The sequence below is a fragment of the Teleopsis dalmanni genome, chromosome 2 (genome assembly GCF_002237135.1).
Source record: "Teleopsis dalmanni isolate 2A chromosome 2, ASM223713v2, whole genome shotgun sequence".
NCBI classification, from domain to species: domain Eukaryota; kingdom Metazoa; phylum Arthropoda; class Insecta; order Diptera; family Diopsidae; genus Teleopsis; species Teleopsis dalmanni.
The window spans coordinates 1695874-1805951 of record NC_051847.1 but is presented as its reverse complement, the minus strand read 5'-3'; the positions used below and the strand labels follow the sequence as shown (position 1 = coordinate 1805951).

General features: G+C 31.8%; 7 protein-coding genes across 10 annotated transcripts; 6 read left to right on the top strand and 1 right to left on the bottom strand.

Moving 5' to 3' along the window:
• Positions 1-11377: 11377 nt before the first annotated feature.
• LOC119681324 lies at positions 11378-47620 on the top strand. 2 transcript variants are annotated; one of them, XM_038094483.1, is made up of 10 exons: positions 11378-11708; positions 16613-17133; positions 44274-44359; positions 44472-44703; positions 44785-44966; positions 45029-45282; positions 45357-45602; positions 46184-46317; positions 46945-47082; positions 47142-47620. In XM_038094483.1, the coding sequence occupies exons 2-10, from the start codon at positions 16817-16819 to the stop codon at positions 47386-47388; spliced, it is 1836 nt and encodes a 611-aa protein (XP_037950411.1). In that variant the 5' UTR covers positions 11378-11708; positions 16613-16816; the 3' UTR covers positions 47389-47620. The 2 variants fall into 2 exon arrangements, with proteins under 2 accessions (XP_037950411.1, XP_037950412.1); XM_038094484.1 differs by lacking the exon at positions 11378-11708 and having other exon boundaries at positions 16600-17133.
• On the bottom strand, positions 31030-33724 carry LOC119678287. The gene is made up of 4 exons (XM_038090044.1): positions 32948-33724; positions 32337-32895; positions 31900-32274; positions 31030-31838 (listed from the first exon to the last, which is right to left on the bottom strand). Exons 1-4 carry the CDS (start codon positions 33722-33724, stop codon positions 31030-31032), a joined length of 2520 nt encoding a protein of 839 aa, XP_037945972.1.
• On the top strand, positions 38078-38978 carry LOC119681326 (eukaryotic translation initiation factor 3 subunit K-like). The gene is made up of 3 exons (XM_038094485.1): positions 38078-38216; positions 38290-38729; positions 38789-38978. Exons 1-3 carry the CDS (start codon positions 38140-38142, stop codon positions 38938-38940), a joined length of 669 nt encoding a protein of 222 aa, XP_037950413.1. The 5' UTR covers positions 38078-38139; the 3' UTR covers positions 38941-38978.
• Positions 39903-40770, top strand: LOC119681327 (eukaryotic translation initiation factor 3 subunit K-like). Its single transcript, XM_038094486.1, has 3 exons — positions 39903-40013; positions 40080-40519; positions 40581-40770. Exons 1-3 carry the CDS (start codon positions 39946-39948, stop codon positions 40733-40735), a joined length of 663 nt encoding a protein of 220 aa, XP_037950414.1. The 5' UTR covers positions 39903-39945; the 3' UTR covers positions 40736-40770.
• Positions 47621-52079: 4459 nt separating the features above from the next.
• Positions 52080-55387, top strand: LOC119683139. Its single transcript, XM_038096750.1, has 3 exons — positions 52080-52448; positions 52512-52925; positions 54332-55387. The coding sequence occupies exons 1-3, from the start codon at positions 52080-52082 to the stop codon at positions 55385-55387; spliced, it is 1839 nt and encodes a 612-aa protein (XP_037952678.1).
• A 4699-nt stretch (positions 55388-60086) lies between these two features.
• On the top strand, positions 60087-89288 carry LOC119678594 (sphingomyelin phosphodiesterase). Of its 3 annotated transcripts, none has more exons than XM_038090517.1 (7): positions 60087-60124; positions 84102-84289; positions 84350-85601; positions 87119-87372; positions 87440-87734; positions 87797-87982; positions 88922-89288. In XM_038090517.1, the coding sequence occupies exons 2-7, from the start codon at positions 84223-84225 to the stop codon at positions 88977-88979; spliced, it is 2112 nt and encodes a 703-aa protein (XP_037946445.1). In that variant the 5' UTR covers positions 60087-60124; positions 84102-84222; the 3' UTR covers positions 88980-89288. The 3 variants fall into 3 exon arrangements, with proteins under 3 accessions (XP_037946445.1, XP_037946446.1, XP_037946444.1); XM_038090518.1 differs by lacking the exon at positions 88922-89288 and adding an exon at positions 88320-88684; XM_038090516.1 differs by lacking the exon at positions 88922-89288 and adding an exon at positions 88591-88872 and having other exon boundaries at positions 60097-60124.
• Positions 89289-105281: 15993 nt separating this feature from the next.
• Positions 105282-107035, top strand: LOC119685340 (CCAAT/enhancer-binding protein-like). Its single transcript, XM_038099593.1, has one exon. The coding sequence runs from the start codon at positions 105546-105548 to the stop codon at positions 106836-106838; it is 1293 nt and encodes a 430-aa protein (XP_037955521.1). The 5' UTR covers positions 105282-105545; the 3' UTR covers positions 106839-107035.
• The last annotated feature ends 3043 nt before the right edge of the window (positions 107036-110078 follow it).

The following is a 110078-nucleotide window of genomic DNA, read 5'->3' as shown; positions in this document are numbered from 1 at the left end:
AAATTAAAAAGATGCCTTATAAGTTTCAAAAAGGGCACAATTTCACTGCCATCGAACATCGAAGAGAACTTATTGTTGATCGAGTAAAAGAGTAATTCTGCTGGGGGCGAAATGGCGAATATTGTCTTTATTGAGTTAACATAACAGAAAGGTCGCGCTTAATTTGAACAGTTTTTAGAAAAAGGCACCAGGGTAAATTCGAATGACCAAAAAATTATTGGGAGGATGGATAACTAAATATTTTGATGAGAAGCAGTGACTACTAAACTAAGAGTGGATAACAGACAATTTTGTAAACTTCATTACTTTCTACTGAGTGGTTGCACAGTAACCAAATATAAACTTGCTCGACTGTAAAGAATTCTCAACTACAAAAATTGTTGAAAACTATTCATTTATTAATAATAAAGTTGGAAGCGCTAGAAAGTTCCATTTAATAGTTATTATTTAATCATTTACGATTTGAGATTAATATCGGAAACCATTTATTATAGCTGCCCATGCATGTTTAGGGGGCGTAATCTTATGTGCCATTTTTTGTTACGAAATCCTATTTCGAATATACTTTTAGAGGAGGGTTACTACAACAAATGCCTATCTTATATACATCTATAGCACTCAAGAAAAATTTTTTTCCTGAATGGATGAAGACTCCGCCGAACGCACATAGCGGTTTTAATGTCTACCGATTTGGAACCATCAAAAAATCGTAGTAAATTCGAAATATTTAATTTTTGTCTATTATAATCTTCTATTGATTCATGGAATTCAAATTTAAATCAGGAAGCACTGAATAATAAAAAGTTATATTTCAATTGTGTAATATAATTGCATCTTTTTCTGTTTTTTAAAATTCTATCCATTATTCTCTACTGCCTTATATGTTATTTCAGTGTTGATTCATTTCAATGCCATAGTTCCTCTTAATTACAATATAAATTTAAACTTTAGTACTTAGTGCTGCAACTTTTGTCTTCCTTCACTAATTTGTTCTTACGATAATCGAAGTACAATTACTTTTTATTTCATTTTAAATGACCGAGTGTAGCTTTTCAATTTGGCATTTATTTGAAAATATTGTCCTCGATTTAAGTTTTGAATTGGTAAAACACAACTTGCATAAATTTCAATTTTAAATAATTGATAATACAAGGGAAGAAAAGGATATTGCACAATTTTAATGAAAGTTTCGTGCAACAATGGTGAAGCACCGTGGAGTCGTCCTTACCGTCGCCTGCATGCCATAACAATTGGAAAAATACAATTAAAAAATCTCACTCTGCTTCACATAGAAGGATAACTAACTTTTGCTCATCACCAGTAATAATAACAACAAGAATAAGCACTGAGAACTGTAATGCGAACACACAAATTTTGTGCAAGGACACATCGGGTGTCAACTTAAATTTGTTGGAACTGCTGTGGAATAATACTTGGCAATTGAAAAATTGCTCAAGGATGTTTAAGTTATTTGCACGCATGGATAGTTTTCGAATGAGTTTTGGAAGCGAAAAATGCTTACATCAGCTCCACTGTTTTGGGGTCTTAAATTTTTTAGTATAGTTGTGGTTATATAAAAAGTTTTCCAGTGTTCGCTCTCTCTAGAATTTCACTAGTCTTGCAATACTGCAGGATAACGAAACCGAATCTTAAGCGTAGGCAATTATAACGGAAGTCAGCAATAAATTGTCGAATTTGGCTTTTATTACCTCACCAACGTGTCGCATTCGCACGTCTGAAAACAATTCAAGGAATTAGATTTCATTTCCGTTGCAAAGGCGCATTGTACTCTGCATTGCCTGTGAACCTGGCACGAAAGTTATCATTACTATCATAACTTTATTTTAACTATTCCCCAATTACAACCCCAATTACTAACCAATTGCTTTAGAGTTCTCACCAAAAGAACCCCATTTGTACGCCTTATTGTCAGCAAATTTGCATCTTCAGCTGCTGTACCGTTCCAACGTCTGCCTCAGAGGCAAATTACAACTGTCATTTGTAGTTTGAAGCGGATCAACGTACCGGAATTCACAATCAGTGCAGCCACAACCGACGTGGTTGGAGCGTCGCGGAAATGAAACTTTGCACAATTTTTTATTAAAGCAAAGCTGAAAGGGAAGAAGGAAAATATCCGTGCGAATTGCTTTGCAGGTTTAGTGTTGAAGCGTGGAGTGCATTCTCAAATAACCAAACACAAGCCATCATTATGATTGCATGAAGTCAGCAAGGGGAAGCGAGAAGCGAGAAGCGAACTACCAAGCAATGCCAACACGACACTCCCAAGCGACTTTCAATCCGCTTAATGCAACAAAATTGTACACAACAAAATCTTAAGTGCAACTTTGTATTTTAAATCCAAAATTACAAAAGGATTTCGCTCAGGATTGCAGCAAGGAAATATGCTGTTGGTGTTAATTTAATATTATTTTGTACTTGGAATGCAAGACAAGTACAAACAGTGCGAACAGAGCGAACAGATCGAACAGAGTCAGCGAAACATGAAAAATAAGAAGGACTTAAATGGCAACACTCACTGGAGCCCGTGGTGTGAGTAGCCGACGACTTTGCCGATATCCTTGCACAGACAAAACGGAAGAATGCACGGCAAATAATCAAACAAAAGCAATCGACAACTGACAATGGTTGAAAGAATTAAATTGGTAAATGTTGGCAACACTGTAGCCAGTTGTAAGCTTCTTAGTAACGCTGCTTGCCTTTAATTTTCCTCAAAACTTTATGCGCTTACATTTTCTTTATTAGTTCGAAACTTCGGAAAAAATAAAAGAATGGAAGTAACAAATGCTCTGCTTTGTTGGCATTTATTTTCGTTGTTTATTATTATTATTTATTTGTTTTTTTTTTCTTTTTTGGTTTTTTAAATATTTTGTTGGTGTTGTAAAAACAGTTGGCCAACATCCACCACATGAACACAAAACGCAACGTGACTGTTTTGCATAATTTTTCTTTTATTCCAAATCATTTTGCTAGCCATTTTTTCATTACAATTTTTTCTTATCTCGCTTCCCTTCTCAAGTTGAAATGGGATTTACGAAGAGTGAATGACAGTCTGGGCACTGCGATTGAATTCTTGAATAGACGAAAAAAATCCAAATTCCTGTGAAAAGAAATATGCTAATTCCATAAGCCAAAGCCTGGGACTTGCAAAAGTCATAATAAAAACGGAAAAGCTAACAAAGGTCAGAATTAAAGGTAAAAATTTTTAAATAGAATTTCACAATTTAAATCTAATATTATTGAACCAAGGAGTACCCTTATCAATGTTCTTTCGAAGCATTACATCTTAACAATTTCATTGTTTCGACAATGAAATTATAATAAACTTTGCTCAATTAAATTTTATATTCAAAACAAATTTGTTTTTCAATTAATTATTTTTTAATAACTATGTAAGGTCTATACAACTATAAAGTATATGTAATAATAATAATAGCATATACATTTATTTCAAAAAATAGTAGAGAATGATGAGAATTATGCCACTTATCCAACATTCTTTATTTTTAAGATTTACATGAAATATGATTATAGAAAACTAAAGTCTCTTCTAAAATTAATTTTAGTATCTCCATAATTGTGAAGTTTAGTTATTATTGATTAAAGCTGCAATTAGCAGTGGTACTGGTATATATAACACTACTACTGTGTCTCCATATTAATGATAATATGTAGTATTTAAATTACGACTATTACATTTACTACTGTAGTTAATTGAATTCACTTTGGTTGATTAGAACTGCATTAAAATCACTGGATCCCGATAAGTAATTAAGTAGTCAACTCTAGTTTTATATAACTATTTGTATTGCTCTTATTTCTCAGGATGCACAGGAAGATATGCTGATCTACGGTCCGTCATCAGTTAAAAGATAAATAAATGATAATAAATCTAGTATAGTTAAAGCTTAGTGTGGGGCAGGGATAAGCCCACAGCCACAAGCAAGTAAAAGTGCGCAATAGCACTGACTCAAATCACAACAACAACAACAACATCTAATAATAATCATATATCCAAAAATTGTTTCCAAATAAGCTGATATTCTTAGAAACTATTTCAAAGATTACTTATAAATTCAATATTCACAACATTATTCTCCACTTAAACTTGTTCGCCCTGATCAAGTGACACCATATCCACACGCTAAACGGTCTTAGACGAATTGCTTTCGGCGGCTTCCTTCAAACCTGCGGCATCTAGTCGCTTGAATAGTCCTTTCAGCTTCCTCAAAATCATTGCACATGACATCAAGGCAAACCAAGCATATCTTTCAATGCACGTCTTCAAAATTGGCAGATGCACAGCTGAGACTAAAGTATCAATCCGTTTATCTAACTGATTTCGTTTGCCGTTAACATAGAATGCCTTCCCAAACGGTTCTTTCTTATATATGTTAAAATTAAATAAAGTAAATGTGTGTACTTAAGGTGCTTGGGAAACTTCATAGTTATATCAGTTCGATTTTAGTTGGTGCTGAGTATGAAATTCTACTAATTACTGATAACATTTTGACAATGCTTTCGTTCCTCTTAGTTGTTTAGTCTATTGTAGATGCCTTGAGATGAATTCATCCGGTCAGCCAAATTGGCTCAATCTATGAAATATTAAGTACCGTTAATCCGTGATAATTTGAAGCTTGCACATATTAATTTTGTAGCAATAATTTTTCTTGATGTCTAAATCAACAGTGGCAGCAGCAGTCACAACAACAAAGGTAATGTCAGAAGCAGCAGCATTAAATTTGGCGCAAACACTTTTGATGGTTTTAAATACTTAATTAAATGCTAAAGAGCACATCAGCACGACATGCTCCGTGCGGTTTAAGGAGGTGCCACGCAAATCAAAGCCGCTTTGGCGGCGCATAATTTGAAGGTTGCGTTTGATATTGTAGAATTTTAGGGTTTGTAGATTGTGGAGGTATGGAGATATGGACACATCGGCTTTGGTAGTGGCAATTTCGAAGATTATCGTGTGTAAATGAGATGTTGGTATTGTGTGTTGCAGTTGCCGATTTAAGATTTTCTTTTGCAGGCAATTGCATGTACGTGGCTGGGAACTACCAGCGGCGCTACACGCAATCAAAAATGAAATTTTTTTAATGCAATAATAAAACTTGAAATATAGGCCAGAATTGTAAGAGTTGCAAGGAAAGAAATTTAAAAAAAATTAATGATAAATAATTTATTTTTGGCAATTCTTTTACACCATCGTTCCATTAAGCGCTACACTATAATTAAAACTAAAAACAAAAAAATATTAAAACCTATGTAACCAATGTCAGTGCCACCACCAACACTCATCTGCTGAAGCACCAACACAACACAATATGCAGTGGCATAAGGTGTTGCAAAGCAACAATAGGAAAGCAGCATATATGTAGAATTGTTATTCTTGTGACAGGAAGCCAATTGACTCAGAAACATTGTTGCAGCTCGAATTTTTCATGCTTGACATTTGGTTTTCAATTCCTTATGATTTCGACCGATTTGACTTACTCGCATTTGCAACCGCAAACACTCGTAACGCCGATACACAACATCTCCCGCTATACTTTACCCACAAAGAACAAATTAATTTATGCCTCGAGGCCACTGCGAGGTGTTGCAATGTGCTGAAGGTTTCGCTATGATGGATCGGTGGCCATTTAAGGCATCAATGATGCATGCTTAACATGCAAGTAAACAAATAATCACAACGAAATCACACAATGCATCTCAGTAAGTGCGCAAACTGCTACATCTGAGCATCTGATATACGAAAATATAAAGATACATATTAGCAAACAAAATAAATATAAAAGCAACGACAGTAAGCAACTCTCACTGCTGTGACAATGGCATTTGCTTTGCTCCTATTTTGACTTTTACTTGATGGCTGTACTGGGTTGCTTGTAATCGTGTGCCTCCAGAGATTTACATTACCGATGTAAATCAACCGTGGTGGTCGTCATCTGCTGTTTCGCAGACTCATTGCCTTACAAATTCATTGCAGTCGGCGTGTTGCTGACTGAAGTTGTAGTGTGCCAATGTTTACCCAGTGAACAGCACTAAGCGTTCAACAGATCTTGATCGATCATCAGTCATTATCGTACGTGTTTGCTGTAGTGGCATTGCCTACCGGCTGCACATTGCTTAGTATCCTTAAGTTGGTGCGGATTTTATCTTATAGATGCAGTTGATCGCTGGTTTGTTAATTATTGTGATCGTGTTCAGCTCATTATGCTCATTTTGCGTAAGCGCTGCCATTTATGTGAAGCGCATTTTTTGCACATGCCAAAGTGACCGACCGACACGGTGTTGCAATGCTGTTCAACATTTAGCGTTGAGTGTTCCCTGTTCAATCAATCAATCAATGTGGAATGTCAATCATTTTGATGTGGTATGAAGTTGATGAAGTGCTAAAAAAATGTAGAAGCGCCAGTGACCGCAATAGTACTTCACCATTCCCACTGAAGTAGATTTCTCTTATAGTTCTGTTTCAATTGCAAGGCGCATCTTTTTTTGACTGTTTTGGACTCTTTTCGGAAAAGCAGCAAAATTTTAGACTGTTGCCTTTAATGCCGAAAATAATTGTGAACATTTGTATCTCTTATAAGAAAGAGAACAATTTACAAAATGACTGATATTAACAAATATACAATATATTAGAGTTGAATCAAAAAGTAAAATTTTTTTTCAATATTTACAACTTTAACCTACAACTTAAAACAATTTTTTTTTTTTCTTTTCAAACTTTCTAATATTTTAATTTGAAAGATTACATATTATATTGATAATTATATTAATTATCAGATATACATATTATACAAACTTAAATCAAACCCATTACTTAGTTGGTAGTCTTCTTTGCTTGCATTATTATATAAGGTAGATCTTCCGATAGTTTATTACTACTTCAAATATGCTGGACCTTCCTTTAGTGCGTAAGTGTCTTGTCTGTTTCGAACATTTACTAGAATGATTAATATTTTTATCTATAGCTTTGCTAAAAAGTGGTTTTTACTTTACATTTTGGAGTAGTTTTAATTTTTTTGCAATTATATTATTATTTTGAGATTGAAAGTTTTCTGGCTATTTTCATATTCCTATTTGATAGTGTCATAAGGATATTTCATTACACGTTTCGTTAGAAAAAATGATGGTTTGATATCAGAGTGATGTTAGTTAAATACTATTATAATATAAGAGTTAGTTATTAATATGGCTTATAAAAGTTATATAAAAATATAAAATTTAAAAACTTGATTGTTTTAAGTTCATTTGAGTTCTTACTCTTTATATCTTAAATGAAACAGTCGATTGTATATGCACAGAAACTTAAAATATAATATTAAGTAAATGTTTCATTTGAAATGATGTGAGATAATGAAATTTCGTCAAAACACCGATGTCTTATAAATCAATCCATCATTTTTCTTAAATTTGATTTAACTTTCCTCGATGTACTATATCAACCACAAATTTTGTAATTTAATTTGGAAATTGTAATTGACACCCCTCACGTATCTGCATATCACAAAACAACCACAATAAAATTGCGACCACATCAAAGTCCGTAGAATTTGGTAAGGTAGAAATTTCGAACTGACCAAAAATAAAGTATCGAAGTGCAAAGTGTAAAACTTGACGTTGACTGCAACAAGCTAATCTGTTGAAGCAGATTTCGCCCCCTCCATATCTAAGTTGTGTCCATAAACCAACCGCAAAGACTGTTGTATTTTGTTCAAGTGTCTCTTCAAATTTGTGTTCTAACAAACCTCGGGTACCTGAAAGGCTGTCATGAAATGTCATCAAAATTTTAAAATTACAAAATTTCGAAGCTCAGTTCGGAACTCACCTGTGATGGAGTCAAATTGTAACACCAATACAACCGCAAGCACAAAGCCAAAAAAGCGAAGAGACAAATAACAAAAACAAAAACAAAAACAAAAGAAAAAGAAAGAGAAAAAAACTAAAATAATTGCAAAAAGAAGTGAAGAAGTCATATGGAAAAAACCGCTGATGTTTGACAGCAAATTCCGGGAAATCCCTTATGCAAAGTCTCACTTTGTTTGGGTTGCTTATTTTTATATTTTTAAAGTAAAACTAAAAAAAAGAACAAATAAAAAAATAAAAGTCATTTTGGCGCATTTGTTTTGGCTGACTTTGCTTTAATTTAATTTTTGCTTTGCATTTCGTTTCTTTCTTTTCGTTTACGAGTGTTCTTACACCTTCGTCTCACCGTTGGATTGCATCATGAAATTTCAGACTTCAGTTAACGTGAAACCATTTAAAGTGCACACCTAATTGAGCGAGCTTTATTACAGCGCAGCACTAAGGGGCGGACGGACGCCGATTTCCCAAATTGCTTATATGAGTTCCGCAATTGTGTTGTATAAAAATATTAAAAAATGTCAAAATTTTTCGCTCAGTTACTTAATGACCGCAGCATAAAAATGTTATTTGAGTACGGCTGGTGGACGATGAATCGACTGCAGATTAGTTACAATTTTTTGGGTGTTTGCAACATTGATGCTCTGTGCTCGTGTGACCACTTGCCGCAGAGTGCAGATTTGAGGTAGACGACGACAGAAAAACCATAAAATTCTAAAAAGTATCTGATTTCACTAAATCTGTTTTGTGTTAACATTCAATTGTGTGCAATAGAACATGGAACCTTAGACCGGATTTGTAAGGAATTGAATTGATAGTATTGATATTGAACTCCAATTAAACATTAACAATTTTAGAGAGAAAGCTTGATAAACGATGCAATTGATTGGTTAACTTAATTATATATTGCAAAAAGGAAATATTTTAAAATCCAAATGAAAAACATTTATATATAAAATAAATTCATATGTCCTCAAAGCACGTATGCCCTCATAGTCTTTTCTGACAGCTGAAAAGCTTTTTATTTAAAAAGTTTTCAATTCATATAACTTTCTATGGCAAATCCTTCAAAGCGCTGCATACATTTAGCTACAAGCATTCACACACATTCACACACACTTAAAAAGTTTCTTTGTTCAGATATACGCACACACACAGAAATACACATTGCGACAGTTTCCCTGTCAACCACCGAAAACGACGGCAATTTTCTTTTCTTCTTGCCGTTTTTGTGCGTACTTGTGCGTGTTTGAAGCTTAGCAATTGAAATATTTTCTGCTTTTAAACTTACGACAATCGAGCTCAAACACAACGACATGTTCGAAGTTTGCATTAGACTTCCCATTTACAAAAGTACTAACAGATTTTTGTGTATGTACATTTGTGTTATCTTACAAAAAATAATTGATTCATTCTTTTATAATATATGTACACACGGGCACATATATTTGTTTTATATAATTAATAAAATATTAATAATTTAGTATATGTAATTATATATATTAATTAATTTATTAATTGTTTGTATCGCTCACTAAAATCATAACTAAGCTTTTAGGTAAGACAGTAAGGTTTTTTTAATTACATAGTTAATATTGTCACATTACTATTCTTCTTTTTTCTCTCTTTTCGTACAATATTTTACCATCTGATTTACGATTACATGTTAAAAAATTTATAATAAATATAATTGGAATAAAAATAGAGCAGAACATAAAAACTCTGTCATGACTATTTAATATTTAATATTAATTGACTATTTTAATATTCTTATTATATTATCTCGAAGAACATCTCTAATCCTGAAATTAGCTATTATATTGCTGTAATTACTTAGTGCAATGATTTTACGACGTTTATTTAATTGATGTCTCTCTATTATTTTTACTTCTTAAATTCCTTTTTTTTACAAAAATAAACTTGTTCTGGTTAGTGGACGTCCACTTCTCGGGTTTAAACATTGTCTATAACCAATTTTACTAAGCCAATAATAATCTATAGAAATTAATTTTAATACTTTTGAATAGGAATAAACGGGGTTCCAGCTCCCAACGGAGCGAAGCGCTGCGACCATGGTTGATCTTTTGTGCTGCAATTGACTTTAACCGAACAGAAGACGTTTCCCCTTCCGAATGAAAGCCAGAAAGTTGGCCGTTGAGGACCTCCTAATCTCGGAAGGGGAGAGTAGTTTTCGTCCCACTGACCTGCTCCTGGCCCAGATAAAGGCTGGGCAGTCACAGAGAATGTGACTGGAAGTCTCGTCTGCTTTCAAGCAGAGTCCACAATCTATCTTCAAACATTATTTAATTTAGTTTAATATAATTTTATATATTTTACACATATATTTTTATTTTATTTAATTTTAGTATTTATGCAATATTCTTCAGTATTATATCTAAATTTTATTTTTATATGTTTTTCAATCCAATTTTATTTATATTAAATTTTATAATTTTTTTTGCTTAAAATACTGATACAAAATATTTGCTATAATATATTGGCAGGGCCTTAACTACATAGTTTTATTTACTTAGTATTTTCGCCTACAAGAAGTGAATATCGCATTCATAAAAGAGACATAAGCTTACAACGTAAATCCGTGTAACTGCAGTTTCGACGGTTTATTCAAATAAGCACAAAATAATCTCAGCTTAATATTTAATGCAAAACCTTATCTCGGAGGCTATAAAATGTTACGTATACCACGCGTCGGCAGAGGAAATGCGACAGTTGTCTTTTTTTATTGTATTAATAAAACTCATTTTCAGCACCTTTGCATACATGTGTGCTACATACATTTGATATTTGCTACACACATGTAAAAACTTCATAAATTCCTTGCTTCATTCAAAATCAAAAAAGCTTGGCGCTTATGGGGCTTTTATGCAGAGACAAACACACACATACAATAAAAACAGCAATACAATTTCAGTGTCAAAGCCAATTTCGCACATGTTTGCTTAGCATAATTTAATAAAAAAAATGTGACAAGAACACAACGGAACACAGAGCAGCAGTGTCAGCAGACACAATGCAACTTGTTGTTGTGGTACACCAGAAAAAATGTTCGATGGTTTGATTTGTGTATAGCAGCTTCAGCTTCTTGTATCGAACATTTAGACAACTTGCTTCCAATCAGAAAATGTATTTTTGTTTGAGTTGAATATTGTTTTAGATTTTGCTAATGGACTGACTGGCTGCGTATTGAACAAAAGGTAGTGTTTGGCTCTGTCTTTTGTTTGGCTTTGTTTACCTTCTATATGATGTTTTGTTTGTAGTTGCTTGTATTATTCGTCATATTACTGATTCTTTTATAATTTTTCACATCGTTGCCGTCGGCGTTAACATCAGCCGTCGCTGCGAAGACTACTTCGTTATCAGACTTGTTGTTTGTCGTCGTCGTCGTAGTCGTAGTCGTCGTAGTCGTCGTAGTGTGTTGGGAAAGCACAAAATGAAATTAAAAATTTCACAGATGCAATGTGCTTTCGGCACAAAGAAGTAGTGCGCTACGGAAGTTCATAAAGATTTCGGATTTGTTGTGTGCTAAACGTGTATTTACGTTAAATAAAGAATATATTCTTTTCGTATCGTTCGGATTCGTTTGGATTTTCGCTTGAGAAATGTGAATGAAAAGAGAAAAATGTAAATGTAAATCAAATTAAAAACGAGAACGGCATTTTGTTCGTCCTTAAACAAGTTGTAAGTGGCTTTGTTGTGTTTTGTCGTGTTTGTGCAACAAATTTTTATTGTCACCTGTTCGTGGGTGGTTCGGTGGCGCGCACCTTAACATATAAACAAAAACATAAAATAGAAACAAGGTATAAAGAAGGAACCGACAAAGATTTGATTGGTTCAATAATTCTGAAAGTAAGGGTATTAGGTGCCTTTCGGTCTTAAAAAGAAATTAATTTTATTGTGTTATCAAACAAAAAAAAAAAATAAATATCTATTGTTCAATTTGGGTTTTTTGTTGTCTGGAAGTAAAGAATCTGTACACTCTAAGGTTTATTTTGTAGATTTAAATTGAGCTCGTCTGCCATAGGACTGAGTACTACAGTTTAAACTGCACATGCAAAGTTCTATCATTGATAATATATGCCGAGGAAATATTTAAGATTTGTTTAAAAATAATAAATAAAATAATTTTTTTTTTTAATTTCGTAAACTTAAAACCGACATTTGAGGATTAAGTTGTAAAACAATAAAACAAATAAAATTGAGGACTTATCTTAAGATAGATATTACAAAATATATTCTCTAACGAAAAATGAATCTCCTATTTGTGTTTTATATTTGATATACTTAATGTAAAGATAAAATAAAGATAAACGATTAATGAATACTTTCCCAAAAATAACTTTCTGATAACAATTGCCAAATGCGTAAAAGGCATTATATATATTGACTGTCATACGTATTGTTGCTTTAAGATATATAGTATAGTTAATAATTGTACGAGTTAATTATTGTATATATAGCTAACAAAAATATTTACATTTGAATACTTTTGAAAAAGTTAAAATTAGTATAGTATTATAGACTACATTTAAACGTAGTGAAAAAACAAATTTTTTCTAACTATTCTACAAAATCTATTGAAGGAAAAACGTTTCAATTTTCCTACAATGTCAACAAAAAAAATTACAATCTAAAATTTCTATTACGAGAATTTAACAGCCTCAACACTTCACGTGCCACTCTTAAAATTGCAACAACAATAGGGGAAACACGTCAAGAGAAATACAAAAAATTCTCCATCCATTAACCCATCGGTAAACATATTTTATTTATGTCTTTGCCCATTAACATTCCCTTTCCGACAATTGTCGCCATTTGTCAAGCGTTTCGCATGCCTGCATGCACCATTCGGCAGTCTTACACTTGCACTAACACTCACTAAACACTTATACACTTCCCAACCAACCATACCTTGAGCTATGGCGGGAGGGGGCCTTGCCGCATGTCGCCATACAACGCATATAGCCGCCTTGCCTTTGCCAGTGTTGCCTTTGCACCATTTGGCGTGTGGCAAGTGCGACATCGTAATTGAGGTTAATTAGTGAGTGGATGATGCCACAGGTGGATGCTTCCACATATCGCCCCTGTGTGTGCTAAGTTGTGTTTTTTATGTTGGATTCTGGTTTTTTTTGGTTGTTTCTTTTTTTTTGGTTTTTCGACCAATTTACCTACTGTTGTGCGTAATTTTCTGAATTTTTTCCTTCATTATTTAATGGCGGAAATTTCAAAAAATTTGCTTGTTCGCAAATTAAATTGTACATTTGCTATAATTTCGCTAATTATTATGCTAATTTTACAAATTTTATTATAAATTCAAAAGATTTCAAAAATGCTGTAGTTCTTAATCTCTTCAAGCACACAACAAGGTGTGCAATCGATCCTGACAAGTTGTAATAATGTTTTCTGCGATTTCAGTGGCGGCAGAAAATTAATGGTTTCGATAAAGATTCCATTAATTCTTCGCATAAATTGTAAGATGTTTAATACGATTATCTTCTGAATTTAAATATTTCAAATTTTTATGTTTGAGATGATTTTCGTCACTACTAGCGTATAGTGTTTTATCCTTCATGCTTGGAGGAATCAAATAACCTCCGAGATCAAAATCATTTAAATATTGAGAAAGATTAATACAGTTTTATTGTTTTTGATTATTACTCGTATAAAATTTCAGCTTTTCAGTCTGTGAAAAGTTTTATATAATTCATTCAATTCAATGAAAGAATTTCCACAGATTACAGTTACTTACCATATGTCGTAGTTCTCTTAATGACTTGATGGTTTCCTTGTTGATGCTACCTTGTATCAACCTTCTTGTACTACCCCCTTCCTCTTCCTTTTTAAGGACTCAACTTCAAAGAGGATTGTACAATAGTATTTAAATCTTTTCAAAAAGTTTTTAATCCAATTCTTGCGTAGATCGTCAGATCATCAGATTCCTTTGATATGACATTTGGTTACTCGATGCTGATTATAATATTCAATATACTGTTAATATATTATTGTTCTACTGTTTGGATATGGTTTGGTTATCTGAACAAAACACATTTCATGATTATTATGCATTGGTTCACTTGAACTATACTCTTTCTCTTATAGTTATATAATTATTCGATTTTAATATTTGACTAATATTCAAAAACTTTTGTGTTCTGGAATTAATATATCACTATCAACATATTATATCTAATCAAATTTTGATTACTTAACTATAACTTAAATTCTCAAAAGAATTGATCCTAATATGTATCCAATTGTTCAAATGTGTCAAATACTGTTTTTATGTTATAATAGATTTTCTAAAAAAATATTGTCAAAATATTGATTTATCTTTATTATAACACAGATACAATATTCTTACTCATTTACATAGATGACCTTACATTTCGTGCAAATCTTCTTACGTGCGATTGGTATTCCCTCAATTAAGCATTATACTGGTAATACAGTTTTTTATATTTTTTGGCTTATTAGTATAAGTACTATACATTTACTATCCTTTTTCTTAACTACTGAAGTAAAATCGTAATAGAACGATTTTTAATCTATATTTACATTTGCAACAATATCTAACCTTTTATACATTTCTTATACATATAATTTATATAAAAATGAAAGATATTGAAAAATTTTTAATGGATAATAAATGGGCTGTTATCATTGCCACTTAGGACTATGGTATTTAATAACTCCATTGTTTCACTTGAGTTCATGCAAAATCGAGAACCATAAATAAATCAAAGAATCGCGAGGAACTGACTTTACTGTTATAGGAAGTCAAATGAAATGCATTTGTTAAATATTATGAGTTCATACATGTAAAATTATTAATAAAATTAAAGGTAATGATATTATTTAAATTTTTTGAAACAAAAGTTAAGAACTATCTGAGAATGATTCCTTGAATTTGATCTCCTTGATGAAATGCAAATGTTTTTCTGATTCATAATTAAATATTTCCTTTTTATGTGGTTTATGTGGCTGTGCTAGAGTATAGTGTAAGACTAATTATTAAATATAAAATAACAAATTCAACATTTAAGTCCATGTAAGACTTAAACGTGCTTTATAATCATTTATTATTCTAATAATAAAATATCCTATTCTCACTGTAATATCATTTTCAATTATTATTGATCTTCCAGTAGCTTTCCGTTTGCTTTTCATAGTCCAATTGTTTTTCCGCTTAGATACGATAAGTCTTCAATGATCTTCTCTAAAAATAGAAACGCCTTCAATTCATTTTTTTACTGTTTACACTACATTTAGTTCGTGTACCAGACCTGGTAATTTTTAAGGTAGCACCATTGCAAAAAAATAATAAATTACTAAGTGAAAAAACATATCACATAAAAACGAAAATACTAAATAAATATGAAATGCAAAAATAAAATAAAAATATAATTTAATTTTATATATTAAATATATCAGTCAGACTTGAATTGAATTGAATCTTCATAGGCCTCATCTCACATTAATAGAAAATCTTCAATTCCAGCAAAACAAATGATGCGCCATTAGGAAATCTTAAATATGCACTGAGTTGAGTTACAAAAAACAATTCATTTCCCACCAGTAATTAACCCATAATCCATTACCTAAAATCCATCATCATTGGCCCAATTTATTAATGAGGGATGAAAAATTCAAGAATTTTTAATGTACTTGATTATTATCATTAATTATTTGTTTTTGATTAAATAAAGCAATTATTCAGATTGAATGGTACATGGAATCTTTAATTTTTATGCCAGCTTTCTACTTAAATTTATCAACATTGTTATTAAATTTTTTTCTTTCCTCTTTATTTGCCATAAGGCATTGGAAATGGAGACTGATAACTCTAAACAACTGCCATGTCAACCATTTTTGGTTGAGTTGCCTAAAAATAACATCAATATTTTTTTCGCCAATTAATTGTCCATTAATTTTGCTTACCAAACTTATGCCTCTTATACACCCTACACACAAAACCAAAAAAAAATCGAAAAATCTGCGTTTCATTGCGTTTTCGGTTTTATTAATTCACATTTTTTTCATTTCATTGAAGCAAGTAACAATCAAAATCACTTTAATTGCTTTAATATAATTTCTCAGAAATATCTAAATTCACTTTCAATTAATTGCCTAAAGTCTAAATTAATTGAAAGTGCCCTCCGCCCCTTAATAAAAAATTAAGTATACGCCCGCACTTGAGTTGTTGAATACTTAAATATGGAATAAATTTCTGTTTAACATTTCTGTAAAATAGAACGCAAATAACCGCACAGAAAATATTTTCACATCGCCAATAAAAGGCGTAGAACCATAACCCATAACCCATAGCCCATTGCCATGGCAAAATAAGCGCATTTTGTTAATCTAAAAATTCCTGGAAATAGTACCATAGAGGCTTTGAAAAAAACAGAAAACAAAAAATATCGTGTTAACAAGCAACAAGAGTAGAACTTGGCAACTGAGTAGATTGCCAGTTGGCCCAATAAAAACTAAAACTGAATGTCAACAATGTGTCCAAATTTGACAAAAATATATCAAAATTTGACAATTGCTACATATTTTCAAGCGCAAATCAATTCTACTTAATGGGCATACTTTTACTCCTTCTGCACTCATCCAAAGTTGCTGTGGAAACGTTGATTGTCAAACATCAACAGAATTCGTTTTTTATTGACTAACGAATGTCCTTTTTGACTTTCTTTTTTAGCAAAAAACCAAAAAATCGAAAATCAGTTACTTTCTGACCAACAGACCAACAAATAACAACTCGGACTGAAAAATTAGAATTCAAACAAAACATATTCTTTTGAATAAATGCAAATTGGACTCATTTGCAATTTGCCAGCCACTGAAAAGCCTTCAACAAGCCACTTAAGTGGAAAAGGATAATTGTTCGAACAGACTTTGAAAAATGCTGTACCTCACGCTGCGGATTTGCAATCCTTTAACCATGCAATTCCCACATACTCGTCAGTTTTTGCGGGGTTATCGTTTAATTGCGTTTGTAGTGGTTGTTGTTGTTGCTTTGCAAAATGTCGGTGTTAAAGCGAAAATCGCATCTGCAACGGATATTTCCGGTGGGGTCGGTGCGGCTTCGTTGAATAACGTCGGCCATAATCGTTGTTCCGAGCGTAAATTCGTTGCACACGCCAATAAAATTGATGATGTCGAAGATTTGGAGTTGGATGTGCCGGTGAGCATAGCTTTCGAAAACGGCCTAAAGAAGAGGTAAGTGCTTAATAACATTCATCCAATTATTAAATATGGTTTTACCTGCGATTAATGTTTACGTTAGGAATAAAATATTACTATATGATTTAAAATTGTTATTTCTAACATTTAATGTTTTTATGTCTTGTACTTGAAAGGATTTATATATTCTATTCGCGTTCAAAATATAATTTTTAAAAAATTATATTGCAATCTTTTTTCAGGTGAAATCACTTATCTCTAAGTTATTGTAAAATTGTATTTTTTGTTGGTCATTCATCAATTTTTTATTATCTAACGAACGTTTTTGACGAAAGAATTCCTCGTCTCTTACTATTAATTTGTTGCTAATATGTCACGAAGTCAGTGTGATTTAAGCATTTGTACTTCCTTGTGTTTTGTGGTTCTATCTGTTTAGCCGCTCGAGGGTTTGGTTTCTGTCTCTTACCTTCTTGGGGTTTCTTTTAAAGCTGTTTAATCTGAGTCATATTAGCATCAGACATATATTATTAGGCTGAGCATATCTCTGTATCTCTCTATTGATGTTTTTGAATGTAAATGTTTCTCGTCTCGTAATTCTAGCAATTGACCTCTGAAGTGAGGAATTCGCAATATTATTTAAACAAAAAGTAAATTTTAGTAGAGCTTAAAAGTATTAATGAATAAAGTTGAACGTTTTTATTAAAAAAATATAGTAAGTGCCTCGCTTTAGTAGCTGAAATGAGTTGCCAGAAAAAAACATGTTAGACATCAGATTAATGAATATTAAATGGATAAACTACCGGTATTTACCTTCATGTATGTTTTGAATGAAATTTTTGGTTGAATTTTTTTTTCATCTTTGTTAATAAATTTTCACCTGCATTTATATCAATTATTTAGAAAACACCCAAAACAATTAATTTTGAAGCAAATTACTTATTAGATTATTTATCAGATATAAGCTCTTTTAATTATACTTTTCTTCAAGCTGTTTAATTCTAATAAGATATAAGATAAGATATTCTAATAAGATATATGATCACTAGTCCGAAATGCTATAAGTATACTCATTTCAACAAGATTAATAATATCTATCTTGCATTATGTAGTTAGTAATATTTTTAAGTCTCTTAACTATTGTTATAAAACTATTAGTAGTTATTTAAAAAGGAGTGAGCAAAATATTTATTTCAGAATTTAGTATGACTATTATTTCCATAAGGAAATAAGTCAGGAAACCCCACAGGTATCTACTGTTAAGAACGTCACTGAAGTTTTTGCTGTTATCCTTTTAATTATTTTCCTTGATAAGTAGAATATTTTTCTATAAATCTCGAAACTGCAACGGAAAACAAGTTAAAATCTCTACAATAAGTTCAGACATAGTTAGTTTGTTTATGTCGCTAGTTGTTCCAAACACTTTTTTCAAGAAACAGAACTTTCAATTTGTATTCTGTGCAAAACTGTAGATACTCTGTTTGTTGTCAACATGACTAAGAGCTAAACATTACGCAAACTACACTTAAGTATTTGTTCAACCTTTTGAAACCCATTTCACGCTACTGCAATACACCTTGAATGACATTGCAAATCCTTTTCGGATTGGGCACACATTTAAGGACATTTACTTCAGTATTCAATACTGATTTTACTCAAACTCTGACGGACTGTTGGCAGCATCTGTAGTTTCGTGCTGGCAGCTAGCGTGCTCACATGTGTTACTCATATCTGGAAAGGACACTGAAATAAGAATGTGCAAAAATACTAAAAATTAAAATCAAAAAATACCGGCGCAGGATTTATGTTGCACGTTATATAAATTATTATTTTTGGCTTGAAGTTTTGTGGTGAAACTTTCTGCGATTCCAAGGCAACCAATGCCTCTTGTTATTTTTTCAAAGGTTAATCTGCTGCTGGGATTGTGATGTGGCGTTTTATACAAAAAGTACTTTGAAAAGTCAAAACATCAAAAAATCAAAAAACAAAATGGCTGAAAAAGTTCAAAATGTTACTGTGTTGTCTTACATCAGCGGTCGGTGTTGCGTTGCCAGCCCCTGCAGGCACGTACTCAATAAATTTTGTGGCTTTTTGTGGCTTTTTTTTTTTGCAACATTAAGACAACTTTTTTCATAATTCAGCGATTTTATAGTTATGCCTCCGTCCTTTACATTTTATTTTTTCAGTTTTTTAATGCATTCTGTCAGGCAATGGGTATCCTTTTCCGGCCAGTTAAAGTTTTTATAATTGTTATTTCCGTTTGCTGTGATAACGTTTGGTGTTGCTGTTTTTATTATAAAATACAATCTCCAGTTACTTTTCCGCAACTCAAACAGATTTAAATACTCTTAAGGACTTTATTATTATTGTTTTTATTACAAAAGTTTTGTTAAGAAATTTACAACAATTTAATAGCGGAAAGTAAAGGACATTAAATAAGGGGAAGTTGGAAAAAAATTCAGTTTAATTTCTTTACCTCGAATTTGGAATATATGTGTGTTTAAATTACGGAATTGAAATTGTATATTTTCCCGTAAGTTTTGAATGATGAGGACATTTTTATAAATCAAATATTTTAGTGAATATTTCATAAAACTTTTTTTTTATTTTAAAATGAGTTTGCAAAATTATTACCGCTCTTATACCTCTTATACCATGACTTTTGTGTTGCTTTTTATCCAAAATATCATTCGGTGTCTATTGAAGTTCAAGGTCAATTATCTGGTGGAAACTGGTGTAATCTGTTCAGATAGTTGTCATCATAATATTATCTGACATCTAGTCCATACGTGACACAGAAGCATCAAGTAGATTATAAATAGAGTTTTTCCGTTCGACTATTTAATAAATTAGACTTTGAATTAAAATGAGACTGGACACTGGACTGAATTAAAATGAAACTGGAAGTGTAAGTAACTAACAGCAAACTATTTACATATAAACAACTCAACAAAAATCAGAATGTTTTGAGTATTTTTGAAATTCCCACAAATCTTTATGTAAAATGTTCAAATAGTTGTATAAAAAATCTATTTTACTTTTTAATTAAAAATTGCCGAAACCTCGATTTGAAGTTCACTTCCGTTCGCTTACTTGCAATTTTTCGATTTTTTAAGGCATAAACATATTCCAACGAACTCCAATCGGGGTACGTTCCTTGATTTTATTGTCGATTGGTGAATTGTTAACGATGTGCTCGGTGGCGGCTCATGTTTCACATATAAATTCCGCATAATTGAAAGCAAACGGAAGTTCCGCGACAAATGATTTTTTATGATCTTTCCGTTACGTGCGAAGTGGAAATTAGTAAGAGAAAAAAAGATTTTTTAACATTGAAATAGAATCGGAGTAATAAAAAATTAGACAAAAAATTGAAAAGTATTAATTTGAAAATAAATTCTAACAAAAGAAAAAGGGAGAGAACAAGCATCCTTGTAATTTATATTGAACATTGACATGATATTCATATGAAATATAATTTTATTAAATTTTCTAAGTTATTTCAGAGTATTGGACGATTAGTCATACCATCTATTTTTGCTACCAAAATTATATGTTAAATGTATTAAATAGAACCGCAGCGGAAATGATACCATTTCAGTTTTAATTCCACTAAGAATTCCACTAATTCTTTTTTTTTTTTTTTTGTAATTAATGTTAATGTAATTTGCTACATATATATACTATATAAAACAAATATCATATATTTTTAAATGCCGTTCACTACATTATACATTATAAGGGTGTCAGGCGAAATTTAGCGATATAAAGGGAAATGGTAAAGTAGATGAGAAACTACATACTCTTTAATCTCTTCTAGTAAAAGAACAGATAATAAAAATTTGTAATGTGAAATAAATTTCTAAACAGTATATTCATTCAAATCGAATAACAACATATTCACACACGAGACTAATTTGACTTAAATGGAGCATGAAAAAATTACAGAGGTTCTTTCGATTATAAATAGTTTTTTCTTCATTCGATTGTTAAAGAAATTAATTCAGTATAAAAGTTGCGATGATGAAGAGAAACAGTATCCAAAGTTAAACAAGTAACCACACTTCCCATGAAACCTCAAAGATTTCCATGGGTACCAATTAAAGCTATACCTTTGAATATGATTTCCTACTTGGTGGGGACTATCTTACACCTCTGCTGGTTTTACCTACAGCCTGACACTGGCTATCAGCTACAATTCAAACAGTATCAGGCGGTGTCTACTGGATTTTATTCGCCTTTTACGGCAGATATGTCTTACGTCAGAATGTTCTAATTCCTAAACCGAAGGAGAAATAGAGATAGATAATAGGCCATATTAAACATATTCTTTGTTTTTGTCAACCTATTAATACAAAAAGAATGACATAAGGTTATAGTTTAATGATTCAATAAGGTATAACGTTTAAAGAATTTTATTGCACTCATGTGGTATCATAATAGGTAGAATAGGTCAAATAGGTCAAATTAGAACATTGACAACCACCACCACTAACGGTTATAACCTACCAAATACAAAGTATGACGCAAAACTACGGTGGATGGAAGGCATTGTCTACGATGCAATTAAGTAAGGAATAAAAAGTTTGAGAATTGAGACTCATAGTAGAAATGACGGATTAGAACTGATAACAGGCAATGATTTGGAGACACTTACCTCGTTCATTCTTCTGACACTTAACAGTAAACTAATAATCTGTTGTCTTATCACAATCAATAAAGTAATTCATCTTTGACTACGCAAGTGACCCAAATAAGTTGTGCCAATTAGAAAAAAAATTACAATTATTTTGTGAATGATGTCCTCCACTTGTGCTGTGTTTTGATTCGATTATCTTATTTTTCACTATGTTGCACATATATGCCGATATTTCCAGGGAATTATAAGTGCAGAACGCATTAAAACGGGGGAACTACTTCGCAACATATTTTACACTTTTTCACATGACTGCACACAGCGCACTTGCATACGAACCTGCGCGTTCCTATTAAAACGCATACACCCAGGCAATGCACATTAAAAAATCTTACAAATAATTTACCGCCTAAAACATTAAAGATTTTAGTAAACAAATCATAAAATTTAATTTTATGACTCAATTTGGCATCCAATACAACAATACAACAAACACAACAAAAACAACAAAAGCAATAATAGAAAGGAGAAAAACAACAACTACGACAACAAATACAATAAAAACAACAACAACAACAACATTTGAATACTCTCATTACGTTGTTGTTGTTGTTGTTGTTTTAAGGCAGAACATTTAAAATAACAACAAAACAACAACAAAATAACAACAACAAAACAACAACAACAAGCAGTAACCAATGTAGAAACAGTATTAATAAGAAGAAGAACCACTGATGAACAATAGCAACAACAATAATTAAGGAACGTAAAACAACTTGAACGATCAAGCATTGCGAATCGTAAAATCTGCCAAAGTGCAGCAGAGTTTCTGATTCATAGTTTTTCCTTCGGTGCACTACGCAAAAAAAAATCAGCATATGAATTACTTAGTGCTTTAATTGTCTAAGCACGAGACTTTGTCATTGAGATCTATGTATCTTATAAAACCATGAGATACATATCTTATGATATGTATTCCGACAACAATTAATCACTATCTATATACTATGTACATGTATATAGTATATACAATATAGTATATACTATATAATTTATAGTATATATAGTATATATATAGTATATTGAACATAACGTTCTATATCTTATAATACATAATATCTGAAGATATAAGTAATCACGTAATAAATGCTATACATTACTCGTATGTACTATGTACTTTCTATATACTATGTACATGTACATTAAGACTGAAAAGTTTTCGGAAATTCTCATTTAAAATTCGCGCGCTGTATATTTTTCGATATTTTAAGTTTATGTAGTTTGGCAGCACTGTCCTTAATTACTATGCCAAAAATGAGCGCGATCTGTCAGACAGTTCGTTTACGGCAGCTGTTGAAACCAGTTCACCTCAGTAGTGCGTTGCGAAATGTCTTCGACGGTCGTACGACCGTCCTGAAAGGCTTTGTACCACTCATAAACTTGAGTTTTCGATAAAACTGATTCCCCATAAGCCTTTTGTAGCATTCGCAACGATTCTGCACACGAAATTTCGTTCGAAACACAAAATTTGATGCAAACTCTTTGTTCAATATTTTTTTCCATTGTTTTTTCGCAACGCACTACTGAGGTGAACTGGTTTCAACAGCTGCCGTAAACGAACTGTCTGACAGATCGCGCTCATTTTTGGCATAGTAATTGTCCCTAATTGCTGCCAAACTACATAAACTTAAAATATCGAAAAATATACAGCGCGCGAATTTTAAATGAGAATTTCCGAAAACTTTTCGGTCTTAATGTATACAGTATATACTATATAATATATATAGTATATACATAGTATATAGAACATAACGTTCTATATCTTATGATATGTAATATCTGAAGATAAAGGTAATTATATAATAAATGCTTGGAATTTAGCACTGATTTGAAAAAATTAATTAAAATGAATGAAAATAATTTTATGTGCAATTATTCTCACACATACACAAATATTTATTTTACGTTTAAAACCATGACAGATCTCTAAGTCCTAGACAAAAACCTGCAGAACATTACTATAATCTAGTCAAACTGATCATGCAATTAAAGAGAACGAACCTCAGAGTATTGATCGGAGTTGTCACAGAGTGCAACACTGATGGGTAGCCAGCCCATGGCTACTATGGGCTCATCACGGATCCAACACATTAAACATATCTCAAGAATGTGAATAACACAAAGAACTTCGTCTGTTAACCCAGCATTTTAAAGAACTTCACTGAGATTTCAGCTTGTAAGCTTATGCTGTCTTGAGAATGAATGACGTTCTTACTTTATGTTTATCTGATTTTTATAAATGCATTAAGAAACTTAAGAAATTCGATATAGAGTAGCCTTTTTTTTGGAACTCTTTCGTTCGTTCAGGTCGGCACAATGGCCAACTGAGTGAGTGGCATGGTTTTGTCTTAACCTGAATTCAAAAACATTGACAGACAAGTCTTTAAGTAATTAATGTGTCCTTGAAAACACAAACGCTCCTGTGGCGGCAATATCGAATTTTGGGGTGACAGATTCATGTTTTACAGAAGTATTACTGAAATGTGGTTAAAATCAAAATCAATTTGCAACTTGACAACAAAATTTTCGAATATAACATGAAATATGAAATAGCTATAGCTTATTCAGCAATAAGTGAGGAAAGACGTCAACTCATAAGTAGACTTGATAAGATTGAGTAGAGAAAGAAGGGCACAGAAGAAATTACACTCTGTGTTGTAGAAAGTTTTTATTTCATAGCAAAAATGAAAATGATATACTAAGAGAATGTCACCACTAAGTAGTAATAACTAATAGATTACTAATATAATAATAACCTATTAACGTGCGAGTTGTCTTGAGTTATGTTATGAGACCATTCTCCAAATCTATACACCAATTAATCTTTATGAAGTTAAAATAATATACATCTTCTGCAACCAGTTGATTGCTGTATTTAAGTTCGTTGAGTTCGTTGAGAAAATATTCTAAAGCTTAACGAGAAGCTAACGGAATTGAATGATATAAAATTCGAAAAATATTCAGAAAATACTTTTAAGGAGACGGTCATCTAAGATTTCAAATCTCAAATATTTTCTATGTCTATTCTTTATTTGCATTAAATCTATGGTAAGTTGTGAATGTTTTGCAGAAAATAAAATTATTGTTTTCTAAATTAACATAGTTAAACAGTTTACCGAGTTTCGTCCAAAAATTCTGTATAGTGTTAGATCAGAAAGGCTAGTGAATCTTTGTGATATCCCTAATAGTCCAGATTCAATATCTCAGTGCCGTCAGTTGTCACTTAATAATATGTAAATATATAAAGTACAAAATTATGCTTTCATTTTAAATAGATAATGAAAAATATAGGAGAGGATTCTTCTAATTTTCTTTTTCGGCGGAGAATAAGGAATACAATACATAAATTAATTGCTTAGGTTTGCTTAAATCTGGGCCTTGAGTGTGTGGTAATCAAATGTCGTAATAAAACCATAATATCCCGAATTCAAAAAGTATTGCAATCGTATATGAAATTATATATTCATTTAATTGCTTATCAAAATGCAATAATGATGAAGTGGAGTGTAGTGTGTTCTGCTGTTCAAGCTACCGACCCATTGATTTAATTCTCTTAAAATTGAATTTGTAGACAATTGTCAAGCGCGTTGCTGGTCACAGCCGCGTAGTTGGTCTGTTAGTCAGACGGTGGCCACATTTGCTGTCTTCGAATTGAAAACACTTAAATGTTTTGTAAAGAGAACAATTATAAATAAACCAAATAGGAATAGAAGCATAAAAACAAATATAAATATAAGTTGGCAGCATTATTTTTAACTTGAGAACGTACGAACTTAATTTTAATGGCAAAAGTTCGTGTCATTTTGCGCGGGAAGCTGTTCAATGATCTTGAACGGATCGGATTGAATCGGTACGGATCGTATGAATGTCTTATGCTGCCATGTGAAAATCTGTGTTAATGTACACTCATATGCCAAGTGAACAAGAAGTTGGAAAGCATGCACGTTGCTGTCATCTGAGACGTCTGTCGCAAGTACTTCAATTCTGTAAAAACTTTTTTGGACGTTTTATTTTACAAAATGATTTTGTACTCTATATTTTAATTGAAAACATATACGACATATACGATATACGTATATAACGTATATTGAATCATTTTGGGTCGCTTCATTTCCTTACTTCGTTTACAATCACTTAAGTTTTTTTGAAAATTGATAGCTTTTCTATTTTTAATGCCACGTAATGCTGTCATCGTCTACAAAACGTGCCTGATTTGTTTCCCTCCTGCATTAAAGGCTTCTGGAAATCTGGCTCCACAAATCAAGACAATAAAATTAATTTAAATACTAATAGAAATAGATTCAGATCGCTTTTTGCGTTTCTAAAACCACTTGTTTTACCCTCTCTAAGCTAATTAGACGAATATAGAAATTAGAACAAAAATATTAAAATTATTTCATTTCATCCATTAATGCATTAAAACCATTAAATTATAAACGTATTAAATAGTATTTATTTATTGCAGCATTTATGTTATTCCCAGATATTAATAAAAATATAATAAAAATGCGTAGAAACCAAGGTGAAGTGATTATCGACGCATTAATAGCAGTTTATGTACGCCGGCAAATTACTTTACTACTAGAGACCATATCCCCTTTCCTACCCACTGAAAGATATATTTGTAAATGTATTGTGAGTACTAGGAATTGATATACATTTTCTTATCGTAACAAATGTATCAGTAATTGTCTCAAGTTTATAATTTTGGCATTAATTTTACTTCTCTTCTTTCTTTGAATATAGGACAATTTTCTTTATATTCAAATTCTTACTTTTGGTTCAAATTTAATACTTAGCTGCTCGAGCTACGCCTCTGTCTATGTCCCTAATGCTTAGCTACATTATACACAGAATTGATTGAATTTCTCAAAATGCGAACTATATTTACAACTCCAGTAGTGTCGTTTGGAAAGGTCTTTATGCTTTTGTTTCTCTAGTTACGTGAAACTTTTTGAAATTCTTCTAACTCTACCTTTTCTCACTTCAGTATTTTAAATCGACATATATATTAAATCGGTATATATATATATATGTCGGTGGTGGACATTTAATATCAGAAAACTTAATAAACCCGAAAGTCTCTTGTCTGGTAGCCTTTAAATCCTTAGGCTTGAGCTCGACAAGTTCTCTACTGGTTTAGCATACAGTCAATGACTTACAAAATCTAGCTGTTGGGTATTAAGTAGTCTTATGATAACTAAAGAAGCAAAAATATGGACGAAGCCAATTCCAGGAACAGCAAAAATAACTTCAAAAGCATAGCAAAATCGAACGTCTCCAGCAAAGCTATCCAAAAGTGGTTGAACCAGTGACGATCTTGCTGTATCAACCTATTCTTTCTGAATTGCTCTACAAAGAAGAACAAATATCTAATAAAACTAGACAGATTGGATTAGAGAACAATGATTCAAGTGATAACTGCCTTTGAAATAAAGTGCAGTTAAGATTATTAAAAACTAACAAGTGGAAACTGTGCGTAGAATTCACAGAAACATCATTTCTTATATTTGGATAACGCCCTGCTCTTATACATTATCTGATACATATGAGATCTGGAACAAAATAAAATTGAAATGCAAGATACCCTTAAGTGACTATATATAGTACAAGATATAATAATGCAATGATAAACAGAGTCTTAAGTGCAATCAATAATCGATACTGTGTAATTACGACAAAATAACTGAATAATAATAGAACTCATACGATGCAATACATGGCATTACGTAAATGCTTCAGAGAGAGATAAACTATGGTTAGGTTATGAACTATATTTTTATTATTATAGAATATATTTCATTATTACCACACATTTAAACTTTTGGGACTCACATAGATCTGGTAAGGTCTTTAAATCTACCTTTTTTGAAAAATATTCATTTTATACTGCAAGTATATTCTTTATCAACACTTCGTCATAGCCCTGTGTACATGCCAGAAAGTATAATCATACGAGTAATAACTCAATGGTAATCAGTTCAACCTAGTGAAAATGTGATTCTCGATTTATATTTTTATATACATTTATATTTTTTTATATATTTTTTTTTCATTTTCATTATTTTATACATGTGTGTATCTAACTTCAAATATATGTATGTAAACCAACTATACATTATACTTGCTACTTACCGGGCGTTTCTAAAAACTTTATAGATATTAACTGGGCAATTATATTAAATGTTGTTTTTAGCTCCTTAGTATTTTGTTTATTGTAAATAATTATTTGGTTAAATATATCTTTCTATACGATTTGTGTTACACAGACAAGAAGGCGTCCATTTGCGCGAATCGTTCTTATTACTTCAGTGCCATTTTCAGATACTTTGTCAAATGCGCTCATTTAACTTGCATTCGCTTGCACAAAATTTGAATCCATTCAGATTGAAACATCTTCACAGTTGATTTTGTATTTTCCCAAAAAACAGTCTTTTCTGTACCATTTCATTTGCAATATCTGATTTTTCGGTATTTTTCGGGTTTCATGTGCATAGCTTTGCAGCTGTGCAATTACATACCGCGTTGATTTTAAATGTACTTACATGTAAATATATGTATTTACATATATTATTTATTTTATTGTAATTTCTTACGCATTTGTTTATGCGCGTTCATCACCGCATAAGTGTCACAGATACATTTTGCGTATCTTATTGTGACAAAAATAAGTTTGCATTTCACATTTTAAAATAATGCAAAAGCTACTTGCACTTGCTTTCATTTTGACTTGGCGATGTGGACTTAATGGAGCATGCTACACGTTTGAATATATTATAGTGTACATCGAACTGAATCAAATGGGATATTACAGGATACGAAAAAATAACTTTCAGAAGAACTTTCGGAGAATTGATGAAGAGTAAGAACGAGGCGACTGAAAAATATATTTTGCTGGTTACTTTCAAGTTGTGCTCGACTCCATCTTATTACTGCTCTAAGAGTCAAGGACTATTTAGCATGGAACCAAAAGTCAATATATTACTCAACACAAATTTTTATCTCAAGTTAATTTGCATTGGCAAACAAATCTGTTTGTTTCTGTTTGTTTCTTTTATGCAAAGTAATTTTGATGGCAAGTTGGATTCTTTCTATGTTTGTGACTTGTTTTTGCTGTGCTGACTCAAACTGAAGTTGCTGAAGAGATATTTTATTTTTGGCTTAAATAACAAGACGTTGTAATAAGAATAACAAAAATAAATTTGTTAAAAGGAAAGGGTTTCAAATGTTCTTTCAAATCAACGAACGGTTAAGCGAATTACACCAAGTGCAGTATAATATCGGAAAGACGGCGGAAATTAATACACTAGATAATAAAATTCTAATTTATTTTTATAATAAGTGACAGACAATAACAAATAATAAGAAAATCGTTTAATGTAATCAGAATTGGTGAATATAAAAGTTTAAAGTGCTTTGCCTCATGCCGAAGATACAAGCGGAATCTTAATGAATTTTGTTTAATATCCTAGTGCAATGGGACACACACAGAGTGGAAAAAATAAACTAATAACTAACTAATCATTATAAATAAGAGTCTGAGTACACAGGCTTACATTTCGAAACATCTTTCGACTTATTATTTTGTATCTTTCGATCTACTGGTCTTATTGTTAAGTAAAATACTAAAAGAAAAAACAATTTGTTAATATTTTGTTTTTAACACACAGATTTTTTTAAAAAATAACAAATTCACAGCAAATTAACAAAACTGCGAACATAAAGCAATGTGCGAACATAAAAGTCAAGTATGGCTTTGGGTCAGTTGGCTAAGGAGCGCTGGCTCTGAGCTTCAAATTTGGCGGGGCACGAGCTCGATACCTGGTACTTGCAGGAAAATAAAAATTATTTACGAATAATTAAATACAAGAATTATTTCCAAGACCACTCAAAATAACTGTATGGTCAGCCAAAAATTCAAATTAAATTCAATTAAAATAATAATTGAATAATAATTGAACTACATAATAAAATGTAGTTCAGTTGTTGTAGAAAATAACTATTTTTAATTTTTATTTTTTCAAAAATGAGACCAGCATTAAAGTCATCCTCATAAGCTGGTTCAACATTCATATAATTTTAATAATTATTATTTTATTGTAAAAGAAAATTAAATTAAAATTAAAATTCAAATTCAAATTTACTTTAAAGGATGGATTAAGGATTGATTATCTTGACTGGGCTCCATTGTTATTGGTTATTCGTCAACTGATTTTATATCAGCCAATATGTCAATTTTGGCATTGAGCATTTTGGCAACTCCGGTTTCTTTAACCTTTGAAATTTGATAAAAGTGCAGTGAATTCTGCTGGCGAGATAAATATCTAAAACTTGTTAGCCTTTTTGGCATAGAATCCTATTTTTTGAAATTGAAATAAAAATCGAAATCCAAGAAAAACTTCAATCCGATGGAACTAACATAAGAATTGAGGAAGAAATACGAAAAATACGGGAAATCGCTGTAAATGCTGTGAATGCAAAATGATTCGGAATTGGCTATAAAAATGCAGTTAAATTTTACGATAGCTTCATTGCAAATAACTTTTGATATTTTTAAACTAGATATGATGAAAAAGTTATTTTCTCTACAAAAGTACATAAATTCAATCGTAAAATCTTCAATTTATTTCGTAGCTTAAACGATTTTAGCTGATATGGAAAAGGATTCAGATGGATTGATAAGTTTTTCAGAAGTATACCATTTGATGAAAATGTTTCAAATTAATTGACAATAATTTTATCTTAAGATACATTTAATTAAACTCTTATTGCAATCTAAAACTTTTTTATACATAATTAAAAAACAGAGGTTTCGAAAAGTAGTGAAGTAGAACAGCAAAAATAGTGACCATACAGCTGTTTCGAGTATTGCCAAATACCCATCATCAGTGGTCTTGGAATTATTTCTTATACTTAATTATTCGTAAATAATTTTTTGGGACTGCAAGTACCAAGGGTTAAACTCGTGCCCTACCAAAGTTGAAGCTCACAGTCAGTGCTCATTAGGCAACCGAACCAAAGCCGGTATATTCGGATTAATTTGCTGTGAAAGTTCGTTAACAAATTCACTTGTTGTGCTATATTAGAACGAAATCATGAACCAGTTGTAGAATATATGGATTAATTAATTATATATTTTTTTGTTTATTTTATTTTTAATTCTCTATTAAATAAAATTAGTGCTATTAAGTAAAAAAGACACTACCGTCATATCAAATTTAATAATTAAAATGTATAAATTACTTAAAAACATTTTTCTTGTAAAAAATAGGTGTGAGTTGCAGATTTCGCATATTTCGCAGGGAGGCAATTTTGAATTCTTTAATATTATTTATTTGACTGGATTTTAGATGATAAGAAAAAAGTTTTAGTAAATTCGTGCTTAAATGTAGTTTGGGATGAGACCTATTTATCTTCACTGGTTTTGCGTGGTACACTAGATTTGCTGATCGTGGTTTAATTTGTCGTTTTGATCGCTTGAATGTTGATGGCGAGTCGTATCGTTCCGCCGCTTTCAAATTCTTTATCAAACCGATAAACTGCACTTGCTGTTTTGGCTTAATTGGGTCCGACGGTATGGAAAATGTTATGATATTCGGAGTACGTAAAGGTACGGGTATGGTAGGATTGTTATTATAAATGTTCTTAACAAATTGTTGTTTTTTAATTGGTTTCACTTTTTTGGATTTATTGGTCCCCTCCAACCATTGATGAGGTACTATGAATTCAATTGACTTTATTGGTCCACTTCGTTTGATTGTTTTTATATTGTTTTCCAATTGTGATTTTTCTTTTTTATTAACTTTATCATATCTTTGTGGTTTCATTGTTACTATTCTTTTTAAACCGTTATTCATTTTCTCTTTCTTTGTATTTATTTTGGTTGCTTTTTTTCCAATATTCCAGTCATAGTGTTTTCTCAAATACGGTCCCAATGTGTAGTATAAAAAATTTTCACCAATAAATAATAAAGAGCTGCAAGATAGGCCAATAATTAATATTCCGAAAGGTCCTTGTACATGGGCGGTAGTTAAAACAATTGTAGATTCTACAAATTCAGCATTATTATTTTTAATATTATAAATACGAGCACATCGAAGTAAAAGTACCTTTGAATTTTGGTCTCATCTTGGCAATGCGATTTAAATATGAGTTATTGTAGCGAAAATCCATGTCTATTTTCGAAAATATTCCATTGTCACTCATGGCACGTATCATGTAGTTGAAATGGCTAAGCAAAGGAAAACCTGGCATGACGATCATCTGCAAGGGACTGTTGAAAACGTTTTGAGGAAAGGCATAAATTTCATCGGCGATTTTATTCTGCATAATAAACATGCGACTGCTTAATATGACGCGTTCGCCACGTTGAACGGCTTTAAGATTTTCTGATGTTGGTAGAAATAATTCCGAACTATTAAATTGATCATGTATCCACATATCATCTTCATTCTCAAACCAGTCACTGTTTTCTTCTATTCCCCCTAAAAGCATATTTAATTACTTTGGTTTTTAACTTTGGTTTAACAAAAAAAATAAAACTTGCCAAATGGTATGCCATGTTCCACCACTTCATTGAGTTCATCAATTTGATGTAAGTAGCCAGGGTCCGTGAGTACAGATACCAGTAACGAGGTGTATATAGCACACACATTTAGCCCGTACAGTGCAACAGTAAAGAAAAATATGCGTGGCGTGTTGCACAGCGGGCGCTCGTTCACAGCCGCACATATCGATACCGCCATTGAGTTTAAGCCTGCCAGTGACAGTTCTTTATGTGCTTTTGGTTCTGGCATCATATTTACAAAAATATACCAGAAACACCAAATTATAAGAAGGACTAAACCGAAGCATACCCAGGTGTATTTGTTGAATATTTTATAAAGTGCTTTCCAAGGTGGGCGCACCTCAGAAAGTTTCACGAACCAAGTATGACTGTCTGCCAAATAGGTGTCAGTAAACCAAAAACTTTCGGAAACATCATTATCGGGGTAGAAACCACCAAGTATAAAGTCACACTTCCGTGCAGTGAGTTTTGAGAGTAGCCCCGTCCAAGTTCCATTCTTATTTTCACCGCGTGCTACTTCCTCACAAGTTTGTACAATCTGTAAGTGGTTAAAAAAATTTTAATAAATTAAAAATATTATTTTCACTTACCTCAAAATTCAAACGATTCTTAATAAAAGCTACCAATCGGAGCTCGATTCCTGTTATACAATCGGCTTCCACAAATGGTGCAGATATTGAGGCACACATGCGAAAAGTACAATTTTTCAATGAAATGCCATTGAGAAACACATTAAAGACTGTGGAAACTATATTAAAACTCGGATGAGCCTTCCCATTTTGACAATATCCAATGTGACGTATTTGCATTGATTGACATTTAATTTTATTATAGTAATCCAATACGCTAAAGGTGTATTTGGTAGGTCCCGTGGCAAAAAGCATAGCTACCCGGTATGCGTTGCATTCATACAACATAAACCGAAAGAGCTTCTCTGTAATATTTAAATATGAGTCATAATCTATAGGATTATTATAGAGTAGCAGAAAGCGAGCACTAGGATTCCAAGAACTCGCTTGTGTGATATAGTTCTTCATTAGGTTTTTTAATGTATCAAAGTTATCTGTAACTAATATGTAAAAATCAGCCAATAGTAACGCTCGGTTACCCATGTGGCCTTTATGATAGGGTTGTGAATCGGACATTATGCGCAGTTGGTAAACTTCGTGTTTAGTACGCTGGCTTATAATTTCGTTAATAAATTTCAGGTATCCGTTCTGTATATTCGCAGCAGGTGTGCTCATGTTAAAGATACTAGTTATCACTACATTATAAGCTCGAGTTAAACGCTCCCTTTCATTGAAGTAAATGCTAGCAAACACATCCAAACACTCCATGCCAATAGACCAACTCGAAGGACCTTTCATATTAGGTTCTTGGAGAAATAGGACTCCGTTCGATGTCTGTTGATCTGGATTGATAATACAGGTAGTTAAGTCGAAACCAAATAATGTTATAAATGCGAATAGTATGAAACGCATTGGGCACTTCCAACTATTCTCCTGTTCCAAACGAAATGTGTTATATTAGTATTTAAAGTTGACTGCTGAAACGTGCTGCAGTTTCTGGCATTTATACCATTGCACAGTAGAAAATATAGCGCAGGCATTTCCAGATTTGCATGTAAGTTTGTTTATATTTTAGACCAGTTAACACCGCATTTGACCTGGTCAGAAACCAGCAGTTTGCTTTTGTGATTAGTTGATGCATTGATACACGCCAAATACTGCCGGCGTCGATTGTGGTCTTACCTACAGTTGCAACAACAAAAAAAATTTGTTTGTATTTTAATTAAAAAATGACAACATGAAAATAATATTTTAATTATTAAATAAAGTCTGTTTCCTATTTTATATAAATATTGTTAAAAATGCTCAAATTATGGCACACGAATAGCAATATTTTGAAGTAAGCTGTGCGTGATACCAATGGATCATATTTTTTGTTGAGGTTTATTTATTTGAATTGCAATTTCAGTTGAATAATGCATCTATTGAAAAAGAATGATTCCTTGTCCTATAAGGGCTTCAATTTCATCGTAAAAGTGTTATGAACTTAACTGTTGCTTTTCTTGTCCATAGCGGTGGTATCACAATAAACCCATAGGGTCTCAGTAAGTTGTTCAACTATATCGAAGGCTACATTTATCTAACCTAACTTAGTCTAACTGTTGCGTCTGCCGAGTCGGTCTAAATTAGATTCAGAGCACTATGTATATTCGTTATATATACGAATATGGTTTAATCGCATAAATAGCTAGTTCCTGGCGATTATATATTTAAACTGATCAATACATTTATATATTTTAATATCACTTTAATCAGCAACAGCCGTGTTAGTATGCAGTGCTGATGGATATTTGTTTGACCACTCACGTATCTATTCTGTCTGGAGGGGCTGAAGCTTCTACCGATATGAATTTAAAACGAAATTTATACATAATTATATACACTATTAATGGATTTATTTTTAAATTATTGAATCTATCCAAAAGACCCCAAAGTAAATTTCTGATAATAATCAATATAGTCTCTTTTGGTATGGACTCAGTAGGTAACGCTGAATAGACTTTGGCTCTATACTACGCTGTGGATGTGATGTTTCAGTCGCACGTACTTTTCTACTTGACGAAATAAAAAAAAGATCAATGATATAATTTTGATATTCGGTATCTTAATATTAACATAAAATATCAGCAAAAATTTACAAGTTACAGAAATTACTGAAATAAGCTCGGCGATGGTACAGTACTGAAATGGCTTTTAAGAGTAATGAAAGAAACCTTTATTTCGTGACAAGTTCTTATCGTTTAAATTTTAAATTTATGCGCTTTAAACGGAAATCGTTAAACAAATGGCAACTTTGTATGCAATTAAAGTGGAATTTACGAGCGCAATTCGTAATGACACCCAACCTACACAAACGGAGACAAAGGAGGTAAGCCTCCTAAGACACAATAAGAGGAAGCAAGTTCGGAGGACGTATGGAAACATAAATCAAATAAGCAAACTACAAAAACATCTTTAAATATTGTTTTAGTGCCTAACGGAAAACAGAAGCACAAACACAACAGAAGCCATTAAAATCTTAGGAAAAACAATATAAAAAATGTCAACTACAACGCAGCAGCGGAAGTGAATTTTTATACGCCATTTTGTGCTTCTACAAAACAAACATACTTTCGTATGGTTCACAGTGGGTTCCTTGAAGAATAATTCAAAAGAATATTTGATAGAATATCGCTGGCTTAACTCCCTCTTTCCTTTGGTTTAATAAACTTAACTTCGCCAAGTGAGACTCGTCCCATACATTAATTTATCCTTTCGTCTTTGAAGATTTCAAACTGCAATTTTTAATATTGCTACTTCAAGTGTCGCCAGCATCTTTTAAATAATTTTTATTGCTCTCAACTTCCTGTTTCCACGCAAATTCCACTATTGCTCCCCTTTTTTTGGCGTTGGGATTACATCTTCTTAATTTCCTTGCAGAAGTCAAGATACCATTAAAACTTCCAAAACCCAGAAAATGGATGTCGCTAGATTTAATTTGAGTTTTTATTAAAGATTTTTTGAATTATGGTGATTTGTTGTTTTCACTGGTGTTTGCAGTCCAATGACATGATCTCTGTTATGTTAAATTTCTTCTATTAAAACTTACTAAGAGTATATGTTGAGCTTTAAAATAATGAAATGTTCTGATTGCTTCAGATAATTTGCTAATCATTCTAAAAATAATCAAATGATTTAATAAAAATAAGATCAATATTATCAATGATCATATCCTATATACACTTTACACTACGCTCATTATTGTTCATTAACTCCACAACCCTCTGAAGTCGTGGTTTTTGTGCATGTGTGCGTTATTTTCAAGCTCTCTTACAGCCTTCTCGCGGCAGTAAACCATAAAAGCAAGAACACTAAATGCCATATTTAGTGTTCTTGATAAAATACTCTTGCGTTTTTACTAAAAAATTATAGCTTTTCCTCTTTGTGCTCAACTCTCCCTTAACATATGTGAGCAGAATTATTGCCAGAACAAAATCAGTCTCGCATTGTCACAGAAATTGTTACTATAGCTGTTCTAAGAGGAAATATGCAATATAAACGCATCTATACTAGCTAGATTTTGCCCAGATTTTTATGTTCGAATGCGAGTTGGTATTATTTTCGAATATAAAATCGCGCCAGGTGTAGTGTAGGCGCCAGTTAAAGCCTAGACTAGTTGACAGATGTAGCGAACGTAGAAACTTAAAATGGCAATATGCTAAAAGGAAGAATATAGTGTTTAGCAATGACAGAGTACACACATCGTAAAACAAATTGTAAAAGCACAAAAAGTTCAATCCGATTCCAAATAGTTAACACCCAAAGAAATTGCTCAATTTTTGCATAAGTTGATATAAAATTTCGCCTACATTCTCATTTATTTCGACATGAATAAGCAAATGCATGTTCTCCATAAGATGGAACGGGACGGATTTAGAGTTGGTTGCACCGTTAGGAATCAGCTGACTCATTCAACCTTATAAAAAGCAATGTATTCTTTTTTCGTGCTGATTTACGAATTATGGAAAACGTAAGAATTAAGTTAATTTGATACGTTCTTTAATTTCCGAAATGAAATAATACCTTTCACACTTTAGGCTCTTACCATGAGAAATTTTAAGTTTGAATAGCACAAAGCATATTATGTGCCTAAAGGTGAGTTCTAGATAATTTTCTAAATATTTTTTTTGAAAAATATGCCTCAAGGAAAAGGAGTCGAAAGATGCATCTCTATGTAACAGTTGTTTTTCATTAAATATCTTCTACTAGTCATTCTATTATTTATATTATTTATTTCTGAATATAAACAGCGGACTTCAAAACTAGTTGTATGTTCCCATTGCCTTAGTTCAAGTAGTTTATTTGATTTAAACCGCTCATTTAATTAACCGTACAAAGAGCTTTCGATTGTTTTAACTTAGTTAAGAATAAAGCAAAGGAAAATTACACCAAAAATGTCGAAAGTACCATTGCAAAATATATTTCCCAAAAGGGAAATAATAGAAATTTTACATATTTGCCACATGTGACATAATATAAATTACCAAAAAACAAACAAGTCAAACAAACAAAAGTGAAGAAATTATTAAAATATTTATATTTTATAAACAAATTATATAATATACATAAAAAAATATATAAATGAGTTTATATATTAAATATATATTGAATGTCATCATATAATATCATATTTTATGTAACAAAAAATATTCGTTTTGGTTGGATATCAACTGAAATGTAAACAAACAAAAGCTCTACTAGAGCTTTCACAGAACTTTTAAATGCATAAATTAATTCCAAATCGGAACGAACAATTCTTAATTTGATTACCATAAATTGATTTAGCTGCAGTGGAAACATGGTGTATTAGATTCCCAAACATTAATTGTATATCATAAAAGAACTCATGAGCAGTAATATCATCTTTTCCATCTAGTTCTTATTACGTTTTTCCTGAAAACATCTTCAACTTAAATCCAAACTATGTCAATATATTACGTAGTGAACTTTTAAATTACTTACGTAAATAGATTAATAAATAATGTTACAATTGACGCGCATCAGTCCATTTGATGAACATTCAATATTATTAAAAGGCAACTTTACAACACTGAAAAGTATTTTTCGAATTTATCCCAAGCCACGTTTTTCACTTTCTCAGTCCATTTTCGTTCGTACCGGTTAGTGCGTTACATCTCAAACACGTGTTAAGAAAATTGTATTTGCTGAAAAGAATGGCCAAATTGGAAGTATTTAAGGCAAAGACCACTGCTGTTGCTAATATCAAGGATATAATCAACAGCATTGAAAAGTATGCAGACAAGTGTTCATACAAGGCGAGAAAATAATAATAAAGAACGGTGTATTTTCATTCAATTTTTTAGATACAATCCGGCAAATAAAGCTGCTTTGGAAGAATACGTTCAAAGTCAATCCGCCGATGAATCCTATGACTTGGAAGCTTATTTGTCGCTCTTACAACTATACAAGTTCTACCCTAAAATGGTTAACAATGATATTTCATATATGATTCTACTGAAATGTCTCTCTCAGATTCAACGCGCGGATTTTTCAATTGCGAAGGCTCTTCTGCTGCCACAGCAATTGAATGATTTGACTGTAAAAGTAATATTTCATATGTCGGAGTACTTGGAGTCTGCAGATTTTCCAGCTTTTTGGAAATTAGCATATGAAATACCGGCTATGTTTGTCAACGTTAAAGGGTTTTTTGATGCAATCAGACGTCACATTTGCGTTCTTGTGGGCTTGACTTTTAAAAAAATTAACAAGTCGACTTTGAATTTGCTTTTGGGAAACATTGACGGTAATTTCTTTAAACTAAAACTTTTGCAAGTTGTCTAATTGCTCTAAAATTCGATATAGATGCTGAGTTAATAATTTGGATAAAAAAGAACAATTGGAAGCTAGTTGACAACATGGTTGAAATGAACGCAGCCACCCAAAATGAAAATGAGGTTGTTCTAAACGATATTGGCTTGGATGACGTTATTACTTTATTGACACATATTGAATAAATCTCTGTTATCCTCAATTTGAATATTTTGAATAAAAATTTTTCTTATCAAGAATTTTTTAATTTTTTGGGGTAAAAACTTGGTAACCAAATGCTTCTAAGTTGTAGAAGTTGAATGGTAGCAAAACTCATTCTACATTTCATTATTAAGTATTATGCTCAAGAACTGTACTATGCAGCATAATATAGTATAGTGGAATATTGCGATTATAAAATATATTCTGAGCTAACAACCAACCATATAAGACGCACAGCTTTATTTGCTGAGGGGTAGCATGGGTCTCCAGTATCGCGGAACAATGCGATCATAGGGAAACTCGTTAAGTATTTTCTAATATTACGCTGGCAGTATTCTCATCTCATTTGAATATATGTTTCGACCTGATGTGAATCGCGACTTCAGTTTTTTTTGTGTTTCCCAAAATACGTAACGTTATAGCGCTTCAAGGTAGCAATCTTCATTATGAAGACAAAAAAAATTGCTGTTTTGACGTATTTATCTCAAAACTTGGAATGGGAAATACAACTAATCATTGTTAATTATTTTTTGTTAAATTCATATGCAATAATGAAATAATATTATAAACATTATAAACATTAATGGTCTATGTATTGGCGCTTATAGATAGAGCGTAGCGCACAAAAAATGCGACTTGTTTCTATACAGTATTTTTTATAGACTGTAAAGGACGCTATAAGTTTCGAATTGCAATTAAGTATGTTATATGCTATAAGCGGTACTTAAAGAATAATAAGTATTTGTGAACAGCCATGTACTTAATGGTAACATAATATGTAATAAGAGAGTATATGTTACATATATTACCTAAGTAATTTTGAATAATTTTTGGGATTAGTGAATATAAAAAAACATACATCTCAGCACGCTTTGAAATATTTTATATTTGTATGTCAATTTCAGATATAAAATTAAGTCGTTTTTCATTTATTTCCATTTCGAATTTTTCTCGGTACGTTGTTTTTCACAAAAATCGGAGAGTAAAAAATGTCGAAAGTATTTAAAGAAAATGATAGTGCTCAAAGCATTACAGATGTACTCAACGGTATAGAAAAGTATGTGTAAATAGACGTCTTTGAATGAAGGAAAAAATATTAAGAAACTATTTTATTTTTGCCTAGATACAATCCAGCAAACAAGGAGTTCTTGGAGCAATATGTTAAGAAGCAAGCCTCTGACGAATCCTACAACTTAGAAGCTTATTTAGCACTCTTACAGTTATACAAGTTCTACCCTCACTTGGTTAATCATGATATTTCGTACACGATTCTACTGAAATGTCTTACTAAGATGCCGCGCCCGGATTTTTCAATTGCAAAAGCCCTTTTGCTGCCACAGCAAATGAATGATTTGACAGTTCGGGTGATTCTTGATATGTCTGAGTTCTTGGAGTCTGCAGATTTTCCGGCATTTTGGCAACTGGCTTACGAACTACCTGCTATGTTCTGTAATATTAAAGGGTTTTTTGATGCAATCAGACGCTACATTTGCTATCTTGTGGATTTGACCTTTAATAAGATTAACAAGTCGACTTTGAATTTGCTTTTGGGAAACATTGAAGGTATACTTCAGTAAACGTAAATGTTAGTTCAAGTTACTCATGGTTTAAATATTTTATCTAGATGCTGAGATAATTGAGTGGGTACGACTGTACAATTGGAAACAAGTTGATGATTTTGTTTTAATTGAGAATGAAGTTTCTCAAAATAAGAATAGAGTTATTCAAGAGAATATTGACATGGAGAATGTGATTGCGTTGCTAGCACGGATTCGATGAATCCTTGTACGTTCTTCATTTCAAATACATTAATAATTTAGTAGTTTAAATAAAAGATTAACTCTTTTATAATTTATTTAAATGAAATAATAAATAATTTTTAAAGAGTTTTTGATTTTTTCATATATTATATATTCACACCACCCTACACTAGGTAATGTTTTGGTAGTTATAGAGAAGTACCTAGCTTGAATAAAAGTATTTCAATTTATGAAAGAAACGTTAATATAATGCGCAATATAGCACTAGTCAAGTATTTTAAAAACCCGTTTTAAATAAACTAATAAAAATCACAGAAACTTTCCGGTGTTATTTAAAAGCTGAAGTTGGGAACTAAAATGAAATGATATCGAAACTATTCATGCTAATATGAGTTCACTATGATACTGAAGTAGTTTACTAAATTTTTTGGGGTTGCCATATTTTTGTAAATATAAGACGCCTGATTCGGGTTATAAAAAAAATGAGATGCTGAAATTGGCGATGTAATAAAATTGAAATTAAAATTAATAAATTTTTTAAATTTCTTTGACGTTATTTAAAAAAAACTATTCTATTTTTTCGTTTTTGAATTAGGAGAAGTCATTAATTGACCACAATACTCCGTAACTAAAAACAACAACAAAAGAATAGTCTTAACCGATGAGACCAAGTCTATATATAAAGTATTGTTTGATTATTGCTTGTTTTGGACCTGTCTATTCGCTAAGCTACTTACAAAACTGCCACTGATAGTAAGGAATATCCTCATTTATTTTTAAACCAAAAGGACATAGGATGAATGCATTTAAGTAATATTTGATAAACGATTTTTCTCGTTAAGATCAGTTGTAAAATCTACTTTGGAACTGCTTGAAAAAATTTTTAACCTATTAAATATTTGACTTAATAGATGAAATGATTTAGAGCGACTGTTTACATAGATGATCTGCTAATGATTACTTCCTCTTTTATATATAAATTTGCGACCGAGTAGTTTACAGTACCGAGAAAATGTGCGACATCACAGTGACATTGAGTGCAACATAGTTGCGTAAATTGTCAAGTGTGCGACTTGTTAAGTGCAATCCATTCCTGCTTCACACTTTCATGCGATTCGTGCCGCTTTGAAGTGTTCAAATTTAAAGGAAGTGTTGATGACAACTAACTGTCACTCATATCAAGATGGAAATATAAACATCAGGCAATAGCATCAATTAAATTCAAGGAACAAATCCGCCGAAAAGCTTCTGCAATTTTTCAAAATGTAGTCGACGTATTGAGTTGAGATGCAACAAAACTCAAAACTATCCAAAACTCTCGCAGACGCAAAAAGAAGTGGTTTTTGCAACTTCTTTCACTTTTTAATTGTACTTGGTAAATGTCTAAATTGCATGCTGTTGAAGGGCTTCTCCATTACCAATCTAAGCCATGCCCGCGTCCACTGTTGGGTTACTTGAGTGCTTCGAAACGCAGTACCGAAATTCCAGAGTGCATACTCAGCCTGCAATGCTTGCAGAGAAATGTCGCCATTTAAGCTGTTTTATACCGTTTAACTCTAACCGAGCAATTATAAAAACAGATATGTCTAACGTTATCCTTTGCCAAGGACAAAAAGCAATAAAAAGGAAAATTTTATTTGGCTTCTGTTACTGGTGGAATTGCTACCATTAACAAACCAAACAATGTTACATATTCGAATGGACAAAAGACGTACTACTACAACTATTACTAGGAACAAGAGGATAAGGCCACACAGTTTTGGTGCTTAAAATATTTGCAGCTGCTCTAGTGTACTCAGTGAGTTTTATGAATTAGTGTGCTTTTTAGCTAACGAAATAGAAACTCATGAATTCCATGAGCGTCTGGAGTAGCATGTTTAACAGGACGTCAAATAAATAAAAGGAAATTATTGCCAACCATTAGGCTAAGTTGCGTTGCGTTCCCTTTTCCTTTTTTCCGATTCCTTTCTTCTCTATTTTGACATCTGTGGAGTCAACGGCGCGCATCCCAGTCACCCAAGCAGCGCTAAACTGTTTCACAGGACCAAAATGCACATCTTTATCTAATTTTTGCCCTTAACCCATGCAACAATAATGGCTTTGGATTTTATTACTTCGATGCAGTGCGCATCCTTGTGTGATTTAAGAGCTTCTGCTGAAGTGGAATTGTGCTATGGCGCCACTTTTATCATAAAATTTTAATAGCTTCATTTTATTCATGTTTCAGTTAGTTGAGGGGAAAACAAATGCTAGTTGCCTTACGGTTATGCATATTTAAGTACCTGAAAACTTGGCAATTACCGATAGGATAAATTTTGAATAAAGAAACGAATAATTTCAATACCGTTGAAGCCATTTAATAAGAAAAATCTAACCATCAAGTTTTATTGATGATTAAATTCGAACAAACGTGGAGGGCAGAAATAATCTTTCATTCGGTAATCTACAATATTTACACCATTTATTTTAAATTAGTATAAACAGTTAGATTGAATGGGACTTCGGTGAGCTTGGATCGGTGCTCTAAGATCGGGGAGATTTTAAAAATTCCTGACTACACTAATATATAATATTACTAACGTTTTTATGTCCATCTCTAAAGTGTTTTACCTTTTGTAAAAAGTAATTCAAATATACTTACGTTCCTATGGTGCTGGTATTGAACTTCCTTGAAGTTAACCATCTACATAGATTTTTTATTTGTGTTTGACAAAATTGTAACTTTTTTTCTGCATCATTTTGATGAAACAATTCAAACTAATTCAGTCTCTTCATTTATAGTTTAATCAGAGTTTCCTCTTGCAATGCTATTTATGTGTAGGTTTGGAGCTCAAAATCGCAGCGTAATATAAGTTCATAAAGCTTATCTATCACGAGGCGCAGCAAGTAAGATTATAGTACTCCTATTTGAGGCCAATCCAACCTAACTATCTATCTACCTATTTGAGAACACCCTCTTGCTGTTGTGATAAAGCATTTTAATCCTTAATTTAAGCCATGGTTGTACAGTGTGCTTCAATATTAATGGAGCCTAGATGCGTCGAACCATCGTAGAAGCATCTTTGTTGATCATATTATTATTTTTTGAAAGTAATCATGTTTATGCACGAAGTAAAGAAGCCATCTTTCAATTATTTTAAATGCATTTAAAGGCTTTATTCAACCACCTCCGTTGCCAAAGCGAATAGACAGAAAAATTTTGAAAATAAATATTATTTTGCAATTTTTCAGGGAAGTAGACATTAACAGATTTCCCAATTATGTTAATTAGAGGGCAAACTATTGCGAATTCTCTTTCTTCAGTTTTTCAATTTGCATTCATAACTTTGTTTAATTACCATGGAAAGCTCTGAAAAACTCTCGAATACGACAAAGGAGAATAAAAATTTTTATTTCTAAAATTAATATTTCTTTGGCTTTCCTTTCGTGTTTTTTTTCTTATTTTATTTTCGTAATTGTCTTTTGCTTAATTCCACCTTCGTTCTTCTTAATCAAACTGCACTTTGTGCAACAGAAGCAGGAGCATTGCATTAATTTCCGCCATTTTTCTTTTCCAGATTTGTGCTGTTCCTCAACTCATCCACGCCGTTGACCATAAATTTTTCGCAAAATGTGGCGCGAAAACTCTACTTCAATGAAACAAGTGAGTAAGCCAGTTTGGGCCAGAATCCATTTTTTTATACACAGAAAAACACTTTAAAAAAAGCGAAAATAAATTAAAACTCATTTACTTCCGTTTCCGTTACGTTTGACAGCTAATTTATCACGCGCCCTGAAGCCAGATCAACGCACGTTGCTTCTACATTGCGCGCTGCGTGGCCAATACGATTTATTCATACTGGCGAAGCATAGCGGCGCAATTAAAATCGAAGCGCACGCCGCACATCCGCAATCGAATTGGCCGCTGCTGAATCGCACCAATCGCGTCAGCATCCGCACACAGAACCGCGTACGTAAGCGCCAGATGATTGTCAAGTGGAACAAGAGGTAAAGCTATTAAGCTCAGTTTGAAGATTTCATTTTAATTTAAATTTCTTGCACCTCCCTCGTGCCTATTTCCGGCTGCAGTAAATTCGATTTTTACGCCATGCACTACTGCCTCGTCATAAGTACGCGACAACCGCACAAACACTTCTGCAATGCGGTCAATGAGCACATAAAAAGTGAGGCGCGTAACAAAGCCACTTGCTTTCCGGGCTCTGTCATGGATTATATATGGCTGAGGCCGCCGGAACGCGTTAGAGCGATTGGTGAGTATTTCATAGTTCTTTATGTAAATGGGGCCTCTATTGATCTAGTATGCCATACACAGACTCCTCAGATACTTACATAACAAATATTATTTGCACTGGTAATCGTACGCAGCAGACGATCAGGGCCGTTGTACCGAATCGCATTTACTTTTTGGACCTGTTCGGCGTGCATACGAAGCAACAAAATCTGACGTTTCATATTGCTGCCACCAAGGTCCACTTTACACGCACACATCCGACCACTTTACGCAGCAACTTACTAAGCATGGAGAAAATAAATGGAGCGCATGGAGTGCAGGTATTCAGTTTTAAGGTGTGGCAAATTGTAACAGCTTGTGTGGTTCCTTGCTATATTAGAGTATATCAATTTTTGATGTTTTCAACTAGATTCCTCGACGAAGTCCATTCAGTTATCGACAATCAGCCAAACAGCACTTACGCTACTTAATCGTACCTTGCGGAGGCTCTGAGATAAACGCAAAAATCAAAACAAATGGCACGGAGGTTGGGAATGTGCAGAGCATTTATCAGCCCACATATATAAAAGTGCCAGAAGTGCACCCAGATCAGAGATACGTAATACGGTTCTCACCCAGTAATGTTGACGAGATGTTAAGAGCGAGTAAAGTTGGGGTGAGTTCACATAGTATATTTTGTTTCCATTAGTTAACATGGATGGAATTGAATAGATTGATATATGGGTTGGGTATGGACATAGTTAGGTGAAGGAAAGTACGAAAGAGAACCAGGTTTTTTGGTAATATGACTAGATAATGGATGATTGCGTTTTTTTTAGTGAAGCTAGCCTAGATCAAGTAAGAGAAAACAAGTCACTTTAGTAGAATAGATTATTTGGGCACAAATTGGTGGGTATATTAGGATAGGAATAGAGATGAACATTACGGAAGTTGAGTTACTGTTAAAGTACAAATTGGAAATAGACGCATTTGTGCTTTTAGTTTCCCTTGATTATATGTGTACTGTTTTTCCGTTAAGAACATATTATATTGCGACCTGCAGAATATTTTAACTAATATATATGAGGTTTATATGAGAAGAATATTTAAATAAATTCAATTTAGATCATATATTTATGTTAATCTTCAAATATCAACTAAGTGGTTTTCAAGACGGATCAGATCCACTGGAAGGAATTTATCATTTTTATATTAGATTTGAATTTATTCCATAATAATTTGTTTCTTTACTTCAAGCTTGCTGTCACCACAAGTGATGTTTTCACGTATCTGCCAGAGTTGCCCCATAATATGACGGTATTTGAAGCACGCACGCGCTGCAATTCAACTACAATTGCGTGGTACAGTTCACCGGAAATACGAACAATGAGGTAAGCAAAACATAACTTGGTATATACACTCTACGAAACACTCTACGTTCACAATGTAAGTATTAGACAATTAAGTACATAATTAATACATAATATGTCATAATCGTGACTCAAATCGTCAATGTGAGTATCAACTTTTTTTGATTTGAAATTTATGGTATCGATGTTGAAGATATGTGATTTCAACAATACAGTGCTAAAGCTTCATCTGACCTTTTGTAGCTTTTTTGCTTTCTGCAATATTATTCTTGTTTAGGATACTGCTTATGTGAAGAGTCCTCAAACTCTCAATGCTTTGAAAATGAACTTTTGTCAAGTGATGACCAAGATATTACCGGCCATATACCGATATTGTATTTTACATCAAATGGCAAGATCCAACCAGCATATTTAAATGAAAGTTTTTCAATCGCAAGTCACTATCACTATCACTTTTGAAACCACAATCTGAATATGATGTTGATCTGGTGTTTATATCCAATTTAGCGAAACTGTGATTGAAATGTTTAAGTACAGATAGGGTCTGCGAATATCAGAAATGTTATTTTATTTTAAATTTTATACATAATATCTTCTAATAGTTTTATGTAATGCCATCACTAAGTAAAATATCTTATCTTTTTGTAGTTACTGCATTATTGTCTTTCATTTCCCACAAAACAATCGTTTACCAATAGACCATACGGATTATTGCATGGACTTTGGCAAACGTGTAAAGCACCACAGATATTTCTATTTAGTTACATGCAACGAAAAGGAAAAGAAGTAAGTTAACAATTTTTTCACTATAGCAATTTTTTCTACAATATGTAAAAAACTTCTAGCCCACCAATGATAGAGTCATATACGATCAGAAATCTAGAACCCGGTGAAAACTACTTAATCTATGTTACAGCCAACTTAAGTGACGGTAAACCGCTACCTTATCAATCGCTTAAAGTAAAAATGGGATCGAACTGCGATGATGAACTTTTGGATTCCTCAGAGTCATACTACGAAAATATTTCAATTACTGAAAATCGCAGAGCTACACTATCTGAACTCAGAGCCAAATCTTCAATAGCAGCATAAATGTGGTCGGTGGAACAATTAATATGAGCTCCGCATATATTCACAACAAGCTTGCCATAGTCTTAAGTGCATTTTATTATAAAAACTCTGTATAAAAGTAATATTTCCTCTAAATAACAAAACCCTTCGAGCTTCTGATGCTTCATATTTAACAAAAATTATTGCAGCATTTTGTGCGCGCAAAATTGCTGGCGCGCAGCTAAAACAGTTTAAATTCCTTGTTATTTTATTTAAAATGTTTTCGTATTAACATTAATTACAAATCATTAATTATTTAAGATTCAGTCTTAAGTCAATTTTGCTTTAATTTATGTATAAATTTTCGTATTTGTAGTTGTATTTATAATAATTTGAATTTGTGTGTCTGACGTGTGTGTGTTACGTAGTCTCAGTGCTGAAATAGCTTTAAATTTATTATAAAACTTCTTTTTTGTTCAAATTAGAGTTTAGTTTTTAGCTAGTTTAGATTTTTTATTTTAGATATATGAAAACTTATGAAATTTTTTTCTTTAATAAGCCAAATATGAGCTTAAAATGTGGGCCTACAAATTTGTCAATTTAAGGTTACTAACAACTCGACAATAAAGTGTTCGTATTTTGCTATACTTGATTAAATAAATTATTAAATAAGTCAACAAAATATTTATTAAAGCATTTAACTGTATAACGAAAACTTGTGTTTTACAAGAATTACAAGAATTAATAACAATAAATTTAATATATATTACAAATGCAATGATGCGATAAAATTTAAATTTATTCAAAAATTTCCATGTTTCCAGTAAAAGAAAATTCGATAAAAATTTTATTCTGCGGTAATATGAAATAAATATTCAAAATATGTAATATAAAATCGAGTTTTTAATTTTGCAAGTACTTTAAGTAAGTAACAAACTCGTAATATACTATATTATACAATAATATATAACAAAGTAATAAAAATTAAAGATGTAGTCATATTTTAAATAGCTAGATAATGTGACTAATGCCTTCAAGATATTTTTTATGCTCTACATATAATCTTATATGTCAGTTATCTTTCTAACTTCAATTAAACTTTTTAACATTTTCATTTCGGTGGCAAGGATCCTGACGCCAGATCCAAAGTAGATTCCATTTCTTTTTCCTACCCAGAATTACTTTATCAACATTGTAGTTTCGTATATAATACAAATTTTTATTTTTTAAAGCTTCCAATATAATTAAATTTTATTAAAAAAAGGGTTTCCTTTGTTATAGTAAAAAGACAACTGCAATGGTTTGAAGGAAATCTGAATTGATCGAAATTTTGTAGTGCTTACCCTTCTGTTCATCCAAGAGACGCACTTTTTATTTATATATTAACATATGGCTAACGCAAATTATTGCAAACGAATATTTACAAAATAATTCAAATGTTATTTATTTAACTGTCAATCAAACACTATTTAATTTCAACATACAGTATTGATAAACCGAAATAAATAAAATATAATGAATATTATTTTTTATTTGGCCAAAACCGAATGGAATGCCTTTACTTTGGCTTTAAATATTAGTATAAAAATTTTTCCTTTACTTTTACCGATTTATAGAGAAATTCGTGTTGCAAATGAGTTGCAATTCTATAATGAAAGCATTAAAATTCACTCAATCACGCGTCGACAAATGCAGTGCGAAAAAATCACTTTGGAAATCATCAATTTTATTCGCACGCCTAAGGTTATGCTACGATTCTCGTGCATGAAACAATTTGACTAATTTGCACAATAATTAAATGAAATTCACGCAAAACCGCGTACACCTACGAACTACACTTACAACCACTGTATGTGTGTGTGTACACTTACACCGTGTGTGTGTTAACGGAACAAATTACTAACAGCAATACACCAACACACCAATACACACACACACTGGTTTATGCAAATGGAGCCGTCATTTTGTGTGATTACGCCATTTTTAATGAAAATATGAACGCCGTTATTAGCGCCGTTGGTGTGTTGTTTTTGCAACTAATTTCGCCTGCACTGATTGCTGCAACATCTGTAATGCAATTAAAGCATTTGTTGCATGCGCTTTTGCAAATAGAAAGGCACTTGACGTCGGGAGGCGGGGGACCGGCAATCGGAATTGAAATCGAAATACGACTCCTGCATGCAAAAAGCTGTTTACTTTTGCACACAAAATTAAATTGCGTAAAATTCTATTAGGAATTTTGGCGCTATAATGCCGTCAAAGACTCGGAACCGTTCTTTTCTAAGGTTTGTAATTGCACCATATCCAGGTCACTGATGTTTTTAATTAAATTAATTGCAACAAAGTGTTAAATATTCTTTAAATATCCTTTGAGTTCAGATTTTTGAGAAGCAACATTGTTGTGAAGTTCTCCAGTGGAAGTGCTTTTAGGTTTCAAGCCTTTTTGTTTGATTTTATTTATACTAAGAATATTGTTTTAATATTTTTGATATATTATTTCGATTATTAAGCTTCTTATCACTCCAACTAAAATATTTAAAAGATCTTTTCATATCCAGACTTTCAAATCAATACAGCATTTCATGATCTGAAGTCCCATCTACTTTTTTCTATAGTTTTCATATTTGCATATTTGCTGCATTTATTCAAAATTCTAATGCAATTTCCTTATTGTTCTGTCTTTTAAGCGAAAACAAGTTTATATTTTGTTAGAGAAATATAAAAAAATCGAATCATGGGAAGTTAGATACAGACATTGGTTGTCAAACAACGTCCAATAAATTGAGTTTCTTATAATGAAGTTTAATGCAATGTTTGTAACGATTAGTTCATTTTTCAAGTATATGGAGTATTTGATAATTGCAATATCGTTGCTTCAAGTTTTGTGACCGCATAGAGTATTGTGATTATTTGGGAGCCATAAGTTTTTCATTTATTTATTTTTTTACTCTTTGACCTCTTCAAAGTAATTGGGAGATTCGGCAATGAAAGCTTTTCAAACGAAGTGGGTCTTTGCATCTCCCTTCGATTGTCTGACCACTGCAGATAGAGGTATGGGTTATACTAAGCAGCATAGTAGATCCTGAGCCATACAGTCTCTCACATAAGTCTCACAATAATTACGGACAGTCAAGCTGCAATTAAATCTCTGATCGATTTTAAAACTGCCTCCTTTGTAGTTCCACAATACCGAAATTCTCTTAATGAGTTGCATGATCTTCCCGGTATCCAACTCACATGGATACCTCGACACAAATATATCTCGGCCAACGAACTTATGATTGCAGGCATGTTGCTCTCCGATATTTCAGATTCCCTCATGTTGGTATTCCTTTTGCAATGGTTAAACCGGCAATCAAACATATATATATTGGGTTAGCAAGAAAAGCTTGGGTAGATGAAGTTTCTTGTCAGATCATATCAGTCAATCGTTTAAACTAAAACGGAACTAATTTATGTGATTATATATTTTAAAGGTATGCATGTAGATTGATTTACCCTCCAATGCCTTTCGTCGAGGTTGTGGCTCTGCGGATGAAAAGGAAGTTATACTTCCCCTTATGTTTTAGTTTACACCATTGGCAAGAAGAATATTCGACATTTTTAAGACTCCTTTTGTATATCACCTGACAAAGCTGTCATCTTTTAAAATGAATGTCATAGATAAATTTATACACCTGTCAGACTGATTTTCTTTTATTTTAATTTAATACTTTACTTTTGAAACTTACTTGTGTCTTTTCAAAAGGAAGCTCTTCGTGCATCGGCTGTTTGTGACAACTACTTTAAAGTAATTCTACCACCGTGGCTTATACTAATGTTTAAGTAAACTTTGATGCATTAAGCTGTCACTTCAACCTAAACTAACTTTTTTTGTTCTACAATTTGTGTAATAAGGAGAGAGAATATACAAATTAATAGGAAAAATTATATTTTTGTAAAATTGAACGATGAGTTTTTAACTTTCTGTAAGCATGTACAAGAGATTTCCTAACATATGTACATTAATTAATATAATTTATATTGAAAACTAATCAAAATCCAATACTAAAAACAAGCGAAATTGAAAGATATGTTGCCCTGAAACTAATTAATAATGAATAACTAAACCGATGAATACAAGTTCGACAATCAAAATACAATAAGCAAAATGCGCAACAACAACAATTAAATTCATGAACTATTCTTCATTAGATAGCAGAACAAAACACACGAGTACTTACCCAGACTGCAGTCGAAGTAATTGAAGCAGCAGGAATATTTCCCCAACTGTTGCGATAAACTGCGGCTAATCTAATGTTAGCTTAATAATAACTGCGTTTGTTTACATGAAAACAAGCTGAAAATGATAAAAGCCCTGCTGAAGTGCTCAGCATGACAAATATCTGCAGAAATTTATTATGAAAAACATGAATTTTTCTATAAATTATTCCAAGGCATTCAAAATTAGTTCAGTCAGTTGGGAGCAGTTGTCTGAGAGTCATTCAAGGGTTAACGGTATCGGCGTCGTAGTACAAGTAAAAGGAAAAAATAAAAGCATAGTTTTTGGCTAATCGGAAAAGTTTACATCGCGAACAATTAATCCATTCAATTTACTGTTTTTCAAATATACATAAAATAATCAATCAAAGCATGAATTAATGATATTCATTATTAAAAGAGTAAAAGAATTGTGTGCGCCATAAATAATCATCAGTCGGATTGTAAGCATTTTCGTGTGCTTTTGAAACTAAATGGATTTTCTGCTGGAACACATGCTGCCTCACATTGAAGTACCAGACTTTCTGAACTTAACTAGTGGGGCACCCAAACTATCCATAAATGACAAGTCCACAAGTCCAAAGCCAGATTTTAACATAACCGAAAACCATTTAGTTACACTGTCAATGACTCAGCGTAATGCTTTTCTGACGATTCTGGCTGTGCTGTTCATTTTGTCGCTTTGTGGAAACATCGGCACACTTTACGTCAATTTTCGAAGAAAAATTCGGCCTTTTTTCCGAGCTTGTATGATTTCTTTAGCTGTCAGCGATCTGCTGAGTACAGTTTTCTTCACGACAACTCATTTCACGCAAATAACTGCGAAGTACGTGCAACTATGGGTGAGCACTGATCGCATATACATTTGGGAGATTTTTAAAAATATTTTTAATAATTTTTTTAAGCGCCTTGGAGATATCATGTGTCAACTGACACCCTTCGTCACCACCACCGCCATTTTGGCCAGTAGCATGACACTTGTCGGCATTGCCTTGGATCGTTATTGCGCTGTTCTGAAGGCGGCCATTGGTCGTTGGAGACCCAGTGTTGTGTTTTGCGTCTCTTGTATTATTGCAATTTGGGTTGTGGCACTCGGTATAGCATGTCCGGTAGCATTTTTATACCATACCTACAGAATACTTATATTACCATCGAGAAGTTCGGACACCAGTATAAGAACAGCAAATGCTGAGATAACAACAATGGCATCAGCAATAAAAATGACAAGTTCAGCATTGAAATATACTTTCGGAATGGACTCTCCTAAACACATTGTGCTCGAAGAAGGCTTGTTGGTCAAAATGTGTCTGGTTTATAAGGCAAGTACATGACAATAATCAATAATTGAGTAGAAGTAGGTAAACGAAACCTGCTGCTATTAGACATTATTATTTAGGAATATATTAAATTGATTAAATATTCATCTATAAAATAGGATAATTCGTGTTAATTAAATAATTTTGACTGGTGTTTGAGAAACAGCTAAGCGTTATTGAGAAGTCTTTACTCTGCTATTATTAAACGCGCACGAATTATCAGTGCTCATCATTGTTATCAGTTGGTTGTTGAGGTTTATCTATAAGTGGTTACTTGTAAAAACGTATTAAATTCTCAAAAGTGATTTATATTTAGAATAGCCGGAAATTGGGGTTGTTGTCACACTTGCCGATAAGCATAGTTTCATTTAAATGAATGTTTCCACTCAAAACCTTTTCCAAAAAATACACAAATACTGCATTTGCCCCTGAAAAATGTTCGTTGATGGGCGAAAGACAAACCCACATTTTACATATTTTATACAATTTATAGCTTCATTATTAGACTTTAAATAATGTTTATCCTATTTAATTATGCTCCTCGTACTATAATTAACGTAATCATGTCTGTTTAAGTTCATCTCAACATCACTACTCATTCATCAATTGAACCTCTTCACTTATTAACTTATCTAATAATGCTTACATAAACCATGGAAAGTAATTATCAGGACATTTGTATGTCTTTCAAATATAAATCTCTAACTACAAAATGCCGACTATGTTCTCATCCTGTTGTAAGTATCTTAAACCTTTTAAGAAAAAATTTAGTGATATATGGACGTACTCTTAATGGAGACTTATATAGAATTTAGAGCTTGAAAAACTATTCAAAATTTTTGCAATCACAATAGAAGAGATGGCATCGGTTGAATTATTGAATGAATGATGACAATTTTAATTCTAGAAAATCATCAATGCGGATCCTGATCATAAAGTTCACTGAGGAATTATTGATTCGATAATTGAAAATGACCCTAAACTAGATATCGCTCCAAATTATTACGTTAAAATACTCGACCGGACGATATTATGATAGAAGATAATTATACTTTCATATTCATTAGTACGAAAGATATCTGGAGGGTGGAATATAGGTACCCATAATGCGTTTCACCTTAGTAGTAGTGAAAAAGACACTTGTTACGTAATAGTAACCACTGGACTTGGGTTTGTAGTTAATACAGACACAAAGAACTTTCCTCTCAAAAATATGCAGGTCTTCTACTATACCAATTTAACCATTAGTTCCATTATTTCAGATTTTAATAAAATACAATTTAAAGAATTTGAGAATTATTAAAAAAAGAAAGTAAAACCCAACCTTTAAATTAAGTTCGCATATCTGAAATTTAAAGCAAAATTTTATTAAATTTTAATTTTTCTTATATATCTTGTTTTGTTTTTAGAAAGACGTTGCTCTCTATTACGTCATTGTTTTCACGTTGATCTTTGTGCCTTGCATAGCCGCTTTCGTTTGGCTTAATTTGATAGTTGCGAAGAAAATTTGGATTCGTCGACATCCAACCTTTACACGCGCCCACAAGTATAAACTAAACAATAATAAGAAAACTTCCAAAAACAAATCGAAAGCACAAATACCTTCAAACCTGGAGATATCGGAAAACACTGCAGACTCCATTAAAGCACGTCCGACGACGCCAAATAAAAATTGCAACTGTCGCGTGTCGCATGCGGCCAGCTTAGCAATGCCGAGCAGCCTAGCTAATGGACCCGAAAAAATCACCCCGCAGACTAATGCGCCTACTTATAGTACCAAAAATAAAACTCGTGAGTCCCGACACATTCGCATGTTCACTATTATCCTTATAATGATGGGTATTTTCATGACCTTTCGCCTCCCTGCTTGGATCTTCCTAATTATGCGTATATACGGTGACTATGTCACAAAAGTAGATTGGATACTTTACTTCAGCTTCGGAATCATGAACTTGACAAGTTGTGTGTTAAATCCGCTCTTCTACACTTTTCTAGCGGAGACCATACAGTATTTCATGTTCTTCAAAACGAAGCTCATAGACGAGATGTGCGGCCTGCGGGCGTGTTGCAAGCGCTACAAGGAACGTAAAAGCGAGCAGGAGCAAAAAATCAAAGTTGTTTATAAGGAGAATGGTGGTGCAGAAGTGGTGCAAGTGGTTCCCGACACAACAACAAGCACTAAGTTTTTAGGAGATTGTTGTAAATGCGGTGGCATGAGAATTGCTCAGAGATATGTAAATCGCTCAGGAGTGCCTAAAGTTAAGCAGGCTATGCTGCTTGTACAAGACCCCAATACCAAAGCACTGTTTAACGAACAGGATGAAGGTGTAGTATGCAGTGATGCTAGTTTGGATGCAGAGGAGAGTAGCTGCGAAATTGTGGAAGAACCACAAATCGTTTACACCATTTACCCACACGTCTTGGGATCAGACGCTGTTGTTAATTCAGAAAAGCAAAATGGTTGAAATAAACTGCAAATGCTTTTATATAAATATAAATAAATGTGAAATATTAATAAAAATGTGTGATATGTAATTTAATCCTGTGGATAGAGTGCAGTCTGTACGTCACATGTTCATATAAAACCTTTTAGCGGTTTCTGGGTGGCTGTAGTGCATTTAGCCAGAGGCATCAAACGTTCTAAGTTGTGGATTTGGGATGTCAAATGGTTTAGATACTTGCATTTAAGCATTTTACTAAGTTAGTTTAATTTTGACAAAATTTTTTATTTATCATAAATGTTTTCTAAATTTGACACTTGTGGTATTTGCTGCTGTCGTCCTTGTTTGCGTGTCAGCAGAAATTATTTGAAATTCATAGTCGAGCAAATATTTTATGACAATTGCATCTAGTATCTAGAATCTAGTTTGCGAAAACCGCAAACACTACAGAGCAACAGTGCACAGCAAACTGCCAGAGCTACACTGGATGTTAACAAGCATTTTACATTATTTGTAAATGCGATAAAATAGTTTGTGTGGAACGGCATTGAAATGTGTGCAAATGTCAAAATTTTGATATTTTAACAAATTTTGTTTTGAGTTGTCCTCTGTTCCTGCAATTGTAATTGTATGCTGACAGCCTTTTGCACAAGTACAGTCTTCTCCAGCTAAACGAAACAATGCAGTCGAAATGAAAATTCCACCTAATGAATAGTTTCCAGCTTCGAGAACTAAACTTCCTTGCCGAATATCGAAAATAAACATAGAAAGATATGGATATAAAAGTCGATCTTCAGCGAGCAATTAACTAAACAAACAAATTAACGGTTGAATATAAGAATGACAAGATCACGCCCTGAGTTCATTTTTAAAACCCTGAAGTTTATTGTGTTGAGTGTTGTCCCAAGGTAGAGTTAATGAGTGATATATATCATCTGAAAATTATATATAACAAATTGACCAATTAAAACCCACAAACATCGCAATTATTCTTTCCAAACAGTGCTTAAGTCTTTTAATAGACTTGTATTAACTTATAATAGAAACTTTTCATTTGTATAGCCATTTTTAGTATTTTTTTTTTTTTGAGTCTGATCGTTTTCATTTTGAACATTTAACATTTTTATTGCGGCAGTTGGAAGGCCTCTAAAGCTACAGTTTGAGACTTGTGTCCACTAAAACCACCTCTTAGGAACGTGTTAAGAAGATTTCAGCCAACAGACTGTAAAAGACTTCTAGCTGAAATCTCATTCTGACAATCAGTTCCTTACTAGGGAGCTTAGTATGCCTTTGAAGTTTATCTATTGTCATTATCAAATAAAAACGGTTTTGATCACCACTTCAACCCCATTAAGAGTAAAAATATTGGTCCAAGTTCAGTGAGATTTTAAGTATACGACACTAAATTATTCTACGTTTAACCGTAATTCTCCGAATAGTGCAATTTAAGTTTGAAATGTCCGAAATGTCGCGATACTGAGACAGTCGGCATTGGATGTGTGACGTTTAGGAATTCGAATTTCTACTGTCTGGGTTTGTAGCGCTGAAAACTAGTGTAGCAGGAAAACTTTTTTAGATTGCAAGGATATTATAAAAGTTTGACAAGTGCAAATTGTAATTTTCCATCCAAAAATAAAAACAAGTAAAAAAAATATTTTAAAATACAACAAACTTTATTGGTTAAATTCTCAATTATTTTGCAATAATTTTGAAATTCATCTCCCGAATTTGTTGTTTTGATTTTGTAACTAAAAATTCCCAAAAAGGATAAAAGAAATAACTAAAGTTTGAATTAACTTCGATTCAATTCCGCTTTAAATATTTATAATTTTATATCGCACATTATTTGGAAATTTTATCTAAATTTCACCTGAAAAAATAATATAGCCAATAAAATTATTTACGCGACGTGGAAATATTTACCCTGAGTTTATTTTAAGATATTTTGTTACGATTCCATAGCGCCATCTGCAGTATTAGCACAGGTCAGACTCCAGGGACTAAAGTTTGTATATAAATAAAAATTCTGTGTTAGTAAACTAGGATCGAATATGTATTTCTGTTTACATGATCTGATACCTTACATATAGTCAATTAGCTATTAAATATATACCTATAATTTTATATATAAGTTAACACCTACGTCTTCCAAATCCGTCCCTGTGCTTAGTTTCATTAACGGAGTAATCATGCGATATTATTCGAACGCATGATTACTACCAAACGGGACATCATCTTGTTTGTCTGGAAAAGTCCTGTCTGGCTTTGATAGCTCTTAACTTCACAAAACTGAGCACGTTCACTTTTACTTGGGCTACAAAGCGGACCACACGTTCATAATTAAATCAGTTTGCAAATAAAATATTGACTGTTATAAATATATACACATGTATATGTTTTTATAAATAGTTCTAATTAGCAGGAACTTCTCCATAGGATGCAGAAAATTATCCAGCATATCAGTACCAATGCAATGAAACTTTTAATGGAGTTAAAGATCGGTATTGAAACACGTATTTACTTATTGTATTACAAATTGAACATTTACCTCTATAATTACTAATAATATAGAGTAAAAAATTTCATCCAAAAGTGAAGAAATCAGATCTGAAGAAAATTACTCAAAATAATCTTATCAATAAAAAAATTAAACTTCGAGTGAGTGTTAAAGCTTATTAAAGCAATAAACCAAGTTTCGCTCAAAAGTTTTAATGATACGAACGAATATTTTACAAACAGGGTTGCCAACCATATTGTAGTTCTTAAATCTCTTAACATAAGTCCAGCAAATGGCTGGCATAAGCAGAATTAGTTGATATAAACGTAGGCAACATAGAATACGAAGAAGATATGACACATACAACGAAACAATATAAAAACATAAATAAGTGTAAATTAGATTACCGATCAGTTTGTACACAAAAAAAAATTTTCCAATAATGTAATGTCGAATCAAATGTATATTCGATTGTTAAAAAATTTTATTTTAATTTTATTTTATATTTAATGAAACGTATAGTAGTGGACATATAGTAACGGAATAGTGGAAATAAGTGGAGAGTTCAAATGAGAGTTCACAATAATTCGCTTATTGCGTTTGTAACATTTTCTTCTCTACTGGTCGAAGTGTGTGGCCAGTATATAACTATTAACCTAGATAGAAAAAATTTATTGTTGTTTTGCATATATTTCAGCCAGTATGGGTCAGCAACTTGTTGTTTTTGCCACATTTGCGAGTCACCAAAAACGCCTATAATTAAGCATATCTATTCATAGTTATTGTAACTATATATAATTTTTTATTATAACTAAAACTATTATTATTTATTATTAGGCCTTTTCTCAAGTATGGCAAGTATGGCTCGCAAGTATGGCAAAACCTAACCTATATTGGCTTCGCGAGCTTTGGTATCACTGTTGCAATCTGCCAAGTGTTATGTTTTGACATATAACAAAAATAGCATAATGTAAGCAAATTACATTGTGTATAAAAATAAATAATTAATATAAATTGAAAATTAAATTCAAAATTAAACACTGAAATTTTTTTTTTTTCCAATTTTCATATTTAAGAAATTTTTGAATTTTGTTTGAATTTTTATTTACATATAATTTTTGACATAAGATTGCAATATTCATTAGAATTTCTAATGAAGGTTCACAATAATTCGCTTATTGCGTTGGTAAACTTTTTGTTTTACTGGCCGATGTGCTTGGCCAGCATACCTATACCGAGGCCGAGGTAGAGAAAATAGTTTTTATTGTTTTGCGTGCATTTCGGCCAGTATAGGCCAGCATAGGCCAGTGACTTGCTGTTTTTTGCCATTCTTGCGAGTCATCGAAAAGGCCTATTATTAAACACAACTCGAAAGTTTACTAACTAGTGGTATCTAGCATATGCACTTTTAATATTTAGAAGACAAATGAAGATTAACCACAACTAAATACAGCAATAGTTGTTGTTTATATTCTTTATGTAAAATTTGTAATTTTAAAGCCCGATGTCTTCAGAACTAAGTTATTTCTTATATATCGCTGCGAGAAAAATTGCGGAGAGTGGAAAGACTTAGTCATGCCATATATTTAAATAAAATTATTATTTACAATTAATTTGAATTATTATTTGTTATTAATTTCAGTATTATACTTAATTTAAAAGTATTAATTTAACATATAAATTAACAGCATGATAAGATCACAATTCAATTTTAACAAAAAACAAACTAACATCTCAACATTTTGTGTAATATTTGTGTAATCGCTTGAGAAAGAGTGCCAGCTTCTCTTAATGCAAAAACAGCCACAATTTGAAAATCTTTATCAGTTGATCGCGGCAACTCAGCGAGAGTGGTTGGATTTGTTTTTGTTTTCGTTCGTGTGGTCTGAATTGACAGTTGAGAAGTAATAACGGTGCCCGTTGTATTTTGTTTAATTATAAAGAAAAATTTCAAAAAGTGGCAAAAAAAATTTATAGAAAGAAATAAAATAGTTTTGTTTCTATTGAATTCATAAATTAAATATTGTATATTTGAAGTAAAGCAAATAATTGCTTAATCAATTTAAAATAAGAGCAAAAGTAAAAGAATTCAAGTGTGGAAAAAGAAGAAATGCAAAATCAAAGTTGCGCATAGTGAAAATAAAAAGAAATCGCACTTAAATTGTTTTTGTTTTGATACCAGAAAAAAATATTGACTTGATTTAGGCAATCAAAAATATTAATATTATTACATTTATTCTTTTTTGTAATAACAATAACTGAAGGTAAATTTGATTTCATAAATAAATTATTTTATATATTTTGAAAGAAATTTTGATTTCATTAAAATTTTCACTTAATTATTAGCCCATCTCCCATCTCCTCAGCTGTCTTCGAGAATTATGTTGCAAAATTGCTGCTTTTTTCCCCTCATTATTTCTTATGCTGTTGCTGTTTTGTTGTTGTTTTTGTTGCTGTTGCTGCTGCTTTATTTCGTTTACATGCCATGCACACACATGATTTTATGTCATGTGTATTTGTTGCTTTTATTTTCTTCGAAATTATTTCACTTTTTTACCGTTATAAGTTCGTCACTCGAGTAAACGCATTATTTGGCGTACTTGTTTATTTTTTTTTATTTTTGTGCTTGGTTTTGTCGACCGTTACTCGGTCTGTTCGTGTGTGTTTGTTGTTGTTGTGTTGTTGTTGGCGTATTCGTTTCTTTGCTTTACAGTTTATCTGCACATGCGTAACAGCTGAGTAGGAATGAATACGGTCAGTGTTGCCATTTTATTCAGTATAAACAGAATGAAATGCGATTGTTTTTGTATTTTTGTATTTCTGCTTAAATATTCAATATTAAAAAACTTTAAAAATAAACTTGGGCATACGTGCCTTAATTACTGAATTTTAATATAAAAATGTGCATTAATTGAGATTCTTCCTTACTCTGACAAAAAAAAATCAAACGTTTTAATATCGTTGGCCCAGTTACGAATTTTGTATAAATTTATACGTTCACAAAATAAACTGAATGTTGGTAGAGAGGTAAAGTGACAAAGGAACGAAGAAAGCAGCGCAATAGTGTTTCTTTATTACGTGATGTTCAACAAAGAAATCGTTGAAAGTGACTAAAATATATATATATATATACCATATATACAGGGTGTTTTTAAAACAAAAACCAGAAATTCGAAGCATGATTTCTTAGTCTAAGAGACAAAAAAAAGTATAGGAAGAGAGGGAGTATGGTAGATGTATATTTTCAATGTTAACTGAGTTACACGGTGACAAAAAAGTCGAATCATCTAGCAGGAATATCTGACATATTCCCCATATCAGTCACATATCCAGTTTTAGTTAATTATATATGTATATCCTTTAATTTGATAGCTATTTATTTAATCATTTTAAATTAGCATAAATGCATTTGTGTGGATGTTGCGACTTTTGAGTGAATCACTTTAATTTTAAGTTATGATTCCAGAAGTTAAAGATATATATTTCAAAATCGTTTAACATTAATGACCGCTGACCGCATGCTAAACCTATCAGATCTATACCACATCAAGGAAGAGCTTCCTCCAGAATGAGAAACTGCTAGGGTTATGACAGCAACAATAATATGTAGTCCCAATAAATAAGCAGCTTTAGAATGAAGTCAAGCAAATATTTGAAAAATAGAGCTTGTTTTTTTAATTATTATTTATATAATATATCTGTATTCTTCTTATTTTTCTTCGTATCCGTATTTTAAAATCACCTTGGGTTTGGTTATTGTACACTTCACCAACATAATTCAATATTATTATTGTAATCGGTTCGATTTTAGTACTCCTGATAATTTAAATGTAAGTTCTAAACTGTTAAATATCCATGGTATGACTTTATATAACATTACTTGCAAGTCAAACGTAACAATTTTATTTATATTAATTAAAGCAAAAATATTTCTTTAGTTTAAAATTAGATAATGGCTAAGTAGATTGATTTCTCTGGAGCTATTATCAGAAGTTACTTCCTCAAACAATATATAAATATTACTTTCTACAGTTTTAAATAGTTTTCTCAATACCATATAATAGTAGTTTCAAGGTACACATAAAGGTACATCTCGTTGTTTTTTCCAACAAAAAGTAGATCTCTTCTCGATTTGTTTGAGCTGTTCGTTAATCTACCGATTCTTGGTTTAGGGTCATATGTAATGAAGAGTATGGATTGTTACATTAAAAACGATATGATTTTTGTAATCGTTTACTTACTGATTTAAAATTATTATACTTATGACAGTGTATAGCTTTTTTTTTTTAATACATAATAGGTATATAATTTTTCTAAGTAATAACATTAGTTAAACGCTTTTATAAAAGCCATCTTTTTATAGTAATTTGTGAGTAAAAGTAACTGCCAGTTTAGTTTAGTTTGTTATCTTACTAGTATTAGCACATATTTAATATTTTTATTACATTTAGTTACCGCTTTATACACTTTTATCAATCAAGGAATTTTCTAGTATTATCAGAAAATCTTATTTTACACGTGTCTTAAATTTTAATTTAATTTTAAATTTATTATTTAAGTTTATACTATATAAGTAAAAGTTAAAATCGCTGTGTTTTAATTACGAAAGTGATATCCTGCAAAAAATTATTCAACAACTTTACTCAACCTATTCAGTATTTTACCTTTCTTCTTTCTAAGTACTAAATAATGTGAAAAGTTAATGACTTGTTTGACTTTAAAGCTTGAAAAATGCACTGAACCAAAAATGATTTTTGTCATTTGAATTTTTGACTAAGACCAAGAGTCTTGTAGCCTGAAACATGCACAAATGTTTCGGTCTTACAATCAACTCATTTTGACACCACAACTCAAATTCTCTACGACACTTGGGAAATTGTCTCTGATTCTTTCGAGAAAAATAAAATTTTTTGTCTTTCTCCATCATGAAAATTTCATTTTAGCATCGATTATGACAATTTGATTTTTAAATCCTTCCAGCTTGTACAATAACTGACCAGGCGACCCCTAACCTCGCAAACTCATGAATTCCTCATACTTCAATGAAGTATGCATGCTTCAATGCAAAATGCAATTATTTCATTCCAATTACGATTGTTGGTTGCTGACACGCCAATAGTTGCTTGTGCTCATGATGTTCGTTGTCAACAGCAAGTACAGATTGGAATCAATCTGCAATAACGTATCTGCTCTCATAAGTCCTGAGGCTGTTGCACGGTTATTGAAGTATAGGTCAACTCTTGTGTTCATGCATTGTCCATGGCATGTAATTGCATTTTCTATATTGCATAATTTAGATTCGTATAGTTGTAATCGGAATTGGATTGCATCAATGCATCATATTAATCATATTACAGATTGTTGATTTTTTGGTTTATAGTCCTGTGAGTCCTTTGTATCAACAGAATTGATATGTGCACGCTTGTTTAGTTGTTGACTTGGCTATGTATTGCTCTTTATCCTTTAGTAACCATAGGTACAATAGCAGTACTTAACATAGAGTGGTGTAAAATTTGATTAAAAGGATCATAACCTTTGTCAACAAACTAAATGAAATTTTAATTAAGTTTAAATGCACTTGTTAGGTATGAGCACAACCAATAATAACTGCAATGGATTTGGGCAGCATTCTCTCACATTTCTTAAGGTGTTGCCTGAATTTAACTGACACGGCTTGAAGTGTTGCGACACTCACATTGTATTAAGTACAATCAAATTCAAATAATGCAGTGCATATAACACTTCAAGGGCTTAAGTTAGTAAATTTTTAACTATTTTCAATAATATGAATAGTTAAAATTACATTTTTATGAAAATTTACGTCGTATTATTTTGCTGTATCATGGTAAAGACTATTGTGCAAAACACATAATTTATAATACCTTTAAGATTGTTTTTCCATATATGCAGACCATCCATCGACAGTTACGGCCACCCGTCTTCCGGATGTGTGCATTTTCCAAAGACTTTTCTGACAAGTAAACTCGGTTATTTTCTTTGCTCACAGAGTGCTCAATGGTAAATGGGGCAATTCCGTTTCACTATATTTGTATTTTGTTGCGGTATCAGATCGTGTGTGTTTTGAAACTATAAAGTCTTTACTTTAAGCTCATTGGAATATAGCAAAGCTTGGCAGCCAATTTACTTTTCCAACTACTTCAGCCGATATTGTTGACTTTTTTCGACCAATATCGTGGCGTTTGCAAAGCTCCCAGTTCCACTGTAACGTCTAAATTGTAGGACTCTAACTATGTGTATAAAAGCGGTAGCTACTTGTGGACCTTAAATTGATTGCAGTTCAATTATCTTGCACTGTAGATTCTGTAAGCAATTAGCATTGAAAGAATCTGAATTTTGTTAAGATTTATTTTATTCCTAATGTATATAAAAATATTAGTTTCATATAAAAATTTCAAAGCTAAAATAATTTGTGTTACGCCCTCACTTGAAAGATAACAGATTTATATATTCTTACTTGAGTACGTATTTTAGTGTTAAGTTCATTACCCTTTATTGTTAAAGTGGAACACTTTCCTTTAGATTTTTATAACAAAATTCTTAAGAAACGATTTTTATTTGAGAATCTGTGCTATTCATAGCTTGTTTGCTTTCCACTATGATTTCCAAAGGAGAAATTACGTAGTTGTATTTAATTTTTAGTCTATATGTAGTACTTGAACTGTTATAGTCACTAAATCAACAAAAGCTTATGAATTTATTTTTAATTTGCTTTATTATTTAAACTGCATATAGAACAAATATGATCTATTATCTTATCTGCTACATTAATCAACACTTCATGTCACGAACTCATTTACACAACATCATCCAAGAGCAAATCCATTTACAGCGTTTTGAGGGGTCCAATTATTACATTTCTAAATACAATAAATTTTTACAAGTACATGAGATAGTTTTTTAAATTGATTGCGTATATTTTTGCGAAAAATAAAACAAAAACATTCAATGTTTCATGGGAATGTGTATGAATATCTCAACTTAGAATCTCATAGTAAGATAAGCTGAAATATAGAAAGAACTTGCATACTCGCACTTCGATCAACCATTTATATATATATAAATATATATATATATCATCATGTATGTATGTCATCATATACTTATACGTCATATTTCTTGTATTTTGTGATAATTGAGAATCTGAAATTGCGACTCTTAATCGAAAATTAAGTTTTGGTATACACAACTATTATTAAACCTATAGATACAGGGAAACGATTGATAATCTAGCGGGTTCAGGTACTGACTCTGATTTTAATTACTAGCGACCCCCGGTTTATGGTAAATTATATTAATCACGAAGATTTAAAAGTATTTAAAAGTAAAGTATTACACTCACCTGATAGTAGAATCACTGTAAACAGTAGAATTTAAAGAATTTCCTTTAGAACAAAATAAAATAAATTCTATCAATTAGTTTGTAATATATTATTCGTTTTAAAAACTCAGCAATGAGTTGGTAGATCCAGAGAAACACCAGAACAACATAGAACATACTACCTGTAGCACTAAAATAAAGTCAATTTTCATAGAAATAAACTAATAAATATTTATATTGTTTATAAAACAGTGAAATATAATTATTAAAGTAATTTTTGATTGTTATTATCGCTAAATAAATTAGAATAAGCTTTAGCTTATGACACAAACTTATCAATTATCAATCGAAAATGGAAGAGCATTCTAAACCTAATTAGGTTTATCGTCTTTAGGTTTCGTTATGTTTATATGTCATGAAAACGGCAGATAATAAATTAAACAAAATTAAATTAAATTGATAAAACAGCAATTTAAAGTAATTAAGATTGCCAACGTGATCGTCAACACTGCCACTACAGCCGCGAAAGGAAATAAACAATGTGATCGATGTTACATGGCAATGATCGCTACAGGAGATATACTCACTTGTACTAGAAAAATGTAATCGGAATAATTTAATAGATGTTTTGGATGTTCAGTCTGTGTTAATTATTTCGCATTTTAGCACAACATAAATGCGATTTATTTATTTTAAAGTTGATAATTCAAGACAATGTCGATAATCATCATCTTGTCATCATTAGTAAATGTGGTCAACAACATTTCCACCTCTACAAAAATGCAATTTGACATCGTCTCGTCGTCCATTCAATGTAACTGCAGTCGTAAAATGTAATTTTGTACTTTTCAATTGTTTTCTGCATTTGTATTTATGAGTTTTTTTTACAAATGCATTTTAGCAGTGAAATTGTGGTTTCGAAGATATAAAGATAGTCGAACCTATCTTAAGTGCAATGCACTCCAGTATGAATAAATGATGACTAGTTCAAAATCACGGAGCAAACTTGTTAATAGTAGTGTGAAATTGATTGTGGTAAATATTAAATAAGAGCGCTTTAAGTATTAGGATTGTTAACTAAATAATGCTAACTTGTAATGTGGCATCTATTAAAATATGTAACAAAATTTTTTCTTTATAAATCTCTGAAGAAACAATTATATTAACTAATAAACAAGATACAAGATACTCCAAAACAAATCACTCCAACGCCATATTCAAAATACTGTAGAAACGCTTTCTGTATTTATATGTACGGTATCCTATCAGTAATATATCATTATCTATATATAATAACATATAACATCAAAGCAACGTGAGAGTTTAATCCATTTAATACAATAGCTAATCTCAGATAACTTCTGGTATTTTTCAACAGGCAGCCTTTTTACTCACATTGCAGATTGTGATTTTAATTGTTTATCACTCGAAACTAGTCGGCTAGGTTAGTTTAGGTTCTTAAAACGTCACTTATATATAAGAACTGATAAGCACTGCAGTAATTAGGGAGAGAGATGGATAATTACAGTCCTAATGTAAGTCCTTTTAAAAGACCCAAAGCCGATTTTTTTGTCAAGTTAAAAATCATCTGTGTAGAGCTTCAGTTCTTTTCTTCTTCATGGCATCGTTTCATTCCACTCACTTTTCGACGGAATATGTGATTTAAAGTACTTAGCAAAGTTTAGTTTCGTCAAGAAATAGTTGATTTGATGTTAAGGATGAGATAATGTGGATACTGCTTAATACATTTTTATATATTAGCTACATTTTCAATATACTATTATTTTATACTCTATTCATTTAAACTTCCTTTGTGAAAATTTTAAATATTATTGTGAGTAATTTGATAATTATGAAGTGTTGGGAAACGTTTAAATTTAAATCATATAATTATAAGATTAAAACAATTATCTTATAAGCTAAATTCTACTATATTTTAATTCCAAAAATATTGTTACAATAATAGAAGATTTAAATGATCTAATTAGCATTTAACACCTTTTGTACCATCGACAAGTCTTTAATTCGGCGTTCGGCCACTTTAATTCGGTGGTCACGTTTTTGAAATATTTTCAGCCACTCAAGTTTTTACGTTTACAAATGTTTCATAATAAATGTTTTTTTATATTCTTAACTGTATTTTGTAGAGTTTACCAGCAATAAAAAAATTAATATTCAGATACCACAAATAATCAATTATGGCTTTGCTAACATTGGCATAATTGGCAACTCCAAGTCGAGCTCCTCCAATTCGGTGAAATCGCTGTGCATACAAACAATCCGCACAAAATAAAAAGATAAATAACAAAATATTTACTGCAGTAATTTCGTATAATTTGCTTGTCCCCGCTCCCTTTCCCATTGGACGGTACCTCATTTCAATTATCGAGTAGTTTTTGTGTGAAAACAAAAGTGGAATTCGCCTTGACTAAAAGTCTGTGAAAATTGCGACTGAATAATTTCTGTTTTTCTATTTATTCATATATTTTCTTTTAAGTTTTTTTAAACAATTTACAATTTTTAAGCATTTTATTTTACTTTTTTAACTACCGAAAATAAATATTTTTTTGAGTTACAAAAAATTACATTTTCCTGGCTGTGGACGAACGCACCACATGACATTTGACTGACATCGTTTGTCAGTGAAATGACATCTTCCTGTGGTTGTGCTTTAAGATTCATTTTTTTCACAAGTTTGATTCCTGAATATTTTCTGTTAAATTTTTTTCTGAAATTGAAATAATCTGTCAAAAAAACTACAGAACAAGTAAAGATGTTAGCTTTGGCTCTGCCGAAGATGATGTTGAAGGTGAAGGAATTTTCAATGTGGTTGGAAGTATTTAAAATATAACTGTGATTGTTACAAATAAAAACAAATTTTATATATAGTAGGATGAATTTGAAGTATCAGTTTGTTGGACAACTACATCCTAATTTGATTCGATCAATATAACTTTTATCACAAATATTATCTTCTACAGCAGATACCTAAAGTATAAATTAGAAATGCATTACATACAATACATTTGAGAATAAAAAATTACTAAATGCATCTAACTCATTAAGCTGACCAAGACTACTAACTGATTCTGTATAAAATCGTAGCCCACACATAATTCCAGAAACATATTTTAACAGATCGGTTTATAATATTTAGAAGAAGGTTTTAACACATGTTTATGTAAAAGTATGTAGTTACGACTTTAAAGTGTTTTTTTATATTTTATTCAAAATGTATAACTTCACTAAAATGAACCACATGAGAATTGTAAATAACTCATATAAATTATGAAATTGTAACATGTAACATGATTCGACATTATATGTTAAGTATTCATGAAACTTCATGTTAATTTATTAATCTAACGTTTTTCGTATAGTCTGGGACATTAGTTTAATATATAACAGCCCTATTTATCTTAAATAATCTATAAATGTAAGTACTTAAATAAAATATAATGTATATGTTATTCTTACATCATTGTCAATTAAACTTCTTAAGTATCGTAAAATCGCTGTTACTTCATAAAATTATTTCTGAAAGAGTTTCAGTTGACTTAACCGCAACCAATAATGTATCTACAGTGTTAAGCCATTCTCTAGAAGCGCCTATGCTTGTGCGCATGCGTGAGTTAAATAGTCTGGAAAACGCACATGCCTGAATGTATGTTTAGTCTGTAAATTGACAGAAACCGCATTTGTCATCGCTGACTGCAATAGCAAATTTGCATTGTTATGGGAAAATAAAAGTATCTGCGATCGACGTCATTTGTAGGAAGTATCTTTTTTATTAACCATCGTTTTGATTTTTTATTTGGAACTAAATTGGTCGTATATGCATTTTTTCTCGAAAGGCGTTTTATTAATATTTCTGCGCTTTGATTTTCTTGTTTGCAGTCACGCTTATTTTACTGTTAATTTCTTTCTGGAGGCAGACTGCAATGTGGTTAGTATCTCATTCGGTTACTGGTTACAAGCCAAACTGGTTCCACCTGCATTACGAAGTCGTTTTATATGCTGTGCACATTTACGCCTTTTATTGTGTGGCTACGGTAAAATTAATTGCTTATGAGTTGGTACGAAATTTGATTATTCAGATACTTTTTATATGCAGGTGGATTTATTTTGGTATTGGTTATATGCACTCTTGGTTTTTACCAAAATTTAGTCTGGAAATTACTTTTACCGGATTGAAAATTTATTACTTGTAATATTAACTTTTTCTTTCAATACATCTTAACGCTAAAATTAAGAAGAAATTAGCTTCTCATTTAGTTGATACTTGCATCTTGGAATTTTAAAATATATATACAAACGAAAATGAGAAAAGATCTGTATTAGTAGTACCAGTACCAAATAAATCAACTGTGATTCTATTATAAAAAAGCAGTTATCCTCTTATTTTGTAATTTTGTAATATCTGTTCTGGAAACTATGGGTAATATCTATAGGAAACTCACAATTGGAGTCACAATCCCAATTCATAATCAAAATAGAACGGAAAGTGGATGGTTCACTTTGTTCTCTAAAAAATATATAGATTTTATCATACTTTAGTCCTGAGTTATGAAGAAAATTATGCTTCATTAAAAACATGAACTTTTAACTTTTTAAATAATTTATGTTAAATATTTTTGAATGCCGAATCAATTTAAAAACGCGAACTCCATTGGAAAAAGGAACCAATTACTTTTTTATTTATATGTTTATTGTGTGCTTTTTTATTTATATCAACTTACTCCGAAATACAGTTCTTGAAGTCACAATTCAACTTGAATTTACTACGTAAATCATCTGATTATGATTTTCTGATTAACCTGAATATATTAAAGTGATGGTCTTAACATTATCTTTTCATTTACTCTTTGGTATACATTTGTGTTTGAATTATACCACATGCACCTCAAGCAACTGTGGGGATGAGCTTTTTCGTCCAATTTAATGTCTTCATTTTCTTTGGAATTCATTTCTCCAGTAAAGTCAATTATATTAGGTAAAACATTATCGTAGACTTTTACATTGTTTTCTGGTTTAGAAATTTCAATTGAACATCCCGAACGATCTGTTTCACAAGTGAATGCATGACAACGTAACAGTTGCAAAATTCTCCTTTTTAAAAAGTGATTTGTCATTATATTGCAAGAGTTTTCTCGATTACTCTCACATGTAGATAAAGTATATGTATATACAGTATTCTCTTTCATTCTTGATACACTGGATAGACCCTTGAACAAAGATTTACATGGAAGAACAACCTAATTTATTGTTTAGCTTCTGTGGTTTCCTTATCGACGTCTATTTTTATTAACCATCCTATAATTATAACATCCACGACTACACATCAACATATAGTGCCAGCTTTAATGGCGTCCGTTCATCTTCTGCAATCTCAGGTGTTGAATATCGACAACAAATATTTCATTATTTTCGTATCAATCATAATAAATGATTAATATTTTTAGGCTTATTAAGGGAACAATTTTTTGAGGTTTTAAGAGCTTCGAAAAACCTCTTTATAAATTTGCAATTTAATGGTAATAACTGCTGATAAATAAAATTAAATCTCGTGTATTAGAATTTTATTGATTAAATTATGTTTCATTTCATAGCCTTAGAGATATACATTGTGACCGAAAAGTTTTCGGAAATTCTCATTTAAAATTCGCGCGCTGTATATTTTTCGATATTTTAAGTTTATGTAGTTTGGCAGCACTGTCCTTAATTACTATGCCAAAAATGAGCGCGATCTGTCAGACAGTTCGTTTACGGCAGCTGTTGAAACCAGTTCACCTCAGTAGTGCGTTGCGAAAAAAACAATGGAAAAAAATATTGATCAAAGAGTTTGCATCAAATTTTGTGTTTCGAACGAATTTTCGTGTGCAGAATCGTTGCGAATGCTACAAAAGGCTTATGGGGAATCAGTTTTATCGAAAACTCAAGTTTATGAGTGGTACAAAGCCTTTCAGGACTGTCGTACGACCGTCGAAGACATGCCGCGTTCTGGACGACCTTCGACCTCTACCACCGACGAAAACATTGAAAAGGCAAAGGAAATCGTGTTCAAAAATCCTCATGTGAGTGTTAGAGAGATAGCACGAGAGCTAGGCATCGGTCGTGAGATGGCTCGTTTGATTTTGGTGGACAATTTGTGTATGCGACGTGTCAACGCTCGGCTTTTTCCGATTCACCTCAATTTGTTCCAAAAACACCATCGTGGACAGGTCTCGTTAGACATGCTTGATCGTGCCAATTCCGATCCAACTTTCATGGAACGCATCATAACGGGTGACGAGACATGGGTCTACGAGTACGACATGCAAACAAGCCAACAATCATCGGAATGGAGAGGAAAAGACGAGCCGAAACCGAAAAAACCACGCCAAAGTCGCTCGAAAATCAAGGCAATGCTGATTGTTTTCTTCGATATTCGTGGTGTGGTGCATCATGAATTCGTCCCTGAAGGACAAACAGTCAATAAAGCCTATTATTTGACTGTTTTAAGACGTTTGCGTGAAAATATCCGCCGTAAACGGCCTCAATTGTGGAAGGATAATTCATGGATTTTTCATGACGATAATGCTCCCTCGCACCGAGCCAACATTATCAACGATTTTAAGGCCAAACATTCAATAAATACCATCGAACAGCCCCCGTATTCACCTGATCTTGCACCGTGTGACTTTTTCCTGTTTCCCAAACTCAAATTACCACTCAGAGGAACGCGTTTTGAATCCATAGAAGACGTAAAACAGAATTCGCAGAGGGAACTCAAAGCCATACCGGAAAGCGCCTATAAAAAATGTTTTGATGATTGGAAGAAACGTTGGCATTTGTGTATCGCTTCTAATGGAGCATATTTTGAAGGAGATAAAATAAATATTGATGAAGATTAAGAATTTTGCGTTTTATTTAAAATTTCCGGAAACTTTTCGGTCACAATATAAATTTAAAACACTTCAAAAATATTTTCCCATCACAACAGAGCTCTGTCTACTTTACTACGTTTTAATTTCCCGTCAACTCTTCATTGTCAAATTACCTTTCTTCAATTGAATTCTTAAGTTAAATTTAAATAATTAAATATTTACCAAAATGTAGGTATTATTCGCACATTGTTGTTCACCCACCAAGTACCTATGCACAACACACCCAGTTGAAGCCAATTCGACAGAGTTGCCCACAATGGAAACACTTTCTCTTTCACTGCCACATCGCTGCGTAGCTTCACTGAATGAAAGCCAGAGAACTTGAAAACTTCAGCGCTGATAACAAAAAAATTAACAAAACATAATAAATTAAAAACTTTTGGTGTATTTTCGGGCCCGGAACTTTTTGCCTGGCCCACTGAAATGCGTTCATTATGAATAATAATGACAATGAAAACATTTAAAATTTCGATAAAAAAGCCGAAAAGTGACAACGGCCGTGACTGCAGCTGCAGAGCGGAGGAAAAGTGCTAAATGACGCTAATGTACGAAAGATAGAAGATACGGGCGACAGAAGAGAAACAGAGGGTGGCGAGACACAGCCGAGTTCGTCCATGAAGAAGAAGACGTGGAGTTGTTGATTGCAACTTTTTGATAATGAAAACTAAAAATTTACATAAGAAAAATGTTATTTAAACAAACCACAATTAAAAAAAAATACAGAAAATACTTTCATTTTTGTTTGCCTGCGTAGAGTTGGAAAAGATACATTTTTCTAAATATTTCAAATGAAAGGGAAATTTTTTTTAATATTGTTTGCAGTCTTGGAGTCTGTATGGATGCAGCATTAGAAATATTAAGTGAAAAACAAAAAAAAATGATTTCTCTATTAAATTATAAATTAATTTCTGTTTTGAGTTTAAATTTGAGTTAAAAGCATTGTGACAATCATATAATTTTATTAGGAGCAGTTCCTTTACCAGTAAATGGAAATCCTGACATATGCACTTCCTTCCGCTACTGTTTGTTAACTTGCATTTTATTGTGTTTGTGGTTAGTTTTGTGCAGTTGCCAAAATTTTAAGTAAATTGAGTTGACCATATTGCCTAAGCCACATTTTTGGCAATTTATCTGAGCATAAAATCAATCCTTCCACATGCCATCCACCACATCCTCTATACCAGCAGTATGCATGCAGTGAACTAAGTTCTCTTTCAATTATCTCTTCATTTTCGTCTTGAATTCCATTGATTGCCAGCCAACACTTGAGTCAAGAATCTTTGTTTGTCTTTGGATTTCTTATTCATACATGCATAACATTGCATCTGCACTGGCACATTAAATTGGATTAATGTAAGAAGATGTATCTGTTGAACAAAGCTCACCCAAACGAAGCTCCTACTCATTGCCCAACTTTATTAGTTCGACATGGGCCATTCGCCATTCAAGTCCCTACCATTTTCGATTATCTGCTCTGTGTGTAATAAATTCTACTATCAATCCATGGCAACTCCACTCGGTTATTCTGAGAAATTTTTTGTTTATGCTTGGTTTTGATGTAAATTTTGTTATCCTTTGTCCAATTTTTGTAAATGCAATATTTTGAAATCATTTAGAATTTTTTGTTGTATTTGTTTTGTTATTTGCCTGTGAGTGACTAAAAGCATCCAGCCGTAGGTGTACAAGTATCTCTACTTACTTCTCTTGTATTTGTGGTTTATTGACTTTGTAATTGTGGTTATCCATTGTTAGAATTCATTTATTTAAATATATATGTTAATTTAATTTAAAATATAGAAGTGCTTTTAATTTTTGAAATTCAACCCAAACAAAAGTTTTTTGTCAACGTAAGTTTTAATTAGTAGAGCAAACGTTACATACTAGATTGCTTAATTACTGGGTGCGTGTAGCAACCCTGTCAGTTCATACTTCGTTTAGGATGGACTGAACATCGCGGAGCGATTAAAATCTTTATAAAAAACGTTAAAAGTCAAAACAAATTCGTAGCGAAACGATAGATGTTTTATATGTGAAATTGCTCATACAAAAATAATGCTTTGGAATTGAAGTACAGATTGTTACAACAATCTGCCTATTGGACAGATTTAACTATTGCTAGAGATATTGTAAACTTTACCATAGAACTTTGTTAAGAACTTTGACTTAACTAATTGAAGATTCATGAAGTTTGCTTTATTAGCTGCGTTTATTTGATCATTAATTGGAATGGATAAATCAACTGCAGTAGAGAATATTACACAAAAATAATTGAGTTCTTCTTGATCTTGTTCAAAAATATATGGGCCAATTATTTGTTCTTAGAGTTAGCAAACTACAAGACAAACGTGACTCAGTTCCAGCTTTTCATAGTGTTAGTCTCATTTTCAGTAAATTTTTTTTCGTATTGCTTAATTTGTTTCTAAATACATGCATGTACATATATTTAGAGAGTATTAAAATATTAATTAGTTATTAATATGATGTTAATGTTAATATTGAGTCAGCAATATTAGTAACTTTCCATAATTTGTTATAATAATTAATTATTGTAATTAGTAACAATTATTTTGTTGGGAGTCACTAGTTAGGGATTGTTATAAGCCATTAACTTAAATATACTTTACCAAGGTTATGAAACACGTTCTACATTATTTGTGTAGAATGAATTACAAAAAAACTTGTTTCCTATAAGATATGAATTCTAATATTAATCAATAAATAAATGCTATACTATAATGATGGTTTAAAACTTCTGTTAAATGGATAGTTGTTTTACAAACGGATATCTCGATTAAGCCTGCAATGTTACTGGTTCCTATTTCTCGTATTTTATACATAGTTCGTTATTTATTATAGGCAGTTCCGTTAGCATCTCCGGTGAGAATTTAAGAGAGCTTTCCCTATATTTATATCTATAATATGACAACAGAAAATAAAGTAAATAGGTCAGCTTGAAATTTATGCTGAAAATATATTCAACAAGTACACAAACGCTTACTGAAATCTTTATTTACCTGCCATCAGTAGATTAACTGAAACTGTCAGTGCAGTATTTTAAAGCATATATCTTCAATATTTTCGCAATCCTTTCTTATACAAAAAAAAAAGTTATATCGTAAATATACCAAATTCTAGCATATATTACATTTATTGTTACTCCTTGATGACTGGTATGAGTCCGTCCAATCTTATATACTTCAAGTCTAAAATGCAACTGTTTAGTCCTGAATGTTTTTTGTACACTTGTATTTATTTTGTAACTTGTTTAGTTACTATTTTACAGTTTAATGTGTCTATTATACACGTTTGAACTTCACCATCCTCATTGGTTCTATAAGCCCCAGTGAGGTATTAACGGTCCCAAAGAGTCTCACTCATCTTCATCTGTCTCTTGCTGCTGCCTACCAAATGTTGGTATTTTCCGTTAAACCTTTATTCACCTATACCATAAAAATCACGGTTCTTTTTATAAATCAGGATTTTTGATTTTAAATATGGCAGCTTGCTCTTAAACTAATCGATTAAGTCATAATATGTGCCTTCAGCAAATCTGATTGTCTTATTAGTTTCTTTATTCATGTCATTGCTATCATCAATTACTGATCCTCAGTAGATGAGGGTGACCATCCCGAATTTGCCTTTTCCTGTTTATAGTTCAAGGTTTTGTCGTAAAACCTTGATTCTACCGACGTTTACTTATTATAATAAGTATTATAATACATCGTCTTGTCTCAGTTTTCTTTGTACAACAAATAATGTTTTGTTACTTTCAAAATATATAAGCTATAGTTTAATCAGAAATTGGCATAATTTGTTTATGGTGCTTGACCGTTTTGTTGGTCGAGTTGAATCTTCTTTCGACGGACGAACAAGGTGCTGCGGCTGAAGTAGTGTTTACTGGTAATTAACAACTCTATTGTGAATATATCTATTTTAAAAGTATATATAAGTGAATCCTTTTTGAATTATAAAAATGATGCTCATTGTACTTATATATTGGCTATATGTACTTGTAAAATATCGAGCTGTATAAGGTTTCAATTTATAATTATACTTGTCCAAATCGCGGTGATTACTCTTGATTGATAGTTTATGACATTTTTTTAATTATATTATAATATATTTACTTAAATACAGAAATGATTAATAAGATTCCCACCATTGTTTATGGAAACTATCTGTTCAAATATTTACATAAAACAATGAAAATTATTGGTAAATAAAAACTTCAGTCGAAAATAATTTTTAATTTGTACTAAAATAATTGTGTTTGTTTTTAATAAAATATTTCAATAAGAGTTTTTTTAATATACGAGTTTATATACTATACATGTCTATATACATGTTTAAAATATGTGTACATATGCTACAAAAATAATTTATTATTTGTTTATACACAGCGAAAATACGTTTTAAATAAATAAATATGTCGCATTTCATTTAATTTAATTTCCGTTTGAATTGAATTCCAACGGATTTGCTCATCTACGTCGTTGAAAATTTGAAACTTTTCTATTTCACACTAATACCGATATTTAGATAAGTATTTCCGCAAAAAGTCCAGAATCATTAAGAGATGAAAAAATGTCTAAAAAAATTAGAGTTGAAGCCATCGAAACCATAAGCAAAAAAATAATTTCTGAATTTATTTATAAAAAACCAAATTGTTGTAAACGAACACGACACGGTACATGCATTTCAATACATTTTTAATTTAATTAAATTCTGGGAAAAACATTTTTTTTAAATCAAATGTCATAGACTCAAATGAAGTTCCAATGCTTACACCCGCGAATAAACGAATAGTCGCTAGAATCAATATAAATAGCATAATGATTTCGTTATAAGTTTCTAAAAGTAGTTTACTATATCAAGCTTATGTTTTTAATCTATCTATTTAAATGGGAAATTAGCACAAAATGTCTAATTTGTCCTGCAAAAAAACACAACTGAGATACTTATTTAATACTTATTTAGATTGGACTAGAGCGCTTACAATCCGATGTAAGTAGACAAACTGAACTAAATTTGTATTCCAAATGAAGTACATTCTATGCTGGTTTATTGATCTTTCAGAGATTCATAACTGTGTCTTCTTAAAATAGAAGTTGAAACCTCTTAAAAAATTATCAATACATCTCGTGAAAAACTAATTCCCGCCACATAACATATGAAACAAACTATACCCATCCAAAATACTGAAGTTTTTTAAAAGTCTAACATAACGTGGGGTTATTAACATCAGTACTAAATCATAACATTCAAAACATCAGTTGTGAAGAAAATCCGTTCAAATCACTTTTCAACTTAGAGTCATATCTCAACTTAGCGCTAAGGCTTACGTAAAACTCTTAGTGTCTGTTTACAACACTAAAAATTGGAAAAATTTATAATAAAAATAATAAACATGTCCAACCCGTTTATGGCTTTCATTGAAACAAAATCCAACTGAGGTGTTGAACTGTGTTTCTCCAAAAATATTACAATAGATGAGTTTATGTATTTTAACAAATCTTTTGTTCTTGCTTATGAACACTCTGATAGACTAGATCTAGATGTCTATTGTTATTTTATGTAACGTTCTATGTCGGAGAGGCTTAACACTACGGTGTTCAAAAACAGGCGTACTAATACAAGGCGTCAATCAACGTGCCATCGATTATTCGAAGAATTTCTGCCGGTGCCAATGAAAAAATGTGTGCAGGATATAACTTCCATCTTGGTTTGATTCAAGACCTACCTAAAACCTCTGCTAATCTTCAGGTCATAGCACACGGTAGTGAATACGCTACTCCACGCCGAATGAATGATAAACAAATACCTGATCATTCTTTCCACGTAAGTTTGGGTATGAACCACAGCCATTATGAGTTCAAAGTCAACTGGTCAGTACAGCCGAAGTTGCGGACCACTGATTCCCGTAGTTCCAGATTTACACCTTATGTCGAGTGTCGCAGGCTGAAACAACACCTACTGCCTCTTACGACAGGCATACCTATCGCGGGAATATGCTAACCCCTTCACTGCAGGGGGAACTCTGACAGACTGTCAGAAATTCTTATAATGCAATGCGCTATTATACATTAAGATTAAAGTACCTTCCGGTGTGGTTACTATGGCCAGCGACATGTAGTCTCTGATTTGGCAATCTATTTCATCTATCAATAAATTGCTTAAAATAGGAGAATATCTCGCATTTGGGTTGGGTATACTGAGATGTTTTAAATGTTTTGAATGTTGACCAAAAGTAATCTGCCTATGTGTCTGTCAATTTTAGCCCCAAAAAGTTGAACATTAGACTTTGTTCACATCTTCTTTAGGACTACAAAAATTCAAATTAATAGATCCTGTTAGAAATGTTTTTCACTGTATACATCTATGCCAATCTGTTAAGATGCTTTAGTTGCCAATAATAAAAAATATCTTAACTTTGAAATGAAAATGAAATAATAATTCATATATTATATTTAAACTTCTAAGCCAGTTATGCGAATAGAAAAACTATTTGATTCCAAATATGAAACTTGTTTTCGTTCTAAGCTTGTTTTGCTTTTTGCTTCCATTTTCAAGGCCCAATATGTGGACATAGATACAATTTGTTGATTTACTTTGAACTTAAATTTACATAATTGAATGTTTGAAATTCATATAAAAACCAAAATATACAACAAAATGCCAACATGCATTATTGCAACATCACCAGTTGGCCTTTAAAGTGTGTGTAAATTTGCAAAGATACTCTTTGTATTTAAACTAAAACATCGCAGATACTTTTACAAGATATGCAATATGATCATTTTTTAATTTGACATTTTTTTATTAACGTTTTTTCTTTATTAAACTCTATAACTGATCGTTAAAAAATTTATTCAATAAATTGTAAATTGAATTTTTCCCTCTCTCCGCTTTTTCTGTATCTCTTTCAAATAGAGCGCTTAATAAATGTTCACTTTGGTTTAAAAATATTATAATTCATTTGGTTCACATTTATAATTTGTGATTTGTATTTATTAACAACTACTTTAGTTAAGCAAAGGCCAAGCAGTAGTTACTGCAGATTTCATGTGTGTTCAACCCAGTTTTCGCTTTCAACTGCAGACAACATCGAGCTTTAATCTCAGTTGGAACTAGCGCTTGAAATAGCCCTAGTGAGTCATTCCAGTTATTTGTTTATTTGCGCTCGTATAGTGTATATTTATGCATGAAATATATTTATGTATATAATCCAATCTCTTTGTCCGCTCAGATATTAATTTTGTATATATGCGAATAATTGATTTCAAACTTGTGAAAATGATCTCTTGTTTATACCAAGAATTTGAACTTTTACTTCTTATTTTTTTATTTACTTATAAATATTTTATAAATTCATTTGTATTTTTTCTTTACAATTCTCTTTTCATATTATGAATATTTTTGCTACAGGCAATAAGATAAAGAGATAATTCGATCAATGCGGGTATTAAAGATATGAAGTTCCCTTTACAGGAGTATATAATACAGAAAATATATCACAACTATGCTTTTTGTAACAGATACACCTTTTAATATTAATCTACATTATTATTAAGAATGAAATTATTAACATTTTTAACATCTTCTTCTTTATACGAGGATTTTACAGTATACATAACAACACATTAGTGACATATTAATTTCCATACTATTTCTCCTAATTTTTTAATTTCAGATTCTATTCATCGACATTTATTTTATTACAGTTTTAGTGAATATCTTCTTTGTATATAAAATTAATATTGTTCCTTGAATCTTGAATGTTTTAGTAAATTATGATTTTATATACTTATATGATTGACAACATAATTGTCTTTTAGTTATGATCCAAAGAGTTACGACTCAAAAAATTATTGACGAAAAGGTGAAGGTTTTTGAATGAATTCAAAAATAATAAATGGTGAGCAATTGTGAATGAATCGAATACTCGTTGCTAATCGCAAACAGTTTTATAAATAAAGCAAATGAGAAATGAATATGAATAGCGCGCAAATCGATTGTGCTTTGTATGTCTGAATGTCTGAATGAGTGAATGCTTGAATCCTAAAGTGTGTTGACTACTCTCAATGACACACAGAAAAAATTGTTTCGTATGTTATGCGTTGTTCTCCTTGCTGTCATTGTACCTACAACACTATGCACATGTAGTTGTTATTGGTGTTGTATGTGTGTATATTTAAAACGTAAACAAACGAGTAGATTACGATTAAGTTTATGCTTGCGGCTAAAAGCGTTTGTGAGCGAGGTTGCTTGCAGTATTACTTTAACAACTGTGTAATAGACGTTACAGATCGGAAAGTTAAGTAAGTCATTTTAGTTATTCGAATGTAAATTTTTATGTATCTTATTCATATTCGTTTTTGTTACTTAATCACATATTTATGTGCACTGAGATGGTAATTACTGCAAAAACTTCACCATTTGACTTTTGACATACACAAATTCGATGTTCTGCTAAAATTATTATTTGTGAGTATGGTATGAAGGGTATTAAGATTCCGTCAAGTTGTAACTAACTTTTGTTTTTTGGTTTTTTTAACCGATAAACTGTCAGTTTCATAGAAATTGTTCAATATATAGAAAATATTTTTATAAAAGTTTTCAAATTTAGGACTTACTATAAAGCATAGTCTCTTTCTTCCTGGTTTCAAATATGAATGCTTTGTATGCGAGTGTATGCGTGTACGTAAATTGAAACTGAATTAAAGACTGGAAATTCTGCGATTATTCCTCTCTACTTTGTATTTGATGCACGCTTCTTTAACTCATAAGTTATGCGGAATTTATTTATTTAATAAAATAAAAGATAAACATTGTTTAAATATTCCATGAGAAACTTGATGACAACTTTTTCTGGCAAATTGTTTATGTTAAGCAAATTTTTTATAAGACTGTCACCTTTCAATAAGTTTTTTTCATCCGATGGTTTCAGCGGTAAAGTATCTTAACGATTTGCTAATTTATGCAACAGCTGTCATCAGGTGACAACTTCTGTAATATTGAATTGAGCCGAACGGACACATTTTGTAAATGAGATACTTTTCCCATTTAGCGACAAGGTTATGGGCAAATCATAAGAAGATATTTCAAAAATGTTGCAAGTTTTGCTCAAAGCTCAATCGTTTAATTAAGATACTATGACATTACTATATTGTTTACTCATATACCTCTTTGGGTGCCTTTATTAATTATTAATTCAATTAAGATTTATAATAATTGGATTTATATGATAATACAGACTTTAACACCTGTTACTGATTTATATACTTTAATGTATTATTAATTAAAAAAGTGGGAAAGCACTTATTTATTTTATTTATACTAATACGCGTATATTCTTGTGTTTAATGAATTTAAAATCTTTTTATTTATTTCTGTCAAAAGTTGACAGTGAATGTGTAGCTGCACAGTGACTTGAAAAACTGAAACCATTTCGAACTGAAGTACAAATAGAACGTCATGTTGCAGTGCTTATCTAAAATGGTTTGAAGGTACTCGTATTTTTCGCATCTAATATCTGTGTATCTCATTTTGTTATTTGGAGATACATATTTTTGTTTTGTTGGCACATATGCTTGCCTCGACTGATAAGCCAAAAACATATAAATTTTGAGTGTTGCACTTGAATTTGTTTGCAATTTGTTCTTCGCAAATATGTTTTGTTGAACTGTTATGTAAGATGAGTTAAACAACTCGAATGCGAGTTGTTTACTGCCAGATCTCGAAATCGAATCCCAATAAATTCTGATTTAACTACTTGACTGACTTCGACTTTCGTCTATTTAAAGTTCAGAATTCATTCAATTTTCATTTGATTGTTGCTCATGCAATAAAAATAAATTAATTTATTTAAACTTTACAAAAGCTTGGGTATTTGAATGTTCTAAACTATAAGTTCAAATCTAATATCTTCTCTGTCTTCGCAGACAAATATTTGTGCAAATTAAATGACAAGATACAAAGAAAAATATTTGCAAAATATTTTGCGCCTTCACCTTTTTGACTCTTTGCAAATTTTGTAGACAAATTTTAAAATTATTTTTATTCAGAAAAGATTTTAAATAAGACAAAGTCTAAACTTATTTGCTCTAAACTCTAAAATTAAATTTTCAATATTTTAATATCTTTAGTAAGCAGTTTTGGGAAGTATGTCTTAGTATGCAAACATTTTGTAACTAAACAAGACTGAAATATAATATAAAACAAAACGTGTCTGTCAGAATCAGAATCTTAAGTAATTAAATAAAATCTTACATAAAAACAAATAAATGAAGGCACCCATCATTTATCCATCCCTGAAGTTAGAACCGGGAATGTTAAATTTAAAATGTCGGCATTGGAGACATGATAACGGCAATGTACTCTCTTGTTAAATAGATGTATTTTTGTTTAATAATTTTATTGACTTATCAGATATTATATCAACTGTCAAGCTGATAATAGTCTACATCATAGAGACTCGATCCTTCAATATAAAAAAAAATGGAAAAGCATTCAATATTGCGATGACAAATAACATGTAGAACACCCACTTTTAAGGACTTTGAGGTCGATAGGACCAATGGTTTATATAAGAAATGAAGTAATGATTGAAACGGAAATAGTTTTAGGTTCCAGCAAATCTGCAGTTTGTGTATTTACAGGAGATCTAAGATAGCATTGTGCTGTTACATCGTCCTTTCTTGATTATAAGGGATATAATAAGCACAATAATATTATCTGGATAACAGAACATAGAAAATACCTGATAACTGTGCATCAGACCACCTTGCACGCCAAGATGCAGCCATTTACATACCAATCTTGCTTATTGGTCGTCACATAGAGGTTCATACTATATATTTACTATAACTCTCGCTGTGTTACTCAAATTGTCTAAGATGCATAAAAAAAATTTAATATTAGGAATATAATATGATTAGTCTATACTGTATGTTCAGATAAAGGCATTGCATCTCGTTTGCCCCAACCTTGTTTTTGTAAACAAACTATTTTATCCGGCTTTATGTTTGATATTCAATTTTTAACATAACAATGACTTAGAATAACTTTAACAGATCATGAGTATTTCAAAATATTTACTCCAAATCCGAAGCCTTTTGCTATTAAAGTTGAAATTATGTTATTTATTCATTTTATTAAATGATTTCTCTAAACTCCAACCGTTATAGTACATAACACACAATGAGAGCACCTACACAGATTCCAGTCGAGTTACTTTATTCAGCGGAATTGTAAATGTTAAATAATAAACTTTTGAACGATGACATCCCAAAATTTAAATCAGTTTTTCAAAGAATTTCGACTGCTTTGCTGTCATCAAGATAACTTTTTAGGTCAATAGGTTTTCTATTCACATATCCCGTAACAGTAAACAGTATACCGTAAAGTGTTATTCATCCATTCAGTTCAAGCCAGAAACATCGAGTACTCGAATAATTATGCAACTCACTTAAACGCCTTAGCAGCTGCATAAAAGCAGTAAGAAAAGATTTCCTTTGAAAATTAAACTCGAAAGTACTTTTCCGCAAATCATTCCCTGAAATCCAAATTGGAGAAGAAGCACAAGAGCGAAACTAATGATATCCGATGAGTGACTCTGCGCTAATGAACGGTGGAAAATTAAAGCGGTGCATGCAACTCCAGAAACTGCCGCAAGTGCTGTGGTCGCAATTGTCGGTGCAACGTGCAAGCTGCACTGGAACGCCTTGCAACATAGAAATGCAACCGCAAAAGTTCAACGCTTGATTTGGCGTCTCTACGGTGCGGGGCGAAAGCAAGAAAACCATTTTCGGTATTTTCAGTGAAAAGTTAATTAAACTTTTGTGCTACGTATTTGTGTCTAGGACGGTCTTTTACCTTTGCTGATGATTTCTAACAGTTTTGCTTTGCACCAAAAAGATACAAATTTCAAGATTTTACCATTCATTATTTCTTTTTCTTTTTTTTTTTATTTTGCAGTTCAATTTGTTAAACTTCATTGCATTTTACTTCGATTTGGAGTCATTCGTTTTCATTTTGTTAAATAAACTGGAAAAGTGGACGTAATTGTGGAAAGCGTGCATTTCGTTGTTGTAGCATTATGACCTCCGTTTTGACCATCACACTATGGATGGTCATCATAGCTGGTTGCAATGTGTTCGTAAAAGGTAAGTGTATCTTTAATTATATCGAGTAACAATAAAAAATAATGTTTTTTCCTTCTGCAGGTTTACCATTTATATTTTCGGGCAGCAGAGGGCAAGTAATAAATTGGACCACTCCTGAAGACGATTGGGACGTCGCGAAAATACCACGCAGTATAACGCCCCACATAGAAATCCAACATTTTCCTAATCGCACAAATGATGCTCCCTCACTTAGTGACGAAGAGTTTTTGGAACGTCTGCATAAAATTAAAAAAAATATGTCATCACCACGCATGTTGTGGTATGACACCACTTCTGATGGTTTGACTTATCCACCATTTGTGGATAAAGCTCTGAAATTATTCAACTTAAAGCAAGTAGCATTCGAAATAGAGAATAGTGTAATGTCTAAAGTATCTTGCACTGCTTGCAAGGCTGGTGCCGGGCTTTTACAACACTACATTAAAGCTGGTAAAACTGACACAGAAATCATTAAACTCATTTACCAATTCTGTGTGAATCTCAACATACAAAGTGCGCGAGTATGTGAGGGTGTGTCAACATTATTCGGCAGTGAGGTGATTTATGTTCTGCAACGTGTAAATCTAGGACCTGATGAAATTTGTAGTTTTGTCATTGGCGATGGATGTGGCGATGTATATAATCCCTACCACGAATGGGAAGTAATATTCCCTCCGGTACCTAAGCCTCCAGTCGCTGAGTTGGGCATTCCGCAAGAGAGCGCTCCGTTCTTCAAGGTGCTACATATATCTGACACGCATTATGATCCACATTATGCTGAAGGTTCAAATGCTGATTGCAATGAACCGCTTTGTTGTCGTCTAAGCAGTGGGCGACCTGCTAATCCCAATGCCGCTGCTGGCAAATGGGGTGATTATCGTAAATGCGACACTCCCAAGCGTACAGTTGACAACATGCTTGCGCACATCGCTGATACACACAAAGATATTGATTATATACTTTGGACAGGTGATCTCCCACCACATGATGTTTGGAATCAAACAAAAGAGGAGAATTTAGAAATCATTAAGGAAACTGTAAAACAAATGACCGAGAAGTTCCCTGGTATTCCTATATTTCCAGCTTTAGGAAATCACGAAAGTGCACCGGTGAACAGTTTTCCACCGCCCTACGTGAATCAAGTCGATATATCAATATCATGGTTGTATGATGAATTAGATGTGCAGTGGAGGCGCTGGCTGCCACAAAGTGTGTCGCACACAGTAAGACGAGGAGCATTTTATTCTGTGCTAGTTCGTCCAGGTTTTCGTATCATTTCACTTAATATGAATTACTGCAACAATAAAAACTGGTAAGGCTGAACAATATTGAATTAGTTAATTATAAAAAAGTTTAGTAAAGACTTTTTAGACTTTATGTATGTTATAGAGTTTATATTTAGTAAAAGCGTTTATTAGAAGAACTTGTCTTAATTATTGTTGTTTCTTTAATAACACTAATTTACAGCCAAAAATTTCCAAAAAGGGACTTATATTTCCTATAGGGAAATTTTCCGTAGAACTCGCAAATCACAACGATTTTTTTTCCTGTGAACCGTTTTCGAGTTATTTGCAAAAAACCGTTATTTTGACTTTTCTCAAAACATCATCCAGCATATGGCCCCGTAACTTTATTTTTGAAGTTACCATAGTAGTGCGTGATATATCAAATTAAAGATGAAACTTGTACGAACATTTTGAGTTACATAACGTTAATATAACTTATTTAGTTTCGCTGCTATAGCTGATAATGTATAGATGAAAAATGTTTTTTTACGCTTTTTTCAACTTTTTCGATTTTCAATGTGATAAGACTCCCACAAAAATATTTTAAAAAAATTATTTTTTTGATTGATGTTAAAGACTGTTTTAGTACAAACATTTCGAGGGGTTTAACACCTTTAATTTGATATATCACGCACTACTATGGTAACTTCAAAAAAAAAGTCTTGTAATTGATCAAAATCTTCAAGAAAGGGGGATCCTAAAGTGTTGAGTCGTCGCCGTTAATGAGCTGGGCAAAAACATGGTAGATGAGAGGCATTCTTATCGTCTTCCTCGCAGCTGCGACAGTTTTGATTGAAAAGGAAAGCATGGTAATCTTCGAGCATGGTTATCTAGTTTACAGTAACCTGTAAGTAAACCTACCAAAAGACTGATATCTCTACGGGGTGTCTCAATGAGATTTTTTCATTTCCTTTCAATAGAACTTAGTCAGATTGCATACAGATGCCTGCATATTGTTGAGTCTTCCCATCTTTTATTAAAAATTTCAGCACAGAAAGAGCTTAGCAACAATTTCCACGATGTTAACGATATGCCTAGATTGTTTAGGTGTTTTGAGTGAAGTTATGAATCACCCTTTCTGCCTAGTTCGTCTGCTCTGCAATTTCCTCGCATCGATTTAATTGGTCTTCATTTCAGAAAGACTTGGAAGAGTTGCTAATAGCATCACTTTTATTATAAGTTTTTCAAGAAGAAAATAAAGAGCGTCGCACTGTGATTTTTTGGATTAAGAAGATATGCAATAATCTTCTGATTTCAGTCCCCACAATCCATAGATTTAAATCTTGGTTTCGGATAGGGTGAAAAATAGTATAAATACGTTTATTTTTGGATATAAATGCACATATATAAGTAACTTTTGTAACAATTTTAAGCTTAAAGGTTCCAAGAACAGTCGAATCTACGTCCCAGAGCGACTTGTAATTTTTAGATGCAGTGTCTTTATTTATTTTAAGCCTAATCTCTTTTGTTGCGGTTATCACTATCTATAACCCTTAGTAAACAATTTTTATGAAAATAACAATGCATTAATTTTTCTATCTAGGTGGCTTCTATTGAATTCAACCGATCCGGCCACAGAACTTCAATGGTTTATTTACGAACTACAAAGTGCGGAATTCTCAAATGAAAAAGTGCACGTCATTGGTCACATACCACCAGGACATTCCGATTGTCTCAAAGTTTGGTCACGTAATTTTTATAAAATAATTTCACGATATGAGAGCACGATTATGGCGCAATTCTATGGACACACACATTATGATGAGTTTGAAATGTTCTATGATCCACACGATTTAAGTGAGTTAACATAAAAAAAGCAATATTCAACAATACGACTAATACATATATTTTTCACTTATTGCAGGTCATTCAACAAATATTGGTTACATTGGTCCATCCGTTTCACCCTATTACGACCTTAATCCCGGTTATCGTATTTATTATGTCGATGGTGATCACGACACCACGACAAGGTTGGTGATCGATCATGAGTCATGGATAATGAATCTCAAAGAGGCAAATCTCTACGACTATCCCATATGGTATAAATTGTATACAGCAAGAGCTGCTTACAACATGAAAGCATTGCGTCCTGCAGATTGGGATAACTTGATTAATGAGATGGCGCATAATCAGGAATTATTTGATTTGTACTATCAGTAAGTGTAGTGTTCTGATTGAAGGGAACGATTCTTAACTTAGTTGCTACTGGTCATTACAGAAACTATTGGAAAAACTCACCAGTCAAACCGGCGTGCGATGCCGAATGCAGAAAACGTATTTTATGTGACGCTAAAAGTGGGCGCTCCCATGATCGCAGACACTTTTGCCAAGACGTAGAATCGAAAATAGATGAAGGTTCATCAAAATCGTGGAAGTCCTGGCTATATCGCGGTTTGACCAATTCGTATGTATATTTCAATATTAAAGATTAGTCAGTGTACAAAGTAATCGTATGTGTTGTTGCTTCAATTGGCATTTGTGCTCACATAAGTATCGTTTTACATCTCATTTTTTTTGAATTCATACTTTATGTTAATACATTTTATTGTTATTATTTTAAGAAACTTCTGTATCTCAATAATTTATTTAATGAGTTAGAAACATTTAATTGGATGAAACGGAAAATGGGATGGTTTAAAATTGCTCACAATTCATATATGTAGATGATACGCATATATCTTCATTGTCATTACAATTATATTAAGGCTTATTTACACATTTTGATTTCACTTTTTATCTAGTCTTGAGGAAACAGTCAAGTCCGCTGTAACACTTTTTGGCAACATTGAGAACTAAACTTAATTTGTATTTATATTGAAACGTAGTTATAGTTGCTTTGTATAATTGGCTTTGCATATGCTTTGGCTTGTGCTAATATTTTGTAAGCTTTATGTTTCCGTTGTATTTTTATACTAAAATTTTGAATATTTGATAAACACATAAATTCGGTGTTGGTTTCTGACGCACATCACAACATGCTTCGTCCACATATCCGCATAACACCACCAATAGCGTTGGAGAGGCGCGCGGACCGGAAGAGGATGCAACAGTAGGTTCGACAGCAGAGTGGAAAATTCCGGATGTCATTTACTCATTCGGCTAGAAATAAATTGCCAGTTTCGGAGTTTCGGTTCCGCGACGTTTACATGCTTTATTGCGCTAATTGAACGCCGCAGCTGCACTTACACATGTTCACTTGGTTTTGGTTAACAGATTTAATTTCTTTTATATATATAGGAACTACTAATAACTGTAAATATGTGGCATTTTAATAAAATTAAGTAACTAAATTGATGAGTATTGTATGTTTTTATTTTTCCGACTTCTCATCTCTGCACTAAAGTTATAGCATATTGTCTTCAATCACTTATCTGCCGAAGTATCTGATGGGATTTGGCTGAGCTGAGCTACTACTGAGTGAAAGATATCCAAAGCTACTGTGTAAATCCATAGAAACGATTAAAATAACTATTAAGTGTGGAGTTGGCGAGTGATTAGTACATACACCGTTTCCAGCATCGTTAAAGAAAAACGAAAAAAGAAAACTTCTGAAAACTCTAAAGTACGTAAAACGCCAGTCTGGGTTTGTTAACCTAAATTTTTAGTTTTAAGCGATTTGTTTATATAATTTTAATTACGCAAAGTTCAAAGAATACACATTGTTTTTATACACAACACAAATTCAGGTTGCTTCATAAGTCTTAAGTTTGTGATAATTCTTAATTAATCTAGTTTAATTTAATGTACTTCCATAATTAATTATGTACTTAATTTTCGTTTAGTGTAGTTATTTAGTTTAAGTATCAATGTACAAAATCATTTAGTTGCAATATTATTTTACTTTTATTTACTGTTTTAATATTTAATATTAATATATTTTCTTAAAAACACTTAAAATTTAAGTACCATAAGTAAGGTTTACGTTGTGAGAAATTGTACAGTACGGAAAAATATATTGTGCCCGGAAATCTTAAAAGTAGGATGAACATAAGCTAATGTAAACAAACACACAACAAAATTACTTCACTTTGAAAGCTTCATACTTCTTGAGATAACAGAGTTTTAAATGACTTCCTAACAACGCAGAAGTTAATATCAGCTGGCATACGTCCGGTAGCCAAGGGTTCTAGGGGAAAACATGGAGACTTTTCCAGAAACGAGTAAACGTCCTAGGCTAGAACAACAAAGGTTCCCTCTCTGAAGTGAGTCGTGTGCAGAGTTTATAAAAAAGGCTTTTTTCAAATATTTCTTGAAATATTTAATCAATTTCTGTAATACTCAAGGATCCAAACTAAAACTTTTTAGCTCCGGTTTTCGTTAAAATAAAAAATGGTATTGGATTAGTTCCCGTTTGTGTTTCGATAAAAATATTGCTTTTTTCGAGGTTTCTGCGTTACAAGTGAAAGTTTTATCATCATTATCATTCCTTTGAAAAATTAGTTAACGAATTTATTTTTGAACTTTTAACTGTATGTATGTATGTATGTATGTATATGAGCAGATAATAAACTGTACAATGTTTAACTGGAATAAAGTAATACGTACGTTCCCCATATGTGCACTAATTACAGCTATATGCTCTATGAGTAAATCTTGTTTGTTTTTATGCTGAAATACGTATACAAATTCAAGCTCTATTAATTTATGGCACCAGTGTTTTGCTGTTTCCAAAATATCGGTTGTTATATAAAATATGTTATATATTTAAGAATAACAGTTATTTTATTACACGAGTTTTAGTTTTTGATGCTATTTATTAACAAATGCTCTTATTTTATTAATGTTATTATTAGTCAACAATTTTTTTTCGAAATTGTATATTAAAATTATTTTCTACTTTTCTTTCCTTTTAAAACAATATATTAAATTATATTATTTTATTCATCCATCCATATATATAATGTATAGTCAAGTCATATAATTAGTCATTCACATGTAAAACATTTAAAACTAATTATAAAAGTTATAATATATAATTATTAAAATATATGTCAAGGTAGTATTTAAAATTTATTGTTTAATTTTTCTAAATAAAAGAAAATTAAATTTTATTTAATTGCTTCTTTCCGTCTTACTAATTTCGGTTTTTAAAATTCAATTAAATTAAATTTTAATAAAAATATGTATGTACATATATGATTATATATGATCAGATTTTGGAATGTTGGTAACTCTGTTTCTGTTTACTTTTGTTGTGTCAATCGGTTTGATGCCATGTTTTATTTGATTAGCACGTAAATGAATTGCAGCGAAGACAACCATCTTAAAACAGTTTGAAAGTCACTGCCGCAATGACATGGCACTGCCAGATATGTAAAAAATATTAAAAATGTTTACACAAACTGAGCAAAAAAAATTCTCTTCACAAGATTTTAAATTAAATCAATTAATGAATCAGATAATCTATAATTACAGTCGTAATTACAAAAAAAAAATATTTTAAGATCTTAATATAAATTTATTATTAAATTTAGAATGATTGGTGGTAATAAGAGCAATAAGAAATGATTGAAGTTTTCCCTTTAAACTTTTTTATTTCAATTAAATTGGGACTCTTTAAATATCTAAATTTATTTTATTTCTTTTACAATTTATTTGTAATTAAAAGAAGCGCACTTATGTTGAATAACAGCTTTTAGATGTAAGCTTCCATTGAATTACGATTTACCTTTGTTAAGTTCGAAAGAATATATTTTACTAATTAATTAAATTTTATGAATGAAATGCGCAAAAGATAGTGACATCAAAAACTTATTAAAATTCTTTCCTCTAATAGTTTTCATATATATCTTAACAATATTAAGATTATACTAATTATTAAACAACGCGAGCGGTAACAATAACGCGAACGGCAGCATGGTCTACGATTCACAACTATGTATCATCGGCTTATGATGTTAGGTTCGGTAGAATGTTAATAATAGACTAAGATCAGTCCATGGACGAAAATTTACTTAAAGAGGAATGAGGTTTTAGATCGTTTTAAACATTTTTAACTTGTATATGTATTCCTCATCCCCTCATGGCTATATGTTTGCTTTTGATAATAAGCTCATATTTTATATATGTTTTTGTTTTGACAATTTAAAGTTATGTACAATAAAAATTGTAACCATGTATTTTATATTAAAAACTTTAGTTTGTTGGACTTCTATACTTAATATTAGGGCACCTGCTTTACTCACTTATATCCGGTAGTCTTTATGCTATAGAATAGAATAGCATAGAAATTAGTTGCAACCAATTCAATTCAATATTGCAATTCAATTCAAAGAAATTTACTAACACATTCTCAGTGAAATAACATACCACGATGCTTGATTTATTCACCACCACGTCCGATTTACTCCCCAATATTAAGATTTATAGATATAAATAGTGGATGTTTCCTGTATTGCAGTTTTGATTTTTTGGTCCAACGTTTGAAAAAAATTGTGTGTAAAAGTCGGTTTCCTTCTTCAATATTTATAAAGATATAGGAAGGCAAAACAATTCCCAATAGTTAGTAATATAATGAATCTTGTAGCATTCTACTTGTAAATGAGTCCCATCTTCCTTACTATTTTTTTGAAAATTACGGATTGATCAACCGCATTTGTGATAAAGAAACATATCGTATGTTACAATTTCCTTTTTTTTTATTAAAAACGTATACCTGAATTTATAATTCGAAATTAATTCACTCCATTCCCATTTGCTTTGTACCTTTTAAAATATGGAAATTCTAAAAATTTATATTTTTAATGGAAAATTACATGAACACTTTTCATTGGCAGCATTTTTATAGATTTTGAGGAACTTTTTACCTTTACATGGAGTTTCACATCTGCAAATAGCTTCCTTTCTGACTAATGCATTTAGTCTGATATAACATATACAATACTTTATCAAGATAATGATATTTACTGCCAATAAATATGTAATCATCTCAGAACACCCCACCAATCTGCCTGTAGCATTAATATCAGTAATGATATCTTCCAACTATTAACTTCTATTATCGAAATGCAACTATTACAAGATGTCTCATTAGTAACGTTGATATATCATCCATCCACATCATATCACATAGTCCACAATCGCAGCTGTTCGATACATGAACAGCCTCTGCATGAATGAAAAAGTGCAGAGGAAAATAATGAATGAATAATTGCGACACTTTAGCACTCTTGGATCAGCGCAGGCAGCCAAGCGCTAAACGAATCGAGCTGAGCTGAGCTTTAATTACAATGAAATTATTAATTGCAAAAATGTTCAATTGCAATACAATACGAAAATAGATCGAATTAAGATACGAATACGTGCCACAATATGCATTCAGCCATAGATACTCCAAGCCAAAGGCACCCGAAACGAAAGACTCCGTTGACTGCTACCAAAAAGTCTGCAACGGCTACGGCTACGGCAACGGCGACTACGAAACCCGAAAATGGTGCAAAAGTGTTACCTTTCCACACACAAGCTTCGATGATGGTTTCGTTTTCGACTTGGATTCGGATTTATATTATTATTATTTTGCATTAATTTATTTATTTTTCTTATTTTTGATTCATTTTCAATTAAAATTTGAAATTTTCATTTTATTTTTCATGGCACAATTTGGGTTCTTTGTTCTCCGCAGTTTCGAATTGCAAAACTTGCCAATTTTATTGAGGAATCAAGTCGATTTTTGGCAAATCTGCAAATCTGCAAAAAATCATAAAAAAGTTGAAAGCATAAAATTTGATTTTTCATAGAAATTTAATATTAAATAAACTTGGCTTAAATATCAAATTAAAAAAATCAAATTATTTTAAACACTCAGCGAAGTAGTGGAAGACCTGGCCGGTTGAGGGGTCCGCACTCGTATTTGTCGAGAAGCTAAGAAAATTGAATGGAAAAAATTTGGATAAATCGGGGAAGCGAGAAAGGCGTTCCTCATGGATAGAGAAGGGTTTCAAATTTATATGTAATGCTTATTATATATACTACATATGTATGTGTATTAATATACATTCATAGTCTTTTGTTATTCTTTTTGTGGTGCAAGTGTCGACTGAATTCCGCTTACTTTGCTGACCGCGAAGAATTTAAAACGTTCCTATGACGAATGTTTTTGCCAAAAATTTTAGTTTGAATTTTAATTATTATACACGGAGAAGATTTTTGAAACTAATCATACGAATTGTGTTCAATCGAGCTATCTGAAAACAATCCCGGTTACATAAATGTGGTATCAAAAGGGTGCAAAAGTTCTTATTGAAATTACAGACTGAGTTGCCACTTGAACTAAGCGAAGTGCTGAGCATATTGTGCTTAAAAATACTACTCATACCACTATTTACTATACTACTATTTACTAATATATTTCACTATAATGCACTATATTAAACTCTACTATATTGTATACTTATACTATAACATATATCCTAAGCTATGTTATAGCTTTCTTTGCTCATATAAGTTTGAAGATAATTAATAGATTGTGTTCTCCACACCGCTTCATATTTACTGTCCTTACCTATACAAAATATAACACAAAGCCTGTCCCAATAAATGAGTTCTTATATATCTCTTCCTGCTCTGTTATGTTGCCATTGCATGGATTATTGATTTGGGGGGTAAGTAGGTTTCCAATCGATTACTGGGACCTTTATGATAATTTTTTCTTTTATGAAGAGCATAAATAATTCCAAAAATGTTAAATTTTTAATAATGTATTATTATTCCAAAAAGTTCTTGTCCAATGAATTTTTTCCAGTGCATACGTAATTCTCTGGTAAATTATTAAGGGCATGGAACTTGCTTGAACTCTAAATTTTGGTATTCCAATGAAAAAGGTGTGATCGTTGCTTTTTTGTTGGTTTTGTTGTTTCTGTGACAACTTGGGAATCAGTCCAACCAATTAATGCTGAGCATCTAAAAATGCAGTTCGGTTATGAGAAAGAAAATAATTAAAAGTAATAAAAAAGATTAAATAGAAAAAAGACAGGAAATTGGAGACGGGCTATTAGTCATACGGAGTTAGGGAACTTTTCTCTACTATGCAAAATTATTTATAAAATTATTTATTTGCAAGAAAAAAACATTAAATTAATTGTTTTTTATTCTTCAGCAAACTAAAAATATTGTATTTTTTAGTGCATTTAGTAAACCAAAAATGTTTAATTTAGTTTCCCATTCTTCTCCTTAAATCTCTTCCAATAATCTTCAATAATTTGCTAAGGTTTGGCAAAGTTAAGGTTTAAAAATTATTACAAGTCAAGAATACTTTTATGACTGGATAGCAATTGCTTTCATACTTCTAAAGAAGTATATCAGGAAAGTGATCAGTGCAGGAACCCCTAAAGACCCAGGAACCTGTGAATCGAAATAAGCTCGAATAAGTACTCGATTTGTTGAAAAGACGATAGTTGTTGAAAGATAATAAAGTAGAGTACAATCGAAAAAAATTATTATCTGATCACGAAGATAAGTGGTAAAAGAGTATAACCGATTTATTAGAAGGCATTGAGATTGTTATAAATATACTAGTCTTGATGTTTAAATCTGATGGAACAGAAACTGTGAGGGCAGTTTTGACTGCTTCTGCAGAAGTGTTTCTTTACCCTGTTTGGCAATGATTGTCAACATTCACATGAGTTCTTCTTACTTTCAGATCAAACAAATGTGCATATAGACCCAAGCACTCAAGTGAATCCGCGTTCGATCATAACCTATAGATAATCAATTTTAAATTGCCTAAGTAATGAAGATTAACAATAGATTGATTCTCAAGTAAAGTAGTGTTTGTAATTCAGCTAGATAATCCATATTTTTGTATTTGATTCCATATTATATTATACATAATAGAATGATATAAATAGGTCGATACAAAGGATTCGGCTTTTGTTAAGTTGTATCTCTTAAATATTTGTGATATATATTGTCTACACATTTCATTTAGTATTTTACAAATATTTTAACCATTTTTAGATAGTGGATGAAGGGCAGAAATGTTTAAAAGAATCTTAAACTCTGCGCCCGTTATGTAGACTCGGATCTTAAAGATAATGGTATAATATAGTTGTGTGTATCAAAGCGCCGGGAGGAGTGTTAATGACCTCAAAAATTTAAATTAATTTATTCTGATGAAGATTCTTAGTAATTTTTATTTCTATAATTCTGCATAATTTAAAAAATATTCCCAGTTGAACTTCGCTTCGAATTTTTTCTCAAAACTGCAAGTGAGGCAAAACCAAAAACTCCATTCCATACCTTCTAAAGCACAGAGCTCAGGTGCTGAGCTGTGGTCAGTTTCTTCTATGAATTTTTGTGCAACTCCCGCTTCGGTGCCAGACATTTATTTTCATTAGAATTTCGTAATATCGCCAAATGCAGAATGGAACGAAAGTTAATTGAACTCCATTTCGGGTAACTGAACGCCATATGAACTCTACGGGTGTTGTTTATTAGCAACAAAAGCAGAAAAGCAGTTCAAATGTTTTTATCTAAAATTTTAACCGATAAAAGCCCACAGCGCTTGAGGTGAGAAACAAGGAAGTTCATCGCTGGCGCGGTGATTCAAGCTTAGATATGCGCGCATAGTAAACGTCGCACTCGTGTCGTCATAATTTATTTTTATTAATTGATTTTTGTTTCATTTGTTAACAATGATTTTTATTATTTTTAATATCTCCATCAATTTTTTTGCTTTTTGTTAAAATTTTTGCGAATTTGAGTCAGCGAATTGCTTCGAGTGCAGATACATTTCGGCCAGCGAAAGTGCATTGATCGCAGCCGCGAGTTTTGTTTTGGTTTCGCTTATCAGTTGTTGGCCAAAGTTTTGTTGTTGCCTGATTATGGGTCCGACGTGCGGTTTCTAGGCGGCTTAGTGAAATTTTTCGTATTTGACTAGAAGGCTACGTATCTGCGAACTGATAAGAAATCTGATTTTATGTGCTTTGGCATTATTTTTACTATTTTTGTGCTTAAATTATACACTGGATCATTTGCGAAGAAGAAGCACATATATAAGAAACACCCATACAATCCATGTTTATCCACTCAGGTTTATCAGGTTTTATTTGCTCTATGAAAATATTTGCACATTCGATTAAATAATTTAAATAAATTTAACAATAAAACGTTTTATTATATTTAATTATAAATTGGGCTAAAGAAGGGAGTCTTTTCATTTATAGGCCACATAATTAAAAGTAGAGAATTTCTTTTGGTAGCCATTGGAAACCACACAGTTTGGCTAAGTTTAAGATATTTTTCCAAAACAAATAGCAATTGCATTATTTAGTATTCGAAGTCATACCCAAAAATGCCTTTAATCTGACCTTTAGTCAGACGTTTACTAGTTAAGTCGATGTCATTGGACTAATATAAGTCCAATATTTAATGCAATAAGAGATGTTGCAATTACACTTCAGATACATTGTTAAAAGCAATCACTTTTTTATATTTCCATTATTGTTTATGATATGTAAAGTGATTCATAAAAAACTTAACCCTTCAGTATTGCCAAAGTGCGACAAACAATGGGTTTTGAAATCCTTTTGTTGCGTTACAACGTAGAATATTGAAGATATTGATAAGTTATCAATGCAAGGAAATATTGTAATTCAGAGTTTTGCAATCGAAGTAAGGAGAATTACGCGTTATTCAAAACGATGGGAGAATGAAAATTACAACAGAAGTTCGAGCGATCGAACTGATAAAATTATGTTGAAACCAAACCCAAAGCTAACAAAACGCACCTCGATGACACAAAGAAGAAGTTTATATAAATTAATAACAACATTTTAATAAAAAACTGTCTTTCGTAAATTATAAAGTGGAACTGTTAATAATCTACAATTACCTTTTTTCTTCTGAAACTCCCTGTTAGCTTTAAAGATCCCTTTTCATCCTTAATTAGGTGGGCACTATCGATTGTTGGTTTCTTTTATTTGGAAATGAAATATTTGGACTAAATTGGGTCAGTGGTCAAATATGATTCTTGTTTGACTCCTCATCGAAATATCAGCTCTCGTGAAACCAATTTGCTTCTGTCCTAAGTTGTGCATTTCATCTTTACTCAATCACTAATTCTAAAAAATGCATTAATGCAGAAAACTTTTACTTTTGTATTTAACTTTTACATAAAAACAATTATTCAATTCCCGCCAAAAATCAATTGGTTTTCTCTTCCGTACATTGTCTAACATGTGTTGTCCAAAGTGAATCAGGACCGCAATGACTGATAAGACGCACAGCGTTCAATATTTTTTTGGGTGATTACTAATTCGCAAGTAATTGTTTATATCATTGTGCCTCGTGTATTATCGGTCATTCAATTTGGGGTGTGTGAGACCAGTAAAGTTTATTGTTTTGCAAACGTAAAAATTCTATTAATAATTCGGGAGCATGTGAAGGTTTATTAACTTTGAACTTGGAAGAGTTCACCGTGACGTAATGTAACTTTCAAAAAATCAATAAATAAAGTTCAAATTTTTCAAAATATACAATACCTATATTCAAAAGTAAATATCTCAAGTCAATAATTTTTAAAATAATAAATTATAATTATTCGGGTATTAAGTTGAAGTCATCAAGTTTTTCCTTAGTTATGTTTAATAAGTAAAATATTTTTAGAATGAGGGAAAAAGTATAGTTGACTGTCAAAAGAAAATAATGTATAAGTATCTGTTCCATTATCTTCAATTAACACCTGTTCATCTACAAAGTCGATGTTATACTATGGTTCGATGATTGTTCTAAGATCTAAGATCAAACATATCATTTCGACGTTTGTGAATTAGGGCTAATTGGTGTGCGATCTTCTAATGATATTCTATGCTTGTTAAAACTGATTCCAAATACGCAATCAATGTTTGGCAAAGTTAAACCATTTTATTTAAGGTATAGTCATCGTCAACGTCCATCTGGATTGTTATTTTTCAATGAATTAGTATTTGTTCTAATAGAAGATTAGAAGATATGCCTAATTTGATAAAGACATATCTTGCAGTGAGTACACCTAGTAATAATTAAAGTTACTTTCCGTATGATCATTCACATAAAAGGATTTAACCCTTGAGCTGAAAATGCATTATTTGGTGCAGAGACTTATGAATGTTGTTATTTATAATAATATATAATAAATATATAATAAAATATGTACATACATTAAGACTGAAAAGTTTTCGGAAATTCTCATTTAAAATTCGCGCGCTGTATATTTTTCGATATTTTAAGTTTATGTAGTTTGGCAGCACTTTCCTTAATTACTATGCCAAAAATGAGCGCGATCTGTCAGACAGTTCGTTTACGGCAGCTGTTGAAACCAGTTCACCTCAGTAGTGCGTTGCGAAATGTCTTCGACGGTCGTACGACCGTCCTGAAAGGCTTTGTACCACTCATAAACTTGAGTTTTCGATAAAACTGATTCCCCATAAGCCTTTTGTAGCATTCGCAACGATTCTGCACACGAAATTTCGTTCGAAACACAAAATTTGATGCAAACTCTTTGTTCAATATTTTTTTCCATTGTTTTTTTCGCAACGCACTACTGAGGTGAACTGGTTTCAACAGCTGCCGTAAACGAACTGTCTGACAGATCGCGCTCATTTTTGGCATAGTAATTAAGGACTTAATTGCTGCCAAACTACATAAACTTAAAATATCGAAAAATATACAGCGCGCGAATTTTAAATGAGAATTTCCGAAAACTTTTCGGTCTTAATGTACAATAAATGTAATATGTACAACAGTCAAAGTGATAGTGAACAGCACTAAAAAACGAAACAATAAGAAAATAATATTAAAATTTTTTATTACTTTTTGCAATATTTTTTCAAAAAATCAATTTTTTGCGGATATATCTTTTTGTTTATTGGGAAATTTATCAATCCATCGTTGCGCACTGAAACGCATAAAATATTTTAATATTGAAGATTCTTCTATAAAAAAACATCAATATTAATAAATATAATAAACAATTCTTCTTAATTGTCAACAATGAGACCCCTTTCTTCTTAATCCCCTTGTCAATTGTTTTCAATTTAAAAATATTTACTTTCGCCCGCTCGTCCGCTCGTCCGCTCCTTCCCGCTCACGGCACGAAATCCGTTTGACCCACTTTATAGCTATTTAAACCTAATTTAAAAACTCGTCTTCACTTTCATTAATTCGTTCGCATTTTCTACTACATTAAACTTGCTTTTACTTAGCAGCTCCTATTAAACGCCGAAGTCTATGGCGACGACTAAATCAAAATTTAAAATTTAAAATTTAAAATTCACTCATAAAACTACACGTCGTGCTAATTTTTGTGTATTTCATAACAATTTTTTTATTTCTATTTTAATTATGAACAACCTAAAAAGACGGCGAGCAAAAAATGGTTACGTGAAAGCTTCGCATCACTACCAAACTTAATTTAATACGAAGCCGCGGTCGCTTCTATTGCCGCGACTTCAATAAATAAACTTTTTTCTTAACCGTAACCGTTTAAATGAATCACGCGGCATGGCTTGGGTTAGTGCAGTAAAAACTCACAAACTCAAAAATAGCATCAAAATTGACTACAAAAAAAAAAAGAAAAAAAATTAAAATAAAAATAAAAACATAAATAAAAACTTTAATTCAAAGCTTTGTCAGCAGCTCACACGCATTTCAAAAAGAAAAAACAAAACAAAAAATATTTTGTTTAAGAAAAGCAAAGAAAATTATTTAAAACAGAAACGCACGACACATTATTGAATGGCTGGTTGCTTAGCTGCTATCGTTGTTGTTGCCGCCGCTGCTGCTGCTGCTGCTGCTGCGCTGCAAGAAGTAAAAACACAAGTCCATAATCAGCTGATAACAACTCAAAGCAAGTAAACCGCCAAAAACGTAAACAGAGAACAAGCACACAATATACAATATTATTAAAAGTGAGAGTAATTTTACACGCCAATCCATTGATTTGTTGGCGATTGTGAGTAAGTGAGAAGTACCGTTAGCGCTAAAAACAACAACAAATACGAGCGCCAAATGCTGAGCATTGTGCGATGACGTTATATGGCATATATATGGCTAACTCAAATTGCTGAGAAAATGTGAAGACGGAACAAAAATTAAATAATTTTTAAAAATACAAAATAAATCAACATGTATTTGGTACTTTGTATTAAATTAAAGACCTGGATTGTAAAAATAGTAATTTACTCTGTTCGATTCCACTGAATAAAGATCACAATGCTGCTTCTTTACATATCACTGGTTGCTACAATGCAATACAACTAAATCAATTTGCGAGATAAAAATATGATACAAAGAACGAACGCTGAATTATTTAAACTACTTTTTTATTAGAACGATAGATATGTATGAGTACATCCAAAAATTTTTATACTTAAAGATAGCAAGTAGAATAATACACTGAAAGCATATTACACTAACTAACAGGAGAGAAAAACTAAATGGCAGAATTAAGAGGCTGAATTAGTTTTTGATACTCAGTGAACCTAAACAAGTAAATGTCACAGAAAAAGTAATTAACTTTGGCAAAGTATATACAAACATAGAAAAAGAAATATAAAAACAGAAACAACACAAGTTCAATCCGATCACCAAATACTTCGCACAAAAACGAATACGAAAAACTACAAAAAGGAAATTTTTGTATCAGCTGATTCAAGATTTGAATTTTCCTTCATTCTCTTAGAATCCATCTCCATCTAATATTAGGTTATGAATCACTAATGTGAAGTAATATTAAACATTATACATTAAAATATATTCACAGTATTTGAGTCATCATTCAAATGATATATTATATTGTGTTATTAATATTGTACAACTTATTTATAAATTTGTATTATTTATTAGATTACAAATTTTAAATCTAATCATTCATTTCATTTATTATTATTTTTTGTAAGTTCGTAAATTTTGTAATTTTTGTACTAATATATGTGGTCACAAAAATATGTTATATAGAAACTTATGAAACGGTTTCTTAATACCAAAGTAATTGGTTTTAAACTTTGTCAAAAATATATTCGTTTCTACTACTTTAACAACCAAAGGTTCAATGACAATTAAGGCAATTAAGTCGGTATGGCAGCGAATGTTGCAATTTACCAGAATTTCAAGTAGGGTATATTAGATAAAAATTAGGTAAATTAGGTGTTACCATTGTGAAAATTTTAAAAGATGTTTAATAAATAAATAAATAAATTCAAAACTTTTAACCAAAATAATATATAAGTGCAATAAAAAAATAAATAAATAAATATTTACATAAGTGCAGTGCAAAAAATCCCTAGGAAAATTCAATTTACTTTACCTTAATTTACTCGAACTCGCACACGGCCTAAGTGATTACGTTCCTCATAATCATTTTCTATTTCTGTGTTAGGTGAAAACTATTTTTTTTGTTTTGATTCTCAAGATAATTTCGTAAATAATTTTTTGAGACTGTAAGTACCAGGAATCGAACTCGGGTCCTGCCAAATTTGAAACTCGGGTCTTGCCAACTGACCCAAAGCCGTACTTGACTTTTTTATGTTTGCACATTTTTCTGGAGTTTTGTTGCTTTGAATCATAAACCAGCTGTAGAATAATTGAATTAATTAATTAATTATTATATTTTTTTTATTTTTAATTGCTAAATTTCAATACTATTCTATTTCATGCACTGTTATAATTATAATAATAAAATAATATTATAAAACTATTATTATTTCAACCACAAAACAAACCAAATTGTGTTCTTTAATTGTGACATGTCAGTTTGCCTTTTCGTTTATCTCCCCAGCGGCACCATTATGCCAGCGCTGAAAAAGTAAGCGAGGAGGTAATAGCTCTTCGTTTTTATTTTTCTTTGTTTTCGACATTTGTGTTCGACATAGGCAATTTCGGGGTTGAAATTATAAAAGAATGAAGAAGAAAAGCAAAGGAGTATTAAGAATTTCTTGTTTTGCCTACATTGTATACATTTAGTCTGCTTTTGATTTTAGTGAAGTGCGTGCAGTGAACAATTTTTAAAATCAAAATATAAATAAAATATAATTTATAATTTAACATAAACTCACTGTAAGTATATGGAAAATTAAGTAAATATATTTAAAATGATAATTGCAATTTTTGTTTTGTATTATGTAGATGCTACTGCGTCAAGAACGATTAATTGGCCAATGTGCTGCGAATGCAGTCATTGTAAAGCAAGGGGTAAAAGGTAGTCAGCTGTTTCAATTGGAAAATTTTACAATTCAAACTGAGGAGGAGATAATTCAATTTAATGAAGAAATCACTGCCGTTGAAGTAGTTGTAAGTTAAATTATATATGTTTCTTACTTTCAATTTCAACTTATTAATATATTCACATGTAACAATTTTACTAATTCATACATTTCTTTTCATCTATTACGTTATTTATAGACTGCATCAATGAGACGCGTTATTAAAAAACAATCAATTACGCGAAAAATTTCCTGGAATTTTGGAGAATGGTACCCAAGGCAAGAAGTTCTTAAGAGCATTAGAGAATGTGACAGCAGCACTTTTTGGTATGGTATATTGTACATAATTAACTTTAGCGTATACAATAACATACTTTTGTATTTACAGATGCTTTAAGTACAGATGGTAAGCCGGAACAAGTGATCGAGTCGAGTCTGGAAATCTCTTCAAGGTGTTAGTAACAATTTCCAGAAAAATATTCATCTATATAAGTATGTTACATTTTTTTATGTAAATATTAATATTTTAATTGTATAAAACATAAATATAAAATATAATTTATTCAAAAAAATTTATAGTATTTTATTTAAAAATCAATAGCATAGGTAAAATTGAAAATTTAAGCGAACATATCAGCGCTGATATGTTGCATTACAAATTCGAAAAGGTAAGCTAACATGTCAGCGCTGATATGTTGCATTACAAATTCGAAAAAGTAAGCGAACATGTCAGCGCTGATATGTTGCATTACAAATTCGAAAAGGTAAGCGAGCATGTCAGCGCTGAAATGTTGCATTACAAATTTGAAAAGGTAATCGAACATTTCAGCGCTTGCCCGCAATGACATGCACGTGTTAAAGTAATTAGGAGTTTCATTTGAATAATCAGCGCTAGGCATTACCATTCAGCGCTGAGGGAATCGATTCCCTCAGCGCTGAAAGTCCCGCTGGGTCTGCTAGCGTTATATGCTTTTTAAAAACATTCCCCAGCTGAGGGTAAAAGTGATCGGAACAACTTTTGCTTTCGATTGTAATATTTGAACAGAGAAGAGAAACAAGAGAAAGAGATAAACAAACTACTCCATTAGTCCCATTTACGTTTACTGTGCACAAATGCACATTTCAGTGACTGTTTACTTTTGGCTTTTGCTTGGTTGAATGTGTATTCGTACGCCGGTTGTGCTCTTCAAGCTTTCGTACACAACTTTACTCTTTGTTTTGCTATGTCTTTTGTATGCTACAGGTAGTTGTGAAGTGGGGAGTGCAACTGTAAACAAGAAACGAAGCGAGCAAAAAGTGTGCAAGCACTCAACGGACACAAAATTACGTGGAAGCTTAATTTTTTATGTGCTTTACTTACTTTTTGAATATTTTCTACGGCGACGGCGATGGCGACGACGACGACGACGACGACGCCGCTTTGATTGCAGCGATTATGAGACTTTTGTTACCGTTGATGTTGTTGTTGCTATTTTCTTAAGTTTATTATTGTTGTGCTTTTGGTCTTTCTTTTTGGTTATTGTCGTTTCTTGTGTTTATGTTACAAGCAGTCAGCTAGAGACGCAATCGCATTTCAGTTACAATTTACCAATTGTGGCGTATGGACGTGTGGCGCGCTTGAAAGCTTATCGGCATAATTGAAGTGGGCAAAACACTGCACAATATTAAGAAAATTCTTGAATCAGCTGTTTGCGACGCTGGCAGAGTTCGTAAGAAAAAAGCTCGGCTACTGCGGCGCGCAACTTGTTGAGAGTTGCTGCACAGCTCGTCATTCAGACATTTGTTCGTCATTTCTGATACGTCATCGGGTTCAGACGTCTAACGGTTAGCGGCAAGAAATTGTTTCGTGCAGCTTAAAGCACATGTGGTTGATACGTGTGTGTTTGTATGTGCGGGGAAACAACGAAGAGCGGATGCGACGCGCACGTCTTGTAAGTGGAAAATATAAAATCTGTTGCATCATTTGTAAAACACTTCAGTTGAACGAAGGTTGTTGAGCAAAGCGCGGCGCGCAGAACGGTTACAAAAGACTTAAGAAAAATTCCAACTAAAAACAAAATATAAATTTTTCCAAAAATAAAGTTCCCAAAAAACATTTTATGCGGTTTTCATAATTTTTTGCAAGTGTAAAATTATTGATTCTTAATGTTGCCAAAATGAACTGAAAAGCGTTAACGTACAAAACGGAAATTACAATTAAAATAAAAATTAAAAACTAAGTGTAACAAAATAAAACTTTAAATTATCAAAAGGATTTCAAAATATTTGATTTTAATTTTAATTAAAAAACATTTAAAAATTGTAGTGTAAATAAGCAAACATTTCTGGAACGCAAAAGGATTAAGCACCAAGGATAAGTGATATTGAAGTACACTGTGAAAAATTGTGTTTATTAACAATAAAAAAAAAATTGTTGAAATTAGAAAATTTTCCAAAGAGCTTACCTCAAACTATATAAGATGGATTTAAGAAAAATCAACTTATAAACAATATTTACACAAAAAAAAATAAGTTTGATTTTTAATTGTTGAAGTTTCAAAAATAAATATATAATTTAATTACAATTCAAATTACATTGCAAATAATTTAAAAAATTGAAAAACTCTCTAAAGTGATCATTTAAGACTTTTTTGCAATATCTCTTCGCATTCGACACAGCTCAAAGCTGTATAAAATGGTTAAAACGCTATAATTTCCTGAAATTGGTTTAACCCATCGCAACTTCATACACTTCAAAACTAATCAAATTTTAAATTCGTCAAAATTTTGCCTTCATTTGAAAAACTCAAAATGTTGAACATGGAGTCACCGCAAATGTATGATACGGTCCAGTCCCTATCACATTTGGACCTCAAAAAGCAGCCACAACAGGCCATCATAGGCCAAATCACTTTGACAGCCATGTCAAGTGCACAAAATAACAACAACAATGCGAATGGTACACAAAACAACAATACCGATGCGAACAACAACAACACGGGTGTGACTGGTCAGCAACAACAACAAAATTCTGGTCTCGTTGTCAAACAGCACGCAGTGCATCAGTTGCAACACGCAGCAGCTGCACTCAACAACAACAACAACACATCTACGCTGAATGCAAACATGAATAATGTCAACAATTTGCTGCAGAAGCAAATGCTGCAGCAGTACTCGCACTCCGACATCGACGAGCTGACGGCGCAGGAGATCACACTCGATCTGCAACATCTTATCGACGATCAATTCCGTGAGCAGGAAGCATTAGGTATTTTCAGTGATATGGTTGCCAGTCCAGGCGGTCTCACCGCTACACTGCCTCCAAATGGCATGGTCAGTGCTGCAGCGAAAGTGCTGCAACATCATCAGTTACAACAGCAATCTTTGCGTACACAGCAACACAATTACGGTCGTAGTCCCTTGGCCTACATGCCACAGGCTGTACACTCTGGTGCCGCTTATAATAACCATTCGAGTGATGAAAACTCCTCCATTGGTTCAGACTCCTCCACAATCAAAGAAGAACCCATTGATCCTGATTATCGACGTCATTTACAAGAAGCCAATGTGAACAATGCAGCCGCAGCTTTTATCACAAACGGTGGTAGCAACGGGCTATACAATCCATACCAGTCAACAAATGGCAATGGCAATAATACAGGCAATGGCAACAACAACAACAATAACAACAACAATTTTACCACACTCACATCGGCTAATGTGCTCGCACATCACTCAGTTAATCTGCCACATCTCGCAGCGGGTGCACACTTGCTCAAGCACCACAACAAGCAGCTACAGAATCAACGAAAGTCCTCACTGAAGCATGTGGATAAAGGCACCGAAGAGTATCGCAGACGTCGGGAACGCAATAACATAGCAGTACGCAAATCCCGCGAGAAAGCAAAGGTCCGTTCACGTGAGGTGGAGGAACGCGTCAAGTCGCTGTTGAAGGAGAAGGAAGCACTGCTGCGCCAATTGCAGGAGATGACTAACGAATTGCAATTACACAAGCAAATCTACATGCAACTGATGAATCATACGAATCCCGAAGTCAGTCGTGTGTGTCGAAGCTTCCTCAACACAGGTGATCACGGTCTGTAGGTGGCCAATAAGAAATACGAATAAGGAGGCGGAGGCTGTTCAGTTGTGATGCTATGTTGCTTGTGTTGTGCGTGTCGACTTGTTGTTGTAGCGTGTATGTTTGACTGTGTGTGCTAAGCTGAATTTTATTTTCCAAAAACAACACAAAGATTAATATATGTATATTATTAACATTATTTTTGTGGGGGTAGAACGTAAGCTGTATATTTTATTAGTTTAATTTTTGTACTATATTCATATTTTTATCATTACAACATTGATTTCATCAATTCAATAATCCTTACGGGAGGAGTTAAACTCCTCAAATATATTATGCAAATGATAAATGCACTGTAAAAAATAATGTGTAAACCAGCAAACTTGATTGCAGTGAGTTTTGTACACATAACGAACGTCAAGGGCTGACTCACGTTATGTCGTTAAACGAAACTTAACGAAGTTTCTAGTAGTTGACCGATATTCTGCAACGATAAAATATGGGGAACTTTGTTAATCGACATCCAGGAAAACAAAGAAAAGTTATAACGTTTTTGTTTTTACCCAATTTTTAAAAATATTTTACCGCGGTTAACTTAATTGTTTTAAACGAAAATTCTAATTATGTTCATTTGAGAAAAAAAATTCTGTTTCTAAACATAAATTGTACTCAAGTAGAATTTCAACATTACCGAATCGTTTGTATGTTTAAAGTTTATTTTTTCCAAAAATAATATATTCAATTTCATAATGGAGGACTCTCCTTCCCTCATTAAATCCTCATTAAGTTTCGATTTGACAGTATATAACTGATATAACTGATTTTCGATTATCACAATATCACAATATCTCATAAACTCATTAATTTTATATAAAAACATTCAAATCTTGTACTTAATACACTGCAAAAAATTAAGTTATACTTGTAAATTTGTTAAGACTAAGTTTACAAACTCTATTTAAATAATCTAAAGAATGTAAGATAAGCCAAAGAAATGTAATTAAATATTTATGTAGAAAAAATTTATACACTACAAAAAAATGTTGAACAAAATTTAAGAAAAAAAGAAAAAGAAAAATTTAATGTAAAATTGGTGTTTTATTGTATTTATAAAAGTAAATTATTTTAATTGTTTTCCAATCAAAAATTAAGAAAATATTTTTAAAGATATATAATTGCATACACTCGCACAAAATTGTTAGTCAAAGTTGTGCAGCTCCACAGAGCTGAGTTAAGCAAATACTATGCAATATCTACGCTACCTTATATTAAAATAAAATAATTTATAATTTAGCAAAAATGTATGTAAATTATTTTATTGTTGTAAATTTGTTATATATAAAATTATTTATAAATTAAGTTAAAATTTTGTTTTAAGTTGAAATACGAATGTTCTCAGTTAGTTAAATAATATATTATGTGTGAAAAATTTACAAATTAATTTTAGCTATACATATATAAAATGCTTGCAAACTGCTTATAAACATTTAAGGCATTATTAATATTATTTGAAAATATTAAAATTATTCACAAAAAAAATAATTTTATTCTTTAAAAAAACATTAACTTCAAGCTTCATCTTCGCCGCTTTTTTGCATTGTAAATTCATAAATTTTCATTATTTTATACAAAACATTTCATGGTAAATTGTTTAATGTCTGTTAATTTTTTAAGTTTATATGAAAATATCGAAAGTAAAGATTTACATAAAATTCAATAAAAAATTGTATTTTAATAAAATAACACGTTACTTTTTTTTTTGTTATAAAATTTCTATCTGCTGTATCTGCTGTATTTGTTCTAGTAGTACCACCAGAGAGGTTTGAAAATTTTGTTTTCAATATAAAATATTACTAAGGAATTAATAACATTTAAACAACTGATCAGTTCTTAAAATTATTTTTTTACGAACATTTCATTTGAGACATTTTTCAAGATTGTTATTCGTAATGGGAATTGGATCCGGAGTGAAGTGATAGATTTATGTTATATATTGTTTTAAGATATCTTACTTAAATAACTGTGAATTATGCTCTGAATCATCAACTTGTTAAAGTTTTCAATCCATTTTGAGTAAATACGGTATATACAACAGTTATAACATAATCATAACATATTTGCAGATTAGTCTGTAGGGTAACCAATAAAACAACAACATTTTGGCGAAGTTCAATTTTTTTCATTTCCGTGTTTCATCTCTGGAGCATTTTTTTGAGATCTGCGAAAAGGTAGTAATCGCTTGGAGCCAAATCTGGCGAATAGGAAGGTTACGGAAGCAATTCGAAGTGCAATTTTTGTAATTTGACTATGGTATTCAACGGCTTCTGACATCGTCTGTGTTTGTAGGGTCGCATTTTAAGTCAGCAAACTACTTTTCTTCTGTTTGTCTGAAAGAAACAGAGTCCGCGTAGTTCTTATCAAGCCAAGGTTTTGCTGTCAAGGTATTTTTTCTCATTAAAAAGAAATGATAAATTAAGACACGAAACTGCTTTAAGCCAATTGTTCTGAAAATATAATAAGAGGCGTCACAAAAAAAACTGTAACTAAATGAGTAATCGTTTAAATGACACGAAGCTTTGAAGTTATATAGGATGATATATTTAGGAAAAACATATAATTTACATCCAAATTGAAGATAATTGAACATTTTTTGGATAATATATTAATATTCTCTGGAATAAGAATTTTATGTTGGCAGTGTTTACAAAAATTATGTACTCATTAAATCAAATTGAGACATGAAGACACTAAAATCGTGCCATCAAATCATGCTTCTTTATATAACTGAAGATCGTATATTTATTACTCACAGATAAATTTGAAACTGATACTATAAGTGTATTTATTACTTACAGTTATATTTGGAACTGATACTATAAGTAGTTTTCTGGTATTCGATACATTTATTTTAGTATGTATATGTTTATTTTTCTTTCGGGAGGACATCCATTTAGTCCAATTACTGGACCTAAAGTATCAGTGCCCTGATGAATAACTATATATCAATTGTAACATCTGAAAGTACATAATACATACGATTCATGATTAATAAGCGTGGACTCACCATATATGGCTGTACTTTCCTTTGAAAATTGAGATAATCCATACGAATCCGTGAAAGGAACCGAAACCCATGGGAATTTTTATACATATTTACATACATTACCCTCAATGTAGATGTCATTGCTGATGCAAAATTGTTATTAATTAAATAAATAGTGAGCTTTGACAGTGAGTTTCTCATTCAAATAGATTCATTCATT

What these genes read in the sequence shown, in the direction of transcription:
- LOC119681324 (XM_038094483.1), top strand. Translation starts at nt 16,817, where the DNA reads ATGCTGTACCTCACGCTGCGGATTTGCAATCCTTTAACCATGCAATTC. An exon ending in TAAGAGCGAGTAAAGTTGGG is followed by an intron (nt 45,603 to 46,183) that starts GTGAGTTCACAT and finishes CTTTACTTCAAG; the next exon opens with CTTGCTGTCACCACAAGTGA. An exon ending in CCGGAAATACGAACAATGAG is followed by an intron (nt 46,318 to 46,944) that starts GTAAGCAAAACA and finishes ATCTTTTTGTAG; the next exon opens with TTACTGCATTATTGTCTTTC.
- LOC119678287 (XM_038090044.1), bottom strand. Translation starts at nt 33,724, where the DNA reads ATGAAAGGTCCTTCGAGTTGGTCTATTGGCATGGAGTGTTTGGATGTG. An exon ending in AGAATCGTTTGAATTTTGAG is followed by an intron (nt 32,896 to 32,947) that starts GTAAGTGAAAAT and finishes AACCACTTACAG; the next exon opens with ATTGTACAAACTTGTGAGGA. An exon ending in GGAACATGGCATACCATTTG is followed by an intron (nt 32,275 to 32,336) that starts GCAAGTTTTATT and finishes ATATGCTTTTAG; the next exon opens with GGGGAATAGAAGAAAACAGT.
- LOC119681326 (XM_038094485.1), top strand. Translation starts at nt 38,140, where the DNA reads ATGGCCAAATTGGAAGTATTTAAGGCAAAGACCACTGCTGTTGCTAAT. An exon ending in ATAATCAACAGCATTGAAAA is followed by an intron (nt 38,217 to 38,289) that starts GTATGCAGACAA and finishes TCAATTTTTTAG; the next exon opens with ATACAATCCGGCAAATAAAG. An exon ending in GCTTTTGGGAAACATTGACG is followed by an intron (nt 38,730 to 38,788) that starts GTAATTTCTTTA and finishes AATTCGATATAG; the next exon opens with ATGCTGAGTTAATAATTTGG.
- LOC119681327 (XM_038094486.1), top strand. Translation starts at nt 39,946, where the DNA reads ATGTCGAAAGTATTTAAAGAAAATGATAGTGCTCAAAGCATTACAGAT. An exon ending in GTACTCAACGGTATAGAAAA is followed by an intron (nt 40,014 to 40,079) that starts GTATGTGTAAAT and finishes ATTTTTGCCTAG; the next exon opens with ATACAATCCAGCAAACAAGG. An exon ending in GCTTTTGGGAAACATTGAAG is followed by an intron (nt 40,520 to 40,580) that starts GTATACTTCAGT and finishes TATTTTATCTAG; the next exon opens with ATGCTGAGATAATTGAGTGG.
- LOC119683139 (XM_038096750.1), top strand. Translation starts at nt 52,080, where the DNA reads ATGGATTTTCTGCTGGAACACATGCTGCCTCACATTGAAGTACCAGAC. An exon ending in CGAAGTACGTGCAACTATGG is followed by an intron (nt 52,449 to 52,511) that starts GTGAGCACTGAT and finishes AATTTTTTTAAG; the next exon opens with CGCCTTGGAGATATCATGTG. An exon ending in AAATGTGTCTGGTTTATAAG is followed by an intron (nt 52,926 to 54,331) that starts GCAAGTACATGA and finishes TTTTGTTTTTAG; the next exon opens with AAAGACGTTGCTCTCTATTA.
- LOC119678594 (XM_038090516.1), top strand. Translation starts at nt 84,223, where the DNA reads ATGACCTCCGTTTTGACCATCACACTATGGATGGTCATCATAGCTGGT. An exon ending in TTGCAATGTGTTCGTAAAAG is followed by an intron (nt 84,290 to 84,349) that starts GTAAGTGTATCT and finishes TTCCTTCTGCAG; the next exon opens with GTTTACCATTTATATTTTCG. An exon ending in TTATTTGATTTGTACTATCA is followed by an intron (nt 87,735 to 87,796) that starts GTAAGTGTAGTG and finishes TGGTCATTACAG; the next exon opens with AAACTATTGGAAAAACTCAC.
- LOC119685340 (XM_038099593.1), top strand. Translation starts at nt 105,546, where the DNA reads ATGTTGAACATGGAGTCACCGCAAATGTATGATACGGTCCAGTCCCTA.